Genomic DNA, 121,896 nt, shown 5'->3' with positions numbered 1-121,896 from the left:
CGGCACGTAGGTGGGAACCAGGCCCACAGCACGCGGAACTCCCCCGGAAGCATCCGATAAATAGCAAACAGATGCCCAGGACGCCGAAGACCTCACCGACCAGGGCACCGCCTGGAAACGAGTTCCAGCCGGCTGTTTTCAAGTGGAAAGGCTAACCGCCGGACGGTGCCGTTCCCTGTACTTGAAACCAGTGGGTTTCGAAAGCAGGGCGTCCTCTTGCCCCAGGCAGGGTGTGGGGAGCCAGTCCGAGCTCCAGTACTGAAAGCCCATCCCTGGCAGTTGCAGAGCCAAGACACAGCTTTCTGCCTGGTCTCTTCCCGAAGTAAAGCAGCCTTCACCTGGAGACGCAGACGCCACGCTCGTTTGTCTGTTTGTTGTCCCCTCTTCCAGCCCCACTTCCCAAGCTGGGAAGAGGCTCCGGGACACCCTGGACTTTGTTTCCAACCTCGCACTTGTTGCCTGGACCGCGTGAGTCCCGAACTTATCTAGAAAGCTAATTTAGGGCCAAAAATTTGGTTCCGAAAGTTAGTTCAGACAGAGGGACTGTCTCTTGGAGGATCATCTCAGAGCGTATCCTCTAAAGTCCCGGTCCTTAAGTCGCCACCTCGGCTCCTAGCCCTAGAATCCCCAGGTTGGGGGCGGCAGGTGTGCAGCCCGAAGCATCACTACTGTCAGGGAACTGAGGGTCCTCTGTAACTGTCTCTTTTGCGACAGCACTCGGTACCACACCGGGGCACCCTCAACAAACCCCATGAATCCAGATACCCCCGTCAGAGATGCCCCCTTTCCAGTCTGGTCCGACCGCGCCGATTCTAAAAGCCTCTTCTGCGGTGTCCTTCGCTGCGGACTCCAAGAGGCGCGCGCGCTTGTTTGCGCGCGTCCGCCTCCTCCCCCGGCCCTGGCAGGGGGCGGAGGGTGGGTGGGCAGAGGACCTGGATCCGATTAGCTGGGAGGGGAAGCTGTGGTCCCAACCACTCTCTCGTGTGTCCTCGAGGAGGAGGGAGGGACGGTGCTCGAGAGGAGGGGCAGGGGTCCGATCACCGAGCGCTCAGGCCCGGGGGTCTGAACGCTCACGTCTCCCCCACCCTGGGCCGCGGCCATGGGACCCCCTTCCAGCTCCGGCTTCTACGTGAGCCGCGCCGTAGCCCTGCTGCTGGCGGGGCTGGCCGCCGCGCTCCTGCTGGCGCTGGCCGTGCTCGCCTCGCTGTACGGCCACTGCGCGCGCGTCCCGCCGTCGGAGCTTCGGGACAGCGGGGCTCCGGCTGCCGCGCCCTCCCTCCCCGGCAAGCAGGAGCCGACCTCGCAGCCCGGCCCCACTCCGGAGCCCGACGTGGCGGCCACCCGGAGCAGCTGGCGACCTCCGGGGCCCTGGGACCAGCTGCGCCTGCCGCCCTGGCTCGTGCCCCTGCACTACGAGCTGGAGCTGTGGCCCCGGCTGCGGCCGGACGACCTCTCGGTGTCCGCGTTGCGCTTCACTGGCCGCGTGAACATCACAGTGCGCTGCACCACGGCCACCGCGCGGCTGCTGCTACACAGCCTCTTCCTGGACTGTGAGAGCGCGGAGGTGCGCGGACCCCTGTCCCCGGACGCTGGAGACGCCACCGCGGGCCGGGTATCTGTAGTGGAGATGTGGTTCGCGGTGGACATGCAGTACCTGGTGCTGGAGCTCGGAGAAGCCTTGCAGCCCGGGAGCCTCTATGAGCTGCAGCTCAGCTTCTCCGGCCCAGTGAGCCAGGACACCAGGGAGGGCCTCTTCCTCAACCTCTACACGGACCAGGGTGAGCGCAGGTAAGGGCAGACCGGCCTGGGCCTCGTCGACCCCCGGCTCTAGGGCCCCCGCGCAGGCTGCGGGTCTAGCTGCCTCGGGGTGCATCTCTTGGCCCTTCGCAAAGATCGCCAGCCCAGCCCTCACGACGTTTTCTTCTAGAGTCAGAGGGTGAGCGCCTCCTTCCTCCCATCCCTCCAGAAACTGCTCGGAATAAAAGGCTTTGGAGACTGTGGTGCTTCTTCCGGCCAGGTTTCAGCCCCCATCCTTGCCCATCCAGATTGTTCCTATCGTTGACCCTTTTAATTTTCTTGTTCTCTTCAGAGAATCCCTTTACCTGTAATTCAGGACGTTCTCTAACCCAGATTATCCTCAGGGCAATGAGTAAACCCTTTGCTACTCAAAGTTTGGTCCGCGGACCAGCGATAGGTGTACCGTCTGGGAGCTTGTTAGAAACGCAGACGCGTGGGCCCAATCTCACCCAAGGGGATATGCATTTTAACGTTGGTCCTCGGGTGATTCGCCCGCGTTAGAGTTGAAGCTAGGCGCTGGACCACCCTTGAGGCTCTTCCTCCTTAGCGTTCTTCTACGCTTTTTGTGCTCTGCCTCTGTTAACTGGAGGCGCCCTAACTGCTGCTCTTGCAACAGAGAGACACGTCCGGGCTGTTTGTGCATCGCTTTTTCTTTTTTTGCCAAGGTTCTCCCAAAACTTCAGAATCACCTTTCATTACTGCCCTCCCACCCCTGCCCGGCCCCCGCGTGTCGTTTTGCTGGTGAGCAGCGGGCATCCCCTGCTCTTTCACCGCCTCTGTGTCGGCGCTCAAGTAAAAACAATGACAGGGATTGCTTTTCAAATAAAAGCTCCCCTCTGAGCCTGCAAGCCCACAAAGTGTGCATGTGTGTTCTCTTTACACTCTTCTGCGATAGTGTCTCCCGCACGGAATGTTTCCAGCTTAAGAACTGCCTCTTGCCACGCTCTGGGACCCCATCACTGACCTCAAACAAGCACCAGAAACTGATTTTTTTCAAACTCGTGAGCTCCTGCTTAACTCACGTACTCGGGGAACATTTGCGGTTTACACAACTGCATGTACTTTTCCCTTTATTATTAGAGAAAATGTTCTCAGATGTTCTCTGAGGGAAAGAAACCCACTAAATTACCCCCTAAATCTTCTGAACTATTTTCGAAACTTCAGGGGTTTAAAATAAATTTAACAAGCTGGCCTAGGTGGGTGTGTAATCTCTAAGTTTTGTTTTTAAGGACAGCATGCTTGATTTTTCTCTTAAAAATGCATCAGTGCTTGAGGAAAAGTTCTGAAAAGTTTCTCCTGAGGATGCGTTCCTGCACTTACGGGGCTCTGGAAACCTTTTGAAATAACTGAAAAGGGGTGCTTTTTAAGCACACCTGTCTGCCAGTGTTTTGTGCTTCAGTAAATTTTCATCTGTTCACCACTCTCTTCCTTCCTCCTGTCTTAATGAGGCTATGGCCAGGACAAACGACCCTAGCAGACACAGGAAAGGAAAGTCCCTTTTCATTTTTCTGTGGTGCTGGCAACTCTAGCGGTAACTAGAAACCATATTTTGAGAGCATTCAAATTCAAATAAGCAGAAAATTAATGAAGTCCTACAGATGTTCATAGACCTATAGGTGGGGTTCTGGAACTGTGGCATCTGAGAAGAGCAGTTGCCTGGAAGTTGTTCTCGAGTCTCTGCCTCTGAAACCAGGAAGAAGATAATCCTGCAGTTGCACTTGAAACCAAGGTCACAAAGAACCTGAACAAAACGATGACTTGTGAGGGGGCACAGTTGGAAGCCCAATAGGCTTCAGTCTTAACTATGTGACTTGAGCTAGTCTCTTCACCTCTCTCAGTTGCCTCATTCATGTAATAGACATAATACATGTCAATCTTTAGAATGTTGTGAGAGTTGAATGGGAAAAGGGGGATCCTGACTGGTATATTACTAGTGTGTGAGATGAGTGCAATTGTGTGGTAGTTTGAGCATAGAACTGGACATGGAACAACAGACTGGTTCCAAATAGGAAAAGGAGTACATCAAGGCTGTATATTGTCACCCTGCTTATTTAACTTATATGCAAAGTACATCATGAGAAACGCTGGACTGGAAGAAGCACAAGCTGGAATCAAGATTGCTGGCAGAAATATCAATCACCTCAGATATGCAGATGACACCACCCTTTTATGGCAGAAAGTGAAGAGGAACTAAAGAGCCTCTTGATGAAAGTGAAAGAGGAGAGTAAAAAAGTTGGCTTAAAGCTCAACATTCAGAAAACTAATATCATGGCATCTGGTCCCATCACTTCATGGGAAATAGATGGGGAAACATTGGAAACAGTGTCAGACTTTATTTTGGGGGGCTCCAAAATCACTGCAGATAGTGACTGCAGCCATGAAATTAAAAAAACGCTTACTCCTTGGAAGGAAAGTTATGACCAACCTAGATAGCATATTGAAAAGCAGAGATATTACTTTGCCAACAAAGGTCCATCTAGTCAAGGCTATGGTTTTTCCAGTGGTCGTGTATGGATGTGAGAGTTGGACTGTGAAGAAGGCTGAGCGCCAAAGAATTGATGCTTTTGAACTGTGGTGTTGGAGAAGACTCTTGAGAGTCCCTTGGACTGCAAGGAGATCCAACCAGTCCATTCTGAAGGAGATTAGTCCTGGGTGATCTTTGGAAGGAGTGATGCTAAAGCTGAAACTCCAGTACTTTGGCCACCTCATGCGAAGAGTTGACTCATTGGAAAAGACTCTGATGCTGGGAGGGATTGAGGGCAGGAGGAAAAGGGGATGACAGAAGATGAGATGGCTGGATGGCATCACCGACTCGATGGACGTGAGTCTGAGTGAACTCTGGGAGTTGGTGATAGACTGGGAGGCCTGGAGTGCTGTGATTCATGGGGTTGCAAAGAGTCGGACACGACTGAGCGACTGAACTGAACTGAACTGAACTGACCGGTATATAAGCTATGTAGTGGTGGCCACTATCATTAGCTCGGGTATTATTATTAGGCACAATCTCCTGTTATCTAAGCATGAAACCTGCCACATTACTGATAGATAAAATTCTAAGACTATTTCTACATGTGAAAAAGTTGCCTACTGTCTTCACATTTTTCTTGGGTGTCTCTAATTCCAGCCTCAGTGATTGGGACATGTTTACTTCTGTTCCTAGATGGTCTCTTATCACAGTCCAAACAGGCTAATGTTTTTAAATAATTTTACTCAACTCTAAGGGAAGAGAGATGCGGCTTGGATCCCTAGGTCAAGAAAATCCCCTGGAGGAGGGCATGGCAACCCACTTCAGTATTCTTGCTTGGAGAATCCCATGGACAGAGGAACTTGGTGGGCTACAGTCCATGGGGTCACAAAGAGTCTGACACAACTGAAGCAGCTTAGTGAACACACACACACACACAAGGAAAGAGAGAAAGTCAATCCAGGAAGTACAAAGAGCATCACTATTTGATACTTGTAAAGTTTAGGGAACGATTTTCTAGCTTCAGAAGTTGCTGGGGATGCCTTCTGCTCATTCTCAGCCTTTTTCTACTTGACAGGTGACTTTACGTCTCTGCCAGAGGATCCATCTACTGCATGCCTTGGACATGTGCATCTTCCATGTGTGCAAGGTTGAGAGCAAGATCCAAACATTAATGTCCCTCTAAGCAGGATTTCCCAAGCTTCATTTGCTGGCATCTGACTGTGTTCAGATTTTGCTGTATTCACAAAACTCTGGCGGTGTGTGCTCAGTCACTTCAGTCATATCTGACTCTTTGTGACTCCATGGATGGTAGCCCACCAGGCTCCTCAGTCTATGAGATTTCCCAGGCAAGAATACTGGAGTGGGTTTGCCATGCCTTCCTCCTCCAGGCGATCTTTCCCACCCAGGGATCCAACCTGTATCTTCTGCTGCATTGCAGGCAGATTCTTTACTGCTGAGCCACCAGGGAAGCCCATCTATGCCCATATTATTTGCTTAAAACGTTTCTTGATTTAAGCATAAATGTTAACTAGATTTATTGAAGCCACTCTGTATCATTATTATAGATGAAAAACCACTTGAAATTTATAGAAAGGAATGGCACAAATACAAGAAAACAGAACATTGTTAATATGTTCCACCTATTATTATTGCCTGCTGAAGGATCTGAAGGCTTTGAATAGGAAGACTGTTGTCTCTTGGTTAAAAAGGGAAATTAGAATTAGTTATTCAAGACAAATAACACCAAGCCAATGCTTTCTCTTGACCAAATCAGAATGATTCGTAAAACTGAAAAAGGACTGACTTTATCATGTGTGAGCCTGATCTATGGAATAGTGTGTCTGAGGGTTACCAAAAATCTTTCTCCATCTATGCTTTGGGAAATCTTGCATTGCAGTGTGGTTCACAATTCAAGGTGTATCAGAAGCCCTAGAGGAGCTTGTTAAACATGCAGAATCCAGAGGTACACCCTCAAAAATGCCAGACCAGTATGATGATGTTCATAGCAACTGTTTTCACAGGATCTATAAGGTAGAAGGAACCCAAGTATCAATTTATGGATGAAGGGAAGAAACAAAATGTGGTATATACTCACAATGAAATATTTTTCAGCCTTAAAAAGGAAGGAAATTCTGACCCATGCTACTACACAGATGAGTCCTGAGGACATTATATAAGGACCTAGAACAGTCAGATTTATAGAATCATAAAGTAGAATGGTAGTTGCTAGGGGCTGGTGTCATGGAGAGTTTTTGTTTGATGAGTATAGAATTTTAGTTTTGCAAGATGAGAATTCTGGAGACTGGTTGTACAACAATGTGAATGTACTTAACACCACTCAATGTTATACTTTAAAATGGTTAAGATGGTGAATTTTATGTGTATTTTTGACCGTTTAAAAATTTCAAAAGCAAAAAATTTCTAGAGCAGTGAGTTTTGAGTGAGGGTTTGGAAATTTGTATTTTTTAGCAATTGCTGCAGATAATCATCTTTTCATGCTTATTTGCCATCTTTATATCATTTCAGTGAAATGGCTCTTCGTGTCTTTTGTCCATTTTCTAATTGAATTGTTTTGTTTCTTTACTCTTGAGTTCTGTTATTTCTTTATATATTCTACATCTGAGTCCAATGTGAGATATATGGCTTACAAATATCATTCTCCTAGTCTGTAGCTTGTCTCTTAATCTTCTTAGCAGGGTCTTTCAGAGAGCAAAAAGTTTTAATTTTAAGGAAGTCCAGTTAATCAAAAATGTTTAATAGAACATGCTTTTGGTGTCATGTCTAAGAATTCTTTTTTTTTAAGAGAGAGACTTTTTTTTTTAAGAGAAGTTTTAGGTTTAGAACAAAATTTAGAGGGAAGTATAGAGATTCTTCATCTATCCCCTGCCCCAACACATGCATAGCTTCCCCCCGTGACCTGCTGCTGCTGCTAAGTCGCTTCAGTGGTGGCTGACTCTGTGCGACCCCATAGACGGCAGCCCACCAGGCTCCCCCGTCCCTGGGATTCTCCAGGCAAGAACACTAGAGTGGGTTGCCATTGCCTTCTCCACCCCCCATGATCAGGCAATCATTAAAATGACCCTATTTTTAAAAAAACTAAGGTTGCATCTATAGAAATACATAGTTTACCCTAGGGTTCACTTTTGGTGGTGTGCATTCTGTATGTTTGATCCAATGTATGACATATCCATCTTTATGTTATCACACAGAGTATTTTCACTGCTCTGAAAATCCTGTTCTCTGCCTGTTCATCTTCCCACCATCCACTCTGCCCAGCAACCACAGATCTTTTCGTTGCCTTCATAGTCTTGCCTTTTCCGTATGTCACATAGTTGGAATCATACAGAATATCAGCTTTTCAGCATGGCTTCTTTCACTTAGCAATATGCATTTAAGGTTCCTCCAAGTCTTTTTATGCCGCAGCAGCTCATTTCTTTTTAGTGCTGAATAATATTCTGTTGTCTGGATGTACCATAGTTTATTTATCCATTGACTTACAGAAGGACATCTTGTCTGCTTCCAAGTTTGGCAATCACGAAAAAAACAAAACTCTATGGCCAGGTTTTTGTGTAGACATACATTTTCAACTCCTTTAAGTAAATACCAAGGTGCATAATTGTTGGGTCACATGGTAAGCATGTGTTTAATTTTGTAAGACACTACCAAAGTGTCTTCCAGAGTGGAGGTGCCATTCTGTAATCCCAACAGCAGGGAGTGAGAGTTGCTTTTGCCCCATATTCTTGTCAGCATTGGATGTGCCAGTGTTCTGGATTTTGGCCTATATTCTAATAAGTATTTCGTTTTCATTTACATTTCCCTGATGACAAATGAGGTAAAGCATCCGTTCATATGCTTCTCTGTATAGTTTCTTTGGTGAGTTATCTGTTGAAGTCTTTGGCTCATTTTTTAATTGAGTTATTTGTTTCCTTTCTAAAATTTATTTTATTCAAGTATAGTTTATTTACAATGTTGTGTTAATTTCCGCAGTACAGCAAAGTGATTCAGTTACACATACATAGAATGGAGTTGTCTTCTTTTTCTTCCTTGGGTGTGGGAGGGACTGCGCTGAGAAGCTTGCAGGATCTTAGTTCCCCAACCAGGAATTGAAACGAGGCCAAGTCAGTGCAAGTGAGTCCTAACCATTTGGACCACCAGGGACTTCCCCCTTGTTTTATTATTGTTGAATTTTCAGGAGTTCTTTGTATATTGTAGATAACAGTCCTTTATCAGATGTGTCTTTTGCAAATATTTTCTGCCAGTCTGTCGCTTGTCCTCTTTTTCTCTTTATATTGCCTTTCACAGAACAGAAGTTTTTTACTTTCAGTGAAGTCCAGCTGATCAATTATTTCTTTTATGGATCTTGTACTTGGTGTAGTATCTTAAAAGTCATCACCATACCAGGGGCATTTAGACTTTCTTCTGTGTTACCTTCTAGGAGTTTTATAATTTTACATTTTACATCTAGCTCTATGAACACTGTGAGTCAGTTTTTATGAAGGGTGTAAGGCCTGAGTGTGGTTGTCTAGTAAGAGGTTTCCTTTGCTCCGTGGTTTTGTCTTTGCCTCTTTGCCAAAGATTAGTTGACTCTATTTCTGTGGGTCTATTTCTGGGCTCTCTATTTTAGAAAGCCCAGAAATATTTAGAAGTATTTCTGTTGCTACTTCTGGGCTATTTTATGCCCTTGACCTACTTGTCTGTTCTTTTGTCAGTACCACACTGTCTTGATTATTGTAGCTTTAAAGTCAGTCCTAATATCAGGTAGTGTAAATTTTTACAACTTTGTTATTTTCCTTCAGCGTTGTGTTGGGTATTCTGAGGTTTTGTTTGTTTGTTTTTGCATGTCACTGTAAACCTTAGAATCAGTTTGTCCTTAACTTGCTAGGATTTGAATTGGGATTGCATTGAATCTGTAGATCAAGTTGGGAAGAAATGATATGCTGATAATATTGTCTTCAAATCCGTGAATATGAATTTGTTTAATTTATTTAGTTCTTTTTAAAATTTCACAATCAGAGTTTTCCATTTTTTCTCTACCTAGATCTTATACGTATTTTGTTAGATTTATACCTAAGTGTTTCATTTTTAGGGGCACTAATGTAAATAGCTGGGCTTCCCTGGTGACTCTCACACAGTAGAGAATCTGCCTGCAATGCTGGAGACCCAGGTTCAGTCCCGGGGTCAGAAAGGTCCCTTGGAGAAGGGAATGGCTACTCACTCCAGTATTCTTGCTTGGAAAATTCCATGGATAGAGGAGCCTGGCAGGCTACAGTTCAGTATTCTTGCCTGGAGAATTTCATGGACAGAGGAGCCTGGTGGACTACAGTCCACAGAGACTGAATGACTTAACACTTTTACTTTTTCAGTGTAAGTGGTATTGTGTTTTTAATTTCACATTCCATTTTTTCATTGTTGGTATATAGGAAACAAATTGACTTTTGTGTATTAACCTTGCATCCTGCAAATTTTCTATAATTGCTTATTAGTTACAGGAGGTTTTTGTCAATTCTTTTGGATTTGTAGAAAACCCAGATTATGATGTAATCTGCAAATAAGAGTGTTTTATTTCTTCCTTCCCAATGAATACACCTTTTATGTCCTTTCCTTGACTCATTGCATTTGTAATGACCTCCTGTACAGTGTTGAAAAGTGGCAAGAGGAGACATCCTTGTCTTGTTCCTGATCTTAGTGGAAAGCTTCAAATTCTCACCATTAATTGTGCTGTTAGCTGTAGATTTTTAGGACTGAGTAACACTTTCACTTTATCAAGATTAGGCAGTCCCCCTCTATTCCTACTTTACTGAAAAATTTAGTCATAAATGGGTGTTGGAGTTCAGCAAATGCTTTCTTTGCATCTATAAAGTGGTGATCACGTGATTTTTCTGTCTGTTGATGTGATGAATTATACCAATAGATTTTTTTAATGTTGAAAGCAGTCTTGCATACCTGGGATAAATCTCACTTGATTGTGGAGCATAATTCTTTTTATGTTTTGTTGATCTGGTGTGCTAATATTTTGTTGAGGAGTTTTGCATCTGTGTTCAGGAGGGCCGTTGCCCTGTAGTTTTCTTTTCTTATAATGTTTTGTTCTAATTTTGGTGTTAGGGAAATGCTGGCCTCATAGAATGAGCTAAGAAGTATTCCTTCTGTTTCTTTCCTCTGAAAATGATTGTAAAAGAATTGATATTCCTTAGATGTTGGTAGAATTCACCAGTGAATCCATCTGGGCCTGATGATTTCTGTTTTGAAAGGTTATTAATTATTGATTCAATTTCTTTAATAGATATAGGCTTTCTCAGATTGTTTCTTTTTGTACGAGTTTTGGTAGATTGGTTCTTTCTAGGAATTGGTCCATTTCATCTAGATTATCAAATTTATGGGGATAAATTAGTTCATTCCTTATTATCCATTTAACGTCCATAGGATCTGCAGTGATGTCTCCTGTTTAATTTCTGATATTGGTATCAATATAATGGGATAAATATATACCATGATTATTACTCTTTTCTATTTTTTGCCCTTGTTCTTTATACTTATTTTTCTCTTCCACTGTTTTTCTGCTTTTCTTTACTATGTTGGATTTTCCAATCTATGAACATGAAATAACAGTTCATTTATTTAAATCTTTAATTTATTTCATCAGCATTTTATCATTTTCAGCATATAAATCTTATACCTGGTTTGTTAGAGTTTTGCCTAAGTATTTATTTTTACTTGAACAATTATAAACCGTATTGTACATTTAATTTTAGTTTTCATGTATCTGTTTCTCCAACATAGAAGTGCTGAGTTTTGTGTACTTATCTTATATCGGAGGACTTGGTAATCTCACTTGAAATATCTAGGAAGTTTGTTTTTTTTAATAGATTTCTTAGGATTTTCTGTGTAGATCATCGTGTCATCTGCATATAGAGGCAGTTTTATTTCTACCATTCCAATGCATATGCCATTTCTTTTCCATTCTTATCTTACTTTGCTGGCTGAAATTTCTAGCACTATGTTGAATAAAAGTGGAAAGAGTGGAGATTCTTTTCCCTAATGTTAGGGAGAAAGTTTTTAGCCTTTTACCATTAAGTATGATTTTAGGTGGAACTTTTCGTATGTGCTCTTTATTAAGATGAAAAAGTTCCTGTTGAGTCATAGTATTTCTGGCTTGCTTTTTTTTTTTTTAATCGTGAATAGGTGTTGGATTTTGTCACACATTATCATTAGCTGTCACAGGATAGAACGTAATGGATAATGGAGCACACAGCAAAATTAGCAAAAGGGCACCTGAGGATCTCAGAGCAAGACCCTTCTTCCGTTTATGGTGAGCATGGTTGGCAGTCAATGTGGCATCTAATTTATATACTAGAAATGGCTTAGGCCAATGGGCCCTGATTGTGCAAGTTATCTTTGTGATTGATTTGAGACCTGAGGAGATGTAGAATTGTTTACATGGGATAAGGATATTGACTAGGAAACTGAAGAGGAGCCACTATGCCAGGGATCAAAGTAACTGTGTTGCAGTGAATGCTGTGGAGTGGTTGTGCAAGGCATGGTTCCAGAGGGAGCTGCAGCCAGGCTCAGAGGACTGGCCTTGCGAGCAAGAGCCCAGATGAGCACCATGCTATCAGTGAGAACTACTGGACCTTGACTGTCATGAAGGAATCGTTTACAAGTCATACCAGTCAAGAGAATGCAGTTAAACCAGTATGGTAAATCCAAGAAGTCCTCTCCTTTCAAGAGATCTCCTCTTTCTCTGCTGACATTCGGGTGTGGGAGAAAGCATCTTAGTTCTCCTGGACTTAGGAAATAAAAGATCTCTGGAAGGTAATTTGGATTTTGAATGACTATCCCTGCAAACAAGACTGTTTTGAAATCAGTAATAATGAGTAACCTATAATTGGCAAACTTGCATTTTTTTCCTCTACCAACTTTTAGTACAGGGGTTCCAGAGTATGAAGTCATAGGACAAGATTACTTTACATGTCTGAGTTTTGGTAACTAAATTTCGACAGTTAGTTCCCTTCATGTAAAATAAAGGTTTCCTCCAACATGAATGAGTAGAGCTTATAACATTTGGATTCATCCAAGCTTTCTAAACTGTTCTTCTCCATAAAACAATATTTCATAACAGTTTCTTCTGACCTTTGGAAACTATTGCAGAGAATACTTATGCTAAATGCCAGTTTCTCAGCTCATGAAGCTTTACTTAGCCATCTGATAACAGGGATATTATGAAAATTGAAGTAAAAAACATATTCTTTTCTTGCCCGGTAAGTATGAGTCACTCAAATGGCCTTGGACTACAGAATGGCTAACAGGTTGTGTTTGGCTGTTTTAAAGATGTAAATTGGTCTTTTCTAAAATGTCTTTCTGAGGGCAAAATTGGCTACAGCAGTATTGAGAATATTAGGGGACCATGTTCCACTTATACCTCTTGAAGATGAACTTGGCCTTCCCTGAGACGCTTGCCCATAATCACTAATCCCAATTAATAAATATACACCTTTGGGGTCAATTTCATGGGAGTGATATTTTGCCACTACTAGTTATGAGAATTTTTAAATATGCATCTCTTCATTTACTGTGTGCAAGATTTATGTTAGGATAGGGTGGACATGAGAAGCATGGAATCTAACTCCATGAAAAGCAGTTTAAAACCATGACAGTACAAGAGCCACCTCCTTATTCGCATAAGTAGATTGAGAGGGCTTGCTGCTGCTAAGTCACTTCAGTTGTGTCCAACTCTGTGCAACCCCAGAGACGGCAGCCCACCAGGCTCCCCCGTCCCTGGGATTCTCCAGGCAAGAACACTGGAGTGAGTTGCCATTTCCTTCTCCAAAGCATGAAAGTGAAAAGTGAAAGTGAAGTCACTCAGCCGTGTCCGACCCTCAGCGACCCCAAGGACTGCAGCCCACCAGGCTCCTCCATCCATGGGATTTTCCAGGCAAGAGTACTGGAGTGGGGTGCCATTGCCTTCTCCGATTCAACTGCATAAATGTAAAGATGTTAGTGGCTTTATTCAGTGATGCATAAATCAGGCAGTATCCCATCTGGCAAATAGAGAAGTGCCCACAGGAGCGCTTAAGAATGAAAGGTGTACTGGCAGAAGTGGGCAGAACAAAGTTATCCTGGCAAAGAGCTGACTGTTTACGGCAAGGTCATCTTTCTTCGGGGAACAGCTAGGGTCTATCAGACACATAACCTCACTAGAGATAAGTAGGGTAATTCCAGGTTGAATGGTTTAAAATTCCATTCCTGGGAGAGGCTGAGACTGTAATTAAGTGTTCAAGTCTTGGTTTGGTAATGTGGGCATAGGACAATGACTCCATTTTGGGCCTGTTATCTTGTTTTCAACAAATAAAATCTTTTAAGTTTACTGTGAAGAAAATGGCCCCCTTTTGTTTGAAAAAATCTGAAGGTCAAATCTACATTAGAAATGACAACCCTTGCGTAACCTGCTCATGGCACTTTTGAGAGAATGTACCCTACATGGGCCATATACCAGTGATCTTCTCCCTGTATTCCCGTTCCAGCTTTCTTTACTATTTACATGATACATCTTTTTCTAAAGTTTTACTTTTAACCCATATGTGTCTTAATAATAAAAATGAATTTATTATCAAAACATAGTATTAGGTCCTTTTTTTTTTTAGTTCTACCAGTTTGTTGTTACCAAGCCATCTTCCTCCACCCTCTGCACGCATGCTCAGTCATGTAACCCCATGGACTGCAGCCCGCCAGGCTCCTCTGTCCATGGACTTTTCCAGGCAAGAATACTGGAGTAGATTGCCATTTCCTTCTCTTGGGTCTTAAAGTCTGACAATCTCTGCCCTATAATTGGGGTGTTTAGACTATTTGCATTTGATGTAGTTATTGAGTTGATTGGACTTAAATCAACTATCTTGCTATTTGCTCTTTATTGTCTAAACTGTTTTTTAATTCTGTTTTTCTCTTTTTTTTGCATTAAGTAGGTTTTAGTATTCCACTTAATATTAACTCAGCTAATTAGTTATGTCCTTTTGTATGTGGTTGAGGTGGGAAGTAGGGAAAGAGGATAGCTCTAAGGTTTATAATATGTGTCCCAAACTTACCACAGGCTAAAGTCAAATGAAATTACTTCTCATATTATGTATCAATTTTAGAAGCATATCCTTTCATTTTACCCACCCTCTACTTTGGGCTATAGCTGCTACACATTTTACTTTTACATAGGTTATAAACCCCGCCATATACTGTTACTGCTTTTCCTTTAAACAATTAATTGCTTTAAGATAAATTTTTACAAAAGAAAAAAATTCTTTTTATTTACTTACATATATACCATCTGCAGGGCTCTTCATTCCTTTGTACGTTTCAGTTTCCATGCTGTATTATTTTGCTTCCATCCAGAAGACTTTACTATTTCTTCAAGTTTAGGTGTACTGGTGATACATTCTCTTGGTTTGTGTCTGTCTGAAAATGTCTTATTTTTCCTTCATTTTTGAAAGATATTTTTGCTCAGTATAGAATTCTAAATTGACAGGTTTTTGTTTTTAATTTCTGCACTTTAAGGATGTTACTTTATTGACTTATGAATTAAATAGTTTCTGAAGAGAAGTCTAGAAACTTTAATTTTTATTCCTCTGTATAAGATTTGCTCACTGAGATAATCATATGATTTTTCTTTTTAAATTTGTTAATATGGTAAATTACACTGACTGATTGACTTTCTAATATTAAACTAACATTCTACTGCTGTGGTAAATCCCACTTGGTCTTGATGTATTATCCTTTTTATGTTTTGTTGCAGTTTACTAAAATTCTGCTTATAATTTTTTATCTTTGCTCATGAGACATGTAGACTTGTGGTTTTTTATGTTGTCTTACTTTTTTCCTTGCAATGTCTTTGTCTGGTTTTGGCATCAGAGTAACACTGGCTTCAAATAATAAATTTGGAGGTATTCCTTCTTTAATTTTCTGAAAAAATTTATGTAGGATTGGTATTATTTCTTTGTTAAATGCTTGGTTGCTTTCCACCAATGAAGCCACCTGGGCCTGGAGCTGCTTTGTGGGATGGTTTTTAACTACAAATTTGTTGTTGTTCAATGCTTAGTCATGTCCAGCTCTTCCTGACCCCACGGACTGCAGCATGCCAGGCTTCCCTGTCCTTCACCATCTCCCGGAGTTTGCTCAAACTCATGTCCATTGAGTCGGTGATGCCGTCCAACCATCTCAACCTCTGTCATCCCCTTCTCCTCCTGCCTTCAATCTTTCCCAGCATCAGGGGCTTTTCAAATGAGTCAGCTCTTCACATCAGGTGGCCAAAGTATTGGGGTTTCAGCTTCAGCATCAGTCCTTCCAATGAATATTCAGGACTGTTTTCCTTTAGAATTAACTGATTTGATCTCCTTGCTGTCCAAAGGACTCTCAAGAGTCTTCTCCAGCACCACAGTTAGAAGGCATGAATTCTTCGGTGCTCAGTCTTTTTTATTGTCTATCTCTCACATCCATACAACTGAAAAAAACCATAGCTTTGACTATACAGACCTTTGTAGGCAAAGTAATGTCTCTACTTTTTAATATGCTGTCTAGTTTTGTCATTAATTTTCTTCCAAGGAGCAAGCGTCTTTTAATTTCATGGCTGCATTCACAATTGAAAATTAAGATCTTTATTTGGACAAATTAAGATGAGGATAGCATGATCAAAATCAATCATTTTGTGCAGGTGTCTTATTAAAGAGTGAACTGTGAATTGAAAAAGACTCCAGTTATTTTTTATGCTAAGAAATCTGGCACAGTCCTCAGGGTATGACACACAAGAGAGAAATTGAGTAATATTAGGGAAGAATTTAAAAGTCTCAAGACAAGTGCCAGGCATATGATATGGTTGGTGTCACAGAGACAAGAGGTCACAGTTCATTATCCTATAGAGGTGTTGAACCCATGTATTTTCTGTGGCTGAGTTGTTTTCTCTGGGAGATGGTTTACTCTGCAGGGTTTTAGAGCTTGTATCTTTGAAAACAAGTGTAACTAGCATATTGAAAAAGCATACCTCATATTTCAGCAAAAATGCAGTCGTTTTTCTCTCACTCTCTCTTTACAGTTTTGTCTCTGGAGTATTATCTCCTGCCTGAATCCTCTAATATTATATATATATGAAAATGCAGGTATCCTCAGTCATGTCTGACTTGTTGTGACCCCATGAACTGTAGCCCTGCCAGACTCCTCTGTCCATGGAATTTTCCTGGCGAGAATACTTGAGTGGATTGCCATTTCCTTCTCCAGGGGATCTTCCTGACCCAGGGATCAAACCCACATCTTTTGTGCCTTCTGTATTGCAGGTGGATTCTTTCCCACTGAGCCATTGGGGAAGCCCCACATGAATACTCTAGCAACCCATAATTGTTTACTAATTCTTAAGTAACAGAAGATCTATGCTCACTAAGTTACAAACATTATCCAGATGCAAAAAAATTTAGAAAATCCAGTCTTGGATGATACTCAAAACTCTGAACTTCAGTTACTATTAAATCTCCCTTTTTCTCTCTCCAACCTTACTTCTCGGAGCTTGGGCTAACTTCAGGAGGGAAGCCTGCAGTGAGATAGAGGGCGGTGGTCCTTCCTTCCCTCCACCTCCTATTTTGAGACCCCCACTCGACCTGAGAGCTGTTGTTTCAACCCCACCAGGTCCTGAGAGGAAGACAGGGAGAGGCAACACATGGGGCAGCTCTGACTCAAACCGGTACTCTCATTGTTTGGTCTCACTCTGGTCTAGCACAGGCCTTTTTCCCTGGAGATGTCATGTTCCCAGACTCTTCAGAGCTTTCTCACTGTTTCTTTTTCTCCTACAATTCTCTTGTCCTTGCAGGATGCTTCTTGTATTTCTCTGTTCTGATGGTCACTTGGGACTCCTTCCTCAGGCCCTAGATACACAGTACTGCATCTCCAAACTCCTCCAAGTGGCTCTATTGGACAGAACCCGGGCAGTCTTCATACTGGCTCACTGTGTGTGTCAGGAACCACAGCTCTTCCAAGGAACACTCATACATCCCTTGCCCAAGCCTGATGTGGGTGGCAAGACAACACTCTCCTAGTTTTGCCTCCAAAACAGTCGGTATAGATTCCTACCTGATAGGAGTTCGACTCCAGCCAGTGTCAATTTCAGCTTTCTCAAGAGTGAATTAGTCTCTCTCTCAGGGCTTTCCTGGTGGGTAAAGAATCCGCCTGCGATGCAGGAGACCTGGGTTCAATCCCTGGGTTGGGAACATCCCCTGGAAAAGGGAATAGCAACTCACTCCAGTATTCTTGCTTGGAGAATTCCATGGACAGAGGGGCCTGGTGAGCTGCAGTTCATGGGGTTCCAAAGAGTTGGACGTGACTGAGAAACTAACACACACACACACACACACACGAAGTCTCTCAGCCTTGGGAAGCACTTTCTCTGCTCTCTGAGGGATTTTTTTCTGCCTAGCTCAGGCTTAGAGAGTCGCTGCCTGAATGCAGGACGACTTGGCAGCACAATGTCCCTCCCCATCAAGGAATCTTTTCTCTGATCACTCTTGTCTGTGTTCCCTGACCCTTCTTCTGTGTCCTCAGTGGAGCTGAGAATCCCGAGATTGGCTCGGAGGCTCTTGAGGCCATTTACTTTCAAAATCTCCATAACACGGTTTGGTGCCTTTCTTTGAAATTTTACATCTATTATGTTCTGTCGTCTGGTGGAACCTTCAGTTTTAAGATCGTATTACATAAGTAATAAACAAACATGATTCATGGGCCGATCCTTGAACCACAGTCCAGTGGTGTACCATCTGTCTTTACTAAACATTCTGGTTTCTGAGTTGTTACTGTGTTTAAAAAAAAAAAAAAATCAGGGCGGGGGAAAATGCTCCAGAGCATCTTATTTTATCTTTAACCAGCCATGCTATTTAGCACTTCTTAACTAGAGCTGTAGGCAGACAGCGTTCATGAAATAATTTGGAGTGAAATATTGTACTGAATGGGTGTGTTTTCTGTGAGAGTAGATGGATCCCCAAGGGCATTGCGTATCTTGCCTGCTAAGACTTTTTCCAGCACAAGAACGTGGTGAGTCCACAAATCTCTGGCTGTACAAGAGGGCAGGAGAGTGGCTTTGCAATACTGAGCCACTGGGAGACAAATCCTCCAAAATTAACTCTCTCCCCAGCTGACCACTGTAAACCCAGACTTCATAGGCACCATAATAGCATGGTTCAGTGAGGTTTGCAGGGAGGAGAGGGTGGTGGAGGTTCTGTTTTCTGAGACCAGGATATCCTCACAGGGTTGCTTGAATCCAAAGCAGAGAGAGAAGGGAAATAAATATCAACCTTGGGTCCTGATGTGGCATAACCAGATTGTGTGTGATGCTGGCTGGCACTGACCTTTGCGTTTAAGAATTAGCCAGAATGGCTCTACGTTGTAAGGCTTTCCCCCTTTTTGTTTGTTTGTATGAAACCAGGGAGGGAAATAATTGAGTAAAACCCAAGTGTTTTTCATTTCACTTCTCTGGAGACCTTAATCACGGAATTGGAAGGACTCCCTTGATGCTTGATTTGTTAACGCAGTGACTCCCTAAGCTTGTGTCTCCTAGTCTTTTTGAACCTGCAGCTCCTTCTGGTGAGCATGAAAGTTCCCCACCTCCTTGAAGAGTCTGATTTTCTCCCTCCTCCCCACCTTGCCACCTCCTTGAGATTTGCATGTTTTGGGAAGTCATGGCAGCAGAAGAGACGTTACCAAGCTGTATTTTCTATAGTTTCCATTACAAAAACAACAGGCATGTGTTGGCTTTCCAAATATATAAGCGTGTATTACATAACTGAATGTGCTTTTTCACCTTACGTTGCACTTTTCATGCTGACAGATCACCATTTGTACAAAGTATCCTGCTATTTCAGAAGGCTCATAGATCTTCTGAATGAAGGTCATGTGTGAAAGCTCCTGAGGGGGCTGTTTGTCACCATCCCAGATGGCTCAGTCATGGCCACCTCATGGGCTCTTTTTTCTCTCCCGTTGGAGTCTTCATCTCTGCTGGAATCAGTTTTAGAGCTGTAAGTGGACTTACGGACTCATCTAGTCCCATCCCTGCATTTTATAGAACTGGATGTTCAGAGCGTTTAAGCAGCTTTTCCAACATTACAGCACTACGTTTACACTGCAGGTCCTGAGCCATGACTCAGGTTGCTGAATCCCCTGCTCCATTTTTCTTTTTACTGTATTGTTCGGTACTTGAATCTTTCCCATCCTCTTTAAAGTTTATCCCATCCCCTTTAAAGATACCAACCAATACTACAAAGCAAATAAATGCCAATCTGGCATGTGGCAAACTCTACAAAAATATTTCATATTATTCTGTATATATTAATATCAAGTTTCCTTTACTTTGTAGTAACTCCAAGGCTGAGAAAATAGTTGCTGTGAACCCATATTTTTGCCAAGTTTTAAAAAATCGTACAAAGGAAAAATATATAATCCCTAATTTCTGGTAGTTTAAAATTAACTGGGGAGACAAACATGGTTTATATTAAGCTTATGGCCACCTATGATCTCTGGAACCCCCTTTTTTTTTTTTTTTAATTTACAATGTTGTGTTTAATTTCTGCTGTATGGGAAAATGATGGAACCTTTTTAGATACATTTGTAATTAGTGATTTCCAACTCTCCACCCCAATCTGTAATTTATCCCTCCTTGAATTTTTCTGTAGTTCATCTATATCAAGAACAGTTTGTGAGAGTAGAAGGAATAGAGGAGAATTCACAGATCATTTATTGCTAAATTCAGTTACTAATAATATAAAGCCTCAATTAATAATGAAACAGAGATAGTGGAATTATTTTCTAGAAGGGGAAACTGAGGTTCGGCAAGGGTAAGTAACTAGTTTAGGGTTATCATTACGTAGAGCAGAGTCTTGGAACCGAAGTGGCTGCTGTCAGAGCCTCAAATCCTTTCAGCCTGTGAAAGTAAGAGTGTAATAAAGTTGGAAAAAGCAAATAAAGCCAAATAGGCTTGTTGAAAATTACAGTTTTGTCACTGTGACGCTGGGAGCCCATCAAACTAGCTGATGTGAAACGTTTGAACGTGCCCCTGTTCTGTGCGCTCTTCTGAAAACTGTGTAAAGTTTCATGTGAACAGGGCTCTTTTCATGGTGGAGGAGGCATTTACAGAGGCGGATGATGGGTGGGCTGTGCTTTCAAGGTATCTGTGTTGAATTCACCCTTTTATTTATCTAAAAACTGGGCTGGAACTTCCCCAGTGGGTCCATTGGTTGAAACTTTGCCCTCCAAGGCAGGGAGTGTGGGTTCCATATCTGGTTGGGGACCTAAGATCCCCCAAGCCTAATGCCCTAAAAACCAAAACACAAAAACCGTTATCATAATGTCGACTACAAAATGCACAACTGGAGAGTTGCAAGTTAAGTTTTATTGGGGGCAAAATGAGGACTGCCGCTCGGGAGACAGCACATCAGAGAGCTCTGAGAGACTGCTCCAAAGAGGCAATGGTGGAAGGTCAATATATAAGATTTTGGTGAAGGCAGAGTTCAATACAATCAAGCGCTTACTTTACAAAAGGCTTTCTGCTAGTCATGAGGAGCTGATGTCACCATGAAGGGATTTAGTGATTTTCTAGATACGAAGAGATGCAAGGATTGGGATCATGAAATCAGTTCCTGAAAATATCTAACTAAAGATCTAAACTATCATAACTAAAGCTTTGACCAAGTTAGCATACTAAAAACAGAGACATTACTTTACCAACAAAGGTCTGTCTAGTCAAAGCTATGGTTTTTCCAGTAGTCATGTATAGATGTGAGAGTTGGACTATCAAGGAAGCTGAGGGCTGAAAAATTGATGCTTTTAAACTGTAGTGTTGGAGAAGACTCTTGAGAGTCCCTTGGACTGCAAGGAGATCCAACCAGTCCATCCTAAAGGAAATCAGTCCTGAATATTCATTGGAAGGACTGATGCTGAAGCTGAAACACCAATACTTTGGCCACCTGATATGAAGAACTGACTCATTGGAAAAGATCCTGATGCTGGGAGAGATTGAAGGTGTAAAGAGAAGGGGACAACAGAGGATGAGATGGTTGAATGGCATCACCATTTTGATGGACATGAGTTTGAGCAAGCTCTGGGAGTTGATGATGGACAGGGAGGCCTGGCATGCTGCAGCCCACAGGGTCTCGAAGAGTTGGACATGACTGAGTGACTGAACTGAACTGAACTGAAAGATCTGTTCCACCAGATTCCCTGGAGCACAGAGCGCCTCACTCCACCCTGAACTCCCCCCGCAGTTGCTGAAGGTCAACAGCTGCAGCTGCACAGGGTTCAGTCTCCACATAGGCATTTGGCAAATGCTCTTGTTGTTCAGTCGCTAGGAGGTGCTCTTGGGAAGTGCCAATTTGTAGTTGACAGTAACAAATTCCTTAAAGACTTTAAAAATGGTCCACATTTAAAAAAAAAAAAAGAAGAACTGGATCTGAAGCTGGAGTGACATTAGCATGAGAGACATTAAGTCTCAGCACCTTAGGAGAAAAAAAGGAATTTAGCATCCGTAATTGTCACCTGAAAGCAATTCCCAGGTCACAGAGTCTTGGAAAATGGGCTGATGAGACTTCAGATTTCTTTGGAGGAGAAAGTACCCATGGTCTTGTCAGCCTCCAGCAGTGTTTACAGAGGGTGAAACTGGCAACCTCCATATTTCCTCAGGGTACTCTTGTTCCTAAGCTTTTCCCCGTAAATCACCAGTCCACTGTGGGATAATGTCACTTTGGAATTTTTCCATGAAGATGCAGGAAGGAGCGGTAAGGATCCGATTGTTGTTCTTGTTGTTTAGTCTCTGGGTCGTGTCTGACTCTTTGTGACCCCATGGACTGCAGCACACCAGGTTTCCCTTCCTTCACCACCTCCCGGAGTTTGCTCAGATTCATGTCCACTGAGTCGGTGATACTATCTAACCGTGGCATCCTCTGACTGATGGAGACTGATGCTGAAGCTGAAACTCCAGTAGTTTTGCCACCTGATGCAAAGAGCCAACTGATTGGAAAAAGCCCTAATGCTGGGAAAGATTGAAGGCAGAAGAAGAGGGCAGCAGAGGATGAGGGATTCGATAAATCCACCCATATGCAAATGAAAGTTGTTTTGTTCAGTTGGGATATGTCTATATTGTTTAGCACCAAGGGTATGCAAAATAAAACCTTTTAAAATTTCCAACCAGGAAAAAGAAGGAACATGTGAGAAAAAGATAAAAATATAGACATTCTTCTTCTGACTTGCACTTTGGTGGAGAATGAAAGCTAGACCATCCCCAAAGAATTAATCCTAGTTTAAAAAAATCCTTGGTTCTCAAAAGCCTGGCATTGCATATTTGTTCCTATTTTGTTTGTAAAAGGTTTTAAAGGCATATGATGTAATGAAGTAAATGTTATTTTGTGGTTGAAAATTAAAGAGTTCTTTTGTATTTTAGGTCTTACAGGAAATCTCAGGGGTAGTGAGAACTGGAATTTGTGTATATTATGGGAAGGGGAATAAGGAAGATGAGGGGAAAACGTTCCAGCTCCTTTCTTCAGATAATTTTAAGCCATAATCCATCTCTCTCTCTCTGTGTGTATATATATAAGTATATATACACATTTGCTTCCCTTGGTTTAAGATAAAAATAAGTAGATTTGTCCCCCAAATATATTTCAGGGCCCTGTTAGCATCTCACATGGAACCAACATTTGCCAGGAATGTTTTTCCTTGTTTTGATGAGCCAGCTCTGAAGGCAACTTTTAATATTACAGTCATTCATCATCCACGTTATGTGGCCCTTTCTAACATGCCAAAGCTAAGTAAGTAATGTTTTCTATCATCTTGTATCTATATGTAATTATATGTTTATATAAATATATACTTATATATTTTTATATGTGCACGTATATTTGTGTATTACATGTTTTATATATATGTGTGTGTGTGTGTATTTAACTCTGTAATAGATTTTACAACAGTAGATTTTCTTGGCAGTGTATTGAGAATGTATTTTAATTATGGTATATTATAACCAGAGAGGGCGGCCACCCGGGATACGTGTCAGCACCCACATCTTGACGATGGTAAATCCTGATCCTTTTTGTATTAGGAGCTGGGAACATTGTACTGTTTTCATACATTGGTATCCTGTCTGCCCATTAATTTGGGTTTCAGTCTTGTAATCATTCATGATAGCAAGCTAGTGGACTTAGTCTAAATCTGGTACATAGATTTGGGTTTTTTGTTAGTTTCAGGTTTTTTTTTTTTTTTGCTGTTAGCTCACAGCACTTTTTTTTTTTCTTTTGGTTGAATTAGTATGCAACTTTTAAAAATTCTGATATTTCCCATAAAAGTTAAAATTCTTAGTTTTTTGGGGAAGCTCAGACCACCTAACAGCACTGGCCCTGCACTTCCTACATGCCAGTCTGGTTGCAGGTGAGAAGAGGCTGCCCCTGTGGTCCCCACCCCGCCCTGTTCTGCACATCAGCCTGTTCACACTGAGCACCCGGCCTGCTCAGGCCTTCCAGTTTGTGATTTCAGGTTCAGAGACCCCAGTGGGACTCCACTGAGGACCTGCCCCAAACCTGAGAATGGCAGAATTATACCTTGCTGACCTGCCATGGAGAGGCCGGCTGGAGTAGCAAACAGCAGTGGATGGAAAGAGAAAGCAGCTCACGGGCCTGACTGACAGCTGCTCACGGATTTGCCCTCCACCCAGACCACATTATTCATGGTGCTAATTCAGAACCAAGAATCGAGTCCTTGGTGGTGATGGTTTAGTAGTCTACCAAGCTCCTCTGTCCATGGGATTCTCCAAGCAAGAATACTGGAATGGATTGCCATTTCCTTCTCCAGGGGATCTTCCTGATCTAGGAATTGAACCCTGGTCTCCTGCATTGCAGGCAGATTCTCTACTGACGGAGCTAGGAGCGAAGCCCGACACTGTCCTTAGGCCTTCCTAATAGATAGCTCGAAGGTAGAGAAATCCGAGCCACTGAACCGTGGGGAGAGGTTGGGAAGATGGTAGTTGAGTGGTCGTCGAACTTGGCAAATTGTTTCAAACTGTGTTCCTTATTGCTCATTTACAGTGATTTGGACTAAAATCAATTTCTTTAGGTCAGTCTGAGAAAGAAGATGTGAACGGAAGCAAGTGGACTGTTACCACCTTTCACACCACGCCCCACATGCCCACTTACTTAGCTGCCTTTGTCATTTGTGACTATGAACACATCGGCAGGATCGAGAGGGGCAAGGAGGTGAGTGAGGGAGACCCTCCAGGTGCGGGACGTTTGTGCTGGCTGCGGACTGTTCGCGCACTCCTTCGCCTCGGGGGCTGGGCCTGCACCCCCCGCGGACCTCTCCTAGTTCTTCCCCCAAGCCCTGTCACTGCTCTGAGCAAAACGCTGCGGAGCGGAGCGCAGCCCTTCCCTCTGGGGCGGAGGGATTTCTATGGAAGGTTGCGCCTCACGTCCCCTAGACGCAGGTTCTGAGCCCCCTCTTCCCAGGCCCTCGCTGCCTTTCAGAGCACAGAGAGAAGAGGGCAAGGGGCCACACCAGCATCTTGAAACTCAGGTTATGTGTTGTATACCTTGCCTACTTGCTCCTGATGCCAGCTGAGGCAGCTGCTCTGGCTGAAATGCTGCAGGCAGGTTAATCACCGTCCCTATGAAGGACCAGGCCTGCTGGGTATGAACACTAACCCAGAGTTGAGGAAGTAGGTGCTCTGTCCTGGAACACCTAGTTTTCACCCAGTTGTACCCTTGTTACATAATAATCCTTTGGGAAAATATCAACGTGATTGTAACAGTACTTTATGGACTGGAGAAGGCAATGGCACCCCACTCCAGTACTCTTGCCTGGAAAATCCCATGGATGGAGGATCCCTGGTAGGCTACAGTCCATGGGGTCGCTAAGAGTCGGACACGACTGAGCGACTTCACTTTCACTTTTCATTTTCATGCATTGGAGAAGGAAATGGCAACCCACTCCAGTGTTCTTGCCTGGAGAATTCCAGGGACGGGGGAGCCTGGTGGGCTGCCGTCTATGGGGTCACACACACAGTCGGACACGACTGAAGTGACTTAACGTAACTTAACGTCACTCCCTATGCTAGAGTGTGGAGGTAGGTAGGGCCAGTGCCTTAGGCCCAGTTCTTTCTAAGCAAATGGACCTCATCAGGCTAAGGCTGTCTCCTGGGCTGGTGAACTTCCCGGCTTGTGCCTTTGGCTTGTGCAGATAAGGAAGCTGTGGATGAACCAACTCTTATCACCAGGGGAGAATTGCTCAAAATTCCTTGTCCGAAGGATGAATGAATAATCTTGCATTAGATGCAAAGGACAGCTCATTATCACCCTCAGCTGTTGGCTCCAGCCTGATTTCCCTTATTGAGTAATCACTGGTAGATCCTTGATATTCACAGATAGAACTTGGGCCAAGTCAAACATTCATGACGTGTATTGATAAATGCACTCAGACACGGTGTGGAAGCCTATGCTTTGTACCTGACATGAAGGAGTGACTGGGGCTCGCGAGCGATGGAGATGGCTGTAAGCATCCGCATCTCCGTTGGCTTGTTGCTCTCAATGCTGCTGCACAGCATGAATAATTCTTACAAACGGATGGTGTCTGTTTCTTCATGAAAGGTCACCGTGAAAAGAAAGCTGCCATGGAAGCAAAGAGAAAATGGAACATGCCTAAGAAAGTAATGGTCTTAGCCAGAAAATTGAAATTTGGGATGAGTTTATCAGTGGAATGTTGTGTTTGGCTATGACTCAGTTCTGGAAAGCTAAGGAATTCACCATATACTCTACAAGAACCAGACTGTACTCTTGGAATAGCATCCAGACTCTACAAAAAGGACTCCCTAAATAAGAGAAAAAATTTAGCAAAGTTGAAAATGTGGTTCATGCGTGGCATGAGGATAAATATAAGGCACGCATAACTAAGGTTGGAAATGAGAAATGGAATATTTTCTGCTCTATCAGTAGAGAGGGATGTCATAGTCGTCAGCAATTGCAGCCTTCCAGTGTGAGCTGGTGAGCCCTGAGGGAACTCAGGAAGGAAAAGAATAGCTGTCATCTAGCAGCCATTAGATGACAGCCATTCCCTAGAGTGAGCCCCAAGGAAGCTCAGGATGTGAAATACACAGGATGTCTGCCACAGATAGCTGAGGTACATATCAAAGGAATGATTCCAGTGAGCCCAGACTCTTGCATCTTCCCATACATAGAAAGTGCTAAATTCCTTAACTTGGGATGTCTGGGGCTTTTTTCTCTAATTAACAGTAATCTTTTGATGTTCAGACTACCTGCCCTTTGTTGCAGAACTTCTATATAATCTGACTCCTCCCCTCGCCTCCTCAGAGCAGTTCTCTCTGGTTGCTTGAGATGCTGTCTCCCGGGCTTGAAGCCCTAAAAATTTCTGCCATAACTCTCAACTTTTAGGTTGCTATATTTTTTCACTCGACAGTTACGGCAGCCGTGAAGGGACGTGAACCGTCAGCTACCTGGGACCGGTACCCTGTGGTTTTCACACCTTGAGCTTCCTGAGGGCTGCTCACCATGGGGAGTGGCTACAGTCTGATGGCTGCTAGCGGCCAGGTGCTCTTTACCTTCCTGTGTTCTCTCGGGGCTCCTCAGCTCGTTCGGGAGGGCTGCAATCATTGACGACTGTAACATCTTCGTTTCCTGATACAGCAGGAAATATTCTGTTTCTCAGAAATAACATTTTGAATTTATCACACATGTGCACGTGTAAAGAGATTTTTCCTTTAGAGGTTGAGGTCTGCTGGGTCTAATCAGGACCACAAGGACACACTGGTGGGCTAGATGTGATTTTGAAGGAACTTTTTCTTCAAAATGTTCCGCACGTATTTGTGATCCTCACTGCCCTGCCCCTCCCCAACAGCTTGAAATCATCATTTGCCTCCACTGTGGCTTAGAGTGGTCATTTGTGGGAGGAGGCTTGTAAACTGGAAATTTATATACACACTTTATGACAGCCTTCCCTCCCAAAAGGCTACAGTTAATATGTGTGTATTATCCTGAATGTGGTGACTGTTGCCTTCACTCAGCAGTGTGGGCTCTGGTCTAGATGTCCTCCTGGCTTTGCCTTGGAGGTGAGAGCTTGAGACAGGGCAGGTGCCGGTAGTGGAGGGGCAGGACTGAGGCCTTGGGGTGGGAGGAGGCTGGAAGAAAGGAGAGGATCCAGGCGGGAGGCTTCTAAAACACGTACCGAAGACCTCATGTCATTCAAAAGTCACAAAACTCAAGACAAACTTTCCAGCAGAAATAAAAGCAAAGACAAGTGAACGTCTGGTTGGGGGACAGCGATCTGCAGATATCGTTGTGCTGCTTTTCGTTTTCTTCACATTGTCTCTTGTGTTTTGTAGACAGCTCTTTCTCAAATTAACTGCATTCACAATCAGGACGAGTATCTTAATTCCCTCCTCGCTAACTTTCATTCTAGAGTTAGGTGTTTCAGATGTGTTTTTAAGCACTGACACCAGCAATTCCATTTAAAAGTGCTCAGATGGTATTGTTGAAGGAGTACCATGATTTCAAAATAAAATGACAATGGATGGTAAAACAACATCAAATTAGTCACCGAAATAACACAAACAAGTTCAAGCACCCAAATAACAATACAGTCACGCTAAACTAACAAAACATGGCAGAGATTTCTTTCCATCTACTGCTAACACGGAAGTGTCATATACAGAGGATATAATTTGCTTGCTTCAGTAACTGTAGAAGTCATGAGACTTTTGATGAACTTTTTAAAATTGAGGAAATTAACCTTATTTCAAATTTTGAAAATAAGATGGGACTATTCATGTTTTGGGAGCTTCCCGTGTGGCACAGTGGTAAAGGATCCACCTGCAAGTTCAGGAGATGCTGGTTCAGTCCCTGGGTCTGGAAGATCCCCTGGAGTGGGAAATGGCAACCCACTCCAGTACTCTTGCCTGGGAAATCCTATGGACAGAGGAGCCTGGTGGGCTATAGCTCATGAGGTTGCAGAGAGTTGGACATGACTGAGCACACTTGCACTCATGTTTTTTATTAACAAATCATTTTAAATTTGCATGATTCACATTTGTTTCATATTTTTATACTGTGTAACCCCTGCTAACTGCCCAACTCTGTTTTGAATCACTGGAAATATGTCCTGAAAAGGGAAGCTAGGATCCAAAGGGCCCTTTTGCTCTAATATAGAATCCATGTTTTCTGTGGGGGTAGATAGCACTCCCCAGGATTTTTTTTTTTAATTTATTTTTTATGTATTTTTGGCCATGCTGGGTCTCCGTTGCTATGCAGGCTTTTCTCTAGCTGCTGCTAGTGGGGCTGCTCTCTCGCTGTGGTGTGCGGGCTTCTCATCGCAGTGGCTTCTCTCGTTACGGAGCTTGGCCTCCAGCGCGGCTCCCAGGCACCAGAGCACAGGCTCGGTAGTTGTGGCACACGGGCTTAGTTGCTCAACAGCCTGTGGGATCTCCCTGAATCAGGGATCAAACCTGCATTGGCAGGCTGACCCTTTACCATTGAGCCACCAGGGAAGACCCCCACCCCCACCCCCTGCAACCAGGATTATTTTTGAATTATAAAAGTTTTACACATTATTGCAAAAGATTGAAATAACACACTTTCTGGAGAATCTCTGTTCCCAACTTAATGAATAGCCTCCAGGGCTTTTCTCATTGCATGGACACATGTAAACATTTTATCATGCAACTTCTTCTGAAAAGATAACCTTTGGCTCCAGAGCATCAGGAAATCCGAGCAAGCAGGCTGCCACTTTCCAAAATCACTGTACATATTGCTTTTCCTAATCACTGCTTAATTGTTTCTGTCTAGATACGCATCTGGGCCCGGAAAGATGCCATCGCAGATGGAAATGCAGATTTTGCTTTGAACATCACAGGTCCCATCTTCTCTTTTCTGGAGGATTTATTTAATATCAGTTACCCTCTTCCAAAAACAGGTGAGGTATCTTCCCTTACAATGTGTTTGATTTCCTATTATGGGTGCTCTAGGTTGAGATCAAAAGATACCTAGATGGGCCTCCAAGGACCGGTTGGCATTTTATTGTTTTTGCTGTTTTGGAGTCAGCCCTGCTGGCTTCCCATCATTGTGTCCTACACGTTCCTAAACACGCAGAGGCCTGTCTGCTCCTTCTCTGCATGGTGCCGTGTGACTAGCTGGTGCTCAGAGGGCTCCCGGCTTCAGATCCCTCCTGGGTGCTCACTGGTGGCTTACCTCCTCCAGACCTTGCCTTCTTCCTGGCTTTCTGCCCTTTCATCTCACACCGAGAGCATGCAGTGCAATGTTCTGGATCCTTTTAACCGCTTGCGTGAATTACTCCAGTTCCCTTTAGGAAGGTTTTGTTGTTTTTTTCAAAATATGTTCTTTAGCTGTGAGTCATTGGATTAGGACTTGGGGGTCCCATCAGTGAATTTTTATTGTATAAAATTGGAATCATGTGTGAACAGAATATGATCCTCAAAGGAATATGTAAACATTTTGTTTCTCGTAGATCGGTATGGAATGTCCTTAAAATTATGTGAGCTGCTCAGCTCAGAAAGTTGTTCCATGTTTTGTCTCTCTCGCTTGAGGGTATCATGTCAGTGTGTTTTGTTCCTCTGAAAGGCTATTTAGTTGAAGTCTTGAGGGAAAGTATACTTGGCCTTTACTGGCAGACAGTGGAAGAAGGTGGGGAGTAAAAATTAGGGCGCTCCAGGCTCCCGAATGCTGCATAGACAGGGCCTCTGCCGCTTAAGCCTTCTGGCTGAGGAGGGACGGGGAGTGAAGGAATAGGGGCCAGCCATGGCCTGCTCGTGGATCCCAGAGGTTATACCCATCATTTAGAGAGTTGGAGGCAGGGACTTTCCTGGCAGGCCAGTGGTTAAGGCTCTGAGTTTCTACTGCAGGGGGCACAGGTTCGATCCCTGGCCAGGGAACTAAGATCCTCGATTCCCACATGCCACGCAGCACAGCCAAAAAAAACTAGAAAAAGAAGGAAAGAAACAAAGACAGTTTGCAGCAACAGGAATCTGAGCATGGAGACCAAGTTTCTGGCACTTCTGTGGCCAGAAGATCTCAAGATGACCCTTGTCTAGGCAAGAAAATTTCTCTTTATCTTTATTTAGATAAGGAGAAGTCCAGAGTTATTCTTGATATCCTCGTCGGTCAAAACATCTCCTCCATCCAGTTAAGTCACCTCCTTATTATCTCCACCTCCACCCACTTCTTCCCCATCCCCCTCATCCTCCCTAGTTCACGTCACCAAAGTCTCTACCACAACTGACCTTGCTTTGACCACCGTCCCTCCTGTCTCCTCCAGTTCATCTTCCACACTGAGGCCTGAGGGATCTTTCCAAAGCAAAATCTGATCATGTTATTTCCCTGTTTAAAACTCTTCTGTGGCTTCCCAATGCCCTGGGGATAAAGTCCAAAGTTCACACCCTATCTTAACAGTGCATCTCTCGCCTACCTCTCGGGGCTTTTGACAGTTTCTCAGAGAAGAAGGGCTGCTCTAGCAGCATCTCTGTCCTCTTCTACACTTTCATCTTCTCCTCCTCTCGGTCAGGCTCTTGCACATTCAGTTTGCACATCCTGCCTTTCCTTTTACCCAACTTGTTGATTCTTATATTTCTCAACACAGTGCCTCCTCCTCCAGGAAGTCTTCCCTGACTCTTTCTCTCCCAAGCTTCCACAGCATCCTGTGCATCCCTGCATTCAAGTTCTTGAGCTGCTAGATCCTAATCATCTCTGCATTAGGTCAAGGGCAAGTTGAGGGTCAGGGTCTGGACTGTCCTTTTTTAAGTACCTTCTGAGCCTGTGACTCTGCTTCTCTCAGAATTGTTGTTTAGTTGCTAAGTCATGCCTGCCTCTTTTGCAACGCCATGGACTGTAGCCCGCCAGGCTCCTCTGTCCATGGGATTCTCCAGGCAAGAATGCTGGAGTGGGTTGCCATTTCTTTCTCCAACGGATCTTTCCAACCCAGGGATCAAACCCACGTTTCCTGCATTGGCAGATAGATTCTTTACCACTGAGCCACAAGGGAAGGCCCTGTCTCAAACTAGTAAAGAGTAAGCTTTTTTTTTTTTTTGGTGGGGGGAAAAATATGTTCAATGAGTTCCATAATTCCATGTAAATTCTGGCTAGATTACCAGCTCCTGGAAGTCAAGGTTATGTTGGCACTTTTTTTTTCTGTATCTTTCACAGCATCCGACCCAGTGTTGCTCTATGAGCTCGCGTAGGTGGTGCTTAGTCAAAACTGCCTTTTGATGGATAACTGATTACAATAGAGTTTCTCTATTCCTGGATCATTAAGAGAAAGATGAACCAATGTCTCCTGATTACTTTGACTTTTGGTTGAGTCATTTAAAAACAAAACAAAAAAACTGTTACAGCTGCTGGTGGAGTTGGCTGTTTAGGTTGTTATAAGCTTTAAAAGAAAAAGTGACATCATGATGCTTTTAGGAGTAAGTATAGGTGTTTAAGATTTGCAAACTTATAAAATAGCAACTTCCCTTTTAAGTTTTTATTTTTTCTTAACTTGTAACCATCTGCTAAAGCTGAAACTCTAGTACTTTGGCCACCTCATGCGAAGAGTTGACTCACTGGAAAAGACTCTGATGCTGGGAGAGATTGGGGGCAGGAGGAGAAGGGGAAGACGGAGAATGAGATGGCTGGATGGCATCACTGACTCGATGGATGTGAGTCTGAGTGAACTCTGGGAGTTGGTGATGGAGAGGGAGGCCTGGCGTGCTGCGATTCATGGGGTCGCAAAGAGTCGGACACGACTGAGCAACTGATCTGATCTGATCTGAACCATAGCAGGCTAATGATATATATTGTACATCTCAGCAAAGTTTGTATTTTTGAAGCAATAAAACTCAGTTCAGTTCAGTTCAGTTGCTCAGTCCTGTCCAACTCTTTGCGACCCCATAACTGCAGCACGCCAGGCCTCCCTGTCCATCACCAACTCCCGGAGTTCACTCAGACTCACGTTCATTGAGTCAGTGATGCCATCCAGCCATCTCATCCTCTGTCGTCCCCTTCTCCTCCTGCCCCCAATCCCTCCCAGCATCAGAGTCTTTTCCAATGACTCAACTCTTCGCATGAGGTGGCCAAAGTACTGCAGTTTCAGCTTTAGCATGATTCCTTCCAAAGAAATCCCAGGGCTGATCTCCTTCAGAATGGACTGGTTGGATCTCCTTGCAGTCCAAGGGACTCTCAAGAGTCTTCTCTAACACCACAGTTCAAAAGCATCAATTCTTTGGCGTTCAGCCTTCTTCACACTCCAACTCTTACATCCATACATGACCACAGGAAAAACCATAGCCTTGACTAGACGGACCTTTGTTGGCAAAGTGATGTCTCTGCTTTTGAATATGCTATCTAGGTTGGTCATAACTTTCCTTCCAAGGAGTAAGCGTCTTTTAATTTCATGGCTGCAGTCACCATCTGCAGTGATTTTGGAGGCCAAAAATATAAAGTCTGACACTGTTCCCACTGTTTCCCCGTCTATTTCCCATGAAGTGATGGGACTGGATGCCATGATCTTCGTTTTCTGAATGTTGGGCTTTAAGCCAACTTTTTCACTCTCCTCTTTCACTTTCATCAAGAGGCTTTTGAGTTCCTCTTCACTTTCTGCCATAAGGGTGGTGTCATCTGCGTATCTGAGGTTATTGATATTTCTGCCAGCAATCTTGATTCCAGTTTGTGTTTCTTCCAGTCCAGCGTTCCTCATGATGTACTCTGCATATAAGTTAAATAAGCAGGGTGACAATACATAGCCTTGACGTACTCCTTTTCCTATTTGGAACCAGTCTGTTGTTCCATGTCCAGTTCGAACTGTTGCTTCCTGACCTGCATACAGATTTCTCAAGAGGCAGGTCAGGTGGTCTGGTATTCCCATCTCTTTCAGAATTTTCCACAGTTTATTGTGATCCACACAGGTAAAGGCTTTGGCATAGTCAATAAAGCAGAAATAGATTTTTTCTGGAACTCTCTTGCTTTTTCCATGATCCAGCAGATGTTGGCAATTGGATCTCTGGTTTCTCTGCCTCTTCTAAAACCAGCTTAAACATTAGGAAGTTCACAGTTCCATTGCTGAAGCCTGGCTTGGAGAATTTTGAACATTACTTTACTAGCATGTGAGATGAGTGCAATTGTGCAGTAGTTGAGCATTCTTTGGCATTGCCTTTCTTTGGGATTGGAATGAAAACTGACCTTTTCCAGTCCTGTGGCCACTGCTGAGTTTTCCAAATTTGCTGGCATATTGAGTGCAGAACTTTCACAACATCATCTTTCAGGATTTGAAATAGCTCAACTGGAATTCCATCACCTCCACTAGCTTTGTTTGTAGTGATGCTTTCTAAGGCCCACTTGATTTCACATTCCAGGATGTCTGGCTCTAGGTCAGTGATCACACCATCATGATTATCTGGGTCGTGAAGATCTTTTTTGTACAGTTCTTCTGTGTATTCTTGCCACCTCTTCTTAATATCTTCTGCTTCTGTTAGGTCCATACCATTTCTGTCCTTTATCGAGCTGATCTTTGCATGAAATGTTCCCTTGATATCTCTAATTTTCTTGGAGAGATCTCTAGTCTTTCCCATTCTGTTGTTTTCCTCTATTTCTTTGCATTGATCGCTGAGGAAGGCTTTCTTATCTCTTCTTGCTATTCTTTGGAACTCTGCATTCAGATGCTTATATCTTTCCTTTTCTCCTTTGCTTTTTGCTTCTCTTCTTTTCACAGCTATTTGTAAGGCCTCCCCAGACAGCCATTTTGCTTTTTTGCATTTCTTTTCTATGGGAATGGTCTTGATCCCTGTCTCCTGTACAATGTCACGAACCTCATTCCATAATTCATCAGGCACTCTATCTATCAGATCTAGGCCCTTAAATCTATTTCTCACTTCCACTGTATAATCATCAGGGATTTGATTTAGGTCATACCTGAATGGTCTAGTGGTTTTCCCTACTTTCTTCAATTTAAGTCTGAATTTGGTAATAAGCCAATGATTTGAGCCACAGTCAGCTCCTGGTCTTATTTTTGTTGACTGTATAGAGCTTCTCCATCTTTGGCTGCCAAGAATATAATCAATCTGATTTCGGTGTTGACCATCTGGTGATGTCCATGTGTAGAGTCTTCTCTTATAAAACTCAAGTTGTCTATAAATCATAAAGTGGTGACATAATTACCATAATTAGTGAGACTCTACTGAGTAAATGAAAATCACCTACTATTTTCTAGGTGCTCTCTGAATGCAGAAGCAGTAGATGGTAGAGGCTCTGTTCAGGTAGCTGAGTTCGGCAGATAGCATCTACATGTTAAAGACAGAAGAAAACAAATTGCGAAGGAGGAGACAGCACTGACTCATAAAGTCAGCATGAAGTCTCAGCAGAAAGAGGACTGTGTGGCAGAAACCAACATAGTATTGTAAAGCAATTGTCCTTCAATTACAAATACGTAAATTTTAAAGAAACAGTTAAACAAAAAAGAAAGGACAGTAGGTGGTAATGGGAGTAGCCCAAATATATCAAGAACACCTACAGATAAATAAGAAAAATACAATAGGAAAAAAACAAGTAAAAGATATATGAATAGATGTTATACAGAAAAGGAAACACATGTGGCTAACAAACTTTTGAAGAAATATTTAACCTCATTAAGCAGTCTGAGAAATGAGTACCCAAGATCACAGTGACAACCTATTCAGTTGTCAAAGAGTAGACATTCTCACAAATACAAGTGTTAGAAAGTGACACTGTTGAAAGGAGTATCAGTTGTTACAACTTAAAAACCTGTTTGTTGTCTTACAATGTTCATCATCAGAATACCTTAAAACCCAGAAATTCCATTCCTAGATATATCTTCAAGAGGAATTTGAGCACATACATGCCAGAAGACATGTGCAAGAATGTTTGAAGCTACACTTTTCATACTAGTGTCAAACCCAAAGCAGCCAAAGTGGTCACTGATAGAATGGATATGGGTCATTCACACGATGGAAAACTATCCAGTAGAATGGGAAACCCAGGCTGAGGCAACTAAGTATGTCGAAAGATAATGGAGCATTACCTGTTGAGGATATGTAATGACCTGAATGTTTCTTACTATACACTGTCAGCTTCAACCAAGTGTAAACTCAACTAAATTACTGAGCGTAGCATAGCGAAAGCATTCATGAGGCAAATGTAGCATGGACTATAGCGATGATATTTCTTTCACTAGCAAAGGAAAATTTCAAAACTTGTATTGTTCTAGTGTTAGAAGTAACAAATGATCACACTGTAAAAAATTTGGAAAGATAGGGAAAGCACAAAAAAGAGAAGCAAAATCGCTTGGAATGCTGCCATGCAGAGATGACCATGGGTAACATTTTGATGTCTAGTTCTTTGTCTCAATTTCCATCTTTCTCTGTATTTGCTTCTTTGTTTTTAACAAAAATGACACCATGGAATTGATATTGTTCTTTGATTAAAAAAAAATTAACAATATAAAGCAATATGATCCAGGTAACCGTTCTTTTTTATTGTCATTTTAACTCATAGGCTGCCTACATATCAATTTGACAAAATAATTTATTTAATCTTCAGTAGTTGAAAATTTGGACTGGTTTTTCCTTTCCTGAGGGGGAGGGGGCTGCTTTTAAAACATGAAAGAAAACATAAGGATGTGTTTACAAATATCCATGCTATTTGGCTTAGTAGAAATTGCAAAATTTGAAAGGTTAGGAACATTTTTAAAAGTTACGAAGCATTTTGCTGGACTGCTCCAGAAAAATTACCAGTTCACACCCTCATCAATAGGCTATGTGTCAGTTTTCCTATACCTAATTGTAAATTCTAGCCAATACTAATTATTACATTTGAAAATGTATTTCATACATTTGAAAGCTTGTTATATCATTGTTTTAATTGTTGCTTTTGATACTAATGAAGCTGAGAATTTTAAATAAGATTTTTGGGTGTTTGAATTATTTCTTTATTGAATTGTTCACGTTTTTCCTTTTTGATTCATCAAAGTTCTTTAAGTATTGAAAAAATATTTTCTAGTTGTGATATAGGCTGCAAATATTTACCCCAGTCTGTGTTTTGCCTTTCAAATTTGTTTGTGGTGTTTTTTTGGTGCACTAAAATATTTAATTTTAAATAGACTTAATTTTTTAGAACAGTTTATGAAAAAAGTGTGCCCAGAGTGTGAAGAGTCCTCATATATCTCCTCTCCCTCCCCTTCCCCCCACCCCTAGTTTCTCCTCTTGTTAACATCGTACATTGGTGTGGATTTTTAAAAATTATAATTGATGAATCAGTACTGATACATTTTTATAACTAAAGTCCATAGCTTACATTAGGGTTCACTCTTTGTGGTGTTGTACAGTTCTATGAATTTCAAAATGTATATAGTAACGAGGGCTTCCCCCGTGACTCAGCAGTAAAGAATCCTCTTGCAGTGCAGGAGACACAGGGGACATGGGTTTGTTTGATCCCTGGGTCGGGAAGATCCTCTGGAGGAGGGCGGCAACCCACTCCAGTGTTCTTACCTGAAGACTCCGTGGACAGAGGAGCCTGGTGGGCTACAGTCCAGTGGGTCACAAAGAGTCAGACCTGATTGAAGTGACTGAGCGCATAGTAATGACATATGTCTACCGTCACAGTATCAGACGATAGTTTCACTGTCTTAAAAATCCCCTGTGCTCTACCTGCTCATCCCCTCTTTTCCCCCAATCCCTGACAGCCACTGATCTTTGTACTGTCTATATAATTTTGCCTTTTCCATAATGTTATGTACTAACTGGAATCATACCATGTGTAACTTTTTCTTTTTGGCTTCTTTCACTTAGTGGGCTTCCCTGGTGGCTCAGCTGGTAAAGAATCTGTCTGCAATGCAGGAGACCTGAATTTGACCCCTGGGTTGGGAAGATCACCTGAAAGAGGGCATGACAACTCACTCCAGTGTTCTTGCCTGGAGAATCCCCATGGACTATGAGGTTGCAAAGAGTCTGAGACGACTGAGCGACTTTCACTTTTCTTTCACTTAGTAACATTAAGTTTTATCCATGTCCTTTCATAACTTAATAGCTCATTTCTTTTTATCACTAAATAGTACTCTGTTGTATGGCTGTACTGAACTGAACTGAACTGAAGTCGCTCAGTTGTGTCCGACTCTTTGCAACCCCTATGGACTGTAGCCTACCAGGCTCCTCTGTCCATGGGATTTTCCAGCCAAGAGTACTGGAGTGGGTTGCCATTTCCAGTTTATTTATCCATTCACCTATTAAAAGACATCTTGATTATGTCCAAGTTTTGGCAGTTACGATTGAAGCTGCTATAAACATTCACGTGCGTGTTGCTGACTTCAGTTGTGAACTCATTTGGGTAAATCCTTAGGAGCTCAATTGCTAGACTGTATAGCCAACCTATGTTCAGCTTTATAAGAAACTGCCGAATTGTCTTCTGAAGTGGCTGTACCATTTTGCATTCTCACCAGCAACGGATGAGTGTTTTTATTGTTCCACATCTTCTCCAACATCGATGTTTTGTTTTGAACTGGTGTGTCATGGTATCTCGTTGTTTTAATTTGCAATTTCCTAACGACATGGAGAAGGCAATGGCACCCCACTCCAGTACTCTTGCCTGGAAAATCCCATGGACGGAGGAGCCTGGTGGGCTGCAGTCCATGGAGTCGCTGGGAGTTGGACACGACTGAGCAACTTCACTTTCACTTTTCACTTTCATGCATTGGAGAAGGAAATGGCAACCCACTCCAGTGTTCTTGCCCGGAGAATCCCAGGGACGGTGGAGCCTGGTGGGCTGCCGTCTCTGGGGTCGCACAGAGTCGGACACGACTGAAGCGACTTAGCAGCAGCAGTGACATATGGTGTTGAGCATATCTTCATCTGTTCATTTGCCATTTGTGTGTCTCTTTAGTGAAGTGTCTCTTTAGTGAACTATCTCTTTAGATCTTTTGCTAATTCTGTAAAGTTGTTCTCTTATTTTTGAGTTTCAAGTGTTCTTTGTATATTTTGGATATAGGTCCTTAATCAAAACTATTTAATTTTCATACAAAGCAATTTGTTTTCTGACTCTGTCTTCTCTATGTCTTTAATGCCTTTCTCCTGCCCCTTAAGTTATAGATATTCACTTGCATTTTATTTCAGTAATTTTATGATTTCATTTTGAGATGTTGTATCTGGAACACTCAAATCTTTAGAAAGAGATGATTCATTTTCCCTCCATTTAAATCCACTTAGATATAATTGCTTTGCCTACTTTTGACAACCGTGCAATGGAAAACTGGGGACTCTTGATATTTGACGAGTCGTTATTGTTGCTGCAACCAAATGATAAACTAACAGAAAAAAAGATCATGATCTCCTATATTGTCTCCCACGAAATCGGACATCAGGCATGTGGTAAAATGTTCTTTCTTATTTCACACGAGAATATTCTCCAGCTTCTGTACCAAAAGCAGCAAAAACTCCTCAAACTATACCATACACCAAATTTTAAAAAATAACTTGAAAAGTGGTCCAGTGAGTGAAAACAAGGAAGGATCTATGTAATCAGATCCTGGGTGGATTTGAACTTTTGGTGATAGATCATGGTGATAAGAAATCTCAGAACAGTAGCAGGTCGTATATTCAAAGAGTAATTGTGTGCCACAAAGTTCTCTTCAGGAAAAGTAAACCAAGCAGACCTGTGATCATCTGCTTTTCATTCCATCTTAAAATAGAGATATTCAAAGGAGTCACTAGAAGATATCCCATTTCATCAGTAGATTGTCACAAACTTTTTTTTTTTTTGCAAGAAGTTACAAGTTAAAGGGTTATAGTCAATATACTAGTATCACTGAGGTGACAGTCACCTAAACTGTGAAATTATCTTCTTGTTATATGGACCCCTAAGAAGTTTTGGAGAGGAGTGATTTCCTGTGATTAAATTATACCCTGTTACACAGTCAACACATATTTTCACAAGTCTTGATCATCACTCACAGTGTCATTTTTTATTATAGCCTAAGTGACACATTGTTTTAGAAAATAGGGTGCTAACTATTAGTACATCACAGCTATTATAAGAATTTGGTTAAAAACCAGGGTGTGGATTTGTTGGTTTTGGAAATTATTGTGTTTATCTTTCCTGATTCTATTCATCATCATTTGACACTTTCCTTCTGTTAAGCTCAAACAGAAAATAATTATAACTGGACCACTTTGCAGAAACAAATACTTGAGTGATTCTTACATGGTGCAGATCAAATCATGTCCTTAAAACATAATCAACTGCTTACAGCAAAATTCTGATGTAGTCTGTTTAGAGTATGAGATGCTGTCATTCAGTAGGTGTTAAGTGAACATTCAGGCCTTCTACTTTGACTTAACTTTGGAGTAAAGTGGACAATTTAAGAAATGCTATTCTAGCTTACTTTATTTCTCAGCATCACAGTTTTAAAGCAAAAATTGCTTCCAGTCATTGGATGTGAAATTTTACAGAAAAAAACGAATGACTTCATGTTATTAATAAAACAACAACATGATTTTGGAGTCCTGTTTTCAAGTTTTATCACTGATAGCAAATTACATTTAATTTTGTCTTTGACCTTACATTTATTTAACATGTAATTACAATAAATATTACTTAAATTGAAGTTAAGATTGTTCTTTTCATCCCCAACTCCAAAAGTGGTTTGGAAACTTGGTTACCATGAATTGGTGGAATAATATCTGGCTCAATGAAGGTTTTGCATCTTATTTTGAATTTGGGATAATTAACCACTTCAATCCTAAACTCCCAATGGTAAGTATGTCTGTTAAATTAATTTATAATTTTTCTTCTAATTATAATAGTAGTTAATTTTCATTGTTGAAAGTGTGTAAAATACAGAAAAATATAGAGATAATAAATTATCTGTAATATCAGAGATGCTCAATGTTGTGTTTTTGATTTGTTTTCTTTTGTCAGGCTTTTATTATTGTAAATATTCCTAGAAGAGAAAATTACACAGAAATGTGTAATGCCCTTTCTGCTTCATACTATATCAAGAGCTTTTCCACAGGTCATTAGATCATCCTTGAAAATAAGATTTTTAACAGTTTCCTAGTATTTTATCATATAACTTTATAAGATGTGTCTATATGAATGTGTGTGTGTATATATATATATAAAATATTTTCCCTACTGTTAGATTTTAGGTTATTTTCATTAATTTCTACCTAGACTGAATTTTAAAGCACTTGCAATCAGTAATCTACAACTTTCATAATAAGTAATATGCTATGTTATATTACCCATAATGTAGCTGATACTGCATATGATACTCATAGCTGACATTGTATCTGTTATAGCTGATAATCTTTTGCTATGTTGAGTAAATAGTAACATGGAAAATTAATTTATGTGTATGCAAATCTGAATTGAAAGTTATATTCCAATATTTTATTTAGAGTAGTTAGGTAATGCTTTCAGAATGGCATGATAAAGCTAAATTGATTTAAGTGTTTAAATGTTTAGATTTAATATGATCTTTTGACACAGACCTCATTTCTTCACACCAAGTAAGGGTTTCTTTCTTCCTCTCTGTTCCTGCCTCCTGCCATCTCTCTGATGCTCAGAGCTGCTCTTTCTGCTGCTTTTTGCAGGTCTTTTTTTCCTCTCCCCTCCCAAGTGTTTCCAAGGCTCTACTTCTAGCCTCTTTTCTCCTCTCCATACCCTTGCTCATTAGAGTGTATTGACGCTTGACATGCTGATTTCCACTGGTCAGATCCTTACAGGCTAAATTTATTCACTTTGAAGGAGAATCTAAGATTGTTCTTTCTATTATTATGAAAGTGAAAGTGAAAGTCACTCATTCGTGTCCAACTCTTTGTGACCCCATAGACTATATAGTCTGCCAGGCTCCTCTGTCCATGGAATTCCCCACTCAAGAATACTGGAGTGGATTGCCATTTCCTTCTCCAGGGGATCTTCCCAAACCAGGGATCAAACCCGGGTCTCCCTCGTTGCAGGCAGATTCTTTACTGTCTGAGCCATCAGGGAAGCCCATTAATATATTGGTTGTAAATTTTTCCCTCTTTTATGAAAGGAAGAAGATAGTAAGTAGATGATATTTATCTTTTGTTTATTAAAAAGTTGGCAGAATAAAAAATTGACAGACCTCTGTTCGCCACACAGAAACTTTAAAAAAAAACTTTTTTTACCTATTCGTGAAATTGTAGCTTCTGAGGAGCACTGATGTAGCAGTCTTTTACTGCCCCAGTTCCATGCCACTTTGCAAGTTCAGTTCAGTCGCTCAGTCCCATCCAACTCTTTGCGACCCCATGAACCACAGCACGCCAGGCCTCCCTGTCCACCAACAACTCCCAGAGTCCACTAAAACCCATGTCCATCGAGTCAGTGATTGCCATCCAACCATCTCATCTTCTGTCGTCCCTTTCTCCTCCTGCCCTCAATCTTTCCCAGCATTAGGGTCTTTCCAAATGAGTCAGCTCTTTGCATCAGGTGGCTAAAGTATTGGAGTTTCAGCTTCAACATCAGTCCTTCCAATGAACACCCAGGACTGATCTGCTTTAGGATGGACTGGTTGGATCTCCTTGCAGTCTAAGGGACTCTCAAGAGTCTTCTCCAACACCACAGTTCAAAAGCATCAATTCTTCAGCACTCAGACTTCTTTATAGTCCAATTCTCACATTCATACATGACCACTGGAAAAACCATAGCCTTGACTAGACAAACCTTTGTTGACGAAGTGATGTCTCTGCTTTTTTTTAATTTAATTTTATTTTATTTTTAAACTTTACATAATTGTATTAGTTTTGCCAAATATCAAAATGAATCTGCCACAGGTATACATGTGTTCCCCATCCTGAACCCTCCTCCCTCCTCCCTCCCCATACCATCCCTCTGGGTCGTCCCAGTGCACTAGCCCCAAGCATCCAGTATGGTGCATCGAACCTGGACTGGCATCTCGTTTCATACATGATATTTTACATGTTTCAATGCCATTCTCCCAAATCTTCCCACCCTCTCCCTCTCCCAGAGTCCATAAGACTGTTCTATACATCAGTGTCTCTTTTGCTGTCTCGTACACAGTTTGCTTTTTAATATGCTATCTAGGTTGGTCATAACTTTCCTTCCAAGGAGTAAGTGTCTTTTAATTTCATGGCTGCAATCACCATCTGCAGTGATTTTGGAGCCCCCAAAAATAAAGTCTGCCACTGTTTCCACTGTTTCCCCATCTATTTGCCATGAAGTGATGGGACCAGATGCCATGATCTTTGTTTTCTGAATGTTGAGCTTTAAGCCAACTTTTTCACTCTCCTCTTTCACTTTCATCAAGAGGCCCTTTAGTTCTTCTTCACTTTCTACCATAAGGGTGATGTCATCTGCATATCTGAGGTTATTGATATTTCTCCTAGCAATCTTGATTCCAGCTTGTGCTTCCTCCAGCCCAGCGTTTCTCATGATGTACCCTGCATATAAGTTAAATAAGCAGGGTGACAATATACAGCCTTGACGTACTCCTTTTCCTATTTGGACCCAGTCTGTTGTTCCATGTTCAGTTCGAACTGTTGCTTCCTGACCTGCATATAGGTTTCTCAAGAGGCAGGTCAGGTGGTCTGGTATTCTGTCTCTTTAAGAATTTTCCTCCTGCCCTTTGTGGACATCCTATAAAATGCCCACCATCACATAGTCCAGCCACTCTACAGTACCTCTGCTCTTCCTCCCCTGGGCTAGACATCATTATATAGATCTGCAGAATGAAGTACTGAAAGGTTAATTGACTTGGCCAAGGTCTTTTGCCTGGTTGAGGTGAAACTGTGATTACATTCCAGTGATCTGGGTCTAGGCTGAAGATGAGGATAATGATGATAATAAATATTAATAAATAATCAAAAATATTATTTAATGCCATTCACTGAGCACTTGGGACTCAACTGCCTGGTGGAGTGAGTCTTATACATACATCATCTTAATCCATCTTCAAAATAATCCTATGAGTATAGTTATTTTCTATCTTCTATTGAGGAAACTGAGGGTGTAAGTATTAGGTAAGTCGTTCAAGATCTCACAGTTGTTAAAGGTCAGAGATGAGATTCAATCCGAGGTTTCTTTAGCTGCAAAGCCCGTGTCTTTAACCCTAGGGAGAAAACTCCTGGTCGTGTCCTCATTCTCAAGGGGCTTATAGTGTGTGTGAGCGTGTTCATTATGACTCTTTTCAAATATGTAAACTATATATATATATAGTAAGTCTTAGTCCTTCCATATATGCTACACCTACAAAATTGTTTAAATCTCTTTTATAAAGTAGCATCTACACGTGGTTAGTGTTGTCTGTAACTATTTTGAAAGCATTTGGTTATACCCCAAATTACCTCTGTGTTGAGAGTCAATATGGAAAGACATTCCAGTCCTTAAAACAATTAGATTCAACTGTATGTCCTTTATAGACTATACTATAAATATCAATCAGTTACCTTTTAATGCAACAAAAATGGCTAAGATATTATCATTTCTGGGAAACATTGATGAAAACATGTTACCAATGTTTTTGAAGCTAAGATGATAAGATTATCCTCTCATACCATTTAGTTTTATTTCTTTTTATCATTGGTTCTTAATCTCTGTTTTCTGAGTGTACATTTCTCAATCACTTGTAGAGCTGAGTGAACCATAACCCTTGCCAGAAGAGTATCGGATCTTGGAGCTTGAAAAAATTGCCATGAGCTTTGTTTTTGAAAAGCTTAAGGCTTTGTTTCAATGGTCTTTAAGAAATCAGAACTTTAGCTTCCTTTGAATCAGCTGTTAGATTGAAATTGAGTAAAGAGCATCACAGAAACATGCAGAAACAGATTTCCATTTTTTCTAATTCTGGTCTAAGTTCAGCTGAAAGTTATTAACATACAGGATGAATGGGTCATGATCAAGCATTCAGAACATTCCAATTGGTTTCTTGACCCGTGAAGCTCCAGCTCTAACATTGCTCAATTCAGTTCAGTCGCTCAGTCGGGTCCGACTCTTTGCGACCCCATGAATTGCAGCACGCCAGGCCTCCCTGTCCATCACCAACTCCCAGAGTTCACCCAGACCCACGTCCATCGAGTCAGTGATGCCATCTAGCCATCTCATCCTCTGTCGTCCCCTTCTCCTCCTGCCCCCAATCCCTCCCAGCATCAGAGTCTTTTCCAATGAGTCAACTCTTCGCATGAGGTAGCCAAAGTACTGGAGTTTCAGCTTTAGCATCATTCCTTCCAAAGAAATCCCAGGGCTGATCTCCTTCAGAATGGACTGGTTGGATCTCCTTGCAGTCCAAGGGACTCTCGAGAGTCTTCTCCAACACCACAGTTCAAAAGCATCAATTCTTTGGCGTTCAGCCTTCTTCACAGTCCAACTCTCACATCCATACATGACCACAGGAAAAACCATAGCCTTGACTAGACGAACCTTTGTTGTCAAAGTAATGTCTCTGCTTTTGAATATGCTATCTAGGTCAGTCATAACTTTCCTTCCAAGGAGTAAGCATCTTTTAATTTCATGGCTGCAGTCACCATCTGCAGTGATTTTGGAGCCCAAAAAAATAAAGTCTGACACTGTTTCCACTGTTTCTCCATCTATTTCCCATGAAGTGATGAGACCAGATGCCATGATCTTCATTTTCTGAATGTTGAGCTTTAAGCCAACTTTTTCACTCTCCTCTTTCACTTTCATCAAGAGCCTTTTGAGTTCCTCTTCACTTTCTGCTATAAGGGTGGTGTCATCTGCATATCTGAGGTGATTGATATTTCTCCCGGCAATCTTGCTTCCAGCTTGTGCTTCTTCCAGTCCAGCGTTTCTCATGATGTACTCTGCATATAAGTTAAATAAGCAGGGTGACAATATACAGCCTTGACGTACTCCTTTTCCTATTTGGAACCAGTCTGTTGTTCCATGTCCACATTGCTACTCACTGGCTTTTCTGCATCCCTCTTCTGACTGGTCTAAGGGAGCAGCAGATCTCTTGGAGGGAAAGGGCACGTAGGGGCCTTGCAACCAGTCAGGTCTCGCTATGTTTTTATGATCACTGTCAGCTGAGGCAAGTAGTCGAACACTTCTGAGCTTTCATTCCTCATCTGTAAGAAAAAGTTTCACGCAGTCATTCAATAGATTGAGTATTTAGTGGGTACTGTTGTGACAGCCATCATTTACTAAGCATTCGTTATGTGCTTAGAGTGTATTATGTACAATATCTGATTCACTCTTCTGAAGAACTAATGATGATGATGATGATATAATTACAGTAGTGGTTAACCCTTATTGAGCATATTCTATTTGCCAGTCTCAGTGCTAAATATTCTATATAAATTAATTTAGACCTGATAATAATCCAGTGAGGACAGTGTTCACCCCATTTTTAGAGGTGAAACTGAATTTCCAGAGTGATGAAGTTAGTTGCCTTTTATGAGTCACACAATCCCTAGGAGGCTGCAGTGGGATTCAGACCCAAGTAGGTCAACTCCAGACCCTATGCTTTCAACTTCAGTGATGTTCCATACAAATTTCATAATAAATACTGTTACATTTCTTAGGATAATCATAGATATGATAGAAATAGGTTTGTCCTCTGGGATCTCACAGCTTGCATGAAGAAAGAAATGGAGAGTGTACAGACTTGCTTTATCCAATCATTATCTGCAGTAGCTAGATAATGTTTTTTAAAAAGCTGATATTGCTTTTTACATAGAGTTTCCCTTCCACAAGACCAGAACAGACTGGGACAAGCATCACCTTATGGAAGGCCCAGAGTAGAAAAACCCGAGGAATGTTGAGTAAGAGATGTTCGCCTCACTCATCACAGTTATCTTGTGTGATTGGGAAGAAACGAAGAAGATTATGTAAACCTTATGCCAGGCAGGCGCAAGAGAGAAAGACAATCCATTCTGAAAGAAAAATATGGAAAAGGTTATGTGTACAAAAGTATTCGTTAATACATTGTCTATAACAGGAAAAAAAAAAAAAACTGGAAACAACTTAAATGCCTACCCAGTAGGCAAATGATTAAGTCAGTTATAGTCCATCAACCTGAAGGGGTATTATGCAGCTGTGCATTTGTTTATTTTAGTGTTTTGCTTTTGCAAAAGTTATATCTTCCCTGTGAGAATCATGATTAAGTTTGGGGTTATTTCTTTCCAATTTATATTTGTTTCATTTACAATACAGCAGCCATTATTAGGAATAGTTATGAAGATAAGACAGCAAAATTTCTAAATGAATGTGATAATAAGTAAATGAACAAGACAAAAAGTTTTTACAACTGTAAGAATGAATAAATAGGGGGAAAGATTAGAAAGAGCTGGATTAACAGCATTCTAATGGGAGTTATTGCAGGGTGTGTACTTACGGGTGTTTTTTATTTTTATTATTTTCTTCATTCTGTTTATATGAACACAGGGATCGACAGTACACACTCTCAAGAACTCTTAGGTGTTAAAATAATAAAACCTATACTTAACGAGTAAGGTGAGACTTTATGCAGGTGTCCCCTCTAAATCTTTGCTACTCAAAGTGTGGTTCTTGAGCTATATACCAACATCAGCATCACCTGGTCATTTAGTAGAACTACAGACCCCAGACTTCCCTGGTGATCCAGTGGTTAAGTCTCCACGCTTCCACTGGATGGGGCATGAGTCTCCATCCCTGGTCGGGGGAACTTAAGATCCTGCATGTCTCAAGGTGTTGCCAAAAAAAAAAAAAGCCCAGCCCCAGCACGGACCAACTGAATTAGAATACAATTTGACAAGATCCCCAGGGGATCCTTATGGTCAGTAAAGTTTGACATGCGTTTCTCTAGATGACAGGCTTTCTCCTTGTGAGAAAAGCTCAGTTTGATGATAACGTAACCAAAGTATTCATAAATCTAAACATAATATGCTAACTAAAGAGGGTTGGTTGACACATTGGCAGATAGCAGTGGCGCAGAGTTTGAAAGCTCATCTGACACTGTTGAGGGGTGAGGGAGTCAACTTGGGACCACAGAGAGAGTGCCCTGGGAGCTGGGACTCCCGTGGTTTCCAGGTGCTCGCCAGGATATGCCTCGGCTTCCCCTGCAGCGTCTCCATGGCCCTTTCTTTGGCTCTGTTTTTGCATGCACCTCTTAACTCTTCTTTGGTTTTCCTTCAGAAAGAAATGGCCCTGGTCATGTGTCTAAGAGAGATCGAATCTTTTGGAGAGTTCTAGACCTTATTAAAATATAAATAACTGCCAGTTTCTCTGGTGGCTCAGAAGGTAAAGAATCTGCCTACAGTGCAGGAAACTGGGGTTTGATCCCTGGATAGCAAAGATCCCCTGGAGACGGGAATGGCTACTCATTCCAGTGTTCTTGCCTGGAGAATTCCATGGACAGAGGAACCTAGTGGGCTGAAGTTCCATGGGGTTGCAAAGAGTCAGACATGACAGAGCGACTAACACTTTTACAGTAAAAAAAATTCCTAATGCATGAGCTATAAATTACTGTATCCAGTTTATAGATTTATTTTGATTTATTTCTAATAACTAATATTACTACATCATCATCACTGTGAATTTGTAAATTTGGCATTGCTTTTGGTTTACAAATGTCCATGTAAGAGACTGATACATTTTAAGGGATTACTAAAGAATGCTCAAACTACCGCACAATTGCACTCATCTCACATGCTAGTAAAGTAATGCTCAAAATTCTCCAAGCCAGGCTTCAGCAATACGTGAACCGTGAACTTCCTAATGTTCAAGCTGGTTTTGGAAAAGGCAGAGGAACCAGAGATCAAATTGCCAACATCCGCTGGATCATAGAAAAAGCAAGACAATTCCAGAAAAACATCTATTTCTGCTTTATTGACTGCCAAAGCCTTTGACTGTGTGGATCATAATAAACTGTGGAAAATTCTTCAAGAGATGGGAATACCAGACCACCTGACCTGCCTCTTGAGAAATCTGTATGCAGGTCAGGAAGCAACAGTTAGAACTGGACATGGAACAACAGACTGGTTCCAAATAGGAAAAGGAGTACGTCAAGGCTGTATATTGTCACCCTGCTTGTTTAACTTATATGCAGAGTACATCATGAGAAACTCTGGACTGGAAGAAACACAAGCTGGAATCAAGATTACTGGGAGAAATATCAATAACCTCAGATATGCAGATGACACCACCCTTATGGCAGAAAGTGAAGAGGAACTCAAAAGCCTCTTGATGAAAGTGAAAGTGGAGAGTGAAAAAGTTGGCTTAAAGCTCAACATTCAGAAAATGAAGATCATGGCATCCAGTCCCATCACTTTATGGGAAATAGATGGGGAAACAGTGGAAACAGTGTCAGACTTTATTTTTTGGGCTCCACAATCACTGCAGATGGTGACTGCAGCCATGAAATTAAGAGACGCTTACTCCTTGGAAGGGAAGTTTTCACCAACCTAGATAGCATATTCAAAAGCAGAGATATGACTTTGCCAACAAAGGTCCGTCTAGTCAAGGCTATGGTTTTTCTAGTGGTCATGTATGGATGTGAGAGTTGGACTGTGAAGAAGGCTGAACGCTGAAGAATTGATGATTTTGAACTGTGGTGTTTGAGAAGACTCTTGAGAGTCCCTTGGACTGCAAGGAGATCCAAGCAGTCCATTCTGAAGGAGATCAGCCCTGGGATTTCTTTGGAAGGAATGATGCTAAAGCTGAAACTGCAGTACTTTGGCCACCTCATGCGAAGAGTTGACTCATTGGAAAAGACTCTGATGCTGGGAGGGATTTGGGGGCAGGAGGAGAAGGGAACAACAGAGGATGAGATGGCTGGATGGCATCACTGACTCGATGGACATGAGTCTGAGTGAACTCCGGGAGTTGGTGATAGACAGGGAGGTCTGGCGTGCTGCGATTCATGGGGACGAGAAGAGTCGGACATGACTGAGCGACTGAACTGAACTGAATAAAGTTACCAATAAAACTGTAGAGGATTAGAACCACCTAGAGATGCTGTTCCCTGGAGGACCTGTCTGGGTGGTCAGGGACCTCCTTACGTAAGGAATGTGTTGGGTTGGCTAAGAAGTTTGTTCCATCTTGGCCAACCCAATAGATGGCTGTCTTGGAAACCACATTAACTTTTTAAATTGATTTTTTAAATTGGAATAAAAAAGGAAACCAAGTGGGAAGGAAAGTTTCACAAAAGTTTAGTTATTCAAGGACTCCTGACTTATTTGGCACATTGTAGCCCAAAGAGCACTTCTCAATTATTGATTTCTTCCGCTCTTCAATGATAGTTTTTCTGAAAATATTTTAGGAACATTGAACTTCCTGTTTCTGTGATGTCTCAGAAGTTAGTGTGTCTCAATGTTTTCCTTTTAGAATGAGATCTTCTTTTCTAACATTTTACATGGTGTGCTCAGAGAAGATCACGCCCTAGTGTCTAGAGCCGTCTCCATGAAGGTGGAAAGTTTCACAGAAACCAATGAAATAGATGAGCTCTTTGACTTAATTACTTACAACAAGGTAAAACAGTTTCACGTTTATATTTGTGCTGCGCTCTTGCAGAAAGCTACATAAAATGGATTCTTTGGGTTCTAGACTAATGTGCTACTACACAATTTTGGTACAAAGACCTTAATATTATTCGGTAGATGGATTTCAGAAAACGTGGTTAAATCAGTTCTTATCTAGTAAATGTTAATCTGTAATAGGTGGTCAATGCCATCTACCTTTTTTAATATAGACAGACAGCTGGATACTTTTAAGGTGAACTCTTCTGCCTGGTGGAAATTTGTTCTTGTGTTACTGAAAGAGAAGTACACACCATAAAAGCTGTGAGTTAAGTTTTATTCAGGAACCTCACAGAGGACTATAGCCCAGGAGACAGCCTCTCAGAGTATTCTGAGAAACTGTTCCAAAGAGATAAGGGAGGAGCCAGGATATAGCTGAAGGCTTGGTTTTGTTTTGTTCCTGGGAAAAACACCCAGTCAGGTATAAAAAGACTACTGCTAGTCACAAGGAACAGACATCTCAAATGAATACTTTTCCTGCTTTTCTGTGTATGGAAGGATGCAAGAATCTGAGGCCATTGAAAATTTTCTTTAGATATGTATCTGAACTATCTTTGGATTAGCATATTCAAAACAAAGAATGCTTCCTAGTTTTCTCCATCCTGAATCCCCCCTGCCTGCCCCCTACACCCACCCCGGGACATTGTCAGTAGGCAACCACAGCGGCTAATTGCTGATCCTTGTGGAACTGGAATGACAGGCAACATTTATTTATTTATACTTGTCGTGTGAGTATCTCAATTTAAAAAGTTTTCTGTACCCTGAATTCTTATACGTAGGGCATTTTCTCATCTTTTATCTAGTAACTAGTGACAGTTTATTTTATTAGCACATTTTGGGTTAACCCAGACATTCAACTGAGGTATACAATGCAATGAGGAGCACAGCCCAAAATCTTGCGTACCAAAATGGAATGTGTCAGTATTTAGATACTGAATTCTGTTCAAATGATGGACAACTTCTTATGTCTTAGGGAGCGTCTCTGGCCCGGATGCTTTCTAGTTTCTTGAATGAGAAAATATTTATCAGCGCACTTAAGGTGAGTTTATAAAATTGTTGTTACCTAAAGACGGTAAACATGAATTGCTTTGGCAGGTTATTCATCTTAACCTTACCTTTTCTATTTTAACAGTCATATTTGGAGACGTTTTCTTACTCAAATGCTGAGCAAGATGATCTATGGAGACATTTCCAAATGGTAATTCTCTCACTCTCTGCGATGTGCTTGCTGTGTTGTGCTGTAAGATCGTGAGGCCATGTGTGTGTGCTGATGCCACAGGAAAACCCCCTTCCCTTGTCTGCGACACTCCTTTAAGTCAGAGGTTACTTCTGTAGTCTTCACCACTGTATTCCCAGGCTTCCCTGGTGGCTCAGATGGCAAAGAATCTGCTTGCAGTGCAGGAGACCTGGGTTCAATTTCTGGGTTGGGAAGGTCCTTGGGAAGGTCCCCTGGAGAAGGGAATGGCAATCCACTCTAGTATTCTTACCTGGAAGATCCCATGGGTGGAGGAGCCTGGTGGGCTATAGTCCACAGCATTTTGAACACAACTGAGCGACTGCTAACACACACACTATGTTTCCAGTGCCCAGAATAGAGCCTGCATATATTAGATCCATAAAAATTGTGTTCAGTGATTGAATGAATGAGTGAAAGGATGAACTAAGGAACCACTCATATATACAGAGATGAACAGAATTAAATTTGGTGCAGAAATTCCCCACTGGGTTTTACTATATAAATGAGAAATACAATCACTACGTATTGATAGTTTCTTTTAGGAGTTGGCTACCTCAAAAGATTTGGATGGTAAATAACCGCTTTTGTGATGTTTTTTTTAAAACAGGCCATAGATGACCAGAGTAAAATTCTTTTGCCAGCAACAGTAAAAAGCATCATGGACAGTTGGACACACCAGAGTGGTTTTCCAGTTATCACCTTAAATGTATCCACGGGTGTCATGAAACAGGAGCCATTTTATCTTGGAAAGGTTAAAAATCAGACTCTTCTAACCCACAAGTAGGTAGATTTGCTCCTGTCTTCACCTTCCTTGGGGTTGAGCTCTGATCAAAAGGAAGCCAGCCTATGGATGAGGAAGCATAACTCTCACTGGGTGCACACCCTTCCATGAGATGACCTGGGGATGGTGATGCAGTGCTCCATGCCGGATGCTACTGTGGGCTAGGACGGGGCAGAGCCCCTGAGGCCCTGAGCAAGGCCAGAGGCCTGCCTTAGGCATTCTTGCAGTGTTCCTCCCCTGGGACTTAGGGCCACACCCACAACCAAAGCTTTGAGTGCTAGGCATTCTTTTTTGTCCTTTAGACAGAGGTAATGAATTACGCAGAATTCTGTGTGAAAGCCAGTAAAATAGAATCTGAATGACCTTATGTTAATTAAGAAAAAAGGGGATCTGGTTGCCAGGTCATCTTCCCTTCTCTAGAAATGGAACTGAATGGTAACCACATCCTTGAGGAATAATTCTGTGCATGTATGCCCACACGTGTGTGTGTGTGCTTTTGTAACCATACATAAAATATTAGTTATAGATCCCAAATTCAAACCTTAATCTTATTTAAAATCTCTGAGTTTCAGTTTCCTTATCTATAAAGCAAATGTAATAATACAAACCCCAGGGGATTGTTGTAGAAGTGAAATGAGATAGTAAGTATACCGTGGCTTAGCATTACCACTTTCTCCTTCCGTTTCCTTTTCTTCCTTAACTTCTTAGATAGTTTTCAACTGTTTTTGATAAAGGGTTTGATTCTCAGATCACATTGTATTAAGTATAAGCACAAATGAGTAATTTATTTTCATGTACCATCACCAAAAGTTTCAGGTTGTCCCACTCTTTCTTTAAAACTCCAGGGGAGGACATAGATCTGCAGGTCCCTTCTCCCTGTGATATTTCATGACTTTTGAGAAGAGGTGGCCTTAGCTATCATATGAACAAAGACTCTCAGTTCAAAGTCTGAGAAGCCAGACGTGCGAGCATTTGAGCAAGATTGGAAATATTGCCTAAATTCCAAGTGTGCCTTCAGATGACTAATGTCCTCCTCGTGGTCAGTGACTTCATCCAGGTCACATCCACCAACACGGGGAGAGTGCCAGCATTCAGTGAATATGAATAATCTGGCTGATTGCTGTTGAACACTTTTCAAACTGGGAGAAGACTTGAGGTGGAAAAGCATTTTGAAATGTTTGTCATGCTTTTTCTTCTTAAATGATTATTCAGTTTTCTTGGCACAGATAGCTTTGGGTATGTCTGCAGCATTTGAATGACCCCTGAGTAAGGCCAGATGGCTGTAATTGAATATAAACAGGCTTTGAAAGTTTCAGATACAGGAGAACCTTAGAAGCTACCCTGAGTTGCAAGAAGAAGCAAATCTGTGAGGCACAAGAGAATAAATAAATAGCCAAAGCTGGCTTGTGAAACAACAGTGAACAATTCTGAGGTCATATCCACAAGGAATGACTGAAGAATTTGAGTTCTTTTATTTTATCATCTTATTTAATATTGGCTCAAAGCTTTTATTCTTATGTGTGAACAATAACTGAAGTTTTCACTTTTTTTCCAAAAAGTGACACATGGATTATACCTATTCTTTGGATGAAAAATGGAACTACACAGTCTTTAGTCTGGCTAGATAAAAGCAGCAGTAAGTAACAAATGTTTAAAAATACCTTCACATATATATGCAAATATATGTGTGTGTATACACACACACACACACACACACACACATATAAAAGCAGAGAATAAAATATTAAAATGTCTAGCTTTTGAATAGCTTATTTAAAACTAAAATATTATATCATTCTTGTTGAACATAGTGCTTTAAAGAAACATTTCTAATCAAAAGTCATTGTATGTGAAAAAAATATATGGTAAGATCAATACATATTTTGGAATATCTTTACTTTTTGTTTTACTGGATTGTTGTTTAGAATTAAGAGGGCATAGTAAAACATGTAGTGAAATATTTTTTAAATGTACCAGTTCAAACTGTTCACGTATTTCTTTGTAGAAGTATTTCCTGAAATGCAAATTTCAGATTCTGATCATGACTGGGTGATATTAAATTTGAATATGACTGGATACTATAGAGTTAACTATGATAAATTAGGTTGGAAGAAATTAAATCAACAGCTTGAAAAAGATCATAAGGTAAGTTTTATTTTTATACCTTTTATTGAATATCATTAATACTGTACTCTCTAGACTTTATAGGCTGAGCTTTTATTAACCTGACTGGTGGGAACCTGACCTCTTTGCCACCCCTCATACCAAGGCATGCTGGATTTTTTTTTCTTAGAAAAGAGAGGTTTTGGTTGAATGTATTGTGTTTTTGAACATTTCTCTCACTTTTCCACAATAATTTTGCCTTTCTAAGTGAAAATCAAAATAATTTCCGATTAACTGTTAATTTTGTGATCTTAGGCAAGTTACTTAAATGTTCTGCTTCAATTTCTTCACTTTAAAATGGGAATAATATATCTTTCTTATTCCTTATGAGAATTAGAGATAATGTAAGTAAACAAATTGTCTAGGGACTTCCCTCGTAGTCCAGCGGTTAAGACACTATACTCCCAATGCAGGGGACACAGGTTCAAACCCTGAACAGGGACTAAGAGTCCCCCATGCCGCCTGGTGTGGCCAAAACAAAAAACTTTCTAAGCCCATAATAGGTGCCAGTACATAAATGCTAGAAAATGTGAATTTTCTAAAAATTTTATTTTCATCTTCTGGCCAAGGAGATAATTTAATTCACAAGATATCAATAATAATCCAATATCACTTTAAAGTATCAAATAGCTAAATTATTATACAATATATAAAAATTAAAATATTGGCTAGCTCTTATCAGTCAGACTTGACTTGGTTGAATTAAACCGAATCTCCGAGGTGCCATTGCGGCGTCTCGTGCAAGCGGGTCATGGTTGGCCCGGTGCGGGGCGCAGCAGGGCCTTGGGCCCTGGACCTGCTTTGGGCCCTGCCTCGTGTGAGCCTGGCTAACCTGAGGCCGAACCCGGGCTCCAGGAAACCGCAAAGACGACGAAGAGGTCAGAGAAGAGGTAGGAAGTGTGGCAGGGGCCACAAAGGAGAATGGCAGAGAGGAACCCGGCCCCGGCTGGGCTTTGAAGGAGGCCAGACTCCATTTTACCTTCAAATCCCAAAATACGGCTTTAATGAAGGACACAGCTTCAGACGCCAGTATCAGCCGTTGAGTCTCAACAGGCTGCAGTACCTGATTGACCTGGGCCGTATCGATCCCACACAACCTATTGACTTAACCCAGCTGGTCAACGGGCGAGGTGTTACCATCCAGCCATCTAAAAGGGACTATGGAGTCCAGTTGGTAGAGGAGGGCGCTGACACCTTTAAGGCAAAAGTTAACATCGAAGTTCAGCTGGCTTCTGAGCTGGCCATCGCCGCCATCGAGAAGAACGGGGGTGTCGTCACGACCGCCTTCTATGACCCGCGAAGCCTGGAAATTCTGTGCAAACCCATCCCATTCTTTCCCCGTGGACAACCCATTCCCAAGCGGATGCTCCCCCCCGAGGCCCTAGTCCCCTACTACACTGACGCGAGAAATCGAGGCTATCTGGCGGATCCTGCCAGATTTCCCGAAACGAGACTGGAGCTCGCCAAGAAGTATGGCTATATTTTACCCGACATCACTAAAGACGAACTCTTCAAAATGCTCAGTTCTCGGAAGGATCCACGGCAGATTTTCTTTGGTCTGGCTCCCGGATGGGTGGTGAACATGGCAGACAAGAAGATTCTGAAACCTACGGATGAGAAGCTGCTTGAGTACTACAGCTCCTGAGCTCCTTCCAGGGGAGCCAGTGGTAGGGCACTGGAAGGGGTGCTGACACATGTTTCCCACTGCGTCGGCTCAGTTTGTGTTTGTGCAGAGGAGGATGTTTTCTGTGTAATCACACCTTTTTTTTTTTTTTTTTTAATCAATATTAAAAATACAGTAAGCAATGACTGCGTGGAAGATGTGGATCTGTGTGTGTCTCAGCAACATGAGCTCGCTGGCACGCTGCCCGAGGGAGTAGGCAGCTCTTAGACCATTTCCCCTTGAGTTTTCCATCATCTTCCCATTCAGGTCTTGTCTTATTGTTGCAAATCAGAATGAATGCAGATGGGCTGGGCTTGCTTTGTTGTCCTCTCGGTGGGGGTCCGAGGGCTGCTGATGAGCTGGTGTGCCTCTTGGTTAGCCCTGAGGATCCTCTTACCCAGAGTCGAGACAGCAAGCCTTCAACCCAGACTGATGAAGATGTTGGATGGGAGTGTAAGGCTGGTGAATAGTTTCTAAGTATTGCAGTGTTTGCTGGCAAGATTGAAATGAAAATTCCAAGTGAATTCATTTTTCTCAACTCTGGCAAAGATGTCGAAAATGATCAAACCATTAACATTTTTTTTCTTTGAAGAAGGTAAATATTCCAATTGATATAATTTTACTTATTTCCTAGACTTTGGAAATCTTTGTTTTGCAGTCGTTTTAAATGATTTTGAAGAAAATGGTCAGTGGTTATATAAGCTATAAGAACAGTTGGTAACGTGAAAATTAAACTGTTAATGTAAAAGGTTTAGCAGTCAGTAAGCTTTTTTAGCTTTGCAAAGATCTGTTGTATCTAAACCACATGGAAGCTTAATTTATCCTGATGCAATTAAATCTTGAATAATTCTTGGTAATTCTTCTACAGTAGAATTAAAATGATTGCTGTTTATTTTATTAAAATTTTTTTTAAAAACCTAAAAAAAATAAAAAATAAACCAAATCTCCATTAGTGGAGATGGATACTGGCTTAGAAGTCTGTAGAGTTGGCTCTGCTATGAAATCTGGGGCAGTTCATTTAGACTCCATTTGTAAAACTCATGTGTTGAACTAAAAGATATCTTAGGTGTCTCTGACGTCAGAATTTCTGTGAATCGCCCAGTGAGTCTGGCAAAAGAGGCAGTGCACAGAGTTGGCAGAGCTTGGCTTCTGGGTCAGATCAACTTGTGTTTGTATTTTTGATCATCATTTACCAGATGTGTGACCTTGGGCCTCTTATTTAGCCAGTCATGCCTTGGATTCCTTGTCTGTATAATACTGGGTATAATGGACCAATGTTAAAAACTTGTGAAGATTAAATAAGATGATGTATGTATGATGTTTAACAGAAGCCTAATCTAATTCAGGCATTCAGAACATGATCAGTAATTTTAAAAGAGCTATCATTGGGCTTTTGAATAAAGGTACAAAAACCAGCTGTAGTAATACTTTATTTAAAAATCTTTTTCAGAGTAGCTAAATTTTTTTAAATTTCTAAGGGCAGTCTTAGCTGTGGAAACACTAGGTCATGCCATTATAGCAATGATTTCTTGAAGCCCTTGTGCTGCTGCTGCTGCTAAGTCGCTTCCGTCGTGTCCGACTCTGTGCGACCCCACAGATGGCAGCCCACCAGGCTCCCCCGTCCCTGGGATTCTCCAGGCAAGAACACTGGAGTGGGTTGCCATTTCCTTCTCCAATGCATGAAAGTTAAAAGTGAAAGTGAAGTCTCCCAGTCGTGTCCGACTCTTTGTGACCCCATGGACTGCAGCCCATCAGGCTCCTCCGTCCATGGGATTTTCCAGGCAAGAAAGGAGTGGGGTGCCATCGCCTTCTCCAAAGCCCTTGTAGATTTTACTTATTGAAAAACTGAAGTCAGTTATTCCTACAACATAATTGCTGAGCAAACAAAACATTTCTACTATTAATATTAATCTAGAAAATGTAAGTATTATTATTACTTCCAGGAAAGATATGTGACTACTGCCAAGGAAAGAATTAAGCTTTGCTTGTTCAGATGCTCAAAGGGACGTTGTGAAGATGAATCTTCTGGGACCACATATATGAATATGCTTGGCGGGGGTCGGGGGTAGGGTGTTGCTGTTGAAGGAATGCTGTAGGAAGCTTTGGGACCCTTGGAACACAAGCTGAGACAGTCCTGTGGCCTGGCAGTGCCTGGCAGCTCAAAGAGAAGCCTGAGAAGCTAGGTTGGCAGTTGACTCCTTTTCATGATTCAAAGGGCTCTGTTGGTGGTAGTGTGTTGAATTACTAAACTCTTGAGAAGAGAGATACCACTGAAAAGAGTACCTCAGCATTGCCAAAAGAGTGCTAAGTAATATTTATTTAAGGCTTTCTATGCCAAAAAGTCCCCTGACAACAATTTGGACATTGTGATACAATTAATGTATACTTTTTGTTTTGGAGAGGCCCTTTAAACTTGGCTTCCCGTTTTATTTTTTAACACGCTGTTTTTCACAGAGTATTTTGGCAGAACTCTCAGCCATACTGAAGCCATATGATTGATGTCCAAAGGGATCGCTTATCAAAAACAGATGTATAATAAATAAATTATGGAAATTATCCTTAGAAATGATCATTTCTCTGAACATGAGATAATGCACATGGAAGTGCTTTGTAAGCAGCAATGATCTTGAAATGTTGTTATTATTTTGAAAGTTATTTTTCTACTAAAAATGTTCTCATCTTTTCCTGAGCGTTTTTGGATCTCATCTGCAGGCTATTCCTGTTATTCATAGACTTCAGCTGGTTGATGATGCCTTTTCCTTGTCTAAGTGAGTATATTTTCTTCTCTCATCATTTAACAGTGTAGCTTAAGAAATTTACAAAAACAATAACCTCATCCTTATGAAGCTGGCTCCTTAATTTATAAAAGCCCTAACTTATTAAGATTAGGGTCAAATTCTGTGGTTATTGTGAAATTTTATGATATAAAAGTTGCTGGACAACATGAATGGACCTAGAGAGTGTAATATTGAGTGAAGTAAGTCAGACTGAGAAGAAATATCATATTACATCCCTTACATGTGGACTCTAAAAAGAAATGATACAAATGAACTTACTTACAAAACAGAAAGGGACTCATCGACCTAGAGAAGGAACTTAACGGTTGCCAAGGGGAAGGATGAGGGGAAGAGATATGGTTTGTTTGGGACAAACACATACACATTGCTATATTTAAAATCGGTAACCAACAAGGTCCTACTGCATAGCACACGGAACTCTGATCAATGTAATGTGGCAGCCTGGATGGGATGGAGTTTGGAGGACAAAGGATGCATGTCTATGTATGGCTGCGTCCCTTTGCTGTCCACCTGGAACTATCACAATGTTGTTAACTGGCTATACCCCAATACAAAATAAAAGGTTTAAAATTTTTTTAAAAAGTTGATGGAATATGCAACAACATGGATGAACCTTGAGGACATTGCTGCTGCTACTGCTGCTGTTGCTAAGTCGCTTCAGTCGTGTCCGACTCTGTGCGACCCCATAGACGGCAGCCCACCAGGCTCCCTCGTCCCTGGGATACTCCAGGCAAGAGTACTGGAGTGGGTTGCCATTTCCTTCTCCAATGCATGAAAATGAAAAGTGAAAGTGAAGTCGCTTATGGGGTCGCTAGTCCAACTCCTAGTGACCCCATGGACTGCAGCCTACCAGGCTCCTCTGTCCTTGGGATTTTCCAGGCAAAAGTACTGGAGTTGAGGACCTTATGTTATGTGAAATAAACCAGTCACAGAAAGACAAACACTGTATGTTTCCATTTATATGAGCTACTTAGAGTAGTGAGAACCACAGACAGAAAGATTGGTGATTGCCGAGGACTGGGTGGGAGGGGGCAGGCATGGGGAGACACTGTTTAATGGGTGCAGAGTCTCAGTTTCACAAGATGAGAAGAGTTCTCTAGATGGCTAGTGATGATAGCTGTACATTATGAATGTACTTAAAAAAATTTTTACTGGAGAACAGTTGATTTACAGTGTTAGTTTCTGCTGTGCAGCAAAGTAAATCAGTTATACATATGAATGTATTTAATACCAGGGGACTGTACACTTTAAAATGGTTAGGAAGACAAACTTTATGTTATGCGTATTTTGCAACAATAAAAAATTAGAAAAAAAGACAATTCAAAAAAGGTCATCATTGGGAAAGAGCAATAACATCTCCTACTAATAAAAATGAAAGCCACAGGACACAGTATTTTTTTATAACAATTTGACAAGAAGGAATATATGTTCTTTGTCAAGTCAAAATTTGGTGGTTAATTATATGAAAGTCCTGTGTATTTTTGATTAAATTAACTTTGGTAAAATAAGATTTAAACTGATCGTGGAGAAATTTTGAAAGGCTCTTAAAGGAGCAGCAAAGAAAATTTAATGTTTTAAAGGGAAGTCCTGAGGGGAAGGGAGGGATAGACTGGAGTTTGAGATTGACATGTACACACTGCTATATTTAAAATAAAATAAAATGCCTTTCCATGATAAAAAAAAAAGGGGGGGGGAGCCCTTAAAGGAAAACCTTTAGAAGGATGCAGTAGAGACGATGTAAATAGGAAAAAGTAATAGTGTTTAAATATTTATAGGATTATTACAAAATGTATAAGAATCATTATTTTAAAATCTAGATCAAGAGTGAAAACTTAGGTAACATACACTTAGTTCAGACTTGCATTCGTGAAGACTGTTAATGTTCAAATGGATAAATTTAGGAAGATTATGAAAGATATTTTCATATTATTCCAAGATATTGGAAGTTAAGGAAATAAAGTAACGGATATATCCAAAATAAAGAGTTTCTGGAAATGAATAGACTACCAGTTAGGACTTTGAAGTGATTTTTGTTACCCAAAGGTAATACCTGTATGTATAATTTTAATGAGCCTAAATTCTAATGTATTACAGAATTATTGATTTCATTGATAGTGGGTTTACTCTACTGCTAAGTTTCTAACCAGGGAAATGAATGTATGATCAGAATTTAAATTTTTAGACAATAAAGTTAAGGAGCACACATAATAAATTATCCAGTGCATTCTCTCTTTCCTTCACCTGTTGTATTTCTTGGATGAATGTCTGCATATTTTTCCCTCCTTTTTTTCTGACTTTTCCCCTCTTGACGTAGAGCACATTTCCCCACCCACTACTTCACTGAAACATTTCTCTGAGATGACCATGAATTTAGTATTGTTAACCACATCCTCCTGCAAACTTCTTTTTTGACTTCCTGAGACTTCAGTGTGCAAATGTGGTTCTCCTCCAGTATCTGACTTCTTTTTCCAGCTGCCCTGAGCATCTTTAAGACCAGTCATGGTTGTCTTATTTTCTTCTATCTTTCCTCTGAGTAATTCTTGCCTTCTTATGGTTTCAGTGGTCATTTTATTATGTAAATAATAATATAAGTGCCCACCAGATATAAGGTATTCAATAAACGTTTGTAAAGGATATGTCGATGACTTTTAAATCTATGTATTTACTTGTCTCCTCCTGTCTTCTGTTCATCCTGAGGTTATTTAAATTCAGTACCAAAAGCACTGAACTTTATTTCTGCCTCTAAATTGCTACTATCAATCTCTCTTTGTCAAAGGTACTACTGTTCTTCCCCCCACTTGAAACATTAGAGATATCCTTGACCCTCCTGTCTCTCTCCATCTCTCATCAAGTCACTGTGTCTTATCTATTCATTGTGGGGATCTGGGGAATGTCTTTTGGATTCTCACCTCACTTACCACCTTCATTGCTTCCTCGCTAAGTCAAATTTGCATCACCCTTTGCCTGGCCTGTCACATTAGCTTCTAGCTGTTAGTTCTTTAGAATTCTATTCTGTCTTCTGCAGCACAAATTGAAACAAAATTTTAAGGCATCAATTTCATGATGTTACCCTGATTGTTTAAATACCTTCCCACCAAATGTAAATTCTTTATCCTGATAGTCAAGCCTCTCCACACTTTTGATTACCTATTAGCCCCCATCTCTCAGTACACACAAAAGAAATTCCTTGCCTTGGTTAAGTTGGTCTGCTGTGAACCCCCTCTTTGTCCTAACTGCCTTCCTCTATCTTTCTACTTATTCCAATCCTGTCCTTCCTTCATTCTTTTTTCAAGTTCCTCCTCCAGAAAGCCTCCCCTGTCCCTCCCATCACATACCTATATTTTTCTTCTTTGCTACTTTATTGTATTCATTGACCTTGAATCTATCAAATTGAAATGGAGAGCCTGTCAACATTGCTTGGGTTCCACCTTATCAACGAGATGGGACCTTTGCCCTCTAGCTTCTCAATTTCATATACCTTCTTGAAATCAGGCACTGAATCATGTAACAAACATGGAAAGTGTGCAGATCATTTAGCAAGGAAAGGCTTTTTTGAATCTTTGTTGTTTTTTTAAAAACCAAACAGAAACGATTATATCGAAATTGAAACAGCACTTGATTTAACCAAGTACCTTGCTGAAGAAGATGAAATCATAGTGTGGCATGCAGTTTTGATGAACCTAGTAACCAGGGATCTTGTTTCTGATGGGAACAACCATGACATATATCCATTGTTAAAGGTAAATTCATTCTTTGTGAGATGGTTTTTAAAAATAATTCTTTTGTTTCATCTTCCTTCCATATTTTAGGTAGCATCTGTGAAACTAGTCTTTCCCAAAATAAGAGCCTGTTAGTTCTGTATATATTCATTTTCTTAGGAACAGTTGCTTATTCTTAAAAGAAAATACCTTGGTTGTAGATCTGCCCTGGGAGTTGTGTATGAGAGAAGGTATTGAGTTCTTGCTGAGGTGTCAGTGTGTCTTAAGAAACCAGAAGTGGCTGGAAACGATATACTTTTCTTTTTTATATAAAGAAAGGATAGTGTCTATTAACAACTGTTTTCCTAAAAGATTGTTGGTAAACAGAATGACCTTTCATGGTTCTATATCCATAATTTATATACTCTGATTTATAGGACCAGCACTTGAAACCAGAGAGCAATGTTCTAGAAAAGTAAATATTTTGAAGCTGCTTTTGATATTGGGAAGAGAGATGTGGAAATTAGAGTTAATGAATGAAGAAATGACTGTGCCATCTTGTCCTTATAAAAGGGGAAAATAGCATCAGTAAAAGGGGAAATTTCCATTATTAGGTCTTTAACAGTGATCCAGTGATCATAAGATAGATGGCATAGGAAAAGCCTAAGTTTGGGTGCAGCCCCTCGGACATTTGGGGACCACAAACAAAGCAGCAGATGTGTTAGGTGATGATCTCAGGTGAGTTTCCAGGGCCCTCTGAGAGCAAAATCACAAGCACCTCAGAGTTCCAGACTTTCTTTCATCTAGTGTCTAAAGTGCTGATGTGAACATACTTGAATGTGGGCATAGTGACCAACAGAAGGCGCTTGGATGTCTGTGGGGTTGAGGTGGCTCATTGATGACATCTGATCCTTGGCCTGTGAGTAAAGAAGTAAAAGGTCACACTTGTATTTTTAAAGAATTTCAATGAATGATACTATTCTGAGGGATGTATTGGTAAATATATGACTGTAAAAAGGCTGTTATTTACCAGCCAATAGCTCAGTTGAAGAAATCTTATTTTGGATCCAGGGTTTACATTTGTCCAAGGCATAAATCAGTGTTCCTTGTTTTCATATATATATATATATATATATACACACACACACACTAAGCATGAAAGTTTGAGAGTTTCAAGGTAGAAAGTTTGTCTTATATTTTCCCCTTTTTTTCCCTCTATTTTAAAGACAACTAGAAATTCTGGGATGATAGTAAGTAATAAGAGTGGGTGATACTGATTAAGCTCCTACTATGTGCCAGGCACTGTGCTTACACACATTGTGTTGTTTACATATCGCTTTCTTATGAAGAAAGTGAACCTAAAATGTTAAAAAAAATCATCAAATATTTAGTAACAAATGAAGTTTATTTCTGAAGAAATACCTGTCACCTCTCTGTTAATGTCTTTTCAGACAAGGGAAAGGCAGTGCAAATTGAGTGTTGTGAGCAGAACTAACTACTATTCTCTTTATTGTTTATAGAAGTATCTGTTGAAGAGACTTATCTCAATATGGAATACTTACTCAACTATGATCCGTGAAAATGTGACAGCCTTGCAGGAGGACTATTTAGCTCTGTAAGTACTTTCTGAACAGTGACAATTGAATTAAATGATTCATATTAATGGATAGGTTTCCAGATTCATAAAATAAGATCCTAATAGTTAACGATTCACTGAGAGATCTGTGTGCAATTTGAGAATAGTAGCTTTGAGATTGGTGAGCTACATATATCTTAATGGGAAATAGTAGTTAGGGATCTTAATTTACTTGCAAAGCACATACGTGTACACACAGGAGTGTATAGCTTTATATTCTCAACTATTATGCTACTGGTTGAAATCTTAAGTAAGTTGTACTATTGGTGAAAAGTTGTGCTAAGCAAAACCAGCTAATGCAAATGAAGGGTATCGGAAGGCCACAGAAGAAAACTTTCCGCTCGGTGTGTTATTGATGAAACAGGGAAAAGTTTCATTACGTATGTCAAATAGAAATTCTAACATTAGCAAATATGATGAGGGAGGTTGATGACTAATGATCCAGTCATCAAACATCATACAGTGACCTGTATCAGTCACCGGTGTGTGAGCATGAGCAAGTATTGTGAATGACATTGGTTTGGTGGGGGAGTAAGCCGTAATGCTAGTCTGGGAAGTGGGTGAAGGGCAAGACAGGGCCGCAGGACCCTGTGACAGAAGGTAGGCGGGCCTTCCAGATTTAGAGAGGGGATTTGTGACCAACCATGAACGGTGCAGGAATTCCATCTCCAGCTCTAGTCAACATCAAGCTGAAGTCAATTAAACCAAGCAAAAAATACAAACTATACAAAAGGTGATTATTCTCTCTCATGGGTTTCCTTCTAAAAGGGGAGAGATTTTAGCCTAGAGAGTGTGACTAGAAGGACAGGGCATTGGATTTACAGATGGATGGAAGACAGGGGGAGGAGCTGGAATGGAGAGTGGATAGGCAAGTTGTCTGAGCGAGCAGAAGGGCCCAACCAGGCGGCACCTTTGTTAACCAGCTGTGGCCTTGGCTCTCCTACACTGGCCTGAAGCGACCTGTTTTTTGTAGCATCCTGGGGCCAACCTCGGGAGTTAGATTGTGCTTCCAGAGAATTCCTTCTTGCTGTTGCCAGCTTGGGAAGGGTGGGGAGAGGAGTGAATGTGTAGTGAGTGGTCAGAGCTGTCTCTCAGAAGGCTTCCACCCCTGGTCTTACTACTACTGCTTATCAGAAGGTCAGGCCAGGCAGAGAGCAAACCAGAGGGAGGGGGGAACAAAGGAGATTTGGCTCTTGTATTTTCTGAAAAACTTCTGACCCTTCTGAGTTCCTTTACCTCTGACTCCAAACTGCAGAGTGTGAGGAGTCACATGTCACACTTATCTGGATTTATCATTGTTCCTCTCCATGTTCTTTTGAACCTACTTTCTTTGCAGTCATAACATGTACCTCTGCTCAACTATAAAAACAAAACAGAAACCTCCATTCCTTTTCTGGGGATGACATTAATAGCCAGGAGGAACAGAAGGAAAAATGGGCGCTGAAGCGAGGGAAGGCATAGCGTCAGAGGAGAGAAATAAACCATTCCCTCTGTTTTCCTGTGTAGAGAAAGAACTTTATTTTTAAGTGTATTATATCAGATACTCTGAAGTCATTTTTTAAAAATCTGTAAGCCAATTGTTGTATGAGAGAGAAAAAATAAATTGATAACAGATGTGGTGTATGTGTATACCTGTGTTTGAGGGAGATGAAGGATGGCAGTAATTTATTTCTTACCTTCAAAAAAATATCCATCTGAGAGCTTATTTGGTGCCTGAGAGCGTCTCAGCAAATATTTCCCTGAATCTTAAATATAGTTGCCATCCACAGAGGCTATTTTTTAACAAACCTGATATTATTGGAAGGATGTTTTTAAAATACCCATCTTTTTATGAAACACATATTCTTGGAAGCAGAAAAAAATAAATGTAGTAATGAAAAATAAATGTTCTTTGACTTTTCCTTCAAGAATATCACTGGACAAAGTTTTTGGAACTGCATGTTTGTTGGGTCTTGAGGACTGTCTTCAGCTGTCCAGAGAACTCTTCAGAAACTGGATGAACCATCCAGAGAATGAGTAAGAGTCATATTGTAATTGCCTTTCTTTTTACCCTGTTTCAGCACCAACAATGTCTCTCAATGTTTCATGCTTTTACTCTAGGAAGGAACATTTTGTTTTTACTTACATAATCTCTTTCTCTTTTTATTTTTTTTCAAATATCCTTTAAAAACAGATACACGCACACAGAGAATTGTCTCATGTAGGTCTGTGCATAACAATCAGTTCAGTCACTCGGTCGTGTCTGACTCTGCAACCCCGTGGACTGTAGCATGCCAGGCCTCCCTGTTCTTCACCAACTCCCGGAGCTTGCTCAAACTCATGTCCATTGAGTCGGTGATGCCATCCAACCATCTCACCCTCTGACGTCCCCTTCTCCTTCTGCCTTCAATCTTTCCCAGCATCAGGGTATTTTCAAATCAGTCAGTTCTTCGCATCAGGTGGCCAAAGTATTGGAGTTTCAGCTTCAGCATCAGTCCTTCCAATGACTATTCAGGACTGATTTCCTTTAGGATGGACTGGTTGGATCTCCTTGCAGTCCAAGGGACTCTCAAGAGTCTTCTCTAACACCGCAGTTCACAGTAGATCAGAAATTATACACTGGATTCTCACCCAGGACCTCTCATTACCAGGGCATTCCCTAATAAGTACCTGTGCTTATTTAGGTTGGTCTTTATGGTTATTTATTCATATATATAAAAGTGCATCAGCGCATCTCTAAGTTTTCAGCCTCACTGACAGCTGAGACCAATACTTTGTCATTTTGGTGTTATTACATTACCGTGAATATATGCCCTCAGATGGACTCTTAGAAAATGTGATAATAATATATGAAATTGAACAAAATTATCAACATACACTGTTTGTACTATTCTAATTTGTTTCTCCCTCAAATCTCCTTAGTTTCTAAACTAATTTGATGACTTCAAGATATTAGTGTGAATGACAGTTTTCACGGTTGCTTTTCTAGATTCCAGCTTTTGATATTCATATCTGAGATCGCAGACATTTTTTCTAGATTTATACTTCAGTGTTCTTGCCTGGAGAATCCGGGGGATGGTGGAGCCTGGTGGGCTGCCGTCTAAGGGGTCGCACAGAGTCGGACACGACTGAAGTGACTTAGCAGCAGCAGCATACTTCTAAATATGTGACAACCTAGATAACTTCATTGTATGTTGTATCTTACAGAATACCTAATCCAATTAAAAATGTTATTTTATGTTATGGCATTGCCTTGGGAAATGATAAAGAATGGGATTTTTTGTTAAAAATCTACAATAATAACACAGAGGAAGAAGAAAGGATTCAACTTGCTTATGCAATGAGCTGCAGTAAAGATCCACGGATACTGAACAGGTGATTATTGTAACTTAACTTGAAAAGGTTCTTGGTGGAGGAATGCAATTAATAAACTAAAGAGAGAAAAACAGACATGAGCTAATGTAAGAATTAATATGAAACATATTTATGCACCACTAACTTAGAACCATATGGGATTTTTAACTCCACTTATATTCTTTCTATTGAATAATTTTTACATATTTATTTTCTGCCAAATGTGCTTTTGCAGATACATGGATTATGCCATCACTGTGTCTCCTTTCACTTTTAATGAAACAAATGTCATCGAAGCTGTTGCAGCATCTGAAGTTGGCCGATATGTTGCAAAGGACTTTTTAATCAACAATTGGCAAGCTGTGAGCGAAAGGTGAGGAGGAAATGTGAAACCACCCTTTTCTTTAGGTCATCAATCTGGTGAATGGCTCAGGTTTAGTCTGGCTAGGTCCCTAAAGGCCTTCACGTTGCCTAGAAAAGTGGTTATTTTTCCTGCATTTAGTCTTACCACACACCAGCTTCGTGGAAGATAAGGTCACTTACCCTTGGTTTTGGTTTTCTCTGTGAATGTAGTTTTGCATGAGATACTTATCTACCTCAGTTTCCCCATTTTGCCCACCAAGAATCTTGTCTTCAGAGACACAGATTAGAGTAAGTCATGTTTTTCAGTATGAGTGTACATTTTCCATTTTGTTTTGTGAAATACATCGCCGTATCTTTAAGAAACAACATATGCAACATATTACTACATATGCTTGGATGCTGAGCTTGTGTCTTTTGTCAGATTCCCTTTATGTATTTGGGTTCCATATTATTGAACATTTTATGTTTTTCACCTTTTAAGATTAAATATACTTGCTTCACAGCCTGTCAGGTAGAATAGACATTGAAATGCACAGATCAAATAGCTTATTTTTAATAATTGCTCTTTCTAGAACATGACTTAACCATACATTCTTTTTTTGGAGGAGGGAATCAAGCTATTTTACTAATGGTCTTCGGCAGACGGTCAAAGGGCAGGAAGACAATGAGATTCAATATCCTTCTCCTGGTTGGGCTTTCCCCAGCTTCACAGTCATTGAAAGCCTTAATTAACCATGCCTTCTTAACCATGCCCAGAATTAAGACACAGCTTCACGTTACTTCCCAGGCTCAGTGCTTCCTAGTTCCTGGCACTTGTGTGTATTTGTAAGTGTATTCCAATCCCAAAGAAAGGCAATGCCAAAGAATGCTCAACTACTGCACAATTGCACTCATCTCACATGCTAGTAAAGTAATGCTCAAAATTCTCCAAGCCAGGCTTCAGCAATACGTGAACCATGAACTTCCAGTTGTTCAAGCTGGTTTTAGAAAAGGCAGAGGAACCAGAGATCAAATTGCCAACATCTGCTGGATCATGGATAAAGCAAGAGAGTTGTAGAAAAAACATCTATTTCTGCTTTATTGACTATGCCAAAGCCTTTGACTGTGTGGATCACAATAAACTGTGGACAATTCTGAAAGAGATGGGAATACCAGACCACCTGACCTGCCTCTTGAGAAATCTGTATGCAGGTCAGGAAGCAACAGTTCGAACTGCACATGGAACAACAGACTGGGTCCAAATAGGAAGAGGAGTACGTCAAGGCTGTATATTATCACCCTGCTTATTTAACTTATATGCAGAGTACATCATGAGAAACGCTGGGCTGGAAGAAGCACAAGCTGGAATCAAGATTGCCGGGAGAAATATCAATCACCTCAGATATGCAGATGACACCACCCTTATGGCAGAAAGTGAAGAGGAACTCAAAAGCCTCTTGATGAAAGTGAAAGTGGAGAGTGAAAAAGTTGGCTTAAAGCTCAACATTCAGAAAACGAAGATCATGGCATCCGGTCCCATCACTTCATGGGAAATAGATGGGGAAACAGTGGAAACAGTATCAGACTTTATTTTTTGGGCTCCAAAATCACTGCAGATGGTGATTGCAGCCATGAAATTAAAAGACGCTTACTCCTTGGAAGGAAAGTTATGACCAACCTAGAGAGCATATTCAAAAGCAGAGACATTACTTTGACAACAAAGGTCCATCTAGTCAAGGCTATGGTTTTTCCAGTGGTCATGTATGGATGTGAGAGTTGGACTGTGAAGAAGGCTGAGCACCAAAGAATTGATGCTTTTGAACTGTGGTGTTGGAGAAGACTCTTGAGAGTCCCTTGGACTGCAAGGAGATCCAACCAGTCCATTCTGAAGGAGATCAGCCCTGGGATTTCTTTGGAGTGAATGATGCTAAAGCTGAAACTGCAGTACTTTGGCCACCTCATGCGAAGAGTTGAGTCATTGGAAAAGACTCTGATGCTGGGAGGGATTGGGGGCAGGAGGAGAAGGGGACGACAGAGGATGAGATGGCTGGATGGCATCACTGACTCGATGGACGTGAGTCTGGGTGAACTCCGGGAGTTGGTGATGGACAGGGAGGCCTGGAGTGCTGCGATTCATGGGGTCACGAAGAGTCGGACACGACTGAGTGACTGAACTGAACTGAAGGGTCTTTCATGTTGTGTCTGAAGGTGACATGGTGCCTGTCAGTCCTGGGTCATATCCACACTCAGACAGGTGAGCATAAGCACAAACCTGACACTTTCTAATGTTGCGTGCTTAGTCTGGTCTGAGTCTTTGCAACCGCAGGGACTGTAGCCCACCAGGATCCTCTGTCCATGGAATTTTCCAGGCAAGAATACTAGAGTGGATTGCCATTTCCTCCTCCAGGGGATCTTCCCAACCCAGAGATCAAACTCAGGTCTCTTGTATCTCCTGCCTCCCCACCCCACCCCCACCTCCGCCATCCCCCTAATCCCCGCAGCCCCAGGAGGCAGAGCTTTGTAATTAGCTGGAGTGTCTGAAACATCTAAAGGCTTCCAAGCCCACCTACTCCTTAAAAATCAGAATCTGTTAGAATAGGGTGCAAAATCTATACCTTTCGACAGTCCCCTGAGTGACCCAGGTGTAGTTTAACAAGGAACCAATTGGCACCAGATTAAAAAATTAACTAGGACACGACTGAAGCGACTTAGCAGCAGCAGCAGCATTGCTCAATACGATGGCTACTAGCTAACATATGGCTATTTAAATTAACTGCAATTAAATAAATTTAAAATTCAGTTCCCCAGTTGTACTAGCCTTGTTTTAAGTGCTCAGTGTGGCCAGTAGCTACCATAATAGATCAGAGAGCATTTCCATCCTGGAGAGAATTCGACTGCACAGCACTGCTCTGTGGGGCAAAACAGCCCCCCAGTTCATTTTCCCTCTCTTTCTATACCATACAAAGCACATCTAACTGGTGAAGCTCTTGCAAATGGCTTGAGCAACCTATGGGAAAGATTGCTCTTAATTTAAATGTGTTTTAATTTTTATCCCTCAGAAGAATTTTTTCTGCATTTGGAGAACAGAAGCGTGTTTGCATTACTCTAAAAAGTCCATTGTCTAGTAATTTATTTAAATGATCTAACTGTATTAGACATGAGTATAGAAGGACTTCCTTTGTTTAAAAAAAGAACAACTCTAAATGGATATTTCATCATCCCTAAGAAGTTCTTAGAATTATAAATGCATTCACTTTTAACCATGGCTTAAATTTTTTTATCTTTTAACAAAATGCTATGCTCATAAAATAGATGCTTTTCTTTTTTATTTATGATAAATTAATCTCAGTTCACTCCTCTTGCCCATTCTGCTACAAAACATCTTTGAGACTCAAGTAAATTTGCCTTCTACATCTAAAAGATTTATTTTTTAGGATTCAATTTATAGTCACCAGTCTTGCTGAATTTTGAAAATGATTTTGAATAGTAATAATGTATATGGATTATAAGAGGACATAAAAGTTCAAATTAATAATTCAAATGTTTTCTACATTAAAATGGCACCAGGATGCTTACCTTATTCGTTGTATAGTAGAATATTTACTTATCACTTATTAAAGTTGTATTTGACACAAATAGTTGTATGTCACCAGTCCTCATAAAATGATATGAGACGAGTAAACAAATGCTATCACAAATGTAACATTTATCATATTTAAGTGAAAAGGATTTATTCTGAATTTACTAAAATGTGACTGATCACTTGTGAGTTAGCTTTGAAACTCGTGTTTCTCCAGAATGTTTCAGTTCAGTTCACTTCAGTCACTCAGTCCTGTCTGACTCTTTGCAACCCCATGAATCACAGCACGCCAGGCCTCCCTGTCCATCACCAACTCCTGGAGTCCACCCAAAACCATGTCCATCGAGTCGGTGATGCCATCTCATCCTCTGTTGTCCCCATCTCCTCCTGCCCCCAATCCATCCCAGCATCAGGGTCTTTTCCAATGAGTCAGCTCTTCACATGAGGTGGCCAAAGTATTGGAGCTTCAGCTTTAGCATCAGTCCTTCCAATGAACACCCAGGACTGATCTCCTTTAGAATGGACTGGTTGGATCTCCTTGCAGTCCAAGGGACTCTCAGGAGTCTTCTCCAACACCCCAGTTCAAAAGCATCAATTCTTCGGCGCTCAGCCTTCTTCACAGTCCAACTCTCATGTCCATACATGACCACTGGAAAAACCATAGCCTTGACTAGATGGACCTTTGTTGGCAAAGTAATGTCTCTGCTTTTCAATATGCTATCTAAGTTGGTCATAACTTTTCTTCCAAGGAGTAAGCGTCTTTTAATTTCATGGCTGCAGTCACCATCTGCAGTGATTTTGGAGCCCCCCCAAAATAAAATCTGACACTGTTTCCACTGTTTCCCCATCTATTTCCCATGAAGTGATGGGACCAGATGCCATGATCTTAGTTTTCTGAAAGTCACTGAGCATTATTCATGGAAGATACTGACAAGCCTTCTGTAAACAAGGGAGGCAGTAGCCCAATCAGTTTGGAAACTATTTTAACTCCCTCAAATTCACAGTATATGTTAGCATCACAAAGCTCCGAGAAGCCCGTCAGAAGGAAATCTAGCATCTAGCCCAGTGTCTTGTCACTTTGATCCTGCTTTGCACTGTCTGTGCTAACATAAACTGTCATTCTGCCAATAGGTCAGTTGTTCCAAAACAAAGACAGATGAGAAACTAAATTCTCTTACCCTCTCATCTGGAACTGAAACTAGACCAACATTTATTTATTGATGACCCACTAGTTAACTTTTAGGCCTCGGTTAAAAAGTTGTATAAAATGGAAGATGTTGTATGTGATCAACTGTAAGGTTCTTTCTGGTAATAAATGTTCTAGTTTTTCTATGCTGAGGCAGTTAGCTCAAGCTGTTGTAGGGGCTGTAAAGTGATGAAGACATGGTGTCTGATAAATGTTACAGAGGACAGATGGAAAGGGCTCTGGGGACTAAGAGAAGAAGGGGGCTTGAGTTGGAAGAAATCCCCTTCTGTGTGGAGGGGAGGACACCAGTAAATGCTGGGAGGGCAGGGCTGAGAGTCTGACTGGGGATGGGCCTTCATAACTGGCTGCAGTGTAAGGCCCTGGAAAGGAGCAGGTAGGGCTGGCCAAGCGAAACAGTTGAGACCCTGCCATTAGCGGTCCCAACTGAGCCCAAAATTCTTCCCAGGGAGCCTGATCTGAACGTGTATGTAGGACCATTTGCTTGAGCAAAATGGTTTGCTCTTGCTTCTCTCGCTCCCCTGTTCAGGGCTGTGCATTGTTAGATGAGAGATCTTTTGGATCCTGATCCCAGTGAAGGAGCGTCCATTAACCATAAAGACATCTTTCAGGTTACAGAGAAGTCACTATATATACCTGCAGCTGTGGACAGACCCTATGAAAGAGCATGTAAATAGACGTAAGGCAACACGATTTTTTGGTGATGTTTTATTGGATGTGGTAGAAATGTTATTTGTATTATCCTTGTTACCTTGCTTTCGGCTTTTATAAAACACTGTAGACTTTGTGGCCTATAGGAAAACCCTAGTTTTACTTGAATATAGAATACAAAGTATCAGCTGTATCAAACTGAATAAATCTTACCCTCAGCAAATGCTTAATTTCTTCTCCAGATAAGTTTTTTAACTTCCCAAAACTTTGTGCTATTTTATTTACTTATTTAATTTTTTTGTGCCATTTTAATTGACAGCACTTTTCTCTTTCTTTTTTTGATTGCTCCAGTTTATTATATATAACAAATATGTTTAATAATAATATATGAATTATAATAATATAAATTATATATATAGTGGCTGAGCTACACAGCATGCAGGATCTTTGTTCCCCCACCAGATATCGAACCTGTATCCCTTGAAGTGGGAGCATGGAGACCTAACCACCAGACCACCAGGGAATTCTCTCCAAATGTGTTATACTGGCTGAAGTCTTAAGCTTAAAAACTTACACTCATTTTTACTTTACTCTGTCCTATTTCATGATGGGGAACATGGAGCTGAAAGGGTTAGATTGGAACAACCGAGAGAATTAAGATGTTATCAGAGTGGTGTGCTGAGGCACTGGAGGGCCCATTCCCATCGCCTGTCACCGGGTCAGGCTAAATGCCTGGGTGCCTCTATGCTTGTTGCAGGAAGCCAGATGTGGCAGAAGGGATGGCGGGGGGAGGACGGATGCAAGAAAGGAGGGAAGAGGAAGGTGTGGAAGGTGAGATGGACTAACGTTCCAAATCACCCTGGCTAGCACTGAATATTATCAGTTTCTTGAAGGGGCAGCTGTACTGACAGACACTGGCTCCTGCCTCCACCTTAATACACTTGACTACTGGCAGGATAAACTATTTGTAACATATATTTTTTTGTTGAGTACGAATGCTAGAAAGGAGGGAACTGGAAGGTGTGGAAGGCGAGATGGACTGATGTTCCAAATCACCGTGGCTAGCCTGGAGAATCCCAGGGACAGGGGAGCCTGGTGGGCTGCCGTCTATGGGGTTGCACAGAGTCCGACATGACTGAAGCGACTTAGCAGCAGCAGCACTGAATGTTATCAGTTTCTTGAAGGGGCAACTGTACTGACAAACACTGGCTCCTGCCTTCACATTAATACACTACTGGCAGGATAGACTATTTGTAACATATTTTTTTGTTGTTGTTGAGTACTATTTCAGAGAGACTACTCTTTCAACAGGAGTGAGAAACCATCTGTCTCAAAAATATCTCCTCTTCAAACCTTCAAGAATAGGAAGGAATGAAGAGTGCTATGTACCCTGATAGGTGCTTCAACACAAGTCATCACATTTAATCTCCACACCAATGCTTTGAACTATATGTGATTCCCCATTTTGACAATTTATAAGTTGTCCCAAGGTGTCTTCAAACCCAACTCAGCTTTTAGCATAGCTTTTCTCTTTATTTGGTAGAAAAATCATACATTTAGCAACGTAAGTAGTTTTCTTCTATTTCCTACCTTTTTTTTTTTTTTTTTTGGAGCTCAGTTTCTTTGCAGATTTTGTCGAATTTCTTGAGTCATTTCACAGGCTTTTTATACCTGGCCAGCAAAAATGAAGAGCTAGGAAACATTTCTTCTTTCCCCATAGAAACAGGTTTGCTTGCCTGAATTATATGTAGCTGTCTCCTGTTCTCCACTGTGCTGAAGTAGATTCAGTTGACCTTACAGCTGGGAACTTAAAAAAGGACGAAAGCACTGTTCTCTCCCACCTTTGTCACACAGATGCCAATGTTAAGTCTCACAGATTTTAGTTTCAAGTATACATTTTGGGAGTAAGTCAGTTGTGTGAATCAACTATGAATAAGACAATGGTAGTTCAATCCTTTCTTGTCCATTCCATTATATTAACCTATTTTAATTTTCTTTCTCTTTTAATGCATCCAAAAGTCTTTCTTTACTTTCTTAACCCCAGCAGCACTCTGAGCAGGTATGTGTCTGCCGTCTTTCTACAGCAATGCTTCGTGGTTGTGTGTCAGGCATCTTGTCAGGCTGTCAGGGTCACTAAACTAAAAGGGGAGTTTCAGCGGCCAGGCCTCTTCAGGGAGCTCAAGGAAACCCAGAGTCCTTAGCCATCAGGGAGCACCAGCATTTTGAGAATCTCTGAAGATATGGATCCTCTTTCGAAAAAGCACAAGTACGAAAGTTTCAGTAAGCTTTCAGGGTATTTAAGTCAGAGCTTCTGAAACTGATTCTATATTAACTACATTTTTAAGGAATGTACTTTGAATATTTCCTTGTTCTCTTTTAAATTTTCTTAATTTTGGGTGTGTGACATCTATTCTAACCACTTCATTTTAAAAGATAAAAGCAGTTGCTGTTACTGTTTTTAAGAAGAGCTTTTTACATTTATATGAAACTTTTAAAACCATGTGTTACACAAATCAGTACTTAACTGTAATTACTTCTTTGTGCTAGTAGACTTTTCTAGAGCATGAATTTTCTATTAAAAGATGAAGCTAAACTACTTTATATATGCTTTTGCTTAGATTTGGGAGATAGGGATTAATAGGGACTGTATACTTAGCATTCACCTGCTGTATAGCTTTGTCTTACAAAACATTTTCCACTCCTGATTAGCGGTTTGTTGCTTTGTAGGTATGGAACACAATCATTGGTTACCCTACTATATGTGATTGGGAGAACCATAAGTACAGATTTACAGATCTCAGAGGTAAGTAGTATAGACAGTGTGAATTATGATAATGTAGAAGCCATTTTTATGTAATCTGGAGTTGCTAAAATTAAAAATAATAAGCTTATCTGAACTGTTACCTTCTGTGCTCTATTGGTGCTATTCTTGCTGTGCAGGAAATGTCTTTAATTCTGCCTTGTTCCTGAAATAGAGACCATTCTTATTCTTGGAGGGCTGGATTTCACCATTTCCCATCTGAGTCATTGCAACAGACTGCGGCCTCCACACCCTGGTCCTGTCTTCCCTCCGTCCCACCCATCACAGTGCTGCCGCTCATTGCCCTGCTCATCATAGTTCTCACAAAAAATGTAGAAGTTTTTTCATTAGTGCACAAGACCCTTCATAATCTGGCTGCCTTACTCTCCGTCTTAATTTTTGCCCTCTTCACGAACCATTTCAGAGAATAAAAGACATAGGCACCTCTGCACACATTTCCTTTAGTTACACTGTTCCACTTAGAAAATGTCTTAAATTATCATGTCCTTGCACATTTCCTAGATTTCAGAAACACTTACCTTCTGTCTCATGGCCTCCTCATGCCTGTCTTTGGCTGGAAAATTCCTAATCATCCTTTTAGACCCTCTTTCAAACACATCCTCTAGGACACTTTTAATTAACTCATTGACACCCTCTCCTCCATGCACCCAAATCATCCTATGTAGCTGTTACTATGAAAGAGAAGAACTGATAATTCCTGGAGGAATGATCTCTGCTTGAGTTTCGGCCTGCCTGAGACTGAGCTGTCAGGACCTAACTTATCAGGGATTCCCCAGACAAGAGAGTGAGGGGCACCCCCAAAAATGCTGAAATGGCAGCTCCTAGAAGCAACACTGAGTTTGTGTGTTGATCTCTTCAAAAGTGCCTCAGTTCAGCTTTCTCTCTACAGAACCCAGAAAAGTGTTGCTGTTGTTATTGAATGAGTGAGTGAAGTTTGTGTAACTTTAGCTCTCTCCAAAGTTCCAAAAGTCTACAATCACTGATGGTTCATTTTTTTTAAAAACGCAGAAATGGATTTAGTAGTGGTTCAATTATTGCAATTTTGAAAACAAGTAAGTTAGCTCCCATGAATATCCTTATCAAAAAGCTGTTAATGCCCAACAGTCCTATTTGTATCAGTTCACATGGTAATATCGAAAATAATTACTAAAAAAGGAAAATGAAAGTCACATGAATCCCTTTTCCCTCCATACCGGCAGTTTTTATCCACTCTCACATCTCTTGATCTGGTCTTTCTTCTCTACCCTGCTGGAGCCTGGCCTCTCTCATGCTCTCAAGCACCTATGAAGCCCCCCACAGTCCCCAGACCCACACTCCCCTCCCGCCCGCTGCAGACTCCCAGTCTTGGGCAATGCTGTTGGCATGTGGCTCCTAATGCCTGGCAGGAATGCCCAGATGTGGCGGGGAGAGAGAGAGGTTTGCTCTTGTTCCCTTAATCTACTTTTTCCTAGAACCTTACTTATCTTCTGCATTGTAGTTAGGCATGACAACCCTACTGTTACTTAATTTCAAATATATTAAGTTTAAGTGACCTTTTGTGAAGTTTGTTGGCTCAGTGGTAAAGAATCTGCCTGCCGATGCAGGAGATTGGGGTTTGATTCCTGGGTCAGGAAGATCCCCTGAAGAAGGAAATGGAAACCCACTCCAGTATTCTTGCCTGGAGAATCCCATGGACAGAGGAGCCTGATGGACTTTAGTCTATGGGGTCACAAAAGAGTCAGATAGGACTTAGCGACTAAAAAACAGGATCAGTTCAGTTCAGTCGCTCAGTCCTGTCCTACTCTTTGTGACCCCATGGACTGCAGCACGCCAGGCTTCCCTGTCTACCATCAACTCCCAGAACTTGCTCAAACTCATGTCCATTGAGTCAGCGATGCCATCCAATCCTCTCATCCTCTGTTGTCCCCTCCCCTCCTGCCAGGAGGAGAAACAACAGGGTGCACTATCATTTTATGGTAGCCCGTGTTCTGAGTTCTTATCCAGTGACACAGAAACAGACTTCTGACATGTATATTATCCATCACTTGGCATCCGGCTTGTATGTAATATTGGAACAAATGTTCTTATAACTGAGTGCTTGACCTGATTCAGTGAAGGAGTTGGATGATCCACTATAAATACTCTTAAGGATAACATTTGTAAAGAAACAGATGCTGTGTACTGGGTTTGAGCTTTGGAAATTACGTTATTTTTGAGAAGAGGGAAGGTCTCTCTGTCCACAAATCTGGTCTAATATCCAACATGAATCAGGAAATCTTTGTTGAACACCTACTGTGTGCTGCTGGGGGAATAGAGCAGCAAATAAAGTAGACAGATTTTCTACTTCCTGGAACTTCCTCTCTGCATCGGCTTCTTCAGGACAGGTGTATTCTTCGTCATATTTTCTCAGTCGCATTTCTCAGGGACACACATTTCTACTCATTCCAACTGCCATTCATCCGTTTGCAAGATCCCGATACTACCTAACATGAACTGTGTCTGACTGTGTCTAAGTAAGAAGTTCACTTACACCGATGGACTGACCATCTATTTGTTCTTTCAGCTGCAGCAGTTTTGCAGTAACATGTTGGAGGAGCACCAGAGACTCACAGTTCAGGCCAAATTACAGACAATAAAGAACGAGAATCTGAAAAATAAAGAGCGAAGTGCCAGGATAGCGGCGTGGCTGCGGAAAAACACATAATTTACTGGTGACTTTCAGCCTTTCGCTTGCGTATTATAATGTGCTCACAGTTTTGTCCTCCAATATTCTCTGAGTCTGGAAAACCACACGTTTTGTTTGCATTTCAGTCACCTTTGCTGCTCAGAGTCCTGTCCCTCCCATGTTGTCACATTTGGCTCAGCGACTGTTGGGAATTTGGCCAACCATGCTGTATTTCTGGGGAAGATTTTGCTTCATGTCAGGCTACGAACCACATAATTTACTTTAAATGCCTTGGAAAAACAAATTTACCTTGCAAAATTTCGCTCATTCTGTTGTGAAGGCCAGTGGAATATTACATCATTAGCTAAATGAGAGCATTCTTTTCTGAGGGAAACACAAATTTGCAATGCTCTAGGGTTTATTTAGTTCAATACCGAAAAGAGTAATAAGCAAATGACACAACAGTATAATGAAATAGAAACCAGAAAAATAATATTCACTGGCAGACAGAAAAGCCAAAGAAATGCAAATTTTAAAAAGAACAATTTTATGAGCCATTGTAAGTGCCCCAGAGGCAAGAAACGAGTCTCCTCCTGCCCCTGTCTCTCTCCCCAGTGTCTGCTGCATCGTCCCACACTTTACTGGCTACTGAACCTCCTGGTGTCACAAAGAGACCAGGGTCATAGCACCCAGGAAGTCCCTGTAGGATCGCTGTTGTGGAGACCAGATGGAGACCAAGGCTCTGCTGAAGCTCTGGACTGTATACTTCACCTGTGGGATGGACTGTCTTTCAGCCAAAGTATAGCCGCAAAAATAGTGATGTCAACAGACAAATAGCAATTATGGGCTCATCTCTAGTGCCAAGGAAAATGGTCAAATAAAGAGAAATAGAACTAACAGATTAACCAGAGCATCATCTTTACAACTTTGCACTCAGGGGGATTACGTTCGAAATGGGGTTTCAATTGGCCAAATTGAACCTGTTTGTAGTCTGGACAACTTTAAACGTTGTCATCAGTCCCCATGTACAGAATTAGCTCAGTTTTATTACCTCTGATTTAATCAGGACCGCTAAGGCAAATCACCCTACTCTAGACTTTGTGTGTCTACTGTTTAAATTCTTAATTTTGATTTTGTTTTTACAGAATGGGGGTAAAACTACAGATCTCCTATCTACCTCAGAGTGATGCTGTAAAGACTAAGGATTATGTCAATGAAAAGCCTCTATTTTTTAAAATTTAAAAGAAATTGGAATATAATTGCTTTACAATGTTGTGTTAGTTTCTGCTGTGTCACAATGTGAATCCGCTGTATGTATGCATATGTCTCATCTCTCTTGAGCCGCCCTCCCGCCCCTCTAGGTCATCACAGAGCTCCGAGCTGAGCTCCCTGTGTTATATAGCAGCTGCCCTTTAGAAAAAGCCTTTAAATATGTCGTATAAGCTCAAGGTAATGTGATCTAAGGGTTTTTTTAAGCTCACTTTCATATTCACCTTGCAGGAAGATTCTCCCTGTGAGGAAGTGGGAAACTATGGGGCGTGAGAATAAACCAAAGTCGTCTGCACAGACTTGATGATGGATTGTGGGTCCAGGAGACTGTTCTTTAAGTTCAGCAATTTAAAATGTAAGCAATAAACCACCTCCATGGCTTCGAATTATCGCTGTGCACTATCTCCCTGTGTGGTTTTTAACGTGCATTCTCTATTTCCTGTGTCTCTTCCAGTCGTCCGGCGCATCTCCCCATCACCGCGTCACGTATCTCCCCACTGCTCTCTCCTCCTCTCCTCCTCTTCCACCCGCTCTCTCCCCTTGGGTTCCCCTGTCCTTCTCCCTTTCCAGTCACCTTGGCGTCCTTCCACCTGCTTGTCCATGTCCCCTCTCCTTGGTCTTCCTCCCCTCCTGTGCTTACTCCACCAAGTGTACTTGGATGCTGGTGCCCGGGGTCCGAGCGGGCCCTGACGCTTGTTAGTAGGTGATGCCAAGCCCTGATCCTACCAGAGGAGCACATGGGGTTCTTCAGACCATTCGTTGACCAAGTCCTATTACAGTATAGCTTCTGTAGTCATTACACAGCACTGAAAGCGTTTATTCAAACCAAATGCCCAAATATTTTGCTGATAGTCCTTCCTCTAAATATGAACAAGAGTTTAGAACAATATACACTTTCTTGTACTTGGATGAAGCCAGTCACTCCAGATAAGCATTTTATTACATTTTATTAAATTGTTCCTTATATTTAGTATAAAAAGAAGTAATTATTGGTTACTGTGATAGCAGTAAGTCAGACACACTATGGCAGATTTGTGTAAATGATAGAAATATTTTAATGACCAATGAGCCAGCTTATCTACTAGCACCACAGCTATAACACAATTTTTTGATCAGTTTGCTTTGTACTGTTCATCCTAAAACAGGTTCATAAGATATACAATGTATTCATGATTTTTTTCAATTTGACAATCAGAAATTAAAGTTTTCCTTACAATCTTATCCTTTTTTGCTCCTCAGACCCATTTGGTGACTTTCCATTGTTGACCTTAAGTGAAAGAACAAATGCCTTAGTCTTGAGGACTCTGGATGCTCTGTAACTTAGAGCTCTGGGGCCAGTTTGTACAGCAATTTATTTTGAAGAAGGAAGAAGCAAAACGAGCTTTTAAAAGCTCTGCTTGATTACTTTTCCTGTTTACTCCAGTAAATGCTATATTTTTTCCCCATCTAGACTCTAGCAGGATTATCCCAAGCTTTAAGAGAGACTTAAAAATAAATATAACTGCTCCTTTGTATAAATGAATTATGTAGTGTAGTCAGCAGCATTAGAAACTACACATATATTGCCTCCAGCTCGATCTTCTGTCCAATTACACAACATTCAGCAAAGACGTTCTTCACTGCACATGTGTTGAAGAGTTATTAGGACTCTTCCTTTCCCCTTCCTTTCATAAACAGGTCAGTCCTAAGAGTGAGGCATCAACACCAGTGGGAGCTGAGGGGCAGCTGGAACAGGGTATAAGAGCTTGAGTAGGTGAAGATGGAGTCCAGCCAGCAGGGAGCAGCTTGAAGGGTGAGTAGAGTGGTCACAGGGTACAAGGAGCTAGCTTATGACACAGACCGTCAGAGCCCAAACAGGGTGAGAGTGGGGGAGTCCCATAGTGGGGTGGAGAGGACGTTCAGGTTGGAGGGGGGGTCAGCATAAGGTATCAGTGCCTGAGGAGAAAGAGGAAGGCATTCTGTGGGATGGGGGCAGGCAGAGATGGAAGCGTGGGTGGATCAAATGAGACAGTTTACAGATGACGGTAGGGTACAGATTTCTCACTGCTGGAGAAGGGAGTTGCAGATACTCAAAAGGAAAAACCAGAATGAACCCTTTGTTGTTGGATTGAAATGGAAGGTATTGATGTTAGCAGTTCTCAGTAAACAGATTTACACATATGGCTTTCCAGGTGGCGCTAGTGGTAAGCGCCCACCTGCCAATGCAGGAGATATGAGAGATGCGGGTTTGATCCCTGGGTCGGGAAGATCCCCTGGAGGGGGGCCTGGCAACCTACTCCAGTATTCTTGCCTGGAGAATCCCATGGACAGAGGAACCTGGCAGGCTACAGTCCATGGGGTTGTAAACATCCATGGTCTCACATAGACATAGAATTAAAGAAGTAGAAAAAAATTTTTTTCTTGTGATGAGAATTCTCCATTTACTCTCTTAACTTTCATATATGATACATATAAAACAGTGTTAATTATATTTATCGTATTATATATTATAGCCCTAGTATTTATTATCTCTGAAAGTTGAGATAATTTATCTTTTAATCATATCTTTTGAATACCTTCAAGTAACCCCTCCATCCATGCCACTCTCCCTCATCCCCTACCTTTGGTAATCATAAAAATCTGATCTCTTTTCCAGGAGTTGGTTAGTTTGTTTTTGAAGTGTATGCTTAGTCCCTCAGTCGAGTCGGACACTTTTCCACCCCATGACTATAGCCTGCCAGGCTCCTTTGTCCATGGGGATTCTCCAAGCAAGAATACTGGAGTGGGTTGCCCTGCCCTCCTCCAGGGGATCTTCCCAACCCAGGGATAGAATCCAGGTCTCCCGCATTGTGGGCAGATTCTTTACTGTCTGAGCTACCAGGGAGGCCCATGAATACTGGAGTGGGTAGCCTATCCCTGCTCTAGTGGATCTTCCTGACATAGATATCGAACCAGGGTCTCCTGCATTGCAGGCAGATTCTTTACCAGCTGAACTACTGGGGGGAGCTCATGCTTTTAAAGTATAATTGACTTACAACACTATGAGAGTTCCTGGTTCACAACATAGTGATTTTATATGTCTGTACATTACAAAATGGCCACTACAATACACCCAGTTATGATGTCACCATATGAAGATATTATAGAATTATTGACCATATTCCCCACACTGTGCACTTCCTACCTGTGACATTTATTTACTAGCTGGTAACTTGTACTTCTTCATCACCTTTACCTATTATTCTCCCCTCCAGTATTTCCTTCCCTCTGGCAACGACGACCTGTTTGCTGTCTTTATCAGTGACCTTGTTTCTGTTTCTTTATGTGGGTTCATTTGTCTTGATTTTTAGATTCTTGATCTAAACTAAATCATACATTATTTGTTTTTCTCTGGCTTACTTGTCTTAGCATAATACCTTCGGTACACCCATGTTGTTGCAAAATGCAAGATTTAATTTTTTTGTAGCTGAGTAATATTCCATTATATGTATATACACCACATATTCTTTATCCATTCATTCAATAATGGGCACTTGGGTGTGTGCGCGCTCAGTCGTGCCCCACTCTTTGTGACCCCATAGACTGTAGCCGGCCAGGATCCTCCATGGGATTTTCCAGGCAGGAATACAAGAGTGGGTTGCCATTTTCTACTCCAGGGGTTCTTCCCTACCCAGCGATTGAACCTGTCTCTTGAATCTCCTGCATTGGCGGGCAGATTCTTTACCACTGCGCAGTTGCTTCCGTATTTTAGCTATTGTAAAAAAAATGGGGCCCTAAAGGTAGCTCAGCTGGTAAAGAATCCGCCTGCAATTCAGGATACCCCCGGTTTTATCCCTGAGTGGGGAAGATCCCCTGGAGGAAGGCATGGTAACCCACTCCTGAATTCTTGCCTGGAGAATCCCCATGGACAGAGGAGCCTGGCGGGCAAAAGTTCATGGGGTCACAAAGAATCGGACATGAGTGAGCCAGTAAGCACAGCACACAAACATAGGGAGCATGTATGTTTTCTAATTAGCGTTTTTACTAATTAGAAAAGGGAGGAGCCAGGGGTAGTGCCTGTCCACCGATGGACACATTTGGGGGGTGGGGGTCGCTGGCTGTGGTGCCCTGGGGTACTGGGGGCTAGTGCCAGCTCTCAGGTGGGCGGGGCTGTGTCCTGACCTTGCTGTGACCCCCTGGGAGTTCAGGGGAGTCCTTCAGCAGCCAGCCTGCTAATGGGTGGGGCTGTGTCCCTTCCCAGCTGGCTGTTCCACCCCAGGCCATCAGATCCAGTGCAAACTGGCTGATGGGTGGGGCCTGGACCGGCACTAGTAAGCTGGAGGCAGGATTCTGAAACGGTGTTTACCACCTCCAGCGTCCTCGGGGTGGGACGAGCTCCCACAAGTGGCTGCTGACAGTGCTTGTGTCCCCGGGGTGAGTCCCAGCTGCCTCCTGCCTGTCCAGGAGGCTCTCCCGAGATCAGCAAGTGGGTCTGGCCCAGGCTGCTTTCGCATTACCGTCTCTGCACTGGGTCCCCGGGAGTGCGAGATTCTGTTTGCGCCCTTTGAGTGGAGTCTGTGACCCATGGCCTTCCGGCCCTCCTGAAAGTAAGCCCCGCTCGCCTTCAAGACACGCTTCCCGGGGGCTCCTCTTCCCGTGGCGTGGCCCCTGGCTGACGAGCCTAGTGTGGGGCTTGGCTCCTCAGCCTTGGGGAGAACCCCTGCAGTGGTGACTGCCTTCTCATGGGTCAGTTGCTGGGGCGGGGCCCGGGACTGCTAGTGCTGGTAGTTCTACGGGGACACGTTAGGCTGGGCCTTGGGACACGTTAGGCTGGGCCTCGGGACGGATCGTGGGGTGGGGGGAGGTCCTGAGAACTGGAACCCAACAGCCCCTGCCGCGAGAACGCGTTGCTGTAGAAACAGGAAAGAGCCAGAGGCGCACGCGCGCTCGCCCGCGCCAGCCTCCTGTCGCCCGCCGGCACCCCCTGTCGGCAGAGTCAAACTGTGGTCTGCAGAACCCGGGTCCTAACGTCTCACCGCGGGGGGAAGAAGGTGGATTTGGAGCTGGGCGACAACCGCTTAGTCACCCACTCAGGTCAGTCTAACTGTTCTGATGTTACCACCTGGGGAAACAGAGGCTGAAGGCCCCAGTGCTAGGAGAGGCGGGCGTGTGTGCTCAGTCGCTTCAGCCGTGTCTTAGACCGTTAGTCTAAACTCTGAGACTAAACTCTTTAGTCCCGTCTTCAGACTCTCTGTGACTCTATGGACTGGCGGCCGCCAGGCTCCCTCTGTTCATGGGACTCTCCAGGCAAGAAGCCTGGGGTGGGTAGTCATTCCCTTCCCAACCCAGGGATCGAACTCGCGGCTCTTCTGTGTCTCCTGCATTGGGACCGCGGGTTCTTTACCACCTGTGCCACCGAGAGCAGAAGTCAGTGGGTGGAGGGGGGTGGGGGGGGATGTTTTTTTAAGGCCCTACCAGCGTCCCGGGCCGCACCCGAACTGGCAATAACATCTACCGGTTTTGAGGGGAAGCCTCGGCCTTGCTTGCCTAAGTATTCCAGATGCGGCCGACGCTGTGGCTGCCCTGTCTGTCAGGGAAGCACCCTTCCCCAGAAGTCAGAATTTAGGACCAGCTCATTTACTGCCAAACCCTGTTTACTTCGGTATTTTTGTTTTGACTGTCCGCTTGAAAGTGAAAGCGTGGGTAGCCTTTCCTTTCTCCAGGGCATCTTCCCAACCCAGGGATTGAACCCATGTCTCGTGCATTGCAGGCGGATTCTTTACCAGCTGAGGTATCAGGGAAGTCCCCGACTATCAGCTTGGAACATGGTTAATATGCTGAGAAGCCACAGGTGGAACGTTTTAATCCATGCTGTCCTCCAAGGGGTCTTCCCTAACCAGGTATCAAACCTGTGCTTTTATGTCTCCTGCATTGGCATGGGAGTTCTTGACCACTAGTGCAACCTGGGCAGCCCTAATCCACAACCTTACTATAAACCAGACAGCGTGGCTCAGACAGTCAAGAATCCACCTGCAATGCAGGAGACCTGGGTTGGGAAGATCCCTTGGAGGAGGGCATGGCAACCCACTCCAGTATTCTTGCCTGGAGAACCCCTTGGACAGAATCCCCACGCAAAAGTTCATGGGGTCATAAAGAATCGGACATGACTGAGCCAGTAAGCACAGCACACAATAATAGGGAGCATGTTCAGTTCAGTCGCTTAGTTGTGTCCGACTCTTTGCGACCCCATGAATCGCAGCACGCCTGGCCTCCCTGTCCATCACCAACTCCTGGAGTTCACTCAAACTCACGTGCATCGAGTCGGTGATGCCATCAAGCCATCTCATCCTCTGTCGTCCCCTTCTCCCCCAAATCCCTCCCAGCATCAGAGTCTTTTCCAATGACTCAACTCTTCGCATTAGGTGGCCAAAGTATTGGAGTTTCAGCTTTAGCATCAGTCCTTCCAGTGAACACCTAGGACTGACCTCCTTCAGAATGGACTGGTTGGATCTCCTTGCAGTCCAAGGGACTCTCAAGAGTCTTCAACACCACAGTTCAAAAGCATCAATTCTTCAGCGCTCAGCTTTCTTCACAGTCCAACTCTCACATCCATACATGCATGTATGTTTTCTAATTAGTGTTTTTACTAATTAGAAAAGGGGCCAGGGGTAGTGCCAGTCCACCGATGGACACATTTGGGGGGTGGGGGTCGCCGACTGTGGTGCCTTGGGGTAGTGGGGGCTAGTGCCAGCCCTCTAGTGAGCGGGGCTGTGTCCTGACCTTGCTGTGATACCCCCCGGGAGTTCTAGGGTCCTTCAGCAGCCTGCCTGCTAATGGGTGGGGCTGTGTCCCTTCCCAGCTGGCTGTTCCACCCCAGGCCATCAGATCCAGTGCAAACTGGCTGATGGGTGGGGCCTGGACCGGCACTAGTAAGCTGGAGGCAGGATTCTGAAACGGTGTTTACCACCTCCAGCGTCCTCGGGGTGGGACGAGCTCCCACAAGTGGCTGCTGACAGTGCTTGTGTCCCCGGGGTGAGTCCCAGCTGCCTCCTGCCTGTCCAGAAGGCTCTCCCGAGATCAGCAAGTGGGTCTGGCCCAGGCTGCTTTCCCATTACCGTCTCTGCACTGGGTCCCCGGGAGTGCGAGATTCTGTTTGCGCCCTTTGAGTGGAGTCTGTGACCCATGGCCTTCCGGCCCTCCTGAAAGTAAGCCCCGCTCGCCTTCAAGACACGCTTCCCGGGGGCTCCTCTTCCCGTGGCGTGGCCCCTGGCTGACGAGCCTAGTGTGGGGCTTGGCTCCTCAGCCTTGGGGAGAACCCCTGCAGTGGTGACTGCCTTCTCATGGGTCAGTTGCTGGGGCGGGGCCCGGGACTGCTAGTGCTGGTAGTTCTACGGGGACACGTTAGGCTGGGCCTTGGGACACGTTAGGCTGGGCCTCGGGACGGATCGTGGGGTGGGGGGAGGTCCTGAGAACTGGAACCCAACAGCCCCTGCCGCGAGAACGCGTTGCTGTAGAAACAGGAAAGAGCCAGAGGCGCACGCGCGCTCGCCCGCGCCAGCCTCCTGTCGCCCGCCGGCACCCCCTGTCGGCAGAGTCAAACTGTGGTCTGCAGAACCCGGGTCCTAACGTCTCACCGCGGGGGGAAGAAGGTGGATTTGGAGCTGGGCGACAACCGCTTAGTCACCCACTCAGGTCAGTCTAACTGTTCTGATGTTACCACCTGGGGAAACAGAGGCTGAAGGCCCCAGTGCTAGGAGAGGCGGGCGTGTGTGCTCAGTCGCTTCAGCCGTGTCTTAGACCGTTAGTCTAAACTCTGAGACTAAACTCTTTAGTCCCGTCTTCAGACTCTCTGTGACTCTATGGACTGGCGGCCGCCAGGCTCCCTCTGTTCATGGGACTCTCCAGGCAAGAAGCCTGGGGTGGGTAGTCATTCCCTTCCCAACCCAGGGATCGAACTCGCGGCTCTTCTGTGTCTCCTGCATTGGGACCGCGGGTTCTTTACCACCTGTGCCACCGAGAGCAGAAGTCAGTGGGTGGAGGGGGGTGGGGGGGGATGTTTTTTTAAGGCCCTACCAGCGTCCCGGGCCGCACCCGAACTGGCAATAACATCTACCGGTTTTGAGGGGAAGCCTCGGCCTTGCTTGCCTAAGTATTCCAGACGCGGCCGACGCTGTGGCTGCCCTGTCTGTCAGGGAAACACCCTTCCCCAGAAGTCAGAATTTAGGACCAGCTCATTTACTGCCAAACCCTGTTTACTTCGGTATTTTTGTTTTGACTGTCCGCTTGAAAGTGAAAGCGTGGGTAGCCTTTCCTTTCTCCAGGGCATCTTCCCAACCCAGGGATTGAACCCATGTCTCGTGCATTGCAGGCGGATTCTTTACCAGCTGAGGTATCAGGGAAGTCCCCGACTATCAGCTTGGAACATGGTTAATATGCTGAGAAGCCACAGGTGGAACGTTTTAATCCATGCTGTCCTCCAAGGGGTCTTCCCTAACCAGGTATCAAACCTGTGCTTTTATGTCTCCTGCATTGGCATGGGAGTTCTTGACCACTAGTGCAACCTGGGCAGCCCTAATCCACAACCTTACTATAAACCAGACAGCGTGGCTCAGACAGTCAAGAATCCACCTGCAATGCAGGAGACCTGGGTTGGGAAGATCCCTTGGAGGAGGGCATGGCAACCCACTCCAGTATTCTTGCCTGGAGAATCCCCATGGACAGAGGAGCCTGGCGGGCTGCAGTCATGGGATCACAGAGAGGACAAGGTTGAACTACTAAGCCAGCTAACCAGCCAGGCAACTCTTAGGAATAACAAGCAGTGCTTCAGGTAGATATGTTGTTCAAAACAAAGGGAAACTTTCTAAAAATAATTTCTTAAAGCTAAATTTAGACTTGTATTGAAAAGAACTTTAGGCGAATGCATTTAAATAGGTTTTACTTCTACTTTGTAAACATTAGTCAGATTTTCATGGAATCCAAAATTTCTAAAAACTAGTTTCTTGCTGTCAAATCACTATTTGTTATGGTTTATAATTGCATTTTGCAATATAGATGGTACACAGAGTACAGCTTAAGAATATTTTATTGATACAAGTAAACCTTATTGATACAAATGAATGTGCTTATCCAAGAATATGGTTATATTTCTCAGGAAAACTTGCTTTAGCTGAAATATTGACTTCCTGTAGTTTGCATAAACCTAGGAAAGGATTGAAAAGGATTTTAAATCATAAAAAGGATTTAAGTGAATCCAAAGTTAATTTGGATTTGCAAAAAAGCAAAATGGCTGTCTGGGGAGGCCTTACAAATAGCTGTGAAAAGAAAAGAAGCGAAAAGCAAAGGAGAAAAGGAAAGATATAAGCATCTGAATGCAGAGTTCCAAAGAATAGCAAGAAGAGATAAGAAAGCCTTCCTCAGGGGTCAGTGCAAAGAAATAGAGGAAAACAACAGAATGGGAAAGACTAGAGATCTCTGCAAGAAAATCAGAGATACCAAGGGAAGATTTCATGCAAAGATGGGCTCGATAAAGGACAGAAATGGTATGGACCAAACAGAAGCAGAAGATATTAAGAAGAAGTGGCAAGAATACACAGAAGAACTGTACAAAAAAGATCTTCACAACCCAGATAATCACGGTGGTGTGATCACTGACCTAGAGCCAGACATCCTGGAATGTGAAGTCAAGTGGGCCTTAGAAAGCATCCCTATGAACAAAGCTAGTGGAGGTGATGGAATTCCAGTTGAGCTATTTCAAATCCTAAAAGATGCTGTGAAAGTGCTGCACTCAATATGCCAGCAAATTTAGAAAACTCAGCAGTGGCCACAGGACTGGAAAAGGTCAGTTTTCATTCCAATCCCAAAGAAAGGCAATGCCAAAGAATGCTCAACTACTGCACAATTGCACTCATCTCACACGCTGGTAAAGTAATGCTCAAAATTCTCCCAGCCAGGCTTCAGCAATATGTGAACTGTGAACTTCCTAATGTTCAAGCTGGTTTTAGAAAAGGCAGAGGAACCAGAGATCAAATTGCCAACATCTGCTGGATCATGGAAAAAGCAAGAGAGTTCCAGAAAAACATCTATTTCTGCTTTATTGACTATGCCAAAGCCTTTGACTGTGTGGATCACAATAAACTGTGCAAAATTCTGAAAGAGATGGGAATACCAGACCACCTGACCTGCCTCTTGAGAAATCTGTATTCAGGTCAGGAAGCAACAGTTAGAACTGGACATGGAACAACAGACTGGTTCCAAATAGGAAAAGGAGTACTTCAAGGCTGTATATTGTCACCCTGCTTATTTAACTTATATGCAGAGTACATCATGAGAAACGCTGGACTGGAAGAAGCACAAGCTGGAATCGAAATTGCCAGGAGAAATATCAATAACCTCAGATATGCAGATGACACCACCCTTATGGCAGAAAGTGAAGAGGAACTCAAAAGCCTCTTGATGAAAGTGAAAGTGGAGAGTGAAAAGGTTGGCTTAAAACTCAACATTCAGAAAACGAAGATCATGGCATCCGGTCCCATCACTTCATGGGAAATCGATGGGGAAACAGTGTCAGACTTTATTTTTTGGGGCTTCAAAATCACTGCAGATGGTGACTGCAGCCATGAAATTAAAAGACGCTTACTCCTTGAAAGGAAAGTTATGACCAACCTAAACAGCATATTCAAAAGCAGAGACATTACTTTGCCAACAAAGGTCCATCTAGTCAAGGCTACGGTTTTTCCAGTGGTCATGTATGGATGTGAGAGTTGGACTGTGAAGAAGGCTGAGCGCTGAAGAATTGATGCTTTTGAACTGTGGTGTTGGAGAAGACTCTTGAGAGTCCCTTGGACTGCAAGGAGATCCAACCAGTCCATTCTGAAGGAGATCAGCCCTGGGATTTCTTTGGAAGGAATGATGCTAAAGCTGAAACTGCAGTACTTTGGCCATCTCATGCGAAGAGTTGACTCATTGGAAAAGACTCTGATGCTGGGAGGGATTTGGGGCAGGAGGAGAAGGGGACGACAGAGGATGAGATGGCTAGATGGCATCACTGACTCGATGGACGTGAGTCTGAGTGAACTCCAGGAGTTGGTGATGGGCAGGGAGGCCTGGCATGCTGCGATTCCTCAGGTCGCAAAGAGTCCGACACGACTGAGCGACTGAACTGAACTGAAAGTTAATTTAATTCAACATAAATTTTAATTGTGGATGTCAAATGTGTGGAATGTATGAGTATTGAATTTATTGATGCATTTTGAATGTCCTTATTGATTTTTCTTTTAAAATCAATTAGTGACTTTTTGGTTTGTTTTTATGCATGTTTCCATTTCAAATTGGAAACTCTACTCCTCTGAGGAGGAGAGTAGTTAAGTAAAAGTATTGCACTGCCCTTAGGGGGTTTCTCTAGGGCTTCTTAGAAGTATTTTATGGATTGCATAGCTGTCGATTAAGTATAGCCAGTGCTTGATTATGCCAGCTCCAGGTACGGGGGTGAGGAAACTTGGACAAAAAGAGTAGGCTCAGAATGACTCTTGTCCCTAACCCCCACTCCAATTAGAATAGCTAGAGTGTTATTGGCTCAATATATTGGGGTTTACTCTGAGAAAAATCTAAAAAACAATGTTTGAAAACTGATGGACTCTACAACCTGCAAAACCCTTTGCAGGTGTGACATCATGTTGACACTCTATAAATCATCTTGTGTTGCAGCTCTGGAAGTTCCATATGCCCCCTCTTTATAGTCTTCTTCCTTTTCTTTGCAATGACTCGCCTTTGGCTGTAGAAGAGGTCAAACAGATTACCTTCGAGGAACACAAATTCTAGAGCCAGCGTGCACGTTGACTGATCCGTGGCCACCAGGAAACGTCCCCTCCACATGCGCTTTCTTGGAGCAGTAGGGTTATCATTTTCTACGAGTCTGTTTTAATTCTGGATTGAGATTGTGCGCCATCTGCTGGACATATGTTGCTACACTACAAGAGAACATTTATTCTCAGAAGTGTTTTTTGAAATATTTATTAATACTTAAAAAAATTGTAAAAGTCATGTTTATTATAGGAAATGGATAAGTGTAGGAAATAATATAGCATAAGACAAAGATCTAGAGATAACTACTACTAATATCTAGCAGTTTTTGTTTTTTGTTTTTAAATACACGCAAGTATAAGTCCCTGGAGTAGGAAATGGCAACCCACTCCAGCTCTAGTATTCTTACTGGGAAAATTCCATGGACAGAGGAGCTTAGATGGGCTACAGTCCATGGGGTTGCAAAGAGTCGGACACGACTAAGCACACACAACGCACGAATATGTCATCATTAGGTTTGATTTGTGTTTTCAGGGGTTTTGTTTTGTTTTTATTGAAGTGTAGTTGGTTTACAGTGCTGTGTTAGTTCCAGGTGTACAGGTGTGTATACATATACACACATATATATTGTTTTTCAGATTCCTTTCCATTATAGGTTATCACAAGCTTCGGAAATAGTTCTCTGTGTTATACAGTAGGTGGTACTTGTTTATCTATTTTCTGTACAATAATATATATCTGTTAATCCTAAATTCCCAATTATCCCTCCCACTTCCCCTTTGGTAACCATAAGTTGTTTTTCCATGTCTGTGTGTCTGTTTCTGTTTTAAATAAGAAAACATTTAAGTTTGAGGTCCACACTCTGCTCATTTGGGTTGCAGCTGTAGTAAAAGGAGAGGGCACTTTGCAGATATGAGGTTCATGGGGTGGGAGTGCACTTGGGTTCTATTGTGTGTGAACCTTAAGGTTTGCTTTGCGAGTTGTGCAAGACAGGGATCTTACTACCTTCGAACTTACCTGGGCAGCGTGGGAGGAGGTACGGGTGGGGGTGTGGGTTAGACCCTGGGGAAAGGGTCTTTTATTGCTTGGATTCCCAGGAAACAGCTCCCTGAGTACTAGTCCAGAGTCGCACTGCTCCTTTATGTCAGTGATCATGTACTGAGCCCCAGTGTGCTCATGGCTATGACATATGCTACAGAACTGAAGAAGTCTTACTCTCTCCTTGCTTCCAACTGTTCTTGTATTATGTCAATATTATGGTATTTATTTACATAAAGCTCCGTTATCATCATAGCTATATTGGGACTATATATCTTTTATAAATATAAAAAATGATGCTCTCTTGTCGTTCCTAATTCTTTTCATCTTAAAGTTTGAAATTAAGATTGCCAACTCTATGTTTTTTGTTTGAATGTTTCCATATATTTTTATTCATTCTTTTGTTTTTAGCCTTTTTGATATATAATTTAGAATATTATGCTAGCAGATACAATAGAGTTTGTTTTTTTAATTAAATTTGTCAGTGTGTTAAAAAGAAAAATAAATGAAGAAATCTGTTGCTTTGAAATGAGGTAAGTCCAGTACCAGAGAACAGTATATAGACAACTAACTATAACACAGGGCTTTCTTGGTAGCTCAGTGATAGAGAATCTGCCTGCCAATGTAGAAGACCCAGGTTTGATCCCTGGATCTGAAAGATCCCCTAAGGAAATGGCAACCTACTCCAGTATTCTTGCCTGGAGAATCCCATGGACAGAGAAACCTGGCAAGTTATAGTCCATGGGGTCACAAAGAGTCAAACTCACCTTTGTTTAGCAACTAAACAACAACTATTACAACACAAGCTTGGAAACATAGAAGCAGGGTGCTGACTCTAATTGTGCAACAGGACTGAGGAAAGGACAGTGACATTCAGTGACAGGCTCACGGAAGGATGCAGTGACCGTGAGGCTGGGAAAGCAGACTCAGGTCATGTATCAAGGCTGAGGATCACAAAACTCCACCGCCGTGTTGGAGAAGGAAGGTGACACAGTGTAAGGCGATTTTAGGAGGATGACCATGGTAGTCATGTGTGGAGATATCAGGATTAAAGGCACATAAACCAGGCTAGGGCCCCAAGCTGTCCTGTTAACTGTGTGGAGTATGAAATAGAGATGAAAATGCCTTATTCAGTGAACTTAGGAATCAGAGTAAAGTAGAAAATCACATCCCATGACTAATTACTGCTAAATAAAGTAAAATTTGGACCCAATTGTAAAAGAAATCTGAGAGCAGATATATGTTCTGTGGATCTGGCCTCCCCAGTGGCTCAGGGGTAAAGAATCTGCCTGCAATGCAGGAGACCTGGGTTCAATCCCTGGGTCAGCAAGATACCCTGGAGAAAGAAATGGCAACCCACTCCAGTATTCTTGCCTGGAGAACTCCATGGACAGAGGAGCCTGGCGGGCTACAGTCCATGGGGTCACAAAGAGTCAGACACAACTGAAGCGACTGAGCACACAGCGCTGATGGATCCTTAACAATATGCAGAGCCTTCCAATACAAAGTAGCAGACCCTAGGGGAAACTGGAAACCCTTCCCTTAGAATTGAAAGCCTTCAATAGACTTCCAGTACATCCTTGGCACCTGAGCGACCAGGAAAATGGGGCAGAATGTGGAGACGCACAGAAGCGATGCTTGCTGTTGGAGTGGTAGGATTGGGGAGACAGGGTGGCAGTCAGCCGTGCAGCTCCTTGTCTTGATCAGTAAAAGGACCAGGGACACTCCAAGTCAGAGGAGTTGCAAGCCAGGAGCACACGCGAAGCCGGAAAGAATGGCCTCCATGCTATGACCAGAGATAATCAGAAATTATTAGAATGGGACCTCTGCAAAGGCACTGGGGAAAAAACCCAAATAACTGGTGAAGAATACACAGCGAACAAATACACCATAAAGAAGAAGAAAATATGAACAAATTTCTCCATGGAATAAAAAAAGATTTGGGAGCATTCCTCTTTGAAATGAGAGGTCAAATCAGAGATAGGACTCTTTTAAAGAGATGAATCATGTCTTATTTGTCTTTTTATCTTTCACAGGGTGCCTCGCCAGTAAGGTATTTAATCAGTGCTTGCTATGTGAATGATTCAAAGAGCAGTCATAATAGATCCCAGTGAGCACCTCCAGTGATCAAGCCACTGGTCCTAGTTCAGGTTATCAGCTTCATTCACTTCTAAACCTTTATGTTGATTCCCACTAGGAAGTCTGTCCTTTCAAAAGTACGACTCATAAGAGTTTCACAACAGAACAGTACCTTAATCAAATGATAACCTGCAGTAATGGTACCCGACAGTAAGGATTCATCTCATTGGGATCCTTGCAGTAGAGGCTTAGATAAACCCACTGAAATCCTGTTCAGTAGCTGCTGAGAAGGATGCTAATGCAGTTAGGAAGTTAAACTAGAGAGTTTCCTACTGCAGCCCCTTCCTCGATGCTCCTGACTCTCAAAATCAGTGACTTTAATTACTTTATAAGCCACATCCTATATCACATTGGGTTTATTAAAATTATTTGGCTTCAAGTAACAAATTTTCTTATATACCCTTCTTTCTCACAGGAAGGGTAAATACTCATTTGTGCTATTTTCAGTTAATAGAATATTCTGGAAATTGTGTCATAAAGATCTTCCTCATTCTTTTTCACAGTTGCATAGTAGTCTATGTTTACAGTACATGTGGCTACATCATACTTTGTTCAACCACTCTTGTATGTATGGGCATTCCAATATTTCCCAGTTTAAGAAATACTACAATACATAAGTTTATGAGTGGTGTTATTTTTAAAGTAACAGTTGAACTCTTGAACAGTGTGGGGGTTGAAGTGCTGACCTTCTACAATGGCAAAATTCTGATCATAACTTGTAGCCAGACTTGCATATCCAGAATTCCTCTGTGTCCAAGGTTTCTCAGAATCCATGGATTCAATCTCCAGCAGGTTTAGCTATGTGAATCATGTGTGTGCCTGCGTTCTAAGTTGCTTCAGTTGTGTCTGACTCTCCGTGACCCTATGAGCTGAAGACCAGCAGACCCTTTGTCCATGGGATTCTCCAGGCAAGAATACTTGAGTGGGTTGCCGTGCCCTCCTCTAGGGGATCTTTCCAACCTAGGGATCGAACCCTCATTTCTTACATCTGCTGCATTGGCAGGTAGGTTCTTTACCACTAGCATCACTTGGGAAGTCCGTGGATCATGTAGTATTATGGTATTGAAAAAAAAACAGCTGTATAAGTGGACCTGTACAGTTCAAACCCATGTTGCTCAAGGGTTAACTATGAGATGGCTGAATGGCATCACTGACTCGATACACATGAGTTTGGGTGAACTCTGGGAGCTGGTGATGGACAGGGAGGCCTGACGTGCTGCGATTCATGGGGTCACAAAGAGACACGACTGAGCGACTGAACTGAACTGATATAGTTTGTTACAAATTCGTATACAGATAGCTGCTGCTGCTGCTAAGTCACTTCAGTTGTGTCTGACTCTGTGCGACCCCAGAGACGGCAGCCCACCCGGCTCCCCCGTCCCTGGGATGCTCCAGGCAAGAACACTGGAGTGGGTTGCCATTTCCTTCTCCAGTGCATTAAAGTAAAGAGTGAAAGTGAAGTCACTCAGTTGTGTCCAACTCTTAGCAACCCCATGGACTGCAGCCTACCAGGCTCCTCCATCCATGGGATTTTCCAGGCAAGAGTACTGGAGTGGGGTGCCATTGCCTTCTCCGATTCAGGTAGCTACAAACTGACAAATGAATATAACTTACAAATATAAAGGATTTTAAACTCCAAGAATTAACAGGTAACTGAGGAATGTTTTTCTGTGTGAATTCTTAATTTTAAAAAAGCAGCCAATTTTGAATTACCTCCACTTAAGCTCTAAAAAACCTGAGAACATCTGAAGAGAGAAAATTATTTTCTTAGTCAAAGTCATGTCAAAGTGCAATATATTCAGGACTAGGAACTTTAGCAAAGTATAATTAACTTTACAAAATACTATCTTCCATCTTTTAAAGTCATATTGTTATCTTTTTAAAAAATGATGTGAAATTCCTCTGAAACTTTGCTAGCTACATGATTAGTTTGCAATGCTTTAGATTTTTTTGAGCAGATCTCCCCCCCCCCCTTTTTTTTTTTAATTGAGATGTGGTTAATTTACAATGTTGTGTTAATTCAAGTGCACAGTGATTCAGTTATGCACATATATATTCTTTTTCAGATATTTTTCATTATAAGCTATTGTAAGATATATAGTTCCCTCCGCTATTAAAAATATCATTAGAATTTGCTTGAGAAACTTGAAAATAATACAGGAAAATTATTTTGTGTAATTTATATCTTTTTAAAATTGAAGAAATAAGAGGAAGCAATAACTTTGGAACTTGTGGCACACATTTCTTAGCACTTAAATTTTTAAAAAAGATTTTCAGTTGGGACTTTTCTTGGTTGACCATAATCCATATCCTTTAGAGGATTTTCCTTCAGTTTTACAGGATAATCCCTTGTATTTGGACCTTGATGTATGTGCTTTCTGTAGCATCTTGTGTGGTCAGATCAGTGAAGAGTGCATTCTCCTGTTATGCATGTAAGAACAAAGCCAAACATTGGCCAAAGATGTGTTTTTGTAAGGTGTGATTGCCTGTGAAAAAATCTGGCAGGATTTTTACCTGATTTGAGGATTGTTAATCCTTAACTGGCAAGATGGAATTGGCAGTTCTTACATGACAAGATGATGTATTTTTGATGGGCAGAATTTACTATGTAATCTTAAAAATACAGCTTTTGCCTTATGGTTATAAAATTCAGGTCAAACATACTTAATTCTGGTACCACCTTAAGGTTTTACATCACTGCCGAAGGAATTACAGGCTCTTATGACTAAGATTTTGTTTCCTTTTTCCTTGTTTTTGTGGCAAAAGTTATTAGGAGTGAAATGGTTTTTACCGTATAATTCAGAAATGAATGAGGCAGGTGTTAATCTCTCTGAAAAGTGGTTTTAATGACCCACATCACAACATCTGAGTCCTGGTGACGGAGGAGAATGATTAGAGGACTGTAATTTAGAGATTAATGTATGTCTTAGGCACAGCTTATAAACATGGTTTAGTTTCTCATTGAGAAGTAGGCACTCACATCAGTTTTTTTCTAAATGGTTTTTAGCTTAAATGTGTATGTATACATCTTTATATTTATATGCAATACTTACTGTGTAATCTCAAGAATACAGCAGTTACTTAGTGGGTATAAAATTCAGGTCAAATATACTTAATTCTGGCACCACCTTCAGGTCTTGTATCCCTGTAAGATACAAGATACAAGATGGGTTGGAAGCTCCTGTAACTTGACAGTTTTGTTTCCCTTCTTTGTTCTTTGCAAGATTTCTGTGTGTGTGTGTGTGTGTGTGTGTGTGTGTGTTGTGTGTTAGTCACTCAGTCACAGTCCGACTCCACAATCCCATGGACTGTAGCCCACCAGGCTCCTCTGTCCATGGAGTTCTCCAGGCAAGAATATTGGTGTGGGTAGCCATTTCCTTCTCCAGGGGATTTTTCCCACCCAGGAATGGAACCTGGGTTTCCTGCATTGCAGGCAGATTCTTTGACCATCTGAGCCATCAGGGAAGCCTTTACTACATATATGTATCTATAATATATATATTGGGCTGTTTACACTGAAGTGTAAAAATAGCTAGCAAACAATTTGCTGTTAACATTAGTTGAATATCTGAAGTTGAGATATAACATTGAGCAGTAGAGTTAAATTGTGGATTCTAGATTCGTTGCTTATTGCAGATTGAAGATGGGTGAGCAAATGAAATGATCATTGCCTGATTTTACATGATTTTAGATAGACACATGGTGGAAGAGATAGGTAACAATTACACCCACTCTCCAGCCCCTCTGTTTTTCCACCTCTCCTCCTCTCAGCCACTCTGACAAAGCGTTAAATTGTAGGAACACCTTAGGGGCCTTCTGACTTTTCCCCCCAGAGGGTTCTGCGGTTTCTCAGCAAAACAAAGGAAACCAGGCAGTACAGTTTCTCTTTGTCCGGTATTCTTCTCCTCTTTATCATCCAAACATAAAGGTATGTGTGCTTTCTCTTTCCCACTGCTTCGGCTTGGCAAGGCAACTTTCTTTGCAAAGTAGGCACTCACAACATTGTGAAAATCATCACTGGAAAGACCCTCCTTTTCAAATGATGCTCTTGAGTCCCTCTGAGGCTGGCAGAGAGAGGATAGGTAAAAGCAAGCCACAGGATGTCGATTCTGAATAGATACCATCACAGTCAATGTGGTGCAGGTAAGAGCAGAAGAAAATTGGGGTGCTTTTGTTGCAGAGCATCGTAAAACAAAAACAAAAACTAAGAAATGAGCGTACAAGGGCCTTTGGAAAAAGGACCTCCACGCTTGAAATTTGGGATGAGTGGTTCTGAAGTATGTTTACCAGGACACATTTGAATGTATACTTAGCAGCATCAGGCTGAAGTGGCCCAGGCTGTTGGTCTCATAAACCAGTTTTCTTCTTTCTTTGCTTTGCATTGATGGGGCAGACTCATCAGGCAGACATTTTTTTTTTTTTAAATAATCCTTAAAATCGCAAGGAGGAATATAAATGTATAATTGAAGAGATCCAGATAATGAGTGAGGTGTGAACTCGTTAGGGGCTTTGGTTTCATTCAGAATGACCACAGAATGCAGCCTTCCTGGCACTAACAAAAAATAGAACAAAAGCAGCAGTATGGTTGCACAGCTTATCGTATTCTCTTCTGAATGCATTTCAAATTACTTTATGATAGCTGTTTTCACATTATTTTATACCGGGCCATTTTACATGTGTATGTGTGGTAAATCCAGCAATAAAAATGTTCCTAGGAATCATTATACATTGCAAATAAAGGTGTTTCTAAAGCATTAACGTTGCTTTAAAAACAGGCTCAAAGACTTGGATCAAGATAACTTTTAATTCTTATGGAAGAATGGAGATTTCGTTGGAGATATCCAGCGATTTTGTGGCTTTGAATACAACTGAGTCAGCCAGGAGGGAGCAGCAAGGGGATGGCCTCAATTGACTGCCAGCACCAAAGTTGTTTCTCTTCCCAAATGGGTCCCTGGTGGGGTTTGGCTCACCTGTTATCTGAGTGATCTGTCATTTTCACCAAGAATGGGAATTGAAGCTAGAGACAGAATGAGATTAAGATAACTTGACTCTCTTCTTCAAGGGCATTGAATGAAAACGTGTGTGTGTTTTACTTCTAAATGTTTCCTGAGGAGTGTCTGAGTGTCTGAATAAACCCCTTTATCTGCTACTGAGTAAAAGTGGAGACCAACTTTTGAGCTAGAGCTTAAACTGAAGACTTTTCCTCCCTTGAAAATGTGAAAATATCCTTAGGGATAAAAGTAGAAAAAGGACTTTACCTTGTGCAAGATACCATCAGCTGACTTTAACTGTACCGTGCTGGAGGCAACCTGAAGAGAGAGTTAAGTGCTTATGGTTGTGAGTCATTTCACTGCATTTCCCTCGATGACGGGTACCTGAGAGTGAGCAGAAATGCGGGGTTCAGGGCCCAGTGCTGTTTCTGGGGTGACCTAGTTCTGGAGCCTCCACAGGGTGAGAAACTTGCCCTGGTGTATGGATCTGGAGTTTAAAGGTAAACACAATTCCGTCATGCTGGCTCTTATGTACGCACAGTAGTAGTGTGTGTGCGCTCAGTCGTGGCCCACTCTTGCAACCCCACGGTCTGCAGCCTGCCAGGCTCCTCTGTCCATGGGATTCTCTAGGCAAGAACACTGGAGGCGGTTGCCATTTCCTCCTCCAGGGATCTTCCCAACCCAGGGATCAAACCCCTCTTGTTCCTGCATTGGCAGGCAGAGTCTTTACCACTGGTGCCACCTGTACATATAAGTCAACTTTAATACTTCATCTGATTCCTAACCTGAGAAACTTGGAGAAAAGCCTGTCTGTCCAGGGCTCTTCCCAGTCAGCATTTTCTGAAAAGATTTTTAAGAGTAATCTTATCTGTATGTAAGAACTATACAAAAAAGATCTTCACAACCCAGATAATCACGATGGTGTGATCACTCACCTAGAGCCAAACATCCTGGAATGTGAAGTCAAGTGGGCCTTAGAAAGCATCACTATGAACAAAGCTAGTGGAGGTGATGGAATTCCGGTTGACCTATTTCAAATCCTGGAAGATGATGCTGTGAAAGTGCTGCACTCAATATGCCAGCAAATTTGGAAAACTCAGCAGTGGCCACAGGACTGGAAGGGGTGTTTTCATTCCAATCCCAAAGAAAGGCAATGCCAAAGAATGCTCAAACTACTGCACAATTGCACTCATCTCACACGCTAGTAAAGTAATGCTCAAAATTCTCCAAGCCAGGCTTCAGCAATACATGAACCGTGAACTTCCAGATGTTCAAGCTGGTTTTAGAAAAGGCATGGGAACAAGAGATCAAATTGCCAACATCTGCTGGATTGTGGAAAAAGCAAAAGAGTTCCGGAAAAACATCTATTTCTGCTTTATTGACTATGCCAAAGCCTTTGACTGTGTGGATCACAATAAACTGTGCAAAATTCTGAAAGAGATGGGAAGACCAGACCACCTGCCTCTTGAGAAACCTACATGCAGGTCAGGAAGCAACAGTTAGAACTGGACATGGAACAACAGACTGGTTCCAAATAGGAAAAGGAGTACTTCAAGGCTGTATATTGTCACCCTGCTTATTTAACTTATATGCAGAGTACATCATGAGAAACGCTGGACTGGAAGAAGCACAAGCTGGAATCAAGATTGCCGGGAGAAATATCAATAACCTCAGATATGCAGATGACACCACCCTTATGGCAGAAAGTGGAGAGGAACTAAAAAGCCTCTTGATGGAAGTGAAAGAGGAGAGTGAAAAAGTTGGTTTAAACCTCAACATTCAGAAAAAGAAGATCATGGCATCTGGTCCCATCACTTCATGGGAAATCGATGGGGAAACAGTGGAAACAGTGTCAGACTTTATTTTTCTGGGCTCCAAAATCACTGCAGATGGTGACTGCAGCCATGAAATTAAAAGACGCTTACTCCTTGGAAGAAAAGTTATGACCAACCTAGATAGCATATTGAAAAGCAGAGACATTACTTTGACAACAAAGGTCCATCTAGTCAAGGCTATGGTTTTTCCTGTGATCATGTATGGATGTGAGAGTTGGACTGTGAAGAAGGCTGAGCGCCGAAGAATTGATGCTTTTGAACTGTGATGTTGGAGAAGACTCTTGAGAGTCCCTTGGACTGCAAGGAGATCCAACCAGTCCATTCTAAAGGAGATCAGCCCTGGGATTTCTTTGGAAGGAATGATGCTAAAGCTGAAACTGCAGTACTTTGGCCACCTCATGCGAAGAGTTGACTCATTGGAAAAGACTCTGATGCTGGGAGGGATTGGGGACAGGAGGAGAAGGGGACGACAGAGGATGAGATGGCTGGATGGCATCACTGACTCGATGGACGTGAGTCTCAGTGAACTCCGGGAGTTGGTGATGGACAGGGAGGCCTGGCGTGCTGCGATTCATGGGGTGGCAAAGAGTCGGACATGACTGAGGGACTGAACTGAGCTGAACTGATCTGTATGTAACTTTCTTCTTTTCAGCTGACTTCTGAATCCAATCCTGAGGTCAGTTATGGCTCATGTGTCTGAGATGGGACCCCTTTCCCAGCACATCTTGGAGGTGTGTGCTGGGACAGAGAGGTGGGAGGAGGCGGACTTGAGTTGATCTAAATGCATCTTCCCCTGTTCCTAGTCCAGCTTCAATTGAAAAGGCTCCGTGTGGCTCAGGTTGATTATATCCGATCCCTAAATGATACCCTGTGGTCATCATAAAAACAAAGCTTGAAGCAGTGTAACTTTCTGAAAAGGGCTTAGTTTAGGGAGTCAGACAAATCTGGATTTTAAATCCATGTGGCCTACACGATCTTTCTGGGCCTTAGTTTCCTCATCTGTAAAATAGGGATAGCAGTATCTAGTTCAGAGTGCAGTAGTGGAATTAAATGAAATAATATATGTAGAATGGTGTAACAAAGTGCTTGACACATAGTAGGAGCCTAATAATTAGCATTATTAGCATGATATTTATGAAATATTTATTGAGTACTAGCTATGTACTGGAGAATGCAATGGCACCCCACTCCAGTACTCTTGCCTGGAAAAAATCCCATGGACGGAGGAGCCTGGTGGGCTGCAGTCCATGGGGTCGCTAAGAGTTGGACACGACTGAGCGACTTCACTTTCACTTTTCACTTTCATGCGTTGGAGAAGAAAATGGCAACCCACTCCAGTGTTCTTGCCTGGAGAACCCCAGGGACAGGGGAGCCTGGTGGGCTGCCGTCTGTGGGGTCGCACAGAATCGGACACGACTGAAGTGACTTAGCAGCAGCAGCAGCAGCAGCTATGTACTGGGCTTACCAGGTGGCTAAGTGGTAAAGAATCTGCCTTTCATTAAAGATTCAGAAGATGCAGGTTCAATCCCTGAGTCGGGAAGATACCTTGAAAAAGAAAATAGCAACCCTCTCCAGTATTCTTAATCTTATTTGTGTCATGGATGCCTATAGGCCATTTCTCAGAATGTTTTTTTTTTCCCCAGAATGATGTTTTTAATCATACAGAAAAATATAAGGTTACAAAGAAAACCAATCATATTGAAATACACTTAGCAAAATGTTAAAAAAACAATTTATGTTGGTGATATATGTTTTATTGGGGCTTCCCAGGTGGTGCTAGTGGTAAAGAACCCTCCTGGCAATGCAGGAGACATAGGAGACATGGGTTCGATCTCTGGTTTGGGAAGATCCCCGGGAGGAGGGCATGGCAACCCACTCCAGTATTCTTGCCTGGAGAATCCTATGGACAGAGGAACCTGGTGGGCTACAGTCCATAAGATTGCAAAGAACTGGACAAGACTCAGGTGACTTATCATGCATATTTTTTATTATTAATGTGTCAAATGAGATCTACCATCATTTTGAAGAGATGGTGAGTCTCAATGACATTTTGACATATCCCCAACTATAATGAGTTATAAAAAACTTGTGTCAAAAGTGTGACTAACACTACTGTGGTTTGTTGGTTTCTTTGTAATAAAAGGAAATATCAGAATTTCAGTTAAAGGTGAGTAAAAATAAATAGATATTCTTTATTCATCCCAAGTTCAAGGGTCCCCTGCTTTCCTTCTCTGGTTAGGAACCCCTGCATGGGAAATGCCAAGCAGGGGAATAAATGGAGTTCTGAACCATTTTATTACTTTTCCTGGGACAGGTATTTTGGACTCCTACTAAAATCCAATTACAGTTTTAGGATCTGGTGGAATTCTACTAAAAATTCCTTTTGCTTTATTCAGAGTAAGAAGGAGTAAGTTTTACCCCTAATCTAATCTATTTGTGGAGACCTACATTTCTGTTGGCGAAGACTCTTGAGAGTCCCTTGGACTTCAAGGAGATCCAACCAGTCCATCCTAAAGGAGATCAGTCCTGGGTGTTCATTGGAAGGACTGATGCTGAAGCTGAAACTCCAATACTTTGGCCACCTCATGCGACGAGTTGACTCACTGGAAAAGACCCTGATGCTGGGAGGGATTGGGAGCAGGAGGAGAAGGGGACGACAGAGGATGAGATGGCTGGATGGCATCACCAACTCGATGAACATGAGTTTGAGTAAGCTCTGGGAGTTGGTGATGGACAGGGAGCCGGGCATGCTGTGATTCATGGGGTCGCAGAGTCGGACACGACTGAGCGACTGAACGGAACATTTATTTCATGAAGGACTTAAAGACATGTTGGATCGAGGATTTGCATAAAATATTCATTTTTCCCAATGCAGTTAAATGGATGCTCTTTCAGAAGATGTTCTTGCTTGCAAAGATGATCATAAAGTCATGACTATTCCCATATGGAAGAAAATTTGTTACATGAAGAAGCTAGAAGGTTTAGGACCCCTCTGGGGGCAATTTTCTTGAGGAAGCTTCTAACTGAGCCCAAGAAAGAAAGGACTCTTTGAGGATGAGAGTGATGGGGAGGCTTCTTGGAATAAAGAGATAAACCAGGGTTCAAAGGGGAAGGCTGGAATTAGGTAAGCGATGGGAGGGATGTTAACAGGAGCGGGTAGCTCAGTAGCTTTGGGCCAAGGGAAGGAATGTGGGGAGGTGAGCCTAGATAGGTCACCAGAGTCCATTTCGATGAACCTTCACTGATATGCCAGGGATGTGGGATGTAATTGGCAGAGAGGAGTCACTGAAGTCTTCACAGGAATCAGATAAAGACGTTTCTGATTTAAGAATATCAACATGACCACAATGTTCTGGGTAAATTTAGAGTAGGAAGAAATTGTGGGCAGTCGTTATAGGATGAGATGGCAAAACTGAGTGAAGAAAATTATACCTATCCTAACCGCCTGTAATTTCCTAAGGATGATTCATCTGGAGAACTTATTAATTATTGCCGATCATCACGATTTTCCTCCACAAGTGGTCACCCCAATAGGGTTGGCATCTGACAAGGAATTGATCATTTTAAAATAGCTCCGTATGGTTTTATCTCCAGATAGCTTGAGAAATGCTCCCTGGGAATGTCTGGCTGATGAGATGTGAAATTGCATGGGATAGTGTCAAAGCAAAAACTGCACCTGACCAAGTGAAACAGGCAAAGTAGATTTTATACCATGCTATCATAGAGAAGGAAAGCCAGAACTCAGTCTGAACTCAACTCCACTGAAATAAATGTGGGAGTGAAATATTAGAGGATTTTAGGGGCGAGATCCATGGGATGTGTTGAGCACATTGAGTAATTCCAAAGCTTGCAAATGTTCTCTGTGATTAGGCCACCTGTGTTTACTAACTGGTGCTCACTACTCCACCATTGAGTGAGTTAGGCTTCTCTACCTTCTCTCAGAGACTGGCAAATGGGTGCCTGGTCTTCTGGCTGATAACATTTCAAAGGGATAGTTCATAGTCCTTGAGAAAGACCTTCTGGGCTTGTAAAACTGGCCTTAGGAGGCTGGGAAAAGATTTACATCTCAATGGAGTAGAGAAAGAATTCACAATGACACATTTTCTGAAGAAAGGATGTAAGAAAAGGGAGATCAAGGCATAGAGTCAGAAAAAGGTGGAAGTTTAGTCAGACTGAGGTGAACATTATGCTCATCTTGGTCATTATTGCTATTACTGTTATTGCTGTCTTTTGGGTAGCTTCTACCTGACTCATTGGAAAAAGCCCTGATGCTGGGAAAAAATTGAAGGCAGAAGAAGAGGGCTCAGAGGATGAGATGGTTGGATGGCATCACTGATTCAATGGGCCTGAACTTGAGCAAACTCCAGGAGATGGCAAGGGACAGAGAAACCTGGCTGCTGCAGTCCATGGGGTCATAGAATTGGACACGACCTGGTGACTAAACAACAACCACCTGATACAGAATGGAAAGGAAGAGTCAGTGTTAGGAATGTTAGGAGAGAAAAGTCAACATGACTTCTAACCTACCTTGGGACCTGGAGAGGGGATACAAAAGAGTGGACAGTCCACATCTAGTGGCCCCGGACATGGGAGAATGCAGAGGTATTGGTGGGATTGGAGTTTCTGGTTGGCAGGCAGAGTGGTGGTGAGGATGGACTGGTCATAACTGAGCATAACGCTCAGGTCCTTTGTTAGAAACAGCGCCCTGCTCCAGCATGGGAGGTTGATAAGAGAGGCGGGAGCCCGCAGGGCGGCAGTACCATTTCTGGAGCATGGTCCTTTCTGGCAGAACACTGCAGAGAAGCTCAGAATGGGCATTTGTCATTGGCACTGTGTGTGAGCTTCACCTAAGACGCGCGCGTGCACACATACACACACAGGTGTGCCTGCAGAGACATCTTGTACATATATTGAAGTATTTCAAAGTAAGTTACAGGCATGTAAACAGCTGAGTTGTATGGAAAACTGATTGCTTCCATTTACCACAAGTTGTGTTAGAAATTTGTCAGAAAACTTGACTGAGAAAGTTAGGGCTTTTGGAGGCAACCCGGGTAATGATTTCGGAAGATGTAATAATGAAACCATCAGAGCAGAGATGTTCGCAGAGTTACTGAGGATGTGTGCATGATAACACATCTTACTGTTTTTCAAGGAAGTAAGCGTAAGTGGGGGAAGAACCCAGGTCTAAGAATTTCTAGTCCTCTTGAGCAGGAGTAGATGGCCCTAGGGTTGCCTGCTACTGCTAGGTCTGCGATGCTAAGAACTGTCAAAGGTACTTTGCTCATTGAACACCCGGCCAAGAAGACGTCAGTAAAGCATTCTGGAGAAGTCAGATGCAGGATTTAAGAGTGAGTGGTAAAGAAAAATTAAGAGCCAGGAAAGCAATGGTTTTTCCAGTAAGTCTGGCTTTGAGAAGAGAGTAAGATGTAGGGAGAGAGCAGGAAAGTCACAGGGTTAAGTTACTTGGAATATATGATGTTAATGTGTTTTTATTTTTTCGAATTACTTCTCTTTAGTGATCAGAAATGACTGAACAATCAGGAAAAACCAATTCCACGCGAGAGAGACCTGCAGGTCAAACTTCTGAGAAAAACTGTCAGATTGGACAGAAGCAACTGGTATGGCACATGGATACTATGATTCCGTGGTATTTGGGGAATTCTGGACGTGTGGAGTCTCTGAGTTGCCTTGGATTTGGGTGGGAAGGTGGCCCCATCAGGATTCCATGGGAAGAATCTCTGCTCCCTCATCCACCTCCTGCTCACTGCCAGGCTGCTCTCATCTCACCTGTCCCCTCTGTGCCTCTCAGTTCCCAGTGTCCTATGTGATAAAGTCCTACCCTTGGAGTAGAATAATTGCAGAGAATATGGTCAAGTATTTTCATTTAACAAATCCTTGTGTTTTTTTCCCCCAGGATAATATGCTATCCTGGCTCGAGAACTTGGCCCATGTTAACACACCTAACCCTTAACACAAGATACTATTGTTAATCCATTCTGCAAAAGGAGAAACTGAGTCTTAGAAGAAGTAGGAATGTTCTTAAAGCACCCCAGTAAGAGTGGCAGAGCCAGGGTTTGAGCAGAAACATCTAATTCCTTGTTGTGCTTCAGAGAATAGTAGATCATGCTAAGCTGTGTTTATTACACACCTATACCTAAATATCGGAGAAGGCAATGGCACCCCACTCCAGTACTCTTGCCTGGAAAATCCCATGGACAGAGGAGCCTGATAGGCTAGAGTCCATGGGGTCGCTAAGAGTCGGACACGACTGAGTGACTTCCCTTTCACTTTTCACTTTCATGCATTGGAGAAGGAAATGGCAACCCACTCCAGTGTTCTTGCCTGGAGAATTCCAGGGACGGGGGAGCCTGGTAGGCTACCGTCTATGGGGTCACACAGAGTCGGACACGACTGAAGTGACTTAGCATAGCATACCTAAATATGGAGAAGGCAGTGGCACCCTACTCCAGTACTCTTGCCTGGAAAATCCCATGGATGGAGGAGCCTGGAAGGCTGCAGTCCATGGGGTTGCTAAGAGTTGGACATGACTGAGCGATTTCACTTTCACTTTTCACTTTCATGCATTGGAGAAGGAAATGGCACCTCACTCCAGTGTTCTTGCCTGGAGAATCTCAGGGATGGGGGAGCCTGGTGGGCTGCCATCTGTGGGGTCGCACAGAGTCAGACATGACTGAAGCTACTTAGCAACAGCAGCATACCTAAATAGAGAATTGTTTCCTAAGGTTGTTTGTAAGAGAAAGCCATACACACCAACCAAAATGAAATTTAAAGAAACATACCTATGTTATTTTAGAATGACTAGACTTATTTCTAAAAAAAAGCCTGAAGTTCTGTTACTAATTTGTTACATTGAAAGTTTCCCCTTGGTTTAGAAATGTTCTATTTCATATATGTGTTAGCCTGAGTGTTTTGGGGCAACTCAGATTACTTTCTTCTAACAACTTTTGAAAGAGCATGGCCTTCTCTCCTGATATGTGTGCTGCATGATCAGAACTAGTTCTCAGGATTGATTGAAGCATGTTTATTACTTGCCTTTCCAGTTTGTTGTTGTTTAGTCAGTAAGTTGTTTCTGACTTTGATCCATGGACTGTAGCCCACCAGGCTCCTCTGTCCATGGGATTTTGCAGGCAAGAATACTGGAATAGGTATCTGTCCCCTTCTCCGGGGGATCTTCCCAACCCAAGGATCGAACCCATGTTTCTTCATTGCAGGCAGATTCTGTTCCTGCTGAGCCACCAGGGAAGCCTCAGTTTCAAATTATGTGTTTGTGTTAGTCACTCAGTCATGTCTGACTCTTTGTGACTCCATGAACTGTAGCCTCCCAGGCTTCTCTGTCCATGAGATTTCCCAGGCAAGAATACTAGAGTGGGTTCCCATTTCCCTTCTCCAATTCAAGTTATGCTGCTGCTGCTGCTGCTGCTAAGTCGCTTCAGTCGTATCCGACTCTGTGCGACCCCATAGACGGCAGCCCACCAGGCTCCCCCATCCCTGGGATTCTCCAGGCAAGAATACTGGAGTGGGTTGCCATTTCCTTCTCCAATGCATGAAAGGGAAAAGTGAAACGGAAGTTGCTCAGTCGTGTCTGACTCATAGCGACCCCATGGACTGCAGCCTACCAGGCTCCTCCATCCATGGGATTTTCCAGGCAAGAGTACTGGAGTGGCAATTTAAATTATAAATATCCCCAAACAGGTATTTTGAAAATTTCTACTAACATGCTAGAAAGTCATTCAAGCCAGAGTCGTCTTCTTGCAACCTGGCTTTGACTGAGAGAGGATCCCTCAGGTGGCTGTATTCTGCATCGGCACCCTGGTGGGGTCCACACCCCCAGGGCAGTGAGTTTGGAGACATCCCTAGAGCAGCAGTCCCCAACCCTTTTGGGACTCGGGACTGATTTCATGAAGACAGTTTATCCATGGACTGAGGTGGGGGAGGGACTGGGTACAGGATGAGTCGAGTGCATTATATTTCTTGTGCACTTTATTTCTGTTATTAATGACATCAGCTTCACTTCAGATCGTCGGTTATTAGACCCCAGAGGCTGGGTGCCCCTCTGCTGAGCTTGGGGATGGAGGGCTCTGGTGCTGTGCTCTCACTATGTTCTGGACACTTTGCCTGGGGGAAGGGCTTTTACTTCATCCCCACCAGTTTTTGAAGCCAAGGGGTGTTTTCCAGGTTTAAAGGAAATTCTTCTGTTCCCCCTTGTTTTTTATTTTTCAATTATATGTAGTTTTACACTATGTATTTGTTTATTCAGAAAGAATGACCTAATATGAAAAATTCTACATCATCTTTTGAAACTAATCAGATTAAACTGTTTATTTCTCTAGGTAAAAGAGCTGAACTGTCATGCTATTATGGTAAAAGTTACAGAAACTTGATCTTGATGCAATGTAAAACAGATAAAACTATAAGATTCTTACTACTAATACATTTTATTTGTTTCATAGCAACAGATAGAGCGGCAGTTAAAATGCTTGGCATTTCAAAATCCTGGACCACAGGTAGCTGACTTTAATCCTGAAACAAGGCAGCAAAAAAAGAAAGCACGAATGTCAAAGATGAATGAGTATTTTTCTGTAACCTCCAAGTAAGATCAAGATTTATTATATTTGATCTGTGGGATTATAAAATGCATGCGTTCTCCTTGACAAAGTAATTACAGGTTGCCTCTTTCTTATGATTGAAAAATGTATTTTCCGTGTTCGCTTCAGTAGCATGTATACTAAAAATGTATTTCTAAAGTACAGTATCACCCCATATGTCTGGAAGTTAGCAATTTCAAGAAATAGCCTGTGATCCCCAATGAGGCATCAATTTTTTAAAAACATGCTTCAGAATTCCTTGCACTGGAGTAATAGATGTAGTATGGAAGATGATTAAAATTAAGAAAGTTATATAATTATGAAGGGCTTCCCAGATAGCACTATCGGTAGAGAGCCTGCCTGCCAGTGCAGGAGTCATGAGAGACATGGGTTCAACCCCTGAGTCAGGAAGATCCCCTGGAGGAGGGCATGGCAACACCCTCCAGTATTCTCGCCTGGAGAATCCCATGGACAGAGGAGCCTGGTGGGCTACAGTCTGCAGGGTTGCAGAGAGCTGGACATGACTGAGGTGACTAAGCACACGCGTATCATGCAACCTCGAGGTGGTGTTTCAGGGGCTCCATGGAGCTCTGGTCCTTTGTGTCTCAGTGCAGGAAGAAGTCAGTGAGAGGCAAAGAGATAGGTAAGAAGTGATTCATTAGAATAGGATGCTTGGAAGGGTTACGGGCAGGCGAGAGGGTGCCAGGCCCCGAGAACTTAGTGGGGTACCGTTTTATAATCAAAGGAAAAGTGAGGAGGAGGGAGAGACCACCTTCTTCCTCTTCCTTAGCTGTCTCATCAGCTCCTCCTCCAGGCTGGGCAGGGGAGTGTTCTTGTCCCTACAGGGTCAAGCCAGGACTGTCATGGCACTGTGGAAAAATTATGTCAGGTCTCAGTGCAGTGAGGGCCTTTCATTTGGAAATGTCATCTTTCCATAAGTCATTGCTTTTTATGTATCCAGAGAGCACGTGCTAGGGATCATCAGCTTCCTGCACTCCCTGGGCAGGATGCGGGTCTCGGGCCACCACTGTTTTATTGTTTGGGGGCGTGTCTCATGCTGTTGTTACATGGTGGTAGTCTAAGCAAGCCTGCTTGGTTTTGTGGGTAAGCCAACCTGCTTCCTCTTCAGTGATCATTAACTTACAGGGGTCTTCCATACTTCTTTCTTCATTACAGTCCTCTAGTGAGGTTAACAGTTTAATCACCTACTTTGTCCCTTTACTCCATCCCTTTCAATTAGGAGAAATAATATACCCATAGGAATGAATTCAAGTATCAGAAGGGCACAGAAGTATCATAAATTCAATTATTGCTAGCACATCAGAGGCATAAATTAAGAAGACCATAAAGAAAAAGGTTGATATATTTGACTACATTAAAATTAACAGTTAATGCCCTTTGCAAGATACCCTAAAAATAACAAGAGAGATATCACACCGTAGGAGAAGTTATTTCTGAAGGAAAAGATAACCATCCTAAGAGAAAAATGAACCAAACAGTGAATAGAAGAAAAGGCTTTGTCAGCCAGTAAAGGATCCGTCTGCAATGCAGGAGACCCCAGTTCGATTCCTGGGTCAGGAAGATCCCCTGGAGAAGGGATAGGCTACCTACTCCTGTATTCTTGGGCTTCCCTGGTGGCTCAGTTGATAAAGAATCGGCCTGTGATGCGGGAGACCTGGGTTTGATCCCTGGGTTGGGAAGATCCCCTGGAGGAGGGCATGGCAACCCATTCCAATATTCTTGCCTGGAGAATTCCCATGGCACAGGAGACTGGTGGGCTACAGCCCATAGGGTCACAAAGAGTCGGACACGACTGAGCGACTAGACACACACACACACGCACACGCGAAAAGGCTAGTGAACACTCGGGATGCTGAAGCCTCTTTATTGGTACTGTGTGGGCAGTGCTGCACTTCCCAGGTGGGTAAAGAGTTTAGTCTTCTGAGATCACTGTTGATGAAGCCATGGGACATGAAACAGTGTGAAATAGGACCACCACTATTTTAAAACAGCTTGCATTGCTGCCTACGTACCTTATGACCGAACACCTTCACTCCTGGGTGTATATCCTGGAAAAACCCATCCACGTACAACAGGATACATGTTCAACAAACTCATCTCTGCAATAGCAAAGAGAATAAAGCAGTAATAATCCAAATGCCTATCCATTATGGAAAAGATGAGTAGCTGGTATAGTTGTACAGTGGAATACATATAGACGTAGAAATATTTGAATATGGCTACATGCACTACCATGAATCTCAAATCATGATATAGAATTCAAAAAGAAAATACAGAAGGGAAAACGCAGAGTGCTTGGAGATACATACACATATGGCATCAGTCAGGCAGTCAGTTCAGTCACTCAGTTGTGTCCAACTCTTTGCACCCCCATGGACTGCAGCACGCCAGGCCTCCCTGTCCATCACCAACTTCCGGACCTTGCTCAAACTCATGTCCATTCAGTCAGTGATGCCATCCGACCATCTCATCACCCTCTGTCGTCACCACCTTCTCCTTTCCCAGCATCAGGGTCTTTTCCAATGAGTCAGTTCTTCACATGGCCAAAGTATTGGAGTTTCAGACTGGTTGGATCTCCTTGCAGTCCAAGGAACCCTCAAAAGTCTTCTACACCATAGTTCAAAAGCATCAATTCTTCGGCACTCAGCTTTCTTTATAGTCCAACTCTCACATCCATACATGACTACTGGAAAAACCATAGGTTTGACTGGATGGACCTTTGTGGGCAAAGTAATGTCTCTGCTATTTAATATGCTGTCTAGGTTGGTCATAACTTTTCTTCCAAGGAGCAAGCGTCTTTTAATTTCATGGCTGCAGTCACCATCAGCAGTGATTTTGGAGCCCAGAAAAATAAAGTCAGCCACTGTTTCCACTGTTGCCCCATCTATTTGCCATGAAGTGATGGGACCTGATGGCATGATCTTAGTTTTCTGAATGTTGCATCTGAATGATGCATATGGCATCAGAAAAAGTAATATAAGGAGATGAGATTCCTTTTGGCCAAGTGGAGGGATGCAGCCGGTGGGGCATGAAGAAGACGTCAAAGACGCAGCACCCCTTCATTAAGCTGGGCAGTGGGCACGTGTGTTTTATTGATCTGTGCATGTGTGTCTTGTACAGTTTGTACATAGGCTAGCTTAGACTCTTAGAGCGGATAGATAGCATTGGTGGGCAGGCAACTAGGATCCGTCTTGACGTCTGAGTCGTGGTGGGGAGTGTTTGGGTGAAGGCACAGGGAGGACAGAGGCTGAGCTGGGCTTTCTGCCGGCTGCGTGACTCCCCATCCCTGTCGTTCCCATAATAGATTCTCCATCTTCTTGGCTGCTGACACCTGAGTTTCCTGTTGGGGGTAGGCGCTCTGATTCCTCAGATGAAATGCTTCCAGTGTAAGTCCTCATTGGAAGGCTGTCCTGCTAAATTGAGATGGTCAGGCAAATCTGTGTAGTAACCCTTAACCTTCTCCGCTAACAGGAAGCAGAGGTAATGCTTGGGGACCATGGGTGCAGAAGGTCAGAGTTTCATAGCCTTGTCTGACTTCAGCTGGGAATAATGGATACAGGCCCTACATAGGTACTTCTGTCATTCTCAGGGTTTCAAGCAGCTCCATATTGCAGGATTTATTTCAGAATGGTTTGGTTTTGAGAGGGTGGCAGAGTCCTGGTGGAAGATTTTTGCTTCCTGGACTTGTAGAGGCTGAAGGCATCAAGCGGATGCAAATCACGAGGTAGCTCTCTAGTGTTCTCCACTCATATAGAATGTCCTGCCTCCACCCTGGGTGGAAAACGGAATGAGACAGGGACCGAAGCCATGGCCTCAGGAGACGGTTAGCAGAGGAGTCTTCAGTTTGCCTGTTTTTTTTTTTTTTTTTAACTTTACAATATTGTATTGGTTTTGCCATATGTCAACATGAATCTGCCACAGGTATACAAGCGTTCCCCGTCTTGAGCCCTCCTCCCTCCTCCCTCCCCATACCATCCCTCTGGGTTGTCCCAGTGCACCAGCCCCAAGCATCCAGTATCGTGCATCGAACCTGGACTGGCAACTCGTTTCATATATGATATTATACATATTTCAATGCTATTCTCCCAAATCATCCCACCCTCGCCCTCTCCCACAGAGTCCAAAAGACTGTTCTATACATCAGTGTCTCTTTTGTTGTCTTATATACAGGGTTATTGTTACCATCTTTCTAAATTCCATATATATGCGTTAGTATACTGTATTGGTGTTTTTCTTGCTGGCTTACTTCACTCTGTATAATAGGCTCCAGTTTCATCCACCTCATTAGAACTGATTCACATGTATTCTTTTTAATGGCTGAGTAATACTCCATTGTGTATATGTACCACAGCTTTCTTATCCATTCATCTGCTGATGGACATCTCGGTTGCTTCCATGTCCTGGCTATTATAAACAGTGCTGCGATGAACATTGGGGTACATGTGTCTCTTTCAATTCTGGTTTCCTTGGTGTGTATGCCCAGCAGTGGGATTGCTGGATCATAAGGCAGTTCTATTTCCAGTTTTTTAAGGAATTTCCACACTGTTCTCCATAGTGGCTGTACTAGTTTGCATTACTACCAACAGTGTAAGAGGGTTCCCTTTTCTCCACACCCTCTCCAGCATTTATTGCTTGTAGACTTTTGGATCGCAGCCATTCTGACTGGCTTGAAATGGTACCTCATAGTGGTTTTGATTTGCATTTCTCTGATAATGAGTGATGTTAAGCATCTTTTCATGGATAACTGCCTGTTTTTGTTCTTAGTGATGTCAGAATAGTAACTAACAGTTCTGATGCTTATCTTGAGTCATTCGAAATGTGATTGTGTTCACTACAGTGCTTTTTTTTTTCTTTCTAAAACCTATTTATTTCTGGCTGCACCGTGCCTTTGCCGCGACACACGGGCTTTCTCTGGCTGCAAGTGGGGCTGCTCTGCAGCTGCAGTGCCTCTCCGGCAGTGCCTTCTCTCGTTGCGGAGCGCAGTGCTGCAGTGCTCAGGCCCCGGTCGCTGTGACTGGCAGGTTTAGTCGCCCCACAGTGTGTAGGGTCTTAGTTCCTGGAACAGGGATCAAACCTGTGCCCTCTGCACCGGCAGGCAGATTCTTAACTACTGGACCGGTCACCAGGGAAGTCCTTTCCTCCTTTTTTGTAAAAGTTGACCACTATTTGAAAAAAAAAATTTTTATTTGATGTATTTATTTGGGGCTATTTTGGGTCTTGGTTGCTGTGTGGGCTTTTCTCCAGTTGTGGCGCTCGGACTCCGCAGCTGCGGCTCGCAGGCTCCAGAGCACAGGCTCAATGACTGGCGCACCATCTTAGTTCCATGACGGGGAGTCTTCCCTCATCAGGGAAGGAACCGTGTCTCCTGCGTTGGCAGGCAGATTCTTTACCACTGAGCCGCCAGGTGAAGCCCATTTAGGTGTATGGAGTGCTTCTTGTTAAGAAAGAAAAAAAAAGAATATAATGTAGTAGGAAAAAATCCCATTAAGAATGGTTATATTTCTAAGTGAAATTTTGTAGACGAAAGCTTTCTGTCAGTTCTTCCTCACAATTGGCTTCAGTTGGCTATCACGCCCCCCAGCATGCTGGAAGGATGGAGCATCACTCTCAGTGACAGCCTGACTGCGTTGGTCAGGCAATGTATGGACTGAATTTCCCAGGACATACTGCCTTCTAAAGTTCTGAAGTGTGGCTGGGTCATCTTTAGGGTTCTGCTTCTTCAGAACAAAGGGAGCTTGTTTCGGCAGGTTGCTAGCGCCATTCTTTTCCTCTGCAGAGTCATGAAGAAGTACGACAAAAGCGGCAGGCTCATCTGCAATGATGCGGACCTGTGCGACTGCCTGGAGAAGAACTGCCTGGGCTGTTTCTACCCCTGCCCCAAGTGCAACTCCAACAAGTGCGGGCCTGAGTGCCGCTGCAACCGCCGCTGGGTCTACGAAGCCATCGTCACCGAGACCGGGGAGATCATCAGCGCGCAGCCGTTTGACATCCCCGACTAGGACGCAGCCCTGCAGGCGGATCGGTTTTCTCTTCTTTGCATTTAAGCCAGCTTCTGTCTCCTGGATGAATTTTAGGGCTGGGGGAAACAGTGTTTAAAAACGTAACTTAAGACTCATGTTCTCTGAAGCCACAGAGCCGTGTGGAACGGGCCCCTCTTCTCCAACCTTCCTGCTCTGATGTCTCAAATTCCTCCCCTGGTAACCCAGGAGCGAGGCCTGGGGTAGTTATCAGTACCAGCACCTCCATCACTACTCCTGCTTTCAGATTAAAAGTCCCTTTCCCCTTTGCTGGGACCTTGGAAGATGGAGTGTGAGGATTTTCAGAATTCTGTAGCTGAGAGCTTGTCTTGACATAGAACGTAGAGTTATACATTTATAATAGTTACGCTTAGTTAGTTACACATCGCCAGTTCTAGATCAGAACTGCTCTTTGGATTGACATGGCACTGCATACCCGTAGTCTCATTTTTTGTTGTTACTGTTTTAATAATAACATCTGTTACTACTTGGCAGTATTTGTATTAAAAATGTGTATTTTACTTGTAACGTGGAAACAGGGCTTGAATATCCTAAAGGTCAGTAGTTTACACTGTTTTTTCATTTCAGGATCAGTATTTCAGAATATTTTTTTCAAAAGGAGACTAAAGTAACAAAAATCCTGCAAGTCAGGCTGGGACGCCAATATTCCTGTATATGTAGCCAGAAAACTGACTCTTTTTCACAGAATTTACTGGGTTTTCCAGACTCAACTTTGTGCTCTATGCTTCCAATTCACTGCCTTTAACCATCACAGCCCTGGGAGGAAGAAATCAAATCACTCAAGTCAGATCCTTTGAAATGCCCATCAGGAGCACATGGCCCTGAGACCAGTCAAAAGAAATGGGGTCCTTTTTTTTTTTTTGGCTTAGATTATGTTTTTCTTTAAGAATAATCGTTATTTTGTAAATGACTGACCAAGTGAATTGTTTCATTACTTATTTTAGGATAATATAATTTTAAAGTCTAAAAGGAATCTTCCAGGTTGTCTAACTAGGGGTTTGTCAGCAGATTATAACCAAGAGGCTGTTCTGTGCGAGGCACGGAGATGGAGCCATGCGTAGAACTCAGCTGGTCCTGTCTTCAGAGTCTAGAGACTAAAAACAGTCTTTTTTTTTTTTTTTTTAATACAATTGAGGAAACTTAGACCCAGTGAGATTAAAATGACTCGGTTAAGGACAAACAGAAGCCCTGGCAACCTTGGTGTTTTGCACCTTAAGACTAGTGAAGTGAAGTAGCTTAGTCGTGTCTGAATCTTTGCGACCCCATGGACACCAGGCTCTTCCGTCCATGGGATTTTCTAGGCAAGAGTACTGAAGTGGGTTGCCATTTCCTTCCCCAGGGAATCTTCCCGATCCCTTCCAGGGATTGAACCCAGGTTTCCTGCATTGTAGACAGACGCTTTACTGTCTCAGCTGCCAGGGAAGTCCATAACATGATACCAGGACCCCCTAGATTCCACCACCCTCCACTCCACTCAGCCATCCAGGCATGTAGCCAGAGGAATTCCTTTTTTGTTCCTTTTAGGGTGCCTCCCTAACATGCCCACACCTCCCCAGATAACAGGTGATCAAATTTCCCTTTCAGTTCTTCAGTTTGGACCCAGCCATTCTAGGGGCTCGCCTAGGGACTGTTCCTGGAACAAGTGCAAGAAAGGGGAGTGGGAGACGTGCAGAGCTCTCACTACCCTGCACACCCCCAGTTTCCCATTTCCAGGGGGTGGGGGCTCCAGGCCACATCCTGGAGTGATCTCCCTCCCCCTGTAGCTCTTCTCTCCGAGTATGCCACCAGGGCTGGAGGAGTCTTGGGTGTGAGGAACACTACTAGTCTGCTAAGTCGCTTCAGTCATCTCCGACCCTGTGCGACCCCATATGGCAGCCCACAAGGCTCCCCCGTCCCTGGGATTCTCCAAGCAAGAACACTGGAGTGGGTTGCCATTTCCTTCTCCAATGCATAAAGGGAAACTGAAAGGGAAGTCGCTCAGTCTAGTCCGACTCCTAGCGACCCCATGGACTGCAGCCTACCAGGCTCCTCCATCCATGGGATTTGCCAGGCAAGAATACTGGAGTGGGTTGCCATTGCCTTCTCCGACTACTAGTCTAGACGGCTCAGATCAGTTGTTCAGTCATGTCTGACTCTTTGCAACCCCATGAATCGCAGCACGCCAGGCCTCCCTGTCCATCACCAACTCCCAGAGTTCACTGAGACTCACATCCATCGAGTCAGTGATGCCATCCAGCCATCTCATCCTCTGTTGTCCCCTTCTTCTCTTGCCCCCAATCCCTCCCCAGCATCAGAGTCTTTTCCAATGAGTCAACTCTTCACATGAGGTGGCCAAAGTACTGGAGTTTCAGCTTTAGCATCATTCCTTCCAAAGAAATCCCAGGGCTGATCTCCTTCAGAATGGACTGGTTGGATCTCCTTGCAGTCCAAGGGACTCTCAAGAGTCTTCTCCAACACCACAGTTCAAAGGCATCAATTCTTCGGTGATCAGCTTTCTTCACAGTCCAACTCTCACATCCATACATGACCACAGGAAAAACCATAGCCTTGACTAGATGAACCTTTGTTGGCAAAGTAATGTCTCTGCTTTTAAATATGCTATCTAGGTTGGTCATGACTTTCCTTCCAAGGAGTAAGCGTCTTTTAATTTCATGGCTGCAGTCACCATCTGCAGTGATTTTGGAGCCCCCCAAAATAAAGTCTGACACTGTTTCCACTGTTTCCCCATCGATTTCCCATGAAGTGATGGGACCGGATGCCATGATCTTCGTTTTCTGAATGTTGAGCTTTAAACCAACTTTTTCACTCTCCACTTTTACTTTCATCAAGAGGCTTTTTAGTTCCTCTCCACTTTCTGCCATAAGGGTGGTGTCATCTGCATATCTGAGGTTATTGATATTTCTTCCAGAAATCTTGATTCCAGCTTGTGTTTCTTCCAGTCCAGCGTTTCTCATGATGTACTCTGCATATAAGTTAAATAAACAGGGTGACAATATACAGCCTTGACGTATTCCCTTTCCTATTTGGAACCAGTCTGTTGTCCCATGTCCAGTTCTAACTGTTGCTTCCTGACCTGCATATAGGTTTCTCAAGAGGCAGATCAGGTGGTCTGGTATTCCCATCTCTTGAAGAATTTTCCACAGTTTATTGTGATCCACACAGTCAAAGGCTTTGGCATAGTCAATAAAGCAGAAATAGATGTTTTTCTGGAACTCTCTTGCTTTTTCCATGATCCAGCAGATGTTGGCAATTTGATCTGTGGTTCCTCTTCCTTTTCTAAAACCAGCTTGAACATCAGGAAGTTCACAGTTCACATATTGCTGAAGCCTGGCTTGGAGAATTTTGAGCATTACTTTACTAGCGTGTGAGATGAGTGCAGTTGTGCGGTAGTTTGAGCATTCTTTGGCATTGCTTTCTTTGGGATTGGAATGAAAACTGACCTTTTCCAGTCCTGTGGCCACTGCTGAGTTTTCCACATTTGCTGGCATATTGAGTGCAGCACTTTCACAGCATCATCTTTTAGGATTTGAAATAGCTCAACTGGAATTCCATCACCTCCACTAGCTTTGTTCATAGGGATGCTTTCTAAGGCCCACTTGACTTCACATTCCAGGATTCTGGCTCTAGGTCAGTGATCACACCATCGTGATTATCTGGGTTGTGAAGATCTTTTTTGTACAGATCTTTTGTGTATTCTTGCCATCTCATCTTAATATCTTCTGCTTTTGTTATGTCCATATAATTTCTGTCTTTTATCGAGCCCATCTTTGCATGAAATGTTCCTTTGGTATCTCTGATTTTCTTGAAGAGATCCCTAGTCTTTCCCATTCTGTTGTTTTCCTCTATTTCTTTGCATTGATCGCTGAGGAAGGCTTTCTTGTCTCTTCTTGCTATTCTTTGGAACTCTGCATTCAGATGTTTATATCTTTCCTTTTCTCCTTTGCTTTTCGCTTCTCTTCTTTTCACAGCTATTTGTAAGGCCTCCCCAGACAGCCATTTTGCTTTTTTGCATTTCTTTTCCATGGGGATTGTCTTGATCCCTGTCTCCTGTACAGTGTCACGAACCTCATTCCATAGTTCATCAGGCACTCTATCTATCAGATCTAGGCCCTTAAATCTATTTCTCACTTCCACTGTATAGTCATAAGGGATTTGATTTAGGTCATACCTGAATGGTTTAGTGGTTTTCCCTACTTTCTTCAATGTAAGTCTGAATTTGGCAGTAAGGAGTTCATGGTCTGAGCCACAGTCAGCTCCTGGTCTTGTTTTTGCTGACTGTATAGAGCTTCTCCATCTTTGGCTGCAAAGAATATAATCAATCTGATTTCAGTGTTGACCATCTGGTGATGTCCATGTGTAGAGCCTTCTCTTGTGTTGTTGGAAGAGGGTGTTTGTTATGACCAGTGCATTTTCTTGGCAAAACTCTATTAGTCTTTGCCCTGCTTCATTCCGTATTCCAAGGCCAAATTTGCCAGTTACTCCAGGTGTTTCTTGACTTCCTACTTTTGCATTCCAGTCCCCTATAATGAAAAGGACATCTTTTTTGGTCTTGTAGGTCTTCATAGAACCGTTCAACTTCAGCTTCTTCAGCGTTCCTGGTTGGGGCATAGACTTGGATTACTGTGATATTGAATGGTTTGCCTTGGAAACGAACAGAGATCATTCTGTCGTTTTTGAGATTGCATCCAAGTACTGCATTTCAGACTCTTGTTGACCATGATGGCTACTCCATTTCTTCTGAGGGATTCTTGCCCACAGCAGTAGATATAATGGTCATCTGAGTTAAATTCACCCATTCCAGTCCATTTCAGTTCGCTGATTCCTAGAATGTCGACATTCACTCTTGCCATCTCTTGTTTGACCGCTTCCAATTTGCCTTGATTCATGGACCTGACATTCCAGGTTCCTATGCAATATTGCTCTTTTCAGCATCGGACCTTGCTTCTATCACCAGTCACATCCACAACTGTGTATTGTTTTTGCTTTGGCTCCATCCCTTCATTCTTTCTGGAGTTATTTCTCCACTGATCTCCAGTAGCATATTGGGCACCTACTGACCTGGGGAGTTTCTCTTTCAGTATCCTATCATTTTGCCTTTTCATATTGTTCATGGGGTTCTCAAGGCAAGAAGACTGAAGTGGTTTGCCATTCCCTTCTCCAGTGGACCACATTCTGTCAAATCTCTCCACCATGACCCGCCCGTCTTGGGTTGCCCCACGGGCATGGCTTAGTTTCATTGAGTTAGACAAGGCTGTGGTCCTAGTGTGATTAGATTGACTAGTTTTCTGTGAGTATGGTTTCAGTGTGTCTGCCCTCTGATGCCCTTTTGCAACACCTACCGTCTTACTTGGGTTTCTCTTTCCTTGGGCGTGGGGTATCTCTTCACGGCTGCTCCAGCAAAGCGTAGTCATTGCTCCTTACCTTGGACGAGGGGTATCTCCTAGCCATTGCTCCTTACCTTGGACGAGGTCAGAATTCAAGAGAACTGTATTTTTTGCCAGCGGGGAAGGGGAAGTGCTGCTAGTGTGGCCAGAGGGCAAAAGAGTGGAGCAAGGGAGGCTAGGATGGGAGGGTGGGCCAGGGAGCAGGAAGATGGAAGGCCTGTTTTCCGGAAAGAGGATAGGGCAGGGTGGCAGAGAGCCAAGAGCACAAGCCGGGAAGCCAAAGCCTGGGTCCCAGAGAGCAAAACTCGAGCCCACCTGGCTTCCCCTGCCTCATCCCCGCCTCCAGGTGGGCAGGACGACAAACAGAGGCAAGACGTCCATTCCTCGCACCCCCCGAACGATCCCCTCCCACACACCGCCCTCCCCGACGGCCGCCGCTCCACTCTGGGCTGCAAGTGGACGGAGGATCTC

The 121,896-nt window shown here is 42.6% G+C and overlaps 2 protein-coding genes and 1 pseudogene across 5 annotated transcripts; all 3 read left to right on the top strand.

Annotated features, from left to right (window-relative positions):
- Positions 1-940: 940 nt before the first annotated feature.
- Positions 941-106,969, top strand: LVRN (laeverin). Of its 3 annotated transcripts, XM_086323244.1 has the most exons (22): positions 941-1,788; positions 22,928-23,070; positions 24,368-24,507; positions 29,101-29,227; positions 38,514-38,668; positions 39,946-40,059; positions 49,606-49,749; positions 50,770-50,835; positions 50,929-50,994; positions 51,641-51,813; positions 53,374-53,450; positions 53,820-53,959; positions 58,353-58,408; positions 62,025-62,178; positions 63,657-63,751; positions 65,681-65,788; positions 66,959-67,126; positions 67,341-67,478; positions 75,610-75,685; positions 78,246-79,971; positions 81,294-81,408; positions 106,893-106,969. In XM_086323244.1, the coding sequence occupies exons 1-20, from the start codon at positions 1,100-1,102 to the stop codon at positions 78,384-78,386; spliced, it is 2,970 nt and encodes a 989-aa protein (XP_086179370.1). In that variant the 5' UTR covers positions 941-1,099; the 3' UTR covers positions 78,387-79,971; positions 81,294-81,408; positions 106,893-106,969. The 3 variants fall into 3 exon arrangements, with proteins under 3 accessions (XP_086179370.1, XP_086179371.1, XP_086179372.1); XM_086323245.1 differs by lacking the exons at positions 81,294-81,408; positions 106,893-106,969 and adding an exon at positions 68,074-69,701 and having other exon boundaries at positions 958-1,788; positions 78,246-79,244; XM_086323246.1 differs by lacking the exons at positions 81,294-81,408; positions 106,893-106,969 and adding an exon at positions 68,405-69,701 and having other exon boundaries at positions 958-1,788; positions 78,246-78,877.
- Positions 53,967-80,002, top strand: LOC147365459 (large ribosomal subunit protein uL15m pseudogene; annotated as a pseudogene). The gene is made up of 8 exons (XR_015135567.1): positions 53,967-58,408; positions 62,025-62,178; positions 63,657-63,751; positions 65,681-65,788; positions 66,959-67,126; positions 67,341-67,478; positions 75,610-75,685; positions 78,246-80,002. The product of XR_015135567.1 is annotated as a large ribosomal subunit protein uL15m pseudogene (transcript).
- On the top strand, positions 87,104-116,548 carry ARL14EPL (ARF like GTPase 14 effector protein like). Its single transcript, XM_086323247.1, has 4 exons — positions 87,104-87,266; positions 106,893-106,994; positions 109,848-109,987; positions 115,780-116,548. Exons 2-4 carry the CDS (start codon positions 106,902-106,904, stop codon positions 116,000-116,002), a joined length of 456 nt encoding a protein of 151 aa, XP_086179373.1. The 5' UTR covers positions 87,104-87,266; positions 106,893-106,901; the 3' UTR covers positions 116,003-116,548.
- The last annotated feature ends 5,348 nt before the right edge of the window (positions 116,549-121,896 follow it).

The sequence above is a fragment of the Bos grunniens genome, chromosome 10 (genome assembly GCF_055505025.1).
Source record: "Bos grunniens cultivar Pamir isolate PY7600 chromosome 10, Bosgru_T2T1.0, whole genome shotgun sequence".
Lineage (NCBI taxonomy): Eukaryota > Metazoa > Chordata > Mammalia > Artiodactyla > Bovidae > Bos > Bos grunniens.
The sequence above is the reverse complement of the archived record's forward strand: the minus strand, read 5'-3'. Positions and strand labels throughout refer to the sequence as shown.

What these genes read in the sequence shown, in the direction of transcription:
- LVRN (XM_086323244.1), top strand. Translation starts at nt 1,100, where the DNA reads ATGGGACCCCCTTCCAGCTCCGGCTTCTACGTGAGCCGCGCCGTAGCC. An exon ending in TTACCCTCTTCCAAAAACAG is followed by an intron (nt 29,228 to 38,513) that starts GTGAGGTATCTT and finishes AAATCCACTTAG; the next exon opens with ATATAATTGCTTTGCCTACT. An exon ending in TCAATCCTAAACTCCCAATG is followed by an intron (nt 40,060 to 49,605) that starts GTAAGTATGTCT and finishes TTTTCCTTTTAG; the next exon opens with AATGAGATCTTCTTTTCTAA.
- ARL14EPL (XM_086323247.1), top strand. Translation starts at nt 106,902, where the DNA reads ATGACTGAACAATCAGGAAAAACCAATTCCACGCGAGAGAGACCTGCA. An exon ending in AGATTGGACAGAAGCAACTG is followed by an intron (nt 106,995 to 109,847) that starts GTATGGCACATG and finishes TTTGTTTCATAG; the next exon opens with CAACAGATAGAGCGGCAGTT. An exon ending in TATTTTTCTGTAACCTCCAA is followed by an intron (nt 109,988 to 115,779) that starts GTAAGATCAAGA and finishes TTTCCTCTGCAG; the next exon opens with AGTCATGAAGAAGTACGACA.